The sequence below is a fragment of the Momordica charantia genome (assembly GCF_013281855.1).
Source record: "Momordica charantia cultivar OHB3-1 chromosome 5 unlocalized genomic scaffold, Mcharantia_2.0 BLBB01000005.1, whole genome shotgun sequence".
NCBI classification, from domain to species: Eukaryota; Viridiplantae; Streptophyta; class Magnoliopsida; order Cucurbitales; family Cucurbitaceae; genus Momordica; species Momordica charantia.
In genome coordinates, this window is record NW_028275163.1 from 5,224,587 (window position 1) to 5,329,199 (window position 104,613).

The 104,613-nt window shown below is 32.6% G+C and overlaps 12 protein-coding genes, 1 long non-coding RNA gene, 3 other non-coding genes and 1 pseudogene across 22 annotated transcripts in view; 12 read left to right on the forward strand and 5 right to left on the reverse strand.

Moving 5' to 3' along the window:
- The first annotated feature begins 1,666 nt into the window (after nt 1–1,666).
- Nucleotides 1,667–3,161, forward strand: LOC111009312 (putative N-acetyltransferase HLS1-like). The gene has a single exon (XM_022282362.2). It carries the CDS (start codon nt 2,268–2,270, stop codon nt 3,159–3,161), a length of 894 nt encoding a protein of 297 aa, XP_022138054.2. The 5' UTR covers nt 1,667–2,267.
- HCF107 (high chlorophyll fluorescent 107) lies at nt 2,406–9,433 on the reverse strand. Of its 4 annotated transcripts, XR_002601209.2 has the most exons (10): nt 8,812–9,430; nt 8,071–8,214; nt 6,286–6,591; nt 6,145–6,204; nt 5,136–5,381; nt 4,903–5,013; nt 4,419–4,595; nt 3,593–4,149; nt 3,101–3,214; nt 2,406–3,018 (listed from the first exon to the last, which is right to left on the reverse strand). XR_002601209.2 is itself a non-coding variant. In XM_022282318.2 (8 exons), the coding sequence occupies exons 1-8, from the start codon at nt 9,337–9,339 to the stop codon at nt 3,766–3,768; spliced, it is 1,956 nt and encodes a 651-aa protein (XP_022138010.1). In that variant the 5' UTR covers nt 9,340–9,430; the 3' UTR covers nt 3,333–3,765. The 4 variants fall into 4 exon arrangements, 2 of the variants coding, with proteins under 2 accessions (XP_022138010.1, XP_022138012.1); XR_002601210.2 differs by lacking the exon at nt 3,101–3,214 and having other exon boundaries at nt 2,406–3,059; XM_022282318.2 differs by lacking the exons at nt 2,406–3,018; nt 3,101–3,214 and having other exon boundaries at nt 3,333–4,149.
- Nucleotides 9,434–10,682: 1,249 nt separating this feature from the next.
- Nucleotides 10,683–11,609, forward strand: LOC111009279 (dirigent protein 1). The gene has a single exon (XM_022282321.2). The coding sequence runs from the start codon at nt 10,867–10,869 to the stop codon at nt 11,413–11,415; it is 549 nt and encodes a 182-aa protein (XP_022138013.1). The 5' UTR covers nt 10,683–10,866; the 3' UTR covers nt 11,416–11,609.
- A 4,573-nt stretch (nt 11,610–16,182) lies between these two features.
- On the forward strand, nt 16,183–21,856 carry LOC111009311 (phytochrome B-like). The gene is made up of 4 exons (XM_088124066.1): nt 16,183–18,743; nt 19,241–20,048; nt 20,540–20,833; nt 21,071–21,856. The coding sequence occupies exons 1-4, from the start codon at nt 16,670–16,672 to the stop codon at nt 21,288–21,290; spliced, it is 3,396 nt and encodes a 1,131-aa protein (XP_087980192.1). The 5' UTR covers nt 16,183–16,669; the 3' UTR covers nt 21,291–21,856.
- A 2,296-nt stretch (nt 21,857–24,152) lies between these two features.
- On the forward strand, nt 24,153–25,229 carry LOC148211186 (uncharacterized). Its single transcript, XM_088124511.1, has one exon. The coding sequence runs from the start codon at nt 24,271–24,273 to the stop codon at nt 25,033–25,035; it is 765 nt and encodes a 254-aa protein (XP_087980637.1). The 5' UTR covers nt 24,153–24,270; the 3' UTR covers nt 25,036–25,229.
- Nucleotides 25,230–25,500: 271 nt separating this feature from the next.
- On the reverse strand, nt 25,501–28,492 carry LOC111009129 (Pectin lyase-like superfamily protein). The gene is made up of 5 exons (XM_022282073.2): nt 28,034–28,492; nt 27,794–27,956; nt 27,476–27,682; nt 26,435–26,682; nt 25,501–25,654 (listed from the first exon to the last, which is right to left on the reverse strand). Exons 1-5 carry the CDS (start codon nt 28,309–28,311, stop codon nt 25,501–25,503), a joined length of 1,050 nt encoding a protein of 349 aa, XP_022137765.1. The 5' UTR covers nt 28,312–28,492.
- Nucleotides 28,493–31,326: 2,834 nt separating this feature from the next.
- LOC148211187 (uncharacterized) lies at nt 31,327–35,907 on the reverse strand. 2 transcript variants are annotated; one of them, XR_015790681.1, is made up of 5 exons: nt 35,770–35,907; nt 35,474–35,584; nt 35,153–35,373; nt 34,829–34,937; nt 31,327–31,704 (listed from the first exon to the last, which is right to left on the reverse strand). It is a non-coding gene; the product is annotated as an uncharacterized LOC148211187 (long non-coding RNA). The 2 variants fall into 2 exon arrangements; XR_015790680.1 differs by lacking the exon at nt 31,327–31,704 and having other exon boundaries at nt 34,738–34,937.
- Nucleotides 34,497–36,171, forward strand: LOC111009310 (GDSL esterase/lipase At4g16230). The gene is made up of 5 exons (XM_022282360.2): nt 34,497–34,743; nt 34,832–34,962; nt 35,106–35,351; nt 35,465–35,720; nt 35,827–36,171. Exons 1-5 carry the CDS (start codon nt 34,497–34,499, stop codon nt 36,057–36,059), a joined length of 1,113 nt encoding a protein of 370 aa, XP_022138052.1. The 3' UTR covers nt 36,060–36,171.
- A 1,794-nt stretch (nt 36,172–37,965) lies between these two features.
- On the forward strand, nt 37,966–45,882 carry LOC111009230 (uncharacterized). Of its 2 annotated transcripts, XM_022282245.2 has the most exons (16): nt 37,966–38,425; nt 38,658–38,852; nt 39,084–39,158; nt 39,284–39,451; nt 39,774–39,937; nt 40,480–40,698; nt 40,880–41,006; nt 41,197–41,385; nt 41,579–41,665; nt 41,761–41,915; nt 42,457–42,576; nt 44,436–44,661; nt 44,919–44,978; nt 45,049–45,222; nt 45,306–45,415; nt 45,525–45,882. In XM_022282245.2, exons 1-16 carry the CDS (start codon nt 38,228–38,230, stop codon nt 45,688–45,690), a joined length of 2,433 nt encoding a protein of 810 aa, XP_022137937.1. In that variant the 5' UTR covers nt 37,966–38,227; the 3' UTR covers nt 45,691–45,882. The 2 variants fall into 2 exon arrangements, with proteins under 2 accessions (XP_022137937.1, XP_087980625.1); XM_088124499.1 differs by lacking the exon at nt 39,284–39,451.
- Nucleotides 45,883–49,942: 4,060 nt separating this feature from the next.
- LOC148211188 (small nucleolar RNA snoR118) lies at nt 49,943–50,032 on the reverse strand. Its single transcript, XR_015791135.1, has one exon. It is a non-coding gene; the product is annotated as a small nucleolar RNA snoR118 (small nucleolar RNA).
- A 99-nt stretch (nt 50,033–50,131) lies between these two features.
- LOC148211189 (small nucleolar RNA R66) lies at nt 50,132–50,207 on the reverse strand. Its single transcript, XR_015791129.1, has one exon. It is a non-coding gene; the product is annotated as a small nucleolar RNA R66 (small nucleolar RNA).
- A 733-nt stretch (nt 50,208–50,940) lies between these two features.
- On the forward strand, nt 50,941–51,013 carry TRNAR-UCU (transfer RNA arginine (anticodon UCU)). The gene has a single exon. It is a non-coding gene; the product is annotated as a tRNA-Arg (tRNA).
- Nucleotides 51,014–54,129: 3,116 nt separating this feature from the next.
- On the forward strand, nt 54,130–55,067 carry LOC111009342 (Ca2+-binding protein 1). Its single transcript, XM_022282393.2, has one exon. The coding sequence runs from the start codon at nt 54,226–54,228 to the stop codon at nt 54,679–54,681; it is 456 nt and encodes a 151-aa protein (XP_022138085.1). The 5' UTR covers nt 54,130–54,225; the 3' UTR covers nt 54,682–55,067.
- Nucleotides 55,068–72,535: 17,468 nt separating this feature from the next.
- On the forward strand, nt 72,536–74,008 carry LOC111009359 (transcription factor bHLH147 pseudogene; annotated as a pseudogene). The gene is made up of 2 exons (XR_002601220.2): nt 72,536–72,726; nt 73,022–74,008. The product of XR_002601220.2 is annotated as a transcription factor bHLH147 pseudogene (transcript).
- An 8,727-nt stretch (nt 74,009–82,735) lies between these two features.
- Nucleotides 82,736–87,272, forward strand: PFD3 (prefoldin 3). The gene is made up of 6 exons (XM_022282608.2): nt 82,736–82,974; nt 83,651–83,708; nt 84,301–84,378; nt 85,646–85,765; nt 85,871–85,972; nt 86,702–87,272. The coding sequence occupies exons 1-6, from the start codon at nt 82,820–82,822 to the stop codon at nt 86,780–86,782; spliced, it is 594 nt and encodes a 197-aa protein (XP_022138300.1). The 5' UTR covers nt 82,736–82,819; the 3' UTR covers nt 86,783–87,272.
- Nucleotides 87,273–99,316: 12,044 nt separating this feature from the next.
- WRKY48 (WRKY DNA-binding protein 48) lies at nt 99,317–101,119 on the forward strand. Its single transcript, XM_022282136.2, has 3 exons — nt 99,317–99,864; nt 100,233–100,376; nt 100,456–101,119. The coding sequence occupies exons 1-3, from the start codon at nt 99,470–99,472 to the stop codon at nt 100,838–100,840; spliced, it is 924 nt and encodes a 307-aa protein (XP_022137828.1). The 5' UTR covers nt 99,317–99,469; the 3' UTR covers nt 100,841–101,119.
- A 3,064-nt stretch (nt 101,120–104,183) lies between these two features.
- GALK (Mevalonate/galactokinase family protein) overlaps nt 104,184–104,613 on the forward strand; it is a 6,634-nt gene continuing 6,204 nt past the window's right edge. Inside the window, exons 1-2 of the mRNA XM_022282247.2 lie at nt 104,184–104,342; nt 104,443–104,613. The exon at nt 104,443–104,613 is cut by the window's right edge and continues 50 nt beyond it. Of these exons, the coding sequence (XP_022137939.1) occupies nt 104,501–104,613 (113 nt within the window). The 5' untranslated portion in view covers nt 104,184–104,342; nt 104,443–104,500. The remainder of the gene's footprint in view (nt 104,343–104,442) is intronic.

Consider the following 104,613-nt stretch of genomic DNA (forward strand, 5'->3'; position numbering starts at 1 on the left):
TATTAATTAAACTTTTCTCACGGAAACAAATACAATACCTATTATTTAAAGAGGAATCCTTCAAGTCTCGGTCATTTGTCCCACTTCCTTCCACACATATCATATAGTGGTCGTGCTAGCAACATAAACAATCATAGATAATTAGAAGATGATATATACTACTAGACGGGATAAGATATCTCATAATCCAAAATAATCCAAAAACTATTTTAAAAAATAAACTCACCGACCGGAACTCTCTCCTTTCCATATACTAAATCTGATGATATCTATATTTTTCATTGAATCCATTGTTTCCATATTTTTTTCTTTCATATCAACAACTAAAACCATCTTAAAATTTTCTCTCCTCAAAATTTCAATGGGATGTTGACACATGATATTACTTCTTTTGTAAAAATAGAAAAAAGAGAAGAAAGAAAAGCCCATCTTATAATTGGTCAAATTTGTCTTAAACTTGCATGGAAAAAATCTTATCAAATTAGAAGCAAAAACAAACTGTCTGAAAAAAGAGAGAAAATGCCATGAACAGTGGATTGGAATTTCTTTTTTTTTTTCTTTTTTTTTCTCTTTCCCTTTTCTTCTCTCCTTTTCAAGTGGGAAGTCCTATAAGAAGGCAATGAACACGAGGTACGTGGGAGTGTGGAAGCTAGCCCATTCGAGAAAGATTCAAAATTCAGTGTCTTTTTCAAACCCCATAAAGAGAAAAACAAAAAAACTTCACCATTTTTCCTCTTTCTTTCATACCCATTTGAGATCTTGAGAAAAAAAACAGACCCAATTCCAATTTGATCTCATTTTCAAGAACAATGGGAGAGAAGATTGAGAAGAAGGTTGTGATAAGAGAATTCAATGAAGAGAGAGACATAGAAGTGGTGGGCAAACTTGAGAGAAGCTGTGAAATAGGCTCCAAAAGAGGAGTCTCCATTTTCACCAACATGATGGGTGACCCTCTTTGTAGGATTAGATTCTACCCACTTCATATTATGTTGGTGGGTTCAACAACAACAATAAATTTACATTGAAATTGAAAAAAGACCCCTTTTTTTTAATTCCATTTTCATAAAGGGAAAAAAAAGCACACAAAAATTCATTGTCATTCTATATAAAGGTGGAGGCATTGTGTTGATTTCTCAGGTGGCTGAGCTGCCGGAAAATGGAGAGGTCGTGGGGGTGGTTCGAGGCTGCGTCAAGTCTGTGGGGACAGCCGGCGCCGGCGCCGGTTCCGGCGAGGCTCATGCGACGAAGATTGGTTGCATATTGGGCCTTCGTGTTTCGCCTGCACACAGGTAATACAACAAAGTCTCTCTCGATATGAATGCTTCTTGTCTCCATCTAATTACTTTCCATGCACAATGGGGGATTATGTGGCTATTTTTCGTTACTTTCTTATTATTTAAAAAAAATATAATTGTATTTGGTAACTATTTATTGTTTTTTACCGGTCAAAAATGATAAAATAGTTATTTTATTTATGTTTTTGAAAAAAAGATAGAAATGAGAATAAAAAACAAGAAACTTGATTTTGTTGTTTTTAAAATTTCTATTTAATTTTGAAGCGTTTATAAAAAATAGAACATGAAACATAAATAGTTGCTAAATGCTTAGGTTTTTCAATAAAATTGAAAACAATAAATAAAAAATGAGAATGTTACAGGCTGACGATGTTTAGAAGAAGATTATAATATTTTAACGAGTGAACTATAGTACCATGGTTGACAATATTGTAGATGTTTAATTAAGTTGATACATTGTGGGTCTGGGTTCGAATTAAAAAAGTATAACACGTGAACTATTAATATAAAATAGTTTGAATCTGCATTTGTCATGTTTCGAAGGCGGGTTTAGAATCTTTTTGTTTCGACACTACAGAAAAATATCACTGAATTCTAAAGTTCAAGTTTATAGAATACGACAATAAGTCTTGCTTTTGGCTTTCAAGTACATTTTAAATTATGGCATGGTTTTCTTAGTATATCACCTTAAATTCAAACCGTCATACCCTGACCAATCACAAGAGAGCAGCCAACGTAAGCTTAGTTTAACAGTTAAAACGTCTTGCACTTTTCTTAAAGTTCGGAGGTTCAATCTCTCATTCCCACATTTGTTGTACTAAAAAAATCACAAATCTCTCATTCCCACATTTGTTGTACTAAAAAAATCACAAGAGAGCGTCGAGAACATATCAAATGATTGCGGAATCTTTATGTGTGGAGCTATTTTTTTAATCTTTGTTTCCCCTACAAAGTTTAATTGCTAACTAAGACATGTCTTTTGTTTGGTATAATAGGAGGTTGGGAATTGGACTAAAGCTTGTGCACTCGGTAGAAGAATGGGTAATAAGAAATGGAGCTCGTTATGCCTTCCTAGCAATAGAGAAGAAGAACATAGCCTCCACAAACCTCTTCACTCGCAAATGCAACTATGTAAAATTCAGCTCATTGGTCATATTCAGACAGCCAATTGTGTTCCCAACAAAAGACATGTCTGGTGGGGAAATAAAGATAGAGAAACTGAACATAGAGCAAGCCATTTCATTCTACAGAAACAGCCTCACAGCTAAAGGAGTATATCCAATGGATTTTGATGTGATCTTGAAGGAAAAACTGAGTCTTGGCACATGGGTTTCATACTTCAATCAAGAAGATTGGACCCATTTGATCTGTTCAGAAAAAGATGCAGAGATCTACCAGAGAATGCCAAGTTCTTGGGTGGTGTTTAGCATATGGAACACCTGCAAGGCATACAAGTTTCAGATAAGGGAGTCAAATAATCCTCTCAGATTCTTAAGAAATGCAAGAAAAAAGTTCATTTCCTGCTTCAAAATGCCAGTCTCTGTGTCTTTTGGGAAGTCATTTGGGTTTTTCTTCCTGTATGGGATATTTGGGGAGGGTGAGAGAGTGGGGGAACTCGTGGAGTCGCTGTGGCTTTTCGCCTCGAGATTGGCTGAAGACGAGAAGGATTGCAAGGCCATTGTCACCGAGTTATCGGTTTCTGATCCAATCATAAACCACGTCCCTAAAAAGCCAACCATGTCTCAAATCAATGATAACTGGTACCTGAAAAGGTTGAGTACACAGAGTGATGATAAGGAGGAAACCTTGTCGTCAATGGATGTGGAAGCAGCTGGGAATGTGATTGTGGACCCCAGAGACTTCTAGATTCGATAAATTCATACCCCTTTTGCATCTTTTTCCAAATGAAATTCAAACTTCTGCAAAAAGATGGTAAAAAAATGTCCCTTTTTCTTCCAAACCGTTAAGAATATGTATAAAAATGTCTCTATCTTCTTCTGTTAGGAATAGGTATAAAAGAATAAATACACCCAATACTTAAAATTTTGAATCTAAGAGCTGACTAAACAGTAAACACAAATACTTGGTTTCAATCTCCATCAATAGAAAGAGAGATCAGAGACTCAGAGAAAATCAAGGATAATAAACTTACAAAGCTATTTACATTATGGCTTCTTTCAGACATGTGGACCTTAAGGCACAATGACAATCAAAGAAGTGTTTTCTTCCATGATCCTTGTAGCCATTTATATAACAACTTTCTGAATAACCCTATGATGAGGGAAGCATAGACTTACAAAATGTTCGTTCCATTCAGAAGCTTTATCTCTGGAATGAATTATAGGATCTCAAGTGAGTAGATTTGGTTCACTGGCACAAACTGGTTTGAACTTCCCCTGATTGTCTTTTTTGAAGAAGTCCTTAATAGATAGATGCTAAAACTGGCTTTTATTGCTTCAAAATCTGGCAATTAACCCGGCAGTGATGCTGTTCTTTGGTGCAGTGAAACAGCCATGTCTCGTCTGTTATCTGGTCTCAATTGTCTTCTTTGATACTTAAATCTTTTGGGTTGAGTTGTTTCGAGCTGAATTTCGAGTTTTGATGTGTCTATAGACAACTTTTTCATAAGAAAGGCATCCAAATCAAACCCAGTTTCACTTTCAACTACATTATTACCAGAAGAGGAGGCCGCTGAGTCCTCTGAAGAGGTGCTTCTAGTGCCTCCTTCTGCTGCTCTGGGCATGGTGAAGGGATCTTCCTCCAGCTTCAACAGTCTCTTTATGCTGTCCAGTGCTGGATCAATAACGTCTAGAAATCCCATAACCCACGAAGCATCATCCACAACTTCAGTTCGCTGTTCCACACAAAACTTCACTTTCTTACTAACACTTCAGAGAAAAAGAGCTCAAATATCAAAAGCTTAAAAAAAGCTTTGGTTTTTATTATAATTTTATCGAGCAGAGCACCACCTTGTTTAAAAACTTCAAAAACCAGTAGCCAATTTAAAATTGAAGGGATGTGATAGTTTTTGAAAAAGTTATTTTAACCGGTTAGAAGTATCCTTCAAATTGGTGTTAGTTGTTACTATAACTGAAGATTGGATTTGTAACTGCGGTTACTGACCTGTTGGAAATAGAGATTTCGAATTTCCTCGGCTCGGATTGCGTTCCCTTGATCCTCTTCCAGTTCTGCCCATGTCATCCATGTTACATAACTCTGAGAGTTTATGTTTAAAGAGGATCTATATAATCTTCTTGCTGCTGATAGATTTCCAACTCTCTGTTCTAGAACACCCCAAGCCTGAAATAAAGCAATCCAAGTAAGCAATATTTCAATCCCAAGTTATCGTAAGAAATACAGTTTGTTAGATTACAAATTTAGTTCCAATCTTTAAAAAGTTTGAATTATGTTACTGAACTTTGAATTGTCATTTTACATTAGTCTCTGATGTTAACACTATTAACTAAATGATGATATGACATGCTTCTTATAAATATTACTTGATTTAGCATGATGTGACAGTCAAATAACAGAAGAAAGTGAATAACTAGAGACAAAACAGAAGGGCTGAATTTAAGACATTGCTAGCATTTCTATTAAGTATTACCTGAAGACATCGAGCTGCACTCTCACTAGCTGAGTCAATTAACAATGCTCTTTGATATAGCTCCCTTGCTTTCCCCATATTTCCTTCCTTCCATTCCATCCATCCCCATGCCTGCATAAGCCAAAGTTTCAGTTTTGTCAAAGAAAAACGGAACCACAACGGAAAATAAATCTGAATTTGAATGAAAAATCTTTCAACCACAGGAGGGTCATTAATATATAGAGTATACATACAATCCAGACAGGTTGGTGCTTTGGATCCAGTTCAGATGCTCTCCTAAACAAAACTCGAGCAGGGCTTGCAGAGGAGTTCTTATACTCCAACAAACCAAGAGACTGAAGAAGAACAGGGTCTCTTGGATTGAGGACATGGCCTATCTTTAGAAGTTTCCTTCCCTTCTCGATATTTCCCATATTTGCTTCAAAGAGTCCCCATATATGCCATGCAAACCTGTTCTTGGGGCTGGCTTGGATGGCTTTCTAGATTACAGATAAATAAACTTGTTAACCTACTGCTAAACCAAAAGGTTAAGTTTATAAGTTAGGTATATTTAGTCTTTTATACATATCCTTACAGTTTAAGTCCTATTTTAGTCCCTACACTTTTCTGCTTATTCTATTTTGATCCTCAAACTTATAAACATTCTGTTTAAGTTCCTAGACTTGAATAAAAAATTAATTTGATCCTTGCCATTAATTTTTTTTAAATAAATTGTTTAATAGAAATCTGACATAGATACATCTTTATTTTTTCACCAAATCAGTTGACGTCTACCTTGACAAAAGGCCACATATGATGGGTAAGATGTTGGGGTTCCAAATATATTTAGGTTCTTGATAACTGATCAATAAAAAATAACAGTACGCACTTAGCTTAAAGTTCATGGTCTAGAATAGAACATTATACTGTTCTAAAGTTAAGAGATAAAAAGAAAATTTAAAGACCAAAATTAAGTTGAAAGTTTAAGGACAAAAATAAGATTTACATCTGTTCTCAATACTCCAACTCACAAACAATTAATATCACAAAACTTCTTCTTCTAATACTATCTTAAACTTTCATTAAACCCAAAAACTTAAGCTAATAGATATATTTCATCATTACCACGTGAATCACAAAGGGCATAAAAGAGCGCAATCGGAGCATCAACAAACGGGACCAGAATCTCTCTCTACCAATAACTCATGACAATTTCGAAAACTCATTAACACGTTAAAAAGAAGAAGAAGAAAAACCAATCACCTCAAACAGTTCCCTAGCAAGAAGGTTATTCTCCTGTTGCATCTCCAACTGCGCCCATGCCTGCACATACGATTGATGGTAAGTAACAATCAAATTCAGAACAGATTACGCTTATGGAATGGGGGATCTTAAGGAACTCACAAGCCAACTAGCACAGCTCTTGGGGTTGCACTTGGTAGCCTGCTTAAACAGATAACGAGCATGCTCATACCGATTTGATTTGGCCTCTAGACGTGCAAGTGTCTGGTAAATATACTCATTTCCACCACAGTTTTTGAGGCCTTTGGCGAGTAGATTCCTGGCCTTTTTGATGTTCCCCTGCTTTAGCTCTAGCACAGCCCAGCCGTGCCATGCGGCGATGTGTTTCTTGTTGGCTACTGTGGCTGCATCGAAGAGCTCTCTTGCCTTCCTGATGTTCCCCATCCTGCTCTCCAGAACAGCCCAGCACTATATCAAGTGTACCATTAGTGGCTAAAATTAGACAAAATGAAACTCAGTTGCAGGTCATTGCATGAACCTACTCCCACATATCTTCTTTTGGTTAAAACCGACTGATTTAAGAAAAATAGAAAATCAACACTAAAATTGTTTTAAAGAACCAAACGGACCAACAAGGATATATTGGTTTAAGAAAAATAGAAAACCAAAACCGAAATGGATTGTTTTCTAATTCTGTGAACATTCGGCCAGCTTACACATACCTTAACTAGTTTCAGGAAACAATCATAGAACTCTATCACATAAGATAGAAATCTTAGATAGGTAAAATGCAGATATTGATTATTTGAAATTTGGGTTTTAACTTTTAACCAACAGAACTCGCTCAATTCGGTCGATTTCAACAGTTTCAGCATTTATTCCATTTCAACTAGGGCCTCTAACTACGGCGCTGGTAGAAATATGCTCATGGCAGTAATAGCGAGTTGAAAGAGGAATTCGAAAGGTAAGCTGTACAAAGCATCAGCCTTTTCTCAAGAAGCTGCTAGCAGCAGCTAGAAACAACTTTGGAAAGCCAGGAGAAAAAGGGAAGCAATATAGGTATGTTTACTTTAAATTATATATTTTTTTCAATCAGAAATATGGATGTGGTTGTATTGAAATTTTTACTTTAAATTATAGAAAAAGCTACACAAAGGAAAAATCAAGTTTGGGCTTTTGAACTAAAGCCTTGACAGAAAAGATCCTAGAAACTGGACTAAAGCCACCCCTTGTTTTGGTCCGCCCCATCTTTCTGGGGTCTCTCTCTTTGTATTTTGTTCTTTCATTATCTTAATGGAAGTTGGTTTTCTGTTAAAAAGTGCAAATAGAGAAGACAATCAAGGGGATACCTGATATGTACACAATCAGAAGGATATATGTCTATATGTAGTAAAGGAAAGAGAAATCTTAGACCATTTTAATTTTGTTTTGGTTTCACGTATTTAAAATGTAAGCTTATAGAATAGTATTTACCGTGTACATTTTTCTTTCTTTATTTTAATAATTGGAGACTGGTCCTTGGATTCCATTCGTAGTCCATCCTTAGTGATTTTCTAAAATGTTTCCTAAAAGACAGGTATTTTAACTATTTTGATTTTTTTACCTTCAACTTCGATTCATTTTAGAATTTTCAAAACGTCTATTTTGATCCTTATATATTTAAAAAATGACCAATTTGATCATTTATTTGCAAACTTTTAACACAAAATTTTATATGCAATGGAAAATCTTTAAAATTTATAGCTACATTTCAAAAAAAAAAATTAGTGATTGATTACCAGGCTAAAATTTTGAGCAAAGGATAAAAATAAAAATGAAAGGACTAAAATGGTTAATTTCAAGAACTTTTAAACATTAGTAAATAAACCTAATCTGTAGAAACAGAAAATTAAAAACAAAAATGGGTCATAAAATGTAGTTGGGGCAGAATCCATGGTTGAAACTGACCTGCCAAATGTAGGAGTTTTCTCCCTGCGTGGCTTGGCAGCCTCTCTCGTAAACAGCTCTTGCTTCAGCTGCTTTCATTTGCTTGCTCAACATCTTCCCCAACGCTACGTATGGCCGCCCATCTTCTGGCCATTTATATATACACTACGCAACCCAAATCACACACAGAATTCAGCCCCCAATTTTCATTTCAAGTCAACCTCTACATTTAAATTTAAATAAGTACTGAAATTTATTCTATACCCTATTCATCAAAGGAAGAACCGAAGAAGTAGATTTTTTTACTGCTAGTGCTAGACATGTTCATGTTGGCTTTTGAAGGTATTGGTTCTTCCAATTACGTTGAATACTTTTAATTAGTTTGACTTGACATTTTATCATTAAGTTTTGAGTACTGTATCTCTTGATTTTGTGGCTATATTAAGCATTTATGTGACATGAGTCTTAATTGTTTTATTATTTGAATTTTACATAATTTATTAATTAGTTATATAGAAAAATGACAATTTCTAATTAAACATTGAGGTGGTTGTTTTTTTGTTTAGTTTTAACGTCCCCGTCAGACCACGAGGTCATGAATCCTTATGGTACAGGTACTGAAGAAACATTAAAATTACCTAAGCAGTTTTATAATTTAATTTTGAAGAAGTATTAATTTGGTAGTTTATTAAAGTCGGTTTAGTGGGATGAAATTGATAATTTCATAATTTAAAAAAATTCACAAAATTTAAAAAAAAATACCTTCTGAAGGACTTGCTGTGCTTCTTCATACTGGAAGTTCCTCGCCAACATCTTCGCTCTGTACAATGCCAAATCCAAATTGATAATCAGCGGCCTCTCTAGGGCACTCGAATCCACCCGATTCTCCGGTTCAAATATCGGCATCTTCTTCGCAATTTCCGTAAGTCCTGCATCTATGATCGAAGATCTCAACTCAACTTCCGCCTCCTCATCCTCCTGGTCGCCGGAATCTTCGCCGGGAAACTCCATAACCGGCCGCCGAACCTTAAGAACCTCTTCCGACGCCTCTCTGTTCGAGCCGGAACTTCCATTACTCTCCCTCCCGCCATCCGATGATCGTTCAGCGACGCTAGGGTGCTGCTCCACCAAGATCGCCGTCGAGGAGGAATCCATCGAAGAACAACACGGCCGGACAGAGAGGGTTATGGTCGGGATTTTGCATCTGTATTTCGAGAGACTGCTCGGATTTTTAGATGAAGATAAGAGATTGAAGCTTGTGGTAGAAGGAGAAGACGAGAAGACTTGCATTTTTCTTTTTCTGGTTCTGTTCTAACGGTTGCTTCCGAGGAGCTGTGGAAGACGAAGAACAGACTTGAAATTACGATTATGACCTTGAAGCCGTACGCCTCTACAGTTTTATAACGCGAAAGAAGTGAGGGTATTTTCGGGATGCTGGAGCTAAAATGTCACTGGTACAAGTTTTCCCACGTGGCAGTACTGGAGTGGCTCTACACTTTAATCCTCGTGGTAGATTTTTGTGCCACGTGGATGGATTTTGTTGGTCGCCTTTGTGGATTTTCTGATACTCTGCTGATAAATATCCGATACAGAGTTTGTGAACGAGTTACCGAGTCATTTAACCACGGGTCAATGAGATTTTTTTGCAATTATTTTTTTAAATGAAAATTAATTAAATAAAATATAGATATTATATTTATATATCATTACCTTCATTCTCTTTCATTATGATTAATAAATAAACATCCGCTAAAAATTTTAAAGTTGCGTTGTTTTACCAACTTGAAAAAGACGATATTCAGGAAAAAAAAAGTTTCAAATAAAAATATAAACTGGAACGAATAATTCTACTTATTTCACTTTTGATCTTGAAATAATTTAATTTGTGCAAATGATAAAATAACGAGTTCCTCCAATATGAAAGCGCTCCAATTTTTTAAACTAATAAATCATATTTACAATATTTGTGAAAGTACGAGCTTAATTATATTTATTTTTGTAGAAACTAGTGAAATAAAAAGGAAGACTATGCTTAAAAAATTGGGGTGAGAGATTGTAGCGAGAAGAAAAAGTAAAGAATATACCGAGAAAAAAAAATGGGAGGTGAGAGATTTTAGAGAGAGAAAAAATAGTGGAGTAACGTCAAATGAATTTTGAAAGAAAATAAAAGATATATTGAAGAGATATCGAGGTTATACGTGAATTAAAATAAAATAATTAAAAAAATCTCAAAAGCAGACTAGGACAATTTACTAAAAGTTATGTCATAATTATTGGTCCTAAATCGTCAAGAGTCAAGTTTTTACCTTCAAATATTCATACAATTGTAAAGATAATTAATGTGTTTACTAATTGAGTTAGGAAAAAGTTACTCTTGGAGAGACATCTCCACCAAATATCAATCATACATGGTAGATTGTGAGACCACACGCTCTATCTTAAAAAATAAATAAATAAAAAATACTACAATACCCAGTAATATTCTAAAAAAAATGCCCTAGTGCTAAACACCTCACATTTTGTCCATTCTTTGAAAAGAAATGTTTCAAAAAAAGAATCAATGATTAAACAAAAGGAATGTACACCAAAATAATTATAATAACCAAATGGAGTACTAAAAAAATAATAAATAATAACGATGATGATAATAATAAGCAAATGGAATAAACAACAAACCAGAAGAAGCTCGGCATTAGCGACGGCGATCGCAAACTCGAACATCTCGCGCACAAAATATACGGCATCTCTTAACCTAATCCATCTCCAAAAAACGCACTATTAAATCAGTCAAATTTCTCATCTCCATCGCCGGAATCAATGGCGATCTCCAGCCTCCTCACTCTCCCCAACGTCCTCCTCCTCTCCGTCCTCGCTCTCTACGCCTCCAATGGCTTCCCCAGCCTCTTCCATCCCCAATCAAAGCACACAAACATCGTGTTCTACGTCCACGACTACTTCACCGGGGAAGACGCCTCCGCAATCGCAGTCGCCGGCACAAAAGGACCGAAATCGACGATTCTGGAGTTCGGAACCCTAGTCGTCGTCGACGACCCGGTGACGGAGGGGCCGGAGATCGGGTCGCCGGAGATCGGCAGGGCTCAAGGTATGTACGTGAACTCTAAACTGGACGGGAAAGGGCTGTATATGGTGTTCTCGGTGGTGTTCACCGGCGGCGAGTTCAGAGGGAGTAGTTTGGAGATTCAGGGCTCCGATTTGTTCACGATGAAGGAGAGGGAATTTGGGGTCGTTTCGGGAACCGGTTTTTTCCGGTTCGTTAAGGGGTTCGGGATTATGGAGACCCAAACCATGGATTTGGCTAATTTGAGAGCTGTCATTAAACTTAATGTTACTGTAAAACACTACTAATTTAGTTACCAATACCATAGGTTAAACAAATTTGCAAAAATCACCCACTAAACTTTGTTGTTGTACTGTATTAAGTTATAAAAAGTTTGGAATCCAAATAATCGAGTTGGATCCGAAAATGTCTTTTGTACTGTATTAAATTATACAAAGTTTGGAATCCAAATAATCGAGTTGGATCCGAAAATGTCTTCTAACCTAGTCCAACCTGATCTAACACCCCTGGTACTTAACTACGCGATTTTGGGTGCTAGAATGTATAATTCATTACAATATTATTTACTTTTATCTTTTCAAACTAAATCTAAATCTGTTCCAATCAATATAAGTGTAGCTAAACGGTAAATGACGGCATATATATTTCCTTGTCAATGTTGGATGGTTCAAATTCTCATATCTCTATATCTTGTACTAAAAAAAAAGTTCTAAAACTGTCCAGACTACATTTAAACTATTAAAATTCCATCTCATTTTATAAATTGGTCACTCGAGATGCAAAAAGTTTCCATTTTTAAATTATAATGTGACTTATTGATGATGTTGAAACGCACGCTTTGAGATCAGTGCAAATTTATCCTCCACAAAACTATCGACTTTATTTTCAAGATTCGCTTTCGGGTCGATCTACATCTCTATGGCAAAGAGGACATGTAAGGCAATAAAGAAACTCTATGAATCAAGTAACTTGGGAGAATGTCTCTATCAAATTCCAAGCCTTCTCTTGGATTGCTTGTTGAAGCAAAAAAGAAGTTGAAGATATGGTTGAGAGATTATTGGATATTTGAATGTGATGCTTGTGCCAGAATTGCCCATCGAATTTGATTGGGTGGGTTGGATAACATTCCAAATCTTCTTATCCTATATTGTACCATGTATCTGTCAATTTCTAGGCTTTGATTCTTCATCTCCCCACCTTTTTTATCTCAAAAGGGTCAAACTCAACATGGTCCATATCAACAAACACAATTCATTTGGCCACGAACTAACACCATAAATTTTAATTCACAAGTCCTCTCCATGCTTTGTACTTGGTTATTAATTCGCGGTGCTTGATTTACAAGCGTGCACGAAGACATCAATCATATTTAATAAAGGTATGATTATTTTGCTAAACAAATTCGATCGGCCATGATCCATAGTGTTCATATAAGTCATTCTACACCATCTCTTTATTGCATAGAACAAGATTTATTTTTCAAGCCTCGGTGTTGGCGACCTTATGGAATATTTGATACTTTTTCTTAGAAGGGTCATATATGAATCTACCTTGCTTTCCTGTTAATATTCATTTGTTTTTATTTTTTTTTGTATTCTCGCCCTTCTTGTGATTTTTTAGAGGTCGATTCAGGTGCGGGACAAGAGTACAATAGCTTTCTCATATAAAAAAAAAGAAGTCATAGTCTCATTCCGCGTTCTATATATTGAATGAGATCAATAGTCCAATAACTTAGCATATAAGCCAGTCCCGATTTGGTGTTTGTCGAAAGTCCACATGCCATCCGATGGTGTGGTAACTAGTGGGTTTAGTACGCGGCCCATTTCAGAGACAAATTTGAGTGATTTGACAAAACACTACTCCAAGGTTTATAGTCCACAAGTATCCTAGTAAGATTCTGGTTGGGGCATTGGCTCACAAGCAACTTGGAGTGGTTGGTGATTGGTTCCTAAAGAAAGGCAACTTTTCAATCCATTGATGAATCTCATCTCATCTTGGTTTCTTACTTTAAGATTTCAAGAGGGAGAGAGAGATTTTGAAGTTAAAGCTTATAATATTCCTATCAACCTCTCAAGTCTACTTCAACTTAATGCTATTAGAGATAAGAAGGATATATGTACTATGATATTCTCTTCTAAAAATAGTAACTCAAGACCACTCATTTTTGACATCCCACGTGTTTTTGTACTAAAAAAGCTTACTTGATTTTGAGTATCTTTTTTGATTTTTTATGAGTTCAACAAATGGTGGAGATTTGAACTTTCGACCCTAAGAAAATGGGTATATGACTTGTCTGTTGAACTATGTTGATGTCGACTCTTATTTTGAAGGTTGAAAATATAGAGAAATTATTTTTTAAAAATAAATATAGAGGATGTGCAAGTGGGGAGGTGGACAAGGATGGACAACAAGGAGTCGAGAGCGGGTAAGAGAGAGAGAAATTTATAGTCTTACTGTAGTATGGAAATTTCCAATACTACCTCCATTTAAAGTGTGTAGTTTTATTATTATATAAATACATAAAATATTTTTCTATAGGGAGCCTATATATTTGAAAACTTGTATACTACTTATTTGTTAAACATAAATATTTTTTAAAAAGCCACGTTATTTTTCTGTTAAAGAAACTAATGGAAAATTATCTCAACATGATAAAAAATACAAGATTTTGAAACAACCAAATTCAAAATGAGACTAAAGATATTCATATCTATATATTTATTTTTTCTGAAGAAAACTAGACTTCTTAAAGAGGCCTTGGCCTAATACACCTTTAAAAGGAATTTTAAAATTTTAAAATGCTTTTCGGAAAAAAAAAACACTTTATTGGCGTTTTTTTAATATTAGTTTATTTATCTTTACTTTCAAAATTATCACAAATTCACTATATAAACAATTTGTGGTAGTTTGATAATCTTCGTTTTCTATCTTTTTCTAATTTTTTGAAAATATTATTATTTGGTAATTCATTTGATCAATTTTCAGTTTTAAAATTTGAAAATGTATTTATAATTGTAAGTAAAATGTAAAAACTAAAAAGAACTCCTTTTTTAAAAATAGATTTTTGTTTTTTTTAAATTTTCATTTCATTTCTTTTCTTTACATTTACCTTCTCTCTGTAACATATTCTCTCTCCATTTTACATTTTCTTTTTCTAACATTAATTTCTCTCGCAGTAAAATTTTTCTTTGACATATTTTTTAAACTCTTTTTTTTCTCTCTCACATATCTCTCTAAAATTTTATCTTTCTTCTCCCTAAATTTTATTTTCTTTAAATTTCTTTTGATAGCTCATATTTCTTTTTCTAACCATTTCTTTATTTTTCCAGCTTTTCTATCGCTAGCATGTATCTTTTCCTCTCTAAAAAATTGTCTCTATCTTATAAATTTTCTCTCTTTAATTTTTTAAAAAGATATAAAACAAAAAGAAAAAAATTATATGTATTTTATAAAAGGTCAATACTTTTAGGTTTTTTTTTTTAATGTCACAAACTTGACTTTTTTTTTCACTATATAGTTTTTCTTTAATTCACAATTTGTTTTATTTGTATGAAATTTTAAACTTGTTTGTTGTATTTGAAATACACATTCTTATTCTGTCATTTGAAAAAAAATATATATTGGATGAAAAAAATATTATAGGTATTTTATAAAATGTTTGTACTGGTCATTTTTTAAAAACATGTCACACACTTGACTTTTTTTATTTTCGCTAGATAGTTTTTTTTTAATTCAAAACAAATTATGTTATTTGTGTATTAGAAATACATATTTTTATTTAATCATTTATGTAATTGCCTAAATAAAAAATTGTTATAAAAAATATATTTGATATCTTTTTAAATGAAGAACAAGAAAAAGAAAAAAGCAGTTGTCTTGCTAACTTTTTTTTTATTTGTTTTATGTTTTTAAAAATTGAGCTTGTAAATACGATTTTCTTATTTGACACCTATTTTTAAAATTTGACTAAGATTTTAAAATTGCTTTTAAGAAATGTGACAACTTACTAAAAAAAATGACGAGCAAACCAATATAATTTTCAAATACTAAAAACGAAACAATTGTCAAACTGCCTTAATTAGCTAAGGTTGAATTTCAAAACTTAAATAAGTAATTCTAATAATTATTCTTAAAACAAAAAATAAAATCCTATAAATATGAAATATTTTGTGGAAATAAATAGAAGTAATGGTGGTGCGGCCACGAAGCTTCCGCTGCTTCGGTTCGAAGACAAATCCACACCCCCAAAAAGATTCTGCTTTGTTACTTTATTATTTTTTATTTTTAACTAATAAAATATTATTAACATTCTCACTATTCTTATTTTAATCTTTTTTTTTTCAAACAATCTGGATTTGGATAAGAAACTGCCACGTTGGCACACTCGTAATCTTTTGTAACAGACCTTTATTAAACGTTATATATATATATATATATATTTCATTCAAAACTTTATATTAATTTAAGTTCTAAATCTTATTTCGTTTATATCATTTTAGTTTTATAAACTTCCAAACATTTTTATTTTATGTTTTTAAATTTCATATAAATATTATTTTTAATTTCTATTGTTAATTTGTTGTTAAAATATAATTTTTAGTCCTTAAATATTTTTTTGAAAGAAATTTTAGTCCTTCAAATTTATTGGACGAGTTCAAGTAACCCACAAAATCATCTTTAAACTAGCATGCCAAAGATATATTCTCTATTAAAAAATTCAAATTTCTATATAAAAAGAAAAAAAAGAAAAAACTTTGTGAGGAAATAAAAAAACTTATTTAAAATATAAAGGCCGGATAAATAAATACAAATCCAATTCTATGTACACTAAATAAATCTAATTTAGCACTAAATGATAATGAGCAGCCATCTCTAATTACAAGATCGTGAATTCGAATTCTTTTACATTTACGTTTTTTTTCTGTTAGACAACAGAGGTAGGAAAATACTTAAAATCGGACCCATCTTTATCCTAATTATAGGTTATGAAATAATAATAATAAAATAAATAAATAAAAATAAAAAGCTACCAATCAATCAAATGTTTTTTCTTTTTTTCCTCCTTTGGTATTTCCATTTTCCGTCGACTTCGCAAACACAGAGCTCAGTTGATGAACAGGGAAAAGCCCAAGAAGCCGCAGAGAAAATTGCGAGAAAAAAAGGGAGACAACGAAGAACAAATCAGGAAATTTGTTTGCTAACTTTTTTTTTCCTCTCTTTTTCGAATAATTTTTTTTCTAATACAGAAACAACAGACTCAGGTTTTCAGCATAACTGCAAACTGGGTTTGTTTCTTCCTACTGAAATCTCTCAATTCAGCAAGCTTTTTTTTTTCTGCTCATGGTGATGAGATTTCACCTCTCTCTTTTCTTTTGATTTTGATTTCAATTTTGATGTCTTCTTCCTCGTCGGAGAATCGTCCTTCCTCAGCTCCGGCGCCGCCGGGTACTGAATTGAGAATCGCTGTGTGGGATTTGAGGGTTTTGTGAAAGGGGAAGAATAAGGGAGTTTACTTAGTGGAGAAACGCATCGTTCGGAAAAATGGTTTCTAGTAATCGAGCGACGCATGCTCATCAGCAACAAGCACAGTCCTCGAACATTAATACGAGCAATTTGCGATCTCATCGTACAGAATCCATCAGCAAAGCCATAGCACAGTACACCGCCGATGCTCGCCTTCACGCAGTCTTCGAACAGTCAGGTGAGTCCGGTAAATCTTTTGACTACTCACAGTCTTTAAGAACTTCTACGCAATCTGTACCCGAGCAGCAAATTACTGCTTACTTATCGAAGATTCAAAGGGGCGGCCATATCCAGCCCTTTGGCTGTATGATAGCTATCGATGAGGCCACTTTTCGGGTTATTGCATACAGCGAGAACGCTCGCGAATTGCTTGGTCTTACGCCTCAATCAGTGCCGAGCCTTGAAAAACCTGAGATCCTCACAATTGGGACTGATGTACGGAACTTGTTCGCTTCCTCCAGCGCAATTCTGCTCGAGAAGGCATTTGGGGCTCGAGAAATTACTTTGTTGAATCCGGTTTGGATTCATTCCAAGAATTCTGGGAAGCCCTTTTATGCTATTTTGCATAGGATTGATGTGGGAATCGTGATTGATTTGGAGCCTGCAAGAACGGAGGATCCTGCCCTTTCTATTGCTGGGGCAGTCCAATCGCAGAAGCTAGCAGTACGTGCAATTTCTCAGTTACAATCACTCCCTGGTGGAGATATTAAACTGTTGTGTGATACTGTGGTTGAGAGTGTGAGGGAGCTTACTGCATATGATAGAGTTATGGTGTATAAATTCCATGAGGATGAGCACGGTGAGGTTGTGGCTGAAAGCAAGAGGCCTGACTTAGAACCATACATTGGATTGCATTATCCCTCCACTGATATTCCTCAGGCATCAAGGTTTTTGTTTAAGCAGAACCGAGTTCGGATGATTGTTGACTGCCATGCATCTCCAGTTCTTGTGATTCAGGATGCAGGGCTTATGCAACCTCTATGCTTAGTGGGGTCAACTCTTCGTGCCCCCCATGGCTGTCATGCCCAGTATATGGCCAATATGGGCTCCATCGCTTCGTTAGCAATGGCAGTTGTTATCAATGGTAATGATGATGAAGCTATGGGTGTGAGAAACTCAACGAGGCTTTGGGGTTTGGTTGTCTGTCATCATACTTCTGCTCGGTGTATTCCATTCCCACTTCGGTATGCCTGTGAATTTCTAATGCAAGCCTTTGGACTTCAACTTAATATGGAATTGCAGTTGGCTTCACAGATGTCTGAGAAACATGTTTTAAGGACCCAAACTCTCTTGTGTGACATGCTTCTTCGTGATTCTCCTACTGGCATTATTACGCAAAGTCCGAGCATCATGGACCTCGTAAAATGTGATGGGGCAGCTCTTTACTATCAAGGGAAATATTACCCACTGGGTGTGACACCGACTGAAGCCCAAATAAAGGATATTGTGGAATGGTTGTTGGCTTTCCATGGAGATTCGACTGGTTTAAGTACGGATAGCTTGGCTGATGCTGGATATCCTGGGGCAGCCTTGCTTGGTGATGCAGTTTGTGGAATGGCTGTTGCTTATATCACAAAAAGGGACTTTTTGTTTTGGTTCCGATCCCACACAGCCAAAGAGGTCAAGTGGGGTGGTGCAAAGCATCACCCAGAGGATAAGGATGATGGCCAAAGAATGCATCCACGTTCTTCATTCAAGGCATTCCTGGAAGTGGTAAAATCCCGTAGTTTACCATGGGAGAATGCGGAAATGGATGCAATTCACTCATTGCAGCTTATTCTGCGAGATTCATTTAAGGATGATGTTGCACTCAATTCTAAGGCAGTTGTGCATCCTCAATTGGGTGATCTTGACTTGCAAGGGATCGATGAGCTCAGCTCAGTTGCAAGAGAAATGGTCAGGTTGATTGAGACTGCGACTGCTCCTATCTTTGCTGTAGATGCTGATGGTCGTATCAATGGATGGAATGCTAAGATTGCTGAGTTGACTGGGATTGCCGTTGAGGAAGCTATGGGGAAATCCCTGGCTCGTGATCTCGTGTATAAAGAATCTGAAGAAACAGTTGACAAACTTGTTTCCCGGGCTTTAAAAGGTAGTTGGTAGTTCAGTTACTTATGGAGCTTTTTTGGTATATGCCAATTCAAGTAGTTCCAACAACATAACAGTTGAAGCATTTAAAAACAGAATATGGATTCTATATATATGTTATAATAGTCAAATTGATGCATAAATCTACAATAGATTCAAATTTAGTTTCCTTCAACTATCCCTGTCCCTTCCATCTGAAAAAAATGGTATCACTTGACGTTCCTATGTAAGTGAAAGAAGGAACTCAACTACTTTTTCCTCTCAAAACTGAAAAATGTGCTCTGTTTCCTAGAACTATTATGTGAGCATCGTAATGTTTCTGGCAATCTAACTAGACATTGATTGGGTCAACCAATATGCTAATGAACTTGACATGCCTAGAGGTCAACTTGTGTGGACTACTAATGCATACTCATGTAAAAGTGATGTGTGTATGTGTGGGTATGTTTATGTTTCTTGACAAAGTGGATGTGGAAAATCACACTTGTTGACAAAATGCAGGTGAAGAAGATAAAAATCTAGAGATAAAATTGAGGACATTTGGACCAGAGGATCAAAAGACGCCCGTTTTTGTGGTTGTCAATGCTTGCTCTAGCAGGGACTACACTGATAATATAATAGGCGTCTGTTTTGTTGGTCAAGATGTTACCTGCCAAAAAGTGTTCATGGACAAGTTTATTAGCATACAAGGTGATTACAAGGCTATTATTCATAGTCCCAGTCCTCTTATTCCTCCAATATTTGCTTCAGACGACAATACATGTTGCTCAGAATGGAATACTGCCATGGAAAAGCTCACTGGATGGTCCAGAGAGGATATAATTGGAAAAATGCTAGTAGGAGAAGTTTTTGGAAGTTGTTGTCGACTTAAGGGTCCAGATGCATTGACAAAATTTATGATTGTTTTGCACAGTGCAATTGGAGGGCAGGACAATGAAAAATTCCCCTTTTCTTTTTATGACAAAAAGGGGAAATATGTGCAAGCTCTCTTGACAGCAAATAAGAGGATGAATATGGATGATCAGATTGTTGGAGCTTTCTGCTTCTTACATATAGCTAGTCCTGAATTGCAGCAAACTCTTAGAATGCAGAGGCAACAGGAGAAGAACCGTTTTGCCAGGATGAAAGAGCTGACTTACATTTGCCAGGAAGTGAAGAGTCCTTTGAGTGGTATACGCTTTACTAACTCACTTTTGGAGGCTACAGATTTAAGCGATGATCAAAAGCAGTTTCTCGAGACCAGTGTTGCTTGTGAAAAGCAGATGTTAAAGATTATAGAAGATATGGATTTGGAAAGTATTGATGATGGGTGAGTTGTCCTTTAACAGTTTATCAGTATATTATAGGAAAGATATGTGATGTATGAATCCCTACATTTTTTTGGTAATTGCATCTTTGATTGCATTTAATTAAATCTTTATTCTCAATGAAGGGAAAATCTATCTTAATTCATCTCTGGGATGGTTTTATCAGAGTTTTCCTTATTGGTCTATCTGTTTATACGAGTAATGTATACCTAATACTATACCTAATACTGAAGAGGGAACAGACCAGTCCATTTGTTTAGTTTATAATTTTGGAATTTTCTTTTAGTCTTCTGTTATCAATGATGTCTAATCCAGACCAAAAAAGATGACAATCTTGAAACAATTGCTAGTAATTTCTATCCTAAAATTTATCTCTTCTGCATGCTCTTGCTACACTTTCGTCCTCGACTTTAAGGATTCATGCAAGTCGTTGTCCTTATTAATAATATGTCTGGAGAAGCATAGCTAACTTTCCGATTGCTTTTGGCATCAGTACAATGGAGCTTGAGAAGACAGAGTTCTTATTGGGAAGTGTTATTAATGCTGTTGTTAGCCAAGCAATGATATTACTCAGAGAAAGAAACTTACAACTGATTCGTGACATACCAGAAGAAGTAAAGACTATGGCCGTTATTGGCGATCAAGTGAGGATTCAACAAGTTTTGGCTGATTACTTGTTGAATATGGTGCGATACGCACCAGCTCCCGAGGGCTGGGTAGAAATACGCGTCTGTCCAATCCTAAAGCAAAACTCAGAGGGAATAACTCTCGCACGCACTGAATTCAGGTATTCTTTTAAGTTTTAACCTTCAATCCTTTTTTTTTTTTTTTTTTTTTTTTAAGATACGTTCAAGCTGAAGATTCTGAAAAGTGAACAAAATAACATGATGTGTAAATACATAATTGTTCTGTTCTCTTGACCTCTCATTGTTCATATAAGCATAACATCATACAAAGTTTTCCTTGTTCCAACAAAATAATTAGTTCCATAAGCAAATGGCCAACATATTTTGTTCTGATGAAGGATTGTATGCCCTGGGGAAGGCCTACCTCCTGAGTTGGTTCAGGACATGTTTCATAGTGGCAGATGGGTGACTCAAGAAGGATTGGGCTTGAGCATGTGCAGGAAGATTCTGAAGCTCATGAATGGTGAAGTCCAATACATCAGAGAGTCTGAAAGATGTTATTTCTTGATCACACTCGAACTCCCCTTGACGGAGAGAAGCTTAAGCGATGTCGGTTAGTTTCTTTGACAACTTACAGACTTTTCCCCATTAACATAAGATAATTGTGTAATTTTCCTGCCATTGTTTATAAGCTAAGCTCTGAGCTTTCATGTCGGTCGAAGCCGTGTGATATAATTAGTAGGTGAATAAGACACTGTTTTGTGTACATCATCACTTCACTGATCTACTTATTATTAGCAGCTAGCGCTATAGAATTGTCTTTCTTTTCGAGATAGGGGGGGGGGGGGGGGGGGGAATAACAATGTTGGTATTAGAGATTCCTCTATTTGAGGAATGGGAGGTTCTGTTGTGGTTAAGTTTGAGTTGCATCTTCATTCTACTGTATGTACTTAGAGTTGTATACTATTCTTACCATTTCTTCTTCATTTCTGATGTAATGTTACATATTATCGAGCTGCTAGCTTAGACGAAAGGGAAGCGAAAATTTTTCGTGGCATGAATGATTAGAGATTTAGAGTTATGTTCTGAACAACTGTTAGTTTTCTAGTATGACTGTCATTTTTTGATGGTCTTTGGTAAAATGCAACCACGAAATGGAGTACTTTATTTGTGATTCTTTTCAATTTCTATTGCTTTGATGGTGACTTATCTCTTGATAAATATTATGAACCAGGGGATTGTTTGAGATTGTTAATTTGAAAATAGTTGTTAAAAACTAGGTTAAATATATAATGGTCTAAGTCTCGTTATTATTTCTAAACTTTTGAAAAATAATTATTTTCATCCTTACCTTTATTTTTCAAGGATCTATATTAACTCATTAATGTTAGTATGTATTCAAACCAAATAGGTTGAAAGCCACTATTGAGTAAGTGAATATTAGGCCGTAAAACAATAAATCAAGGATTACAATGGTTATTTTTCTAAGTCTAGGGACTCAAATAGACATTTCAAAAGTTCGGAGATAAAAAAAATGGTCGTTTTTTATAATTTTAGTTACTAAAATAAACATTTTGAAAGTTTATGGATTAAAGTGGAACAAACTTGAAAGTTTAGGTATTGAGTTGAGATTATAATTTTTTTTATATTTTTTATTTTGCCCACTAATCTTTCAAATTTTCAAATTTGATCTTTTATTTATTTATTTTTCATCTTTTTCTCTTTCAATAATAAAATAAAGTGGGTTTAAATGAGCTGGTGGCCACTTCTATAAAATACAAAAACTTTGGCTATTTTTTGAAAAGATTGTAAAAAATAAAACAAAGTGGGTATATACATGTTAATAACCCCGTAAAAAATACGTCAGTCGTTTAGTTTCAACAGTGACGATAAAACAATATTGTTGCTAAAATTTATCGCTGAAGTCAATGATGATTTGTGCTTACATCGTTTTGTTAGAACGTTTCAAACAAACGACCAACAGACGACCAAAAAAAAATCTGAATTCAAATATACGACGTTTTGATCGTTAATCTATGCATCCTTAACCAAGGAATCTCAAGTCTACATTATTAGTAGTTATTTATTTATTTTTTGGTATAACAATTTAGAGATATGAGAGATCGAATCTTCAACTTAAAAAAAAAGTACATGCTAATTATCGACTATGTTTATGTTGGCTAAATTATTTAAATTTATCCATGGAGGATGTAGCTACAAAGCTTCAATTAAAATTTGGCTAAATTATTAGTATTTATTAATTTTGCCGCGTAGAAGTTATTTCATGGACTTAATTATTTAAAGCCAAATAGAGAACAAAAGGATAACTATTATTTTGCGCACGTCACTATTGAATCATTTATTAGACCTTGAAAGAGGAATATGATGAGTCAAGTCTCAAGTTGGGATAGCCGACCACCAATTATATTTTTCTTTTAATAATTTATCAAATGTTAAATCTTATTGGTTATTAAAAGATTAGGGTACTCCATAGTCCATAGCAAAATGAAAAGTAATAAATTTTTAGGTAGTTGTTTTTCTATGGAAAAATTAAATACATGTGATAAAATAGATATGCAAAATGAATAAATATATTTTCACACATTATTAATTGAAATGAAGAACTCTCTTAAAGTCAATACAATTTATTGAGACAAATTGCAAATTAGACAGTAAGTAGGATATAGATATTATTGCTATCCACTGCTAAACTTTTTATAGGTATATATGTATTTTTGAAGGAAAAAATCACTGTCTTTTTCACTTTTTGTATTCTCCTCTTCCATTTGTGGAAAATTTTGTAGTGGATAACAATCAACAATGAAATATTGTCCATTTAATAAATTCTTTTATCTTCTTCCGTGTCATAAGACAAAAAAAAGTAATGTAATCTAATCTAATTAAGCATTTATTTGAAATGATACACCAAACAATAATAAACATAGATATATAATATTATCTAATAACAAATCTAATCTAACTATTTTAAGAAGCAAATTCTTCATCAAGTAACTTATCATAAAAAAATAAAAAAAAAAGTAGTAATTGCTAAAAGCAATATAAACTATTCATAGAAAAAAACTTTGCATCGAAAGGTAGAGTCTCAATGCCCTTAAAAACAACCATCCCATCCCAAAAAATACAACGTTTTACTGAAAATAGAGATGGTCTGGACAAGTGATCTATTTCCACACAAGTCAAATTCGTACATAAATAAATAAATAATTCCAATACAATTGCGAGTACACACAGTGGGCTAAATATCCTCAGACCGAAGTGGGTCACCACAGGAAGACTTTTGGGAAGTGGATCTGAGGATATGAGTGGATGTGTGCTGTAAAATCTGTTAGCAGTTGAGAGGTGGGGACAAGAAAATTAATTATGGTAATGACTGGCCACTAATTTGAATTTTTAGGCATATCTCAAGGGAAGGGTGTTCCAAGCAAACAGTCAAAAAGGAGAGGCTTCAACTGCATGCATTAATGGTGTCCCCAGCAGTTGCACTATAAATACCTACAATATCTCTACGTGAATTTATGCACTCGAAAGTGAGTTCTTCATCTTTCTTATTTGATCGTCTGTGAAGAAAAGAAAAAAGATGGGGAAGCTTGGAAACAGATCAGTTGGAGCGTTTGCTCTTATTCTTGCATTGTTGGTTGTGGGATTGGCGGAAAGCAGGAAACTAGAGAAGGAAACGCTTGGTGGCGGCGGCGGTGCCGGTGGTGGGTTTGGTGGAGGTGCTGGTGGTGGTTTTGGAGGTGGAAAAGGTGGTGGGATAGGAGGTGGAGTCGGCGGCGGAGGTGGCGCCGGAGGTGGATTTGGAGGCGGCCATGGTGGCGGAGCCGGAGGTGGATTTGGAGGTGGTAAAGGAGGAGGTTTCGGTGGTGGTTCAGGAGGTGGAGCCGGCGGTGGTTTTGGTGGTGGTGCAGGAGGTGGAGCTGGTGGTGGATTTGGAGGAGGCCATGGTGGAGGTGCCGGAGGTGGATTTGGAGGTGGTAAAGGAGGTGGTTTTGGCGGTGGTTCAGGAGGTGGAGCCGGTGGTGGATTCGGAGGAGGCCACGGCGGAGGTGCCGGAGGTGGATTTGGAGGTGGAAAGGGAGGTGGTTTTGGCGGTGGTTCAGGAGGTGGAGCCGGTGGTGGATTCGGTGGAGGCCACGGCGGAGGTGCCGGAGGTGGATTTGGAGGTGGGAAGGGAGGTGGTTTTGGCGGTGGTTCAGGAGGTGGAGCCGGTGGTGGTTTTGGCGGTGGTGCAGGAGGTGGAGCTGGTGGTGGATTTGGAGGTGGCCATGGGGGTGGTGCCGGAGGTGGATTCGGCGGTGGAGCAGGAGGAGGCTTTGGTGGAGGAATTGGCGGCAGAGTCTAAAATCACAGTACAATAGTACATTTTATAATGCTCGAACTAGAACTAAATGCATGCTGAAGTCACAGCACAAATGCTCATGCAAAAGACCTTTATATTATGAGTTATGAGTCCTATGATTAGTATTTGTACTTCGATTCTACATAATAAGAGAGAGAAAAGAAAAAACTAGAAGAAGAAAAGAAACTTAATTAGTATTTCGTCTCATTGAAACATATTTTCAAGATTCTTACACAGCAGGTCACACACCCAATAACTGTCTCAGACTATAATGCTCAAGCATTATAAAGGAATTAAAAAGAAGCATCTGAATACTCATAATCCAGAAGCATCATTCACATTTTCCAGCGCATCTTTACAAAATAGTTCGCTTGAACAATGTTGTCACAAACAAACACAAAAATTATAAACCAAAAGCATCATGAAGTAAATTAAAAAGTGTGCAGCAGGAATATTAGCTTAGCTTTTTTATAGCCACGCAGGAAGCCATTCGGAGCCATCAATAAAAGAGACGTCAAGGAACGGGGCCACTTCATCTTTGGTCAGCTGTTTGGCCCATGGTGCTCGGTGGCCCGATGCTGCCCCTGGTCCGTGGCAATCGTATTCTGCATGGAACAAATTCCTGTAAAAGTAAAAAGTTTACGTTTAGTTTAGGCCATTGTGAATTGAGAATGGTTTTTCCAAACCGATACCTTCTCACCATCATTAAATATTTAGTCAAATCGGTACTTTCTCACCATTATTAAATATTTGAGAACTAAATGAGAGCAGAAAAAGCAAAGACTTTTCTTGAAAAATATTTGGGTCCTTAACAGTAAGTAAATGTCTTGTACTCGTCATTATTAAATGTATGACAAAGAGAAATGCAAAAACAAACGTTTTTTTTAGAATTTGTTGTCAATTTTTTAATAATGGTGAAGACAAGATTTGATATTCACCATTAAAGAGTCAAGTATTATCCACTCCTCTTAAATAATGAATCGTCAATTTTTCAATAGTAGCGAATACAAGATTTAGTCATTGCCACTACGGAGCCAAGTATTTATCGTCTCTTACTAATTTGGCAGAATGATACAAAATAGAAAAACTAAAAAAAAAAAGCTATAGTTTGACTAAATATCATAATATTTGGGGCATATGCAGAGCATCTTAAAACTGACTTAAGCTATAGTTTGACTAAATATCATAATATTTGGGGCATATGCAGAGCATCTTAAAACTGACTTTAGTAAGTTTGAATTTTTAAGTATAGAGTTTATAACATTGAGATACACGTATGGAAAGCTTAAATTTATAGATTATGTTCGGAATCTTGAACAATGGACTAATATTCAGGTCGTTAATTAGTACTCCTATTAAATTTAGATATTTGAATAATTTTTTAAGTTAGGGAGGTTCTTACTCTGTGCTGCCATGATAGCTCCAATTGGTCCAGCCTGCGGGAACAACGGTCATGGAGAGGTAAGTGTTAGCAAAAATGACTCTGGAATAAGCACCTTTGGCTCTACCCAGATAGATACCGCCAATTCCGTAAACCTTTCCTTTGATAAAAACAAACCCACTGTTCTCGTTTGCACTCTCTCTGTTTTGAGCTGTGATTGAACCGTGGATCTTCATTCTCTTGTCATCAATCACAAACATCTCACAACTCTGTATCCACAGCAACAACAGAGCTGTTAGTGCTTGTCTTTCATGGAAAATTATCAGATCCCCAAGAATAAGGAAAGATTAGAGAAAAAGTAATGCTAATCTTTTAAAAAAATTTCGCAATTAACTCTTTTTAATTCTATATGCAATGAAAGTTTTGTTAGAAGTCATCTAGTCTATGTACTTGACAAAAGTTTTGTTAATAAGTTTCAAAGCTTTCAATTCTATATCTTATGGGTCATTTTCGTTCCTTCGGGTTAATTTAATACTTATACCACCAAATGTCTAAACCCATCTAAAATCAACTTCCATGATTCTTAATTAATACAATTAGTATACTACGTAGGAATATACTAGACACAGTTGAAATTTCAAAAATCTATTATAAACCTTTTAACAGAGAGAAGATATATAGATACAACATTTAAAAGTTTATACACTTAATTTGGAAGTTTATGAAATATAAGTGCTTGTTAAACATAACCCTCAGAATTCAAAGCCCAAACTTGTAGACAACATATGACCCCAAGTAATCTTTTAACTCTGTTCCAAATGCCTTTCTTCTTTTAAGTCCCATAATAATATTTAATTTCTCATCTTTTAACAAAAGAAAGTTTATAATATAACCTACTAGCTTTGGATAAGAAATTAAAACAAACAAACAAAAAAAGGTTCAATTGATAAGATAAGAAATCATCAATGGAAAATATCATGAATCATGTAAAAATTATATGCATAAACATAGTATTATAATTTATTTCTGTGAGAGCAGCAATAGGGAAGGGAAAAGAGTTACGCGGAAGGTGGATTGGCCGCGGCCAAAGATGAAGTCAATTGAGCCTTGAATGTAGCAACTGTCATAATAATGTCTGCCTTTATAATCGAACAGAGTATTGTGAGTGCTGTAGAATCCGCAGTGGTAAAACGCAACTAAATCTGCGGCAACGAATGCTGCTACCGACTGGTTCTGCGATGTGTAAGCCACACCAGTGGGAGCCTCATTCTGCAATTGGTAGAATTTTCCAAAAGAAAAAACAAAAATCAATGGAATAAACAAACACATTATTGAATGAAGGCAAAAATCATTGAATAAAGCGATAAATGTATCGAGAACCTTGAAGCTGATTCCAAAAGCAATGAAATGCTTAGCTTCGACTTTAAAAACAGCAGATTCCACATTATCAACAGAGCTCTGTGACCAAACAATCGACGTCCTTCCTTTCCCGTTCCCTCTCAGAAAGATGTACGGCTTACTCGACGGTACATGAACCTTCTCCCTGCAGCCAAAACCCTGTCTCTTTTAAATCACTGCGAATTAACCTAAAAAATTGCAAGAGAAAGGGCCAGAAATCACCTGTAAATTCCTTTCCTGACATGGACGATCACCCACTGCGAATTCCCCTCCGGAACAGAGTCAATTGCAGCTTGAATTGACGTGAATTCGCCGTCGCCATTGATGTCGACCTTGATGGTGCGATTGGTGCCGATCTTCTGCGTCAACAGCGGGGAATCGATCACATTTTTGGCTGTGAAACCATAGGAACCGATCGGAAAAGAGATCAGGAGAGCAAAAGCGATCGCGGATGCGATGTGGATGGATTTGAAGAGGGAATTGGAGGATGGAGGAGGCATGATTTTGGAGATTGATTATTGGGGAGTGATCCGATCAGAGAGACGAAATGAAATGGATCGAGAGGAGAGGAGGAAGGGATGATATTTAAGCGAAGAGAATTCGGTTGAAATGAGATTTGGGAAACGAAGTTTGTTTTGGGAAATGGAAGGTTACAGAAATGGAGCGGGAAATTGTTGGCTGGAAACAAACATCCATCGCTATTTTATTTTATTTTTGGAGGGCTTTTTTAACGGTTAATTTTTGTGGTTCAAATCCAGCTTTTATGTTTTTTTTTCCCTTTTTTTTTCTTTTTTGGAGTCGATTAGTTTTTAACTAACAAATAGAGAGAGAGAAAAAAACTTTCCAAAAATAATTATTTGTAATTTACTCTCGTGATTGTTACTTAATTAATATATATATATATATATATATATATATATATATATATATATATATATTTTTAAGATACAATATTACAACGTTAGAAGAGAATCCGAGAATTTAATCCTCCGATCTTACCAACTTGTGTAGCTGTAATTGACACTTATCTTCAACCTAGAGATCATTAGTTCGAATCCATAAAAATTTTCAAATGTTGTATTTTGTTTAATAAGGGAAATTATTTTGGTATATACTTCAAAATGTTGATTTTGGTAACTAAATTTTTTATTTTGGCTTATTTTTGTCTTTGTATTTTCAAAATATTCCTTGTGGTTTTGTATTTCTAAAACGTAACCACTTGTCCTTTGACTTTATTTATAATCTCATTTTTTCTATCACATTTCAACACCCACTTACACTCAATATATTTCTTAAAAAATGTTTGAAATGTAATTGTAGTAGAAACTGCTTATCGTGAGTGTAGTGTGTCAAGTTTTAATAAAAGTGGCAAGTCAATACCGATATCGTTCTTTAGATTAAGTTTCTAGCTCACTTAAGTATCACGAATACTATTGCTCAATTTTATTTATAGAATCTAATATGAACGAGAGAGTAGAACAAACAAAATAAATGTACAATAATAAAAAGAAAATAACTAGGAAGAAAGATCGTAGGGAATTGATTTCATTTATTCAATCTATGAACCAATTACTTAATTACTCAAAATTGAATGAACTATTAATTCTATATGTCAAGAATTCTAAAGTCTCTGCCTCTCTCGAATGCAAGCCAATTCTTCTTACTAATTAGGAAATCAATATCTCTATTTATTTTTCATAATAAGTAAGAGTTTTAATGAATAAGTCTTCTACTCATTTGAGCAACTACCTTTAAAACTTTCAGTCTAGGATGATCGGGGAGAACTATTGTAATTTATATCAAAGTTATCAAGATAGTGCACTAGATCCTCTGATATCATGTTTTTGGTATTAATTAAGTTACGTATTCTACTTCATGTTTCACCACTATTTGTATATAATAATATTTTATTTTTAAAAAATTCTAAGATTATTTCAATGTTTATATATGTCAATATTTCACACATATTGTAAGTAAGGACTAGATTGCATTATAAATTATCAATAAAGCAAATTCCAAATCTTATTAGTTATACTTTATACAGTATTAAAATTCGAATGTTTAATTGAATAGACTAAGATTACAATCATTGAGGTTGTGAGAAATTATAGACTGTAGTAGCATAGTAAGAAGAGGATGAAAATAAAATAACCTTAAAAGAAGAAAGAGGAAAAAAAAAGACATGGCGATGACATGGGGGGGAAAATCGACTTTCCCCCCTATGTCGATGTTGATATACTCGAATGTCGACATGTCGAGCGACATGTTGACATATCTCTCGACATTTTGAACCTTGGAGAGCAAATTGAAAGCTACTACGAAGGCTACAAACTTAGAAATGGAGAGCAAATTGAAGAAATGACCATTTATCGGTCGACCTCCTCGAAAGACGAGTCGATCTTGTAGAGCACCTACAAGTGCAAAGCACTAGACACGATCTTTGACAAGGCGCCACGATTCTTGAGCGGTCGAAGAGCCATTAGACTGTTGTCAGAAGCCTTGTCAGGAGCTCACTAAGTACGCACAAAACTATATTTTCTCTCGAGTATAGATCGATAAGTACTAACTAGAGCGTCAGAATGCTAACTCCGTTTTGCAAGTCTCTCGTTCATGAGTATCCAAAGTCTGAGCTTCGCTAAAAGACTTAATCATTTTCTACATCAAACAAAAGGAATTCTAAAATATCTCGATTTTAAACTCATTTAGTCATGCATCCCATATCTAATGGTAGACTAAACGTAGCCAATAAACTTCTAGATGAACTAGTATAAATCTGTTGTGTCGTTTCTCTGTATTTTGTGATTGACTTAAATAATCGGATAGAAGTTTGAAAGGGAAAATTAATAATTTCCCAACTGTCCTCAACAATAAGGAAATGTTAGGACAAAAAATACAGTGCTACAGTACTATCTCTCGTACGATCTCTTCTCGGGCAATCTCTTTGTGATTTTTTTTGTTGTAGGCACCCGACGTTCTCTCGGGTATTTGAACTCGATTGCATGTTGTGTACTATTCCTTACGTGCTTAGCCAATCATAGTTCATTCCATTTATGTCCTATTACCTACCAAATATTCATTCTTATAAATTATGTCCTAGGTGTGTAAATGTATCACATATAATACAAAAAATAACAAACAATCTAAGTATAACCCTCGTAAATTTAGCTTACATGGTGTGCTATCAATAATAATGACTTTATATTAAAGAGTTTCTGTTATGTGTATAATTTGTGTTAAAGTTTTGCAAATATAGATCAAAATAGTCACTTTTTAAAAATATAGGAACCAAGATAATTATTTTGAAAATAGAGGGACTAAAATAAAATAAAAATTGAAATTACATATAACCATAAGAGGAAACTTTATCTATCAAGGTATTAGCAATCTCTCTCTCCACCTATTTTTTTCAGTTGTAACACGTAAACTATTTTTTGTTGTTAATTTTTCATAAATCAATTCTCCACAAAAGATAAGAAAAGAAAAAAAAAAAAAAAAAAAAAAAAAAGTGTAACTTCATATGTTTATCAAGCTCCTCAGACGGCATAGCCGGCTGCGCCAAATTCTTGAACTTCTTAATGATATATTTAATCTCTCAACTTTAAAGAGAATTCAATTATGTGAATGAGGTTCTCATCCTTTAGAGACTACAAATGTAATAGGAACATCCGTCGACAAAAGGATCCTTATTGACCTTACTTCCACTACCCGACCGTCAAGCATGGAACCCTAGTGATCCGCCATACAAGCTGGATAGCGTCAGTGACTGAATCACCAAACTTTCAACTATAATTCTATATAGTCAATGTCATCAACAATATTAACGGCACCCTCGGGTGTTGGCACAGTGGCAAGAGGTTTGGTGTCAACACCCAAATATCCAAGTTCGAGCCCTCCTGTGTCCAGAAGTAAAAAATATATATATATATATCAACAATATTAACTAAATAATGAACTTATGGAGTAAGATCCAAAACATATTCATATTTTAAATATTTAATTTGTATTATATTAATAAATTAGATTTAAATAGTTGAATTTAATTATGATTTAATATTTCGCGATCAAGTCGAAGATATTGAAAAAAAAAAAACAAAATTTTAAAGCACAATTTTAAAAGAAAATTCAAACTCCGCTAAGGGAGCTCAACATAATTATGCCAAGACACTCTAGAGTGATGAGAATTAGATTTTTAGACTATTTTAAAAAAGATATAATCCCGAGAAATATGTCACAAAATTTAAGATAACTCTTGTTCTTTCTCTAGGAATTTCACTTGATTTTTTTTCTTTTATTGATAACGATTCCTAAATGCATTTTAAATGTTATTTTCTTTCTATTTTCATATTTTATATGATTAACCAAGACTCTTGATTATCAAATTAAGGAAGTATGAGTTGTAAGAGCTTCTCAACAACCATAACCAATTTAGAAAGAATAAAGAACACCTCCCGTGGAGTTACAAGGAGAAGAAGGAAGAGATCAGAGAAAAAAAAAACTATTGCAAGTCGGGTCTGGTTTGACCCAAAAATTTTCAGGTCAGTTCGGTTTTGACTCGAATAGATTTTGTTTGGGTTGATTTTACCCACTCCTAATATTTTTGGGTGGGCTTTTAAAAGTTCTCTCTTTTTTCTTTATCTACTCCTGCAATCACTTTTCAAAACCTCCATATTTTCTATTTTGATAACTAAATCGACAATTGAACTGCATAAGTTCGACCCTACTTGCTACTACAACAATGTAAAATCTTTTTTAAGTATGAACGCTACATATCGTTGGCTATCCATAGTCTCTTCCAATGGTGTGGCAATTAAATTGACAATGAGTGCTTGCAAAAATCAGATTTATTTATATATGACCTTTAGGAAAGAAATCGCATTGCAACTGCAAGTATTGAACTAAATGGTCTAATATAATATTCCAATATATATATTTGGACTTCTTGATTCATGGCAAAGAAAGCCTTTAAATTGCTTCGATATTATTGTACTAAACCTACAAGGATGGGAGGACTGAATTTAGAACTTTATAGCCCAAACTTTATTATTTAAAGGTTAAAATATAGCTTCATAGCTCAAACTTATTTATCAAATACAACTTTATAGCTCAAACTTTATTTATTGATTAAATTATAGCACTCTAAAGTTTGAAAAGTTAGGGTGCGTTTGGTTGTTAATCAGAAAACATAAATTTGAAAACAACAGATTTAATGAAAACCAGAGTTGTATTATTTGTTTTTAATATTTTCATATATGTGTTTGGTAGCAGATTTGGTAATTGAATCTCAATTTAAAAAATTTTCGAAGTAGTTACCAACTAAATTTTAATTTAATCTAAACTTATATTAATTAATTTATTAACATTTTTTATGAATTTTGTATAATTATTATTTTACAAGGTTATATAATTTAGATTACATTATATTTTACATTTTTTAATTTTAATAAACATAAAATGAGTTTAAAATATGAGGTAATATATTTATCAAAGTTTTTATCATTTTTAATGTAATTCAGCATCTTAAAATTTTCAAATTCTGAATCTGAAAATACTTAAAAGCATAAAAAAGTCGTTTTTAGATTTTCTACTGTTTGGATAATCCGAAAACATAATCCGAAAACAGTTTTAAAAAACAAATCTCCAAAATCTTGCCAAACACGTTGGATTCAGTGAATATGAAAACAAAAAAACATAATTCAGACCAACATTAACACTACTAATTAATTAAGATATTTTACTCTTTTCCTTGAGATGGGGAGTTCGAATTCCAATCCGAACTAAAAGAAGTCATGATATGGAATTGATAGTATAAAAACATGATACACGATTAACTGATATTGAAAAAATATAATGTTATAGCATGTTCAACTGTCAAGAGAAGAAGGAAAGAACAAAGAAGTTAGAAGATTAAAGAAAATCTTGACCATTTAAAATCGTAGATATCAAACAATAAGAATAAAATTTGTCATTCTTCTAACAAATTTTAAAGCCAACTAAAACTAAATCTTATCTAGTTCACAGTAAAAAGTAATCTAGTCAATATATTCCTTACCTTATTAAACATAAAGTGAAATGACAATAATTTAAATCAAATTTTTTAAAGTTCAATTAAAATAGATATGGCAAACATAAACCTAACTCAACTATCAAAACATTAACTTCTTCCTTCCAGGTCGGAGATTCAAACTCCAATTTTTTGTACTAAAAGATTGAAATATATATTTTAAAAGCAAAGCCAAAATATAGATTAATCTTGAAATTCAAGGACTAACATAACCAAAAATTCACTTCTCTGCCCTGAGTATGTATTTGACATGCATTTCGTAAGTGCTTTTTTTTTCAAAAGGCACCCCAGACTCACCCTAAGTAGAAGCTCCTAGGCAGTTTATTTTCAGTAAAAGTATAGATAGGTAGGATTCCCTAGTCTGTTAACCATTTAGGAACTCCTACAGGCTAGTTTTAAAGAATTATTATACAGAGGGAATTCATCCCCAATGTCCTTGAAAGTTGAAACCAATGGGTTTTATCCTTAGCAAAAGTTGTGTCTATAAAAGAGAATAAACTTTTCTTCCTGATCCTAAGCTCTCTTCTGTTTGATCTTCTAAATTTGAACCATTATAGACCCAAAGAAAGTTAGAAGAAGAGTCAAGAAACTGTTTGGTTTCTCCTCTTTCAAGACTGTTTCTAAATGGATATGGTTTTTGTAAACAAGAACATTGTTTTTGGTATTCCATTTTTTATACTATTTGCCTTGTTTGGGACTTGCTTCTCCAAAGCTTTTACAGGTTTTTTTGTGTTTGGGGATTCATTGGTCGAGGTTGGAAACAACAATTACATTCCAACACTCTCCCGAGCGAATTATGTGCCCAATGGCATCGATTTCGGAAGGCCAACTGGTCGATTCACCAATGGGCGAACCATTCTTGACATTATAGGCAAGTTATGAACTTCATTGCAATACCAAAACCAGCAAAAAAACAGTAAAAAGAAGTTCAATGTCTGTTCTGTTTCCCATCTTACCAGGACAGGAGCTTGGCTTCAAGATGTTCACTCCCCCGTACTTGGCCCCTTCCACGACGGGACAGGTGATTCTCCAAGGCGTCAACTATGCTTCTGGTGCAGCTGGAATCTTCAACAAAACAGGAAAAATGTTTGTAAGTTTCTGCTGCAATCCATGGAGTGTGTTTTTTCTATGGAAAATGATGGATGGAATGCACATTTTTATGCTTTGTTTTTGTATATGTATTGTTCTGGTTATGTTTTGTAATGACATTGTGTTGAATGTGAGTTGAAAAAGGGCGGTCGAATCAACATGGATGCACAAATTGATAAGTTTGCAAATACCAGACAAGATATCATTGCCATGATTGGCCTTCCTGCAGCTCTAGATTGGCTAAGAACTTCCATCTTCACGATAGCCATTGGCTCGAACGATTTCATAAACAACTACTTCACACCAGTCCTCTCAGATTCTAGCCACCGGTTAATTCCTCGAGAGTTGTTTGTCGATTCCATGATTTCGAGATTCAGACTCCAGCTCACTGTAATAACACTCTTCCTTGTTGCTTCACAAACATCAAAGATCAAAGTAGATTATTCCTGTCAATTGCTTCATTCGAAAACGGTTCTGAAAAAAATTATCTAAATCTCTTGCAGAGACTTTACCATCTAGGAGCGAGAATGATCCTAGTCGCAAACGTCGGACCAATTGGATGCATTCCAAATCAGAGAGATGCGAATCCTTCATCAGGAAACAGCTGTGCAAATTCCCCTAACCTAGTGGCTCAGTCATTCAACACCAAATTGAGAGGTCTAATCACAGAGCTCAGAACACAATTTGAGGATTCAAATTTCCTTTACGCAGATACATTTCGCATCGTTCAAGATATAACTCAGAATAACGCATCATACGGTGAGAATATTGCGTTAAATTTTTTTCATTGAGGAAATTAGTCGAATACCTGCGATTGTGCTTCACAATTGACAGCTTCGCTCAATCGCTCGCTGTGTTTGCATAGGATTTGAGAACGCCGACTCGGCGTGCTGCCACATTGCCGGCCGCCACGGCGGTCTTTTTCCCTGTGGACCGCCGTCGAAAGTGTGCGGAGACAGATCGAAGTACGTGTTTTGGGATCCATATCATCCTTCTGAAGCTGCAAATTCCATAATCGCGCGGAGGCTCTTGGAAGGCGACGCCATTGATATTTGGCCGATCAATATTCGAGAACTTGAACGTCTTATTAATTCGTAGTTCTTTTCTTTTCTTCGTATTTTATTTTCTTTTGAATAAATGTTAATTAGTAATTAATCTGAAACTAGACGCATGGTTTTTGTCCGTTTGTTGAACATTTTATCTTGGTTAGATCTACCCGTTTATATTTAAATTTAATTTTCATTTTTAAATTTTTAATTTACTTTTGATCATTTCGTCACATCTCAAAGTTATATAGTGAATCTAAATCATTTGAATTTGCAACCCAAAAAAAAAAGTTATTTAATGTATCATTTAGATCTCCTCAATTTTATTTTCAATCTTCTTTTTACTTTTTAGCATTCATTTTTCAATCTAGATTTCATTTTGGTCTAAAGTTAATTTAATTTCTGGAGGTATTATTTACTTCATTCGAATTACAATCATTGACTTGATATTAAATTTAATAAATAAAAATAAATGTTAGACAGCTTTCCTTCTCGTATAGATGTTGGTCGTCCTGACTTTGATTGTTAAGGTCAACATCATATTTGTAAAATAAATTATTGTTGATGATTCAGAGTCGTTTGGTAAGTTAAATATCTATCGACATGTCGACATTTCCAACCATTTATAAATAAGAAAATATTTATTTGTTAATTTAAATACTTTTTACGATTTTTTTAATTTATCTAATTTCTACAGAAATATCGATCGACATCGACATTTTATCGATATTTCCATGAAATTGATACATCGATATTTTTATCGACATCGACATTTAAAACTTGGTAACATTTTTTTTTTTTTACATTTCTCATTTATAGTTTTTAGTAACTAAGCTTTTAGTAATTATTTATGTTTATAGTATTCTTTTCATTTTTATAAAAACATTTCCAATTATGTTTAAAACAACATCTTTTTCTTCTCTCTCTCTCTCTTTTTTTAAGTTTTTCTAAAACATACATACCAGTATTACTTTTATTGTAACTACATGGTAAATATTGATAAGTATAATATAAATGTTTGAATATCATTTAAAATTTTAAAAATTTCACATAAAAAACTTACTTTTGTGATTTCAAGTTTCAGAGTAAAAAAATAAATAAAGAATTATCAAATATGTTTTTGTTTTTTAGTACAACATGTGGGAGTGAGAGATCGAACTCACAACCTTGTGGGGAGATATATATCAATTACCAAATATGTTTACGTTGAAAACAACAAATAACAAATAGTTATCAACAACAGTAAACCATCACTATTGAGAGTTTGTTTCGAACTTACCAAAAGTATACGAAAAAAAAAAAATATATATATATATATATATATATATATAGCATTCAGTGATTACAAAAAAAAGAAAAAAAAAATATATATATAATAAATAAAATTATGGTTAGTGGGGCATAACTTTTTAGGGTAAAAAAACACATCTAATCAATGATTTAACTCATAAATTTTAATTTGTAATGATTAAATTTTTATACGACTACATTGATAAAATTTTAGGTATAATTTAGTCTCTATAGTATAAAATTGGTAACAATTTAAAAATCTTATTAAAATTCAGGGTCAAATCATTTTTTATATAACAATCTAGTTTTTTTATTTGTAATTTATAAATATTTGATTGGTCGAAATCTATAAAATTTAAATAAATTTTTAATAATAAATAGTAAATCAGAACTTAATTACTCCATGTTAAAGTTTGGAGACTAAATTGTTACAAATTTGAGAGCGTAGACACAAAATTATAATTATTACGAGTGGAGAGTTTAGAGACAAAATTATTAAAAAATGTACGAAATTGTTATTTCAATGAAATAACAGGCAAGTAATCAATTTGGTCCAGTATTCGGATCGACTTGGGTCTATTCGGTTCATAAACGGTCGGTTTAAACCGCGATTATGTTTGGAAGGTAAGAAAACCAAAAAGAAAAAGGTAGGAAAATATCGAGGAATTTTCTCATTTCATGTATTCGCAATTTCACCTTTCGGTCAGTTCAGTTCGCAGGACGAAATTCCTGGCGACTTGAGCAGCAGTGGACTTCCAATTCTTCATTGTCTCTGCTGCTGTTGGATTTTCGTTCCTCCAATTGCGATTCTTGATCGCCAATTTCTAGATTTTCTTTCTCGCATATGTGGAAGACCTCCCATTCTCAATCGGAAACCGAGCAGATAACGAAGAAGAAAGGCTAAAGGAATTGAAGCCGGTTCACAGTTCCATGGCAGCTAAATTGAACTCTAGTTTACTATTATACTGTTATGTTTTGGTTTTCGCTTTGGTCATAGTTTCGTTGGAATCAGCACCTCAAGCTTTCCGGAGAGATCCGGGACACCCACAGTGGCATCACGGAGCGTTCCACACCGTCAGAGATAGCGTGCGAAACGATGTTCGTCGCATGCTGCATTCTCGAGCTGAGGTACTTCTTGTGCTGTAATGATTTTCCAATCCTTGATTTTGTTATCGTTTACTCGAATGAATATACAGTGGCTCCAATTTGTTTATCTCGCTCGTCAAACTTCTTATTTGGCATTCAAACGATTAGAATAATTAGGAAGAATAGAGAGGTTTAGGTTTGCGGTGTTGATGGATGTGATAGGGATTTTCTTGAAACGGATGCAAATGCAGAAACTAATAAAAGAATTTCTCAGGTTCCATTTCAGGTTCCACTTGAAGTGAACATCGTCCTTATTGGTTTCAATAACGATGGAGGCTACCGGTACACAGTAGATTCACACAAGCTAGAAGAGTTTCTGAGAGCCAGCTTTCCTTCTCACAGGCCATCCTGCCTTGAGACGGGCGATCTCATTGACATAGAGCACCATATTGTATACAACGTATTTTCTGTAAGTTCCATTTTTATTTTTGTTGAGTAACTCTCCTCTTTAAAAGATTTTGATTTATAAGTATAATTTATTTCCTCTTTTTGAGACTGCATATCAAAGTTTTTGACTCCCTTTGCACTTGACTTCATGTTTTGAACTGAATGCCCATTGACATAGAGCATCATATTGTATACAATCTGTAGTTTTCTACAAAAGCTATTTAGTCCAGCTACTATATTTGTACCACTACAGGCAGGTCAGGCCGAATTGATAGCTCTCGAGAGGGCACTGAAGGAGGCCATGGTTCCTGCTGGAACTGCAAGAGAGGTGGATCTTAAGCTTTTTTCTACTATTCACTTTTGTTTTCTTTTTCTTTTCCATAATTTTTTGGGTAGTTTGTGAACTTTTTTTTAAAACATTTATTTAATTATAGAAGTTCTATGCCTCTCCAGACTGATTTTGGAAGGGAGGTACCTTTGTTTGAGGTGGAAGCAACAGCAGTGGAACCAGTGTTTCAGAATTTATATTCCTATATATTTGACACGGATAATCATGGATACTCTGCTACTGAGATGGATAGACTTATGCCAATTTCCATATTTATTGTCAACTTTGATAAGGTGTGGTGACTTTTTCTGAATCCATACTTCGAATGAAAAGTTTAGGTGCTTCCTTTTAGGATGACTGGTGCATTTTTTATCACTTGTTCTTGAGAAGAAGGTTATTTTTCTTTAAAGATCACATTTAATGTTCTGTACTTTGTCAAATGAAGCACTCTTTTCTTTCTTTTTTTCCCTGTTACTTTTATGGAACATTCTTTTGATTTGTTTGTGATGGTCTACCATCCTTCTTAAAGTTTTTCTTACTACTATCATCCTCTGTTGCTTTAGTTTTATTTTCTGTTCTACCATCTCTTACTTTTTCTCTCTACATTTTTAACAGGTCAGAATGGACCCTAGAAATAAGGAAGCTGACTTTGATAGTTTAATGTACGGGAAACTTGCCGAGCTAAATGATGAAGATATGAAAAAACAAGAAGGAGATTACATTTATCGTTATCGATATGATGGAGGAGGAGCAACTCAAGTTTGGTTGGGCTCTGGCAGGTATTGTTTCGAAAGTGACCTGATTTGATGAACTTTGGCTTGTTTTATAAACATTTGGGGAGCCTTGCTATCCTCTGTTTGGTATCATTACAAGTTGTAATAATTTTATGGTCCAATATGTTCTTATTTATGTTGTTTGAGAGCTTAAGAATTAACGTTCAACATAGGATAGAAGCTTTGTGAAGGTTTGTAAGTCGTGGTTGCCCTTTTTTCTGCTTTCTCTCATTGTATGTGGTTGTTTATGTTATCCACATGATTTCAGTAACTTAGGTAATTGTAGTGCTAAATGGGGTGGTTGAATGTTTATCAATTGACCCTACTCTGTTCTCTGCCATTGGTATCATAATGAATGGTTAACAAATGTGGTGGTAGATCCAGCTTATCTTTAAGCCTGATTGGTGTAATTGTTTGTTTGTTTCCATGGTGGAAGGTGTGTGTGTTATTATTATTATTATTATTTTTTTTTGATGTCCAACATTGTAACTAGAGCTCTGTTATGTGAGCCTGTTCTTTTCTGGGGTCTAACTTTCTGCATTATTCAGATTTGCGGTGATTGACCTCTCAGCGGGCCCATGCACATATGGAAAAATTGAAACTGAAGAGGGAAGCGTCAGTTCTAGAACTCTACCACGATTGAGGAATGTGCTATTTCCAAGAGGATTTGGTGCAGCCAGTGATCATTCGACCCATGATAATTTTTTGGGGGAACTTGCTGCCTTAGTATCAACCACCATCGAACATGTCATAGCGCCGGATGTCAGGTTTTTTTCATTTCATTTAAGTTTATGTTACCTATTCTATATTAGTTCTGTTGGCTACATAATGCAGAATAGACCCTAGAAAACAACGAGCTCATGGAATAGGAGATATGTGTGCAACTTGACAAATAATGTATTAACATTTTTTTTTTTTCTATTAACATGTTTTTTTCCGTGTGTTTAGGTTTGAAACTGTTGATATGACAACAAGATTGCTTATACCCATAATCGTCTTGCAAAATCATAATCGATACAATATTATGGAGAAAGGCTATAATTACAGCATAGATGTTGATGCAATTGAAGCAGAGGTAAGACCTTTTCATTTAATATGATGTTAAGTTCCATGAATGATGAATGCCAAAAATTTTATATCTCTAAGATAATAGCTACGAAATTATTCATTAAAATCCCGTGAAATGTGAGCATCCTCTACATTTTGGTTTATGCTTTGCTATAGAACACAAACCTCTTCATGTAAGTGTTCTGCATTATTTTCAGGTAAAAAAGATGATTCATGTTGGGCAAGAAGTAGTAATTATTGGTGGCGCACATTTATTACATCGCCATGAAAAGCTGGCCATAGCTGTTTCAAAAGCAATGCGAAGCCATTCCCTACAGGAAACAAAGAATGATGGTCGCTTTCATGTTCATACAAAGGCATATCTGGATGGCGCTATCCTCAGAGAAGTAATTTCTGTCTTCCCTCAAAACAAAACTTGTCTATTTTGTTTATCTGGTATTTATATTGGTCAGGGAATTCAGGCTGGCTATGTGGTTTTCATGGACTAGTTAAATGCCTTCCATGTAACAGCATGACTATTGGACATTTATAGCAACCTAAGGGATGCAACTCAGTGAATAATTGTTCAATTTATTTCAGGAAATGGAAAGGTCCGCTGATGTGCTTGCTGCAGGTTTGCTTGAGGTGGCTGACCCTTCTTTATCGGATAAATTTTTCCTTCGTCAGGTTAGCATAAAGGTTTTCAATTCAGCATATTGTGTGGTTGGAATATTTTGCTGGTGAACTTAAGTTTTAATGATCTATATTTTGGTGCCTATCAGAATTGGATGGATGAACCTGATGTTTCAAATGATTCTGTGCTGAAACATAAACCTCTTTGGGCTACATATCAATCAAAAATTAGCAAGAAGGTGAAGAAAATTGAAAAGAAGCAGGGGGATTTGCACCGAACCTATGGGACTAGGGTACTTCCAGTGTAAGCACTCAAACTCAGCTTGTAAGAGAGCGTTAGAGAGGGAGAGGGGGAGAAGGGTAAGATATAGAATCGGCTTTTAAGGGAGCAGCATGATGTTTGATATTTTCTTACAAAATGATATAATTATTTTTAGAAGTCAAGATAGAGTAGTACAACCTAGAACAGATCCTAGAATAGATCCTGTTCAAGTAAGGTCATCAAAATTACCTATTGTAAATCCTTTTTATGTTTGAAGTTTTTATTACCCTAAGCACAATTCCTTTTCTTATTTCCAATTTGTTGGTGTTTCCTCTGGGGTTTAAAATTTATCCTAATGTGTCAGTTTTCATGCCTAAAAAAGAAATAATGAGAAACAAAAAAGGGAAGAAAAAAAATAACATCTGGTTTCTCTGGTTCTAAATTAGTGTTAGACTTGAAACATCAGATTGAATGGTGCAACTTTCTAATGTTTAGCCTTGATGAAATGAATATCTATAATCGTTATTTATACTTATAATAGTCATCAAGAACCAAGCTCATGTCATCGTCTCCTTTTCTGCAGTTTTATCCTATCATTGGCTGACGTTGATTCAAAACTCATGATGGAGGATGAAAGCCTGGTTTATGCAAGTAAAGATGTCGTTATCGTACTCGAGCATCAAAATGAGAAGATACCTCTGAGGTGAGTGGAAACTTACATCACTTGCCTTCCTATGTTTGCGTTGGGTGTTAATTGATGAATGCAATATGATCACTTCGCTACATTAGTTTACAGAATGTATCGTCCAAACCTTTCTGTAGATTTTCTTGTGAATTCCTGTTTGAACTGCTGGTAAATTAAAATGCAATGATTGATATCTCTCACCTTGAAGGGTATGATTAGCAATAGATTAAGGGCATTACAACTTCTTTCTCTTGCTAGTGTATACATTAAAAAATTACCTTAAGATGCATAAGGGAGTATTTTTTTTCCTCCCTCAGAAATGACTGGGTTAGACTGTCCCAATCTTTGTAGCAGTGGGCTCGTTGAAGTCCTTGTGTATTTGCCATTCATTGGGATGTTTTAGGAGATTTTGGTACGTTAACAATTCTTTGGTCCAAACTTGCTCATTTCTACATTGTTTACTTCCGACGTTTCTAGTGAAGAGTGGACTCTGTTCATTTTCCATCGTTTATACCCATTTTCTGAAGGTTCCGGCCCCATGTTTTGGTTATGCCCATTTGGTAATGTCTAATGTGCCTATTTATTCTTTCTTTCTTTTCTCATTTCCTATTTCCTGTTTTGTTGTTTCCTTTTTTTTTTGTTAGAAAGAATCCTTTTTTAGAAAGAAAAACTTGATAATTATTTATTGTACTTTCATTTTTGTCGAAAAAAGAAATATAAATATGTTTGATAACCATTTATTGATTCTTGTTCCCTGAAGTTCAAATTAAAAACAAATGTTTTACATGAAAATAAATCTTTTAAATAAAATAATCTTTGTTAAAAGGAATATAAAATGTTCAAAGATACAAACTCCAAAGGAGTGAAAGAGACAAAAAGATAAAACAGTAGAGGAAAATACAACCATAAGCAATATAAAAACCAATGAAAATTACAAAGGAGCAATAAAAGCCTTCCAATTATAATAGATCATACTAGGAGAGTAATTCGCAAAGATATTGGAAAGAGCATACCATTGAGACTTAGGAATGAAGCATTCTTGGCCAAATGGTTGTGGCGGTTATTTTAGGAGCCTAGTGCACTGTGGAAAGGATTACTGTGTACAAGTATGAGTCTCACCCTTTTGATTGGGTCTCTGTTAGGCCCCCAATTATAAAGACTTACCATAGAAAGGGCAAAGGGGTAATTGTGAGGGGAGAGGGCCCTAACGGCCAAGAGAGAGAAGTGGGGACCAGTGGGGACATGAACATGTAAGGGAAAGGGCCGCCACCTATAAGGCCAGGGGAATGTTGGGATGAGGGGATCATTCTAGACTTTTGTGCTCTTGCAGCTTTTGTTGGTAGGGAGAGATTACCCACCCTCTCGGATTGGTGGGTCCGTTTTGTGCCTGCGGGCTTGTTGTTCTTGCTTTGTATTGCCTACGGGCTTAATCGGAAGGAGTAAAAGCTATTGTGGGGGGACTGTTTCCTCACAGTCTCAGGTGGTTCACTTAAGGTTAGTGCTACTAATCTCTGAAAGGCTATATCTTCTGTCTTTCATTTTTTCTCCCCGTTCTTGAACTGTATTGTTGAGGATGGGATTGAAACCTACTTCTAGGAGGACCTGGATGGGTGATAAACCCCTTTGTTCTTTATTACCCCGCTTGTATCACCTTTCTAATATGAGGTAGCATTCTGTGGCCTTTGTGCTGGAGTCAAGTGGGGCGAGTCTGATATTTCTTTGGGTCTTTTTGTCGTCCCTTGTCGGTCCTGAACTGACTTCTCTAGTTGCGTAGTTTTAGCATGCCTTTTGTGAAGTGGGGAATTTGATGACCTCTCTTTCCTTTGTTATGGCTGTTGACACATTACCATAATAGCTCAGTTTGTTGTTTTGTGCAGTTATGTTTCCGAAACGCACAGAAGATATGCCGATCCATCACGGGCACAACGCCATATACTAGCGGGGCTTGCTTCAGCTGTTGGTGGTTTGACTGCACCTTATGAGAGGGCTTCTCACGTTCATGAGAGGCCAGTTGTAAATTGGCTCTGGGCAGCTGGTTGTCATCCATTTGGCCCATTCTCGAACACATCTCGAGTCAGTAAAATGCTTCAAGATGTTGCATTGGTAAGAATATGTTTGCTCGGATTTTCGTAAAACTGATTTTTTCCCCTTGACAACTGGGATACTAACAACCACACTCGTTTTATACTCATGACCCATCTCCCTATTTACTTGAGAGTTTGAACTTACGTACTCCAAAATCCCAAACCCTCGTGACCATGGAACCAACCATTTGTATGAGAGTGTAGATTGGTGTTCGAAAGTTCATTTCTTGGTTTAAATTGCAAAAACATATTTTCACTTTTATCTTTTTTCGGCAGAGGAACATAATATACGCACGCGTAGATTCAGCTCTTCACCGAATCCGAGATACATCAGAGGTAATTTTATTTTCGTCTGACCTTCTAGTATTGGCTTAGTGTGGTTTGATAATCGTTATTTCGATGTCAGACTATCCAAGCCTTTGCAGCAGAACATCTGAAAACTCCACTTGGTGAACCAGTGAAAGGCAAGAAGAACAAGACAACTACCGAGCTCTGGTTGGAGAAGTTCTATAAAAAAACCACCAACTTACCCGAACCGTTCCCCCACGAATTGGTCGAGCGGCTAGAGAAATATTTGGATGTAAGTCATTCAAACACATCAAAACAACTTCCATCATTCAAATGTCTTCAAACTATGACTGATTCTTTACATTCAAAAAACAGGGCCTTGAGGAACAGCTCGTGGATCTCTCGTCGCTATTATACGACCATCATCTACAAGATGCTCATTTGAACAGTTCAGAAATTTTCCAGAGCTCCATTTTTACCCAGCAGTAAGTTATTTAGATCATTTACCATAGTTGAATGGTGTTGATATAAATAAATCTGTGTGGCATTGAAGCTATAAGCCTTTGAAACGTATCTGTCGATTGTCGATCGTAGGTATGTCGATTACGTACTGAACGAAGAGAGGGAGAAGATGAGATGCTGCAGCATTGAGTACAAATATCCAGTGCAGTCTTCGCAAACTTACATCTATGGAGGAATTCTTCTAGCTGGGTTTGTAGTTTACTTTCTCGTCATCTTCTTTTCATCACCAGTGCGCTAACACTAAGGATAATATAGAGTAAAAATATTTTATATTTTAACACAAAATGTTCTTTTCTCAAGCCAATAGGATTCTAGAAAATTTTGACCATATTGGCAGATAATGTGGTGTGCTTTTTTACTTCATAGAATCGAAAAGCTTTTTTCCCCTTTTTCTTTTTAATAAATATATTAGTAAGTCATTGCCCGTTTATTAACGTTTCATGTTTTTTCGTTTTTCGTTTCTTATTTTCTAACTTTTGTTTATGATTTTCTCAAATAGAACTATATTTAGTGCCGTTCTTGTTTCTCGTGTCCATTTTTTTAATTTTTTTTTAGAAACAAACATGTTTGGTAAACCATCCTATTTCTCGTTTCTTAGAATAAGTGAAATTTTCAGAAACTACAAATTCGGCCACAATTGTTTCTCATCCCCGCGTATGCAGTTATATTTGATGACAATCTCCTATCAACCGTCTCTCTCTCTCTCTCTCTCTCACCTAACATTTGCTTTTCATTTTTTTTATTTTATTGATAATTTCTTTATTTCTCATTAAATTTTATTAAATTTGTTAACTTGTCATTCTTCTGTTTTTCTCTTCAGTTTTTTAATATTTTTGAAATATTAACCAAATTAAAGAAAAAACAACAAATATATTCATGTTTTTTAAAACAAGACTAAAATTCTAGTTTAATTATTTTAATTGTACTAGACTTTATAAACTCTTGATAAATATTTCTTAATTATTTTAATGCATATTATATACTTTGTGTCTACTAAATTTTATTTCAACTATATGAAAAAATAGACAGAGAATAGTTACGGAACACTTTTTTCTCTTTGTTTTTTTCCAAGAAAAAATAAACAAAATAAGTACCAAACATATTTAGTTCTATAAAAACTAGAAACGGCCGAGTGAGCCTTAAGTATTTTGTTTATTGTTCTTTTTTTTATTGAAAAAAAAACGTGTTTGTTAACAAGTTTTTATTTTTTTCCTCTAAAATTTTTGATTACAAAATAAATATATATATATATATATATATAATTTCAAATTTCAAATTTCAAATTTCAAATTATATATTCAATTTTTTACGTTATATTTAATTTTTGATATCTATGCCTTTTTAAAATAACAATAAAAAATATTACTTTTATCAATGTTTTTGGAGAAAAAAAAAAGAGAGAAGTAGGAACAATGGAACAATAAACATTAAACTGGATTTTTTTACTTTTTTTTTGGTTTTATAAATTTCTACACATTATTGAAACCTTTCTTAAAAAACTAAGACGAAAAATATAATAGTTATGAAGTACTTGTGCAGATTTGAAAATGAGAAACATAATTTTAACTTTTCCAATTCATCAATTAACTTGGCAATGCCTATTGTCGGATATATTATTTTGTTTTGATCAATTACTTAGGTCTGTCCAAGACTAAATTAATAATTTAAACTATAGTTAATTAACCCGATCTCTTAAAATCAAGGGCTTTACATTTCTTTTCTTTTCTTATTTTTTTTCTTTAATAAATCACTAAAATCTTTCAACCGTTAAAAGATCACAAATATTGATTTTCAAACATCCAAATTCTAGTTTTTAAATTTTGGAATTAAAAACTAAGAAAAACAAATTATTAAAAATAGATTTTTTCCCCTCAAAATTTCACCCTTTTTTTTCTAGACACTATCTCACTCGTTTCAACAAATTCTTGTAACTTACATGTCTTATGCATTTTTTTTCCTCCCCAACTTTGCTCACTCTTATCCTAATCTTTTTCCAAACATATTGTTCTCTTTAATTTCAAAGCTGAAATTAAAAGGTTTACCATGAACATTTTTTTATATTAAATTCAATCCCTTATCTCGACACAAACATATCATTCCTAACCATAATAGGAATAAAACATCTAAATCAAAATAATATCTAAAATTAAATGTAATTGCAAACCACATACTCGCTTTTCGAGCACGAGAGATCACGAACTTGATTTTCTGATACGAGAGATCACGAACTAAATATTCTGTTTTCGTTTGTAATGATGGAACCAACTCAACGGCGACTTAGAATCAAAATCTCATGATGTTATCCCATGCTATATAAAGAGCATAGGTTTAAGGACATGAGCACATCCCGGCAGAGAGGAAGAGCCGGTCGGTGCGCACCATAGGTGGACCGACCGACCCAACCCAAGGTCCAACTACGAGCTTTTTAACTGCACATCCCGACTGGCACCAATCCAATTGATCCTCGTCAAGGGATTTAGATTGTAGTCATTCCAATTACCAAACTCGAAGAGCCCGATATTGTTATTTATTGTCACTCCCTCTCCATGTTAGGATTGGTAGCCGTTTCTCATGCTCCCTCTCCGAAATCAAACCCTAATTATCCGTCACTCATCACCACCATAGTAGGCCACTCTATCCTACCATCAAAAGTTGATAGGGCATAAATTTGAATGATGTGTAGCGTCTTCCAAGCATACAGCAAAGTAAAAAAGAAAAAAGAAATCCATATTGGCGTCTTTCCAAGGAATAAGCACCAATCAAGAAAAATCCAAAGCAATTTGAAAATTCAAGGGATACAAGCAATTCAAAATTCTGATAAAAAAAAATACAGCTAGACAATTACAAAATAAGATTTCATTGAATTCAATACAAACATATCATCTTATTCATAATAAGATAATTCCAATTTGTAATAAGAAACCAAAATCATATCACCCCGTATATGTAACATGACAATGTGAAACTTCATTTTTTTGAGCTGTAATTATGATGTAAAAGACGGCTCTCCAAGCTTTGTTTGAACATATTAAAATTATGTATGATATCTCTTGTACTTGTCAAATTACAGGCTCCTCCCCATAACCCATTTCTCACCACAATGAAGTACTCCTTGGTCACTCTCGGGCATCCTCAGTGGTCTCGACAACTCATTTAAGTAAAAAGTGTGATGCTCATGTTGGTATCTCTATCTCAAGTATAAATCGGGTAGTATCATAGTACTAACTTTGTTTTGTCTGTTCTTCATGATACAAGTCCAAGCTTCACGACAGAACTTGATCAAACTGTCTTGGAATTTTTTCTAAACAATCTATAACAACAGTCATTTAGCTTTTTTTCCTTCCTGTTTTTGTTATTCTTCATAAATTGCAATGGTCAATTGCGAAATAATGAGGGTAACCAGATGAAAGCGGCCATTGTGTTGGGATATACATTTTCTATTAAGATTCAAATCTCATTATAATGTTACGATTTATTTTTCAAAATTAAATATTTAATTTATAAATATATTACTAAACAACATTTTAAATAGAGATTCAATTTTTAAATCCACTGCCAAACACACTTTTTAAAATTTTCACTGTTATAATAACTAATCTTTTCATTTATGGATATGCTTTTGGTGAAAAATAAGTCAATAGTCGATGTCATGCCTCGGCTCCGACGCTCGGCGACACTTGCATTCCAAAGGTTTGATATTTTTTTTATTTATTTTTAGTTTTAAATGATAATAAATTAATATTGTCCATTTATTTCTAAATTTTTAAAATCCACATTACTTTTAAGAACATTTATTAAAAATTAAAAAGTGACTTGTCTTCACAAAATATTTTTGCCTCTTATTGGTTAATGTTACTACAAAATTATTAACACTTTTATATTATTGAACACAAAAATTCAAGAACTTACTACTAAATCTTCAAGAAAAAAGTTTTTTCCTTTTATGATCTCATATTTCTCGGCATTTTCATGCTTATTTCGTAATTTCATATCAATTTCTAAGTGCATTAATTGAATCAAATTTAATTTAAACAATCTTATTCATAAACTTAAAAAATAATTCTGCCATTTTTTTCTACCACATTAAACAAAATCTAAAACGTAATTCGTTAAATAAAACAAACTTGAAGTAACATAATAGAACTTGCACCCGAAAAACAATCCAAGGAATTCAGAATTTTAATTTTAACAAATTCTAAATGGTCTAACATCACTAGTCCTACATAATGATATATTGATAATCAATTCTTTCCCTAGTCAAATATCAATACAGGTACGAAATGTTCGAGATCATATGATCCTTGTAACAATTAACAGGTTTGAAAAATCTACATGCCATGTGTATTAGTTACGAATACACATTAGAAAGTTAAAAATGTTCCACAACAATATTTAAAAACACTCAGCAACATGAAATACTTGATACTTTTCTCAAATGAGTATTGAAAAACTACTTCAAAGCGAGGTGTAAAGATCGAATAGAAAAACAGAGATCAGACATAGCTTTCTAGGCAGCAATTGTGCATCAAATTAAGCAGAAATTGTATCCGCTCAGAGCCCAGTGCATGTTCATCATTTCAAATTAACAATGGAAAAAATAAAATGAGAAGGAAAAGGAAAAGGACCGTAAAGAAAAATGGAAACAAAAAATAGGAATATAAAATGTGAATTCAAAAGGACTCCTCAGATAATATGCTTGTAATTTGTCATCAAAATTAGACTATCAGGTCTCAAAGATTTCATGCCATCACAGGAGCCGCAGAGCGAAAAATCAATCCAAATAAAATGCAAGAGAGATTCGCGATGAAAATCAAAATACTGAATCGAAGAGCAATTAGTAGGAAAAAGAGCCTGTAAAAAATGGAAACGAAAAACAAATCAACGCGAACGATGTGGAAGATCTAAAGAATAAGCCAATCCTCAAGGATTCTGTGCCATCACAGGAGTCACAGAGCGAAAACAGATTCAAAAACAAAACACGAGCGACACGAGAAGTAAACAAAAACATTAGAAATCAGTGCAATAGGTAGGAGGAAATGATTGTAGAAGTGGAAGAGGAAAACGCAACAAAAACAAGATATAATGGAGAAGTCGAGAAATTATCATATAGCATACGGATTTAGCAGGCTTTAATTCGCTGCGCCTGGCAAGTAGATCGAAGGCGAAGCAACTCAACATTCCTGCAACAAATCTTTGCCTCTCAATCAATAAGATGCGAATCGCCGATAATCCATGAAGGAATTAATGGCAAAATCGCTGGAGGCATTACAATGGAACATTTGCAAAACAAATCGGTGGAAAAAGAAATTGAGAAAGATGAGGAAGATGAGTACACTTCGCGCTTCTGTGAGAAAAATCGAGAGATATGAGACCGATGGGAACGGCCAGCGCTATTGTTATTTATAGGTGCGTGGGTAAGAATTAGGGTTTCATTTTTTAGACAAATAAATAAAATATATAATTGTTAATTCGATTTGTTCAACAAGCAGCGCCCATGGCCTAATGGATAAGGCGTCTGACTTCTAATCAGGCGATTGTGGGTTCGAGTCCCACTGGGCGTGTTCTTTTTTTCTTTCCATCAATTTAAATTTTTAGGCTTTTTCTTAGTTTTTAGTTTTAAATTAGTTGATTTACACAATATATGTACAACTTTCCATGTTATTAAATTGTTGTTCCATTAAGGAAATTTGAAATACTGTGTTCTTTTTTCTCAATCGATTTAGATTTTAAATTTGTAGACTTTTTTTTTTAGTTTTTAAATTAGTTTATTTTACATGATATATTTACAACTTTGTGTTATTAAATTGTTGTTCAGTTAAGAAAATTTGAAATTTGAAATATTATTCCCTACATAGCATGATTGATATGAGTGGTAGATTACTGACGAGGAATATCTAGGACAATGATAAGAAGATTGTATGTCACATTCAAGAACACAAGAACACAAGGCATCGCTCAAAGTAGATCTTAAATTAGTGTTTCTCTTTTTCATCAATTATTTCTCAATCATTAGTTCGTGGGTCACATTCTAAGGTTAACGAGATAGTAACCTATTACCAAATGTAGAGTGTGAATAAATAATGTAGAAAGTTAATGTCGGTTGTTAGGTTTTGTCGGGGAGTGGAAAGGGGAGATTGGGGGGTCTTGGATAGGAAATGAGTAACATGTCCACGCGTTTAAATAGACATCATAATAACATATTTATGTGTCTAAATTTCTTAATAATAACATAATTTAATTACACCTCAATTTTCTATTAAAATGAGTTGCAAATACTTAATACATTAGAGACAAAATTTATAGTTTTGAAACATCAAGGGTAAGCCTGTAGTTCTTGCATTCTTTGCTCCATAAATGTAACCATTATTTTATCTTCCCATCTCTTCAGTTTGAGTACTCACTGTCCATATTTGATATTTAGTATAGTCTTATAGAGAATATTCATTTTTCTACTAGTTTTTTTTTATTAACGGGATATTAATTAATAAACTAATTAAAATATATTTTTTTGTATAAAAAAACAATTTTAAAGAGTCAATATCGATATAGTTAATAAGACATCTTTACTAATTTTAAGAAGTTGTGTGTTATAATCTCGTCCTATTATATCAAATTTTGAAAAAACAATTTTAAAGATACAATACACATGTAATATAATTTACTAAACTCCAATCATTCATTATATTTTAATAGTTAAAATTATCATTATCGATAATATGTATGTGATTTATATCTAATATACTATTGATATGAGTGTTCGATATACTAATAATATAAGTGAAAATTTCTACTTTTTTTATTTAGGCAAAGTATAAAAATAAAAATAAAAAACATAATAGTGGTTCATTATTAAAAAATTTTAGGACCTAAGGGGGCATTTTTTAGGTTTGAAATAATATTAACAATAATATAGTTTTTAAAAGAATTAAAATTAAAAATTTAATTTTGTTACCGTTTTTAAGGGATTTAGAGTTAGATTTCAATTTGGTAGGTGGAATCTTTAGAAAATAGTTTTAAAAAACTCTCGAGGTAAAATTCCGTTAAAATCACTGTGCGAATACTGACGGTGATAAAATTATAATTTTAATAATATAATCTATTTTTTTTCGTTTTTCTTCCTCTCACTCTCTTCCTTCCTCATTTCCCAAATACTCCGTTCTTCAAATAACAACAAAAAGGAACAAAATTTCCCACCTTTCTCCATTTTTTAGCCTAAAAAATCTACCCCACCTATTCTCCATCACATATCAACTTCATTGCGCTCTGGCTTTTTCGCTCTGGTCCTCGGAAAGAGTTGATTTTGATCCTTTACTTTTAAAATATTCATTTTGATTTTTATAATTTTTAACTTTGATTCATTTTAATAATTGTATTTTTAAAATATTTGTTTTAGTCTATATACTTTTAAAAAGTGATCATCTTAGTTCTTATCTATAAATTCTTAACACAAATTTTATACCTAACGAAAACCCTTTAATATAAAATAATGGCTACTATATTGAATGTAGTCTCGTGTTGAAATTGTGAGAGAAAAACTGAAATTAGAAATAAAATTAAGGGATCAAAATGGTAACTCTTTAGACGACAGGGGTTGAAAATACAATGATTAAAATGAAACAAAAATCAAATTATAATGACAAAAATTAACATTTTGAAAACATGGAAACCCAAATAAATCAAAGCTAAAAGTATAATGATAAAAATTAAGAAGAACTAAATTTCCTAATTTAAAAATATTATAAATTTTCAAAAAGTACATAAACATAAAACATACATTAAAAACGAAAATATAATCTAACAACTCATTTATGAAAATAAATTCCAAACAAACTCTGTTTTTTAGTACAATGTGTGGGTACAAGGATTTGAATTCATGATATTTTGGTCATAAATAGGTGTCTAAACTAGTTGATCAATGCTAGGTTGGCTTCAAACAAACTCTATTAATGATCGAAATTTAGAACGAATATGAGAGATTGAAACGAGATGAAAGAATATCGATACTCCACATCTAGGTGAACAACTTCTACTAAACAACATACCTACACTAACTTTGTACCTCATAGACAAATACAACACGAGTAAGGTGTGGAGAGCTAGGAAAGATCGAAAAGGAAGGTCTTCAAACCTTGACCACCCCGACAGACCAACTTCAATAACAAACTTTTCAACAAGCATAACCGACGATACTGTCAGATTTCGACTTTATAATTAGATGGTATGCTGTATACAATCTAAACTCGACTTTAGACTTTAGGTCGAACCATCACTAACTTGAGCATCGAGATTTGATCAAAATATACCATAAACATTACTAAACATAAACTCGAATGAGAGATGGTCCCGAGTGTTTGGGAGAATTGCATAGAGCCACAACCCCAAGGATTGTTCCAAGTTCCATTCCACACCATGAATTTGTCCGCCTCCAATTATCGTCACCACACACGTCATCAAAAATTCTCCTCACATTCCTTTAATTTAAATAAAAACAAAATTAATAATAATAATAATAATAATAAAAAAGACCAAAGTCCCCTTGCAAAGAAAAGTCTACAAATCCCATTTCCCATTGCACCGTGCTTCCCAAGCCAAGCCTTTTCAATTCCAAAAAACGTGGGCCCCACAAGACTTGGAAGCCCAATTTCCTCCCCCTCCCTTCCTATTTAAGCCTTCGCGCTCTCTTCCTCCTCAGGTTTCTTCGATCCGCCATTGGTTTCTCGCCTCTGCTTTTTCTCCCCTTTCAAATCACAGAGAGAGAAGAGAGAGAGAGACGATGTGTCCCTCCGGTACAGCCGCCACCACCGCCACCTCCCCCGCCGATTTTCGCCAGGCATTCGAGGTGCTCGACGCCGACCGCGACGGAAAGATCAGCCGCGACGATCTTCGAAATTTCTACAGCGCCGACGCCGACGAAGATGCGATTGGCTCCATGATTTTGGTCGCCGATTTGAATCGGAACGGTTTTGTTGAGTACGACGAGTTTGAACGCGTATTGTCCGGTGGACGGAGGAGATCGGCGGGTATAATGGAGGAGGTGTTCAAGGCGATGGACAAGGACGGAGACGGACGGTTGAGCCACGCTGACCTGAAGAGTTACATGCATTTGGCCGGATTTTCAATCACCGATGAGGAGGTTGCGGCGATGATCAGATTTGGCGGTGCGGATGAAGCGGAGGGCGTTAGTTATGATGGATTGCTGAAGATCTTGGCCGTTGATAATATATTCTAGAACTCTTTCATCTCGCTGTTGTCTCTACAGGTCTACAGTTTTCAGGAAAGCATTTACGGAAAAAGCTCTTCCAAAAGCGCTTTCTCCGAGAGAAAAACGTGTAAAACGTTGTCGTAATTCTTGGAATCCGCTTCTTGTGATTTGCTCCTTCGTATGTTTCTTCTAGAGGTATTCAAATTTTATTTAATAATTTGTAATGTTTGAGTGAATCAAATGCGAAAAAAATTGGTTGAATTTTTTTCCCGCTTCGTTGTGAATGTGATTCGAAATGGAAGGGAAATCTAATTTTGTAAACTTGTTGTTGGAAAGCTTCTACTGTGTGATGGACACTAAATGGCCTTGTTTATGTAATTAATTATTCAAATAAGAAATTGTTTTTTTTTTTCTATTATCGTTTTTGTACACGAGTTTTTTTTCTTTAATCGAGAAATCCAACCGAATGCCTTCATAGGACAGCAAGGCTTCCTTAAGAGTATAATTTATTTATTAGGACAATTTATTTGTTGAAATTAAAACTCAATTAATTAATCATATTTATTCGGTGTTTAGAGTAGAGAGTTTCTTCTTATTTATATGTCAAATTCAGAGAGATTTGCGAGACCATGGATTTTTACATTTTTTCCTATTTTTCCTATTAATAACAAGATTAATCAATGCTTTTATTTTATTTTTTTATTTTTTTGAGTACATCAATAGTGTAATTATTATACCATAAATATATGGACAAAATACTAATAATGAAGATATGCTAAGTATGGATTAAATACTTCTACGATGTTATTTATTTTTTTTGAACGTCTAGTTATCTATCAAAATTTTCTTCAAATTTGGACCTCAATATTACATATTAAAGATGAAGAAGAAAAATCAATTTAAAAGATGTCTAGGGAAAGTTAAAATGACAGCTATTAGAAGAATTTAAAAAAAAAAAAAAAAATTCTCCACTAAGGACTGTCACCGTCTTGGTCGGCCAAGAAGTTTGGATTTATGTGTTATTTTAAGTTTGAAAAACAAAATTGTGAACTTTGGCTGATTCTGTTTATAAGTATTTCCAGAAATTGTGGAACAATACGAGCATAAATCTAATGTCAGTGAAATTTTCATCCACATGTTATAAACTTTTAAAATTTGGAACTGTAAACACCCCATTTAATCTGGTTCATTTTTATATCATTAATAAATATTTAAAAATAGAAATAATAAAAAATTAACTAAAAAAGATAAAATATGATTACTCAGGAAAAGTTTCAAGATGTACCATTTTTGGTAACTTTTGAGTTTTGCAAAAATGTTGTTATTTCAAGTTTACCCTTTTATTTATATTCATGTATTTTATCACTGATATATTTCATCTATCATTGAGACAAAAATTTTGAAATTTAATTTTCGAATTTTTTGTTATTTCAAGTTTACCTTTTTATTTATATCATATATTTTATCACTGATAAGTTATAACTAATATACTCCGTATGTGAAGTATATAAATCATTATATAAGTACCATCAAATTAGTAATTTTACCATAATTTTAAAGTTTTTGAAACCAATGCTGAAAACTGTTATGATATCTCTTCTATCAATTGTTTAACGATACTTTGAAACATGTGTTCTTAATGTGAGAAATAATTTATTTCCTGATAAATTCATCAAATTTAAGGTATTCATCACAATTTAGATTATTATCAAACACAATCATTTTAGGCCAAACCTTACTATATCTCCTCTAATGTTAAAATGTCTTTTTATAGATAACCTTCTAAATTAAATGTACCCAAGATTGTGAATGATATCTCTTAATTCTTTTAACAAAAAAGTGTCCAAAGAGCAAGGTTCAAAATGTTGAGAGACATGTCGACGTGTCTAGCATGTTGACATCGACATAGGGGGTAAAAGTCGATTTTCCCCCCATGTCGTGGACATGTTGAAATGTCGACATGTCGACATGTTTTTTTTTTCTTCATCTTCCTTAAGGTTATTTTATTTTCATCATCTTCTTACTATGCCACTATAGTCTATAATTTCTCACAACCTCGATGATTGTAATCTTAATCTATTCAATGAAACATTCGAATTTTAATACTGTATAACTAATAAGATTTGATATTTACTTTATTGATAATTTATAATCCAATCTAGTCATTACTTACACAATTGAACAATATATGTGAAATATTGATATATATATAAAGATTGAAATAATCTTAAAATTTTTTAAAAATAAATTATTATTATACACAAATAGTGGTGAAACATGAAGTAGAATATGTAACTTAATTAATATAAAAAAGATACGATCTCAGAGGATCTAGTGCACTATCTTGATAACTTTGATATAAATTATAATAGTTCTCTCCGGTCATCCTAGACTGAAAGTTTTGAACGTAGTTGCTCAAATAAGTAGAATATGAAGCACATATGAATCATATTGGTAGATAATTTGGATGAATGACACAATCACGAGGTTGAGGTGTTTGAAAATTGTGTAATTTTGATTGGAAAGTTGGATTGATGATTGATTTGAAAATGTGTAAATTCAAATTTGAAAAGAGAAGTAGGTAAAAAGTAAACAGGTACGAGTTAATTAGAATTTAGAAATGTGTTTGGAAATGAAGTCGGTAATTATCTCATTTTCAAATGAATCCTATTATGAAAAACACTAAAGTAGTCAAAAGTTTACAATTAAAGTTTACTTTACATATTCAAATAATTTCCATCTTAAATGAAAAAAAACTTTTTTCGATATTTCCATCGACATCAACATTTTCATAAGTAAAATAGTCATATTTTTACATTTAATGGTTAAAGGTGATCAAATATAGGCTAATTAAGCTACAATTCAAGTTTTATTTGCTAATTCAAAAAATTTCCATCAATTTCTACGATTTCCATTATTTTTTACGAAATATCCATCGATATCGATATTTTGAACACTGCTAAAGAGACATTCTTTAAACAATTCCATTTGGGTTAGGAAAAAGTTTATATGATGTTATTTTTAATTTAGAGTAAAACTGAACTTTCAACCCATAATTCCAAATGAATTTTTTGAAATAAAACATAACATATCAACATTTAAGTATATCATTGGTATATCGACATTCATATTAAGTATATTGACATTCAGATCAAGTATATCAATGGTATATAAAATCATGTCTATTAATGGTACATAAAATTAAGTTTATAAATAATATATTTATTGACTTTTTAGCTTTTAATTTCAAATTAATTAATTAATTAATAATGGTAATAAATTATTTTAAAGTATAAAGTCCATGCCACGATTTCAACCACTTTTAAATTATTTAAATCGGAACTTAAATGTAAAAGTTATATTCGAAACAAATTAAAAATAAAAATACACGTGACGATGGTAATGTGGCGGTTGAATCCTTCGTTGACCATTGAAAAATGGACGTGTGGGAAATGTGTCATTGAAGATGTAAAGAAATAAAAATAAAATAAAGATAAAAATAAGAGAAGTGAAAATAAAATAAAAAGAGGAATTAAGTTGCCGTTGGGTTAAAAAGAAAAAGAAAACTCAAACATGGGCTGGTAGGTTTGGATTAAAAGAAAAAAATAATAATAATAACCGTTGGAGTTTAATTTTAATATATATATATATATATTTTTCGATTCCACCTTAGCCCAATGTCCCAATTTAATATCTTTCCAACTTAATTCCCTCCTATTTAAATATTTTTCATCTTCTAAAATTATAGAACAAAATTTTGAGACTTTTTCTCTAGAAATCTTCATATTTCTTCTCTCCAGATTCCAATATTGATTTAAATTGCTCGGGAGAGATTAGCGCTTTTATTTTATAAGAATTTTTCTTACAAATTTATGAGTCTGTATATCAACTATTTTAAGAGAATTTGAGAGATTGTTTTTTAAATTCATATTCATTTGTAAGAGTTGATCTCGAGTCTGAAAAAGAATATTCCAACTGTTTGATTATGAACCATGAAAATGTTCGGATTTATTCTTCCTTTCGGAAAAAGAAAACGTCATACCAATTTGAATCACTATAAATTATTGATGTCGCGTTTTTTAGTCGAACATCCAAGAGAAGCTTGGTTGAGTAAAATACCCAAGAAGAGTTTCGAAGAGTAAAATATCCAAGTGGAGCTTGTCAAACCACTATAAATTCATGATGTCAATCTTTCTAACCCCTCTAAAATTAATTTTTATTATCATAGATTGCATGAAAAAATTACTATAATTTGTTATTCATGTTTATGGTCAATCTTTACATTAAAATTAATTATAAGACTTGAAATGTATTTCTAATTTATTGATTAATTTGTGATAAAATATTTTATTTGTAAAAAATCCACTTATTTGTTTAAATTGAGTCCACCTATTAAAAAGTATAAAATTTTTATTAAATCCTATTCACTCATCCATGGTTGCCAGTACCGGTCCAACAATATTAAATATGTATATCATAGATATATCAACACACACATATACCAGTAATTAAATAAGTTATATCAACAATAAGAGGTTCAATAATATATTGATGGTATATCGAGATACATATATATTGATAATTAAATAAAAACTATGAATTCAAGGTATATCATATATTAAATGATATGATTTGAACTATATCAATAATATATTAGATATTAAATGACATGACCAGGAGGTATATCAATAATATACATGCCCCTTCAAATTTTGCTATTTTTATAAAATTGAGATTTGTTTTTTAACGTTGTAAATAAATAAATAAATATATATATATTATTTTTTTTTGCTAATACTTGCAAGTGCCCCCAAATAAAGTTTAGAAAGTCAAAGTTTTTAAAAATTTTAGAAAAATAATATTATTTAAACTTAAAACCAAATCAAACTTAAAACTAAATCGGGCATTTATTTCGGTTAAGGCCGTATCAATATTATACGAAAAATTGAGGATTTGAAGGTCATATCTAAATTTGAATAAAAAAATCATAAAATCAAAATTTAATTTAATATACTTTTAAATTACTAAATTCAAATTAAATAAAATCTGCCAAATCCCTAGTTCTCTTTAGTCAGGGGTTCGGCCTTAGGAGATAGGAAGAAAACTCGGGGGGAAAAAAAAACTTCCACGTTGGAATACACTTTTTCTCTTGTCAAACTTTTTGACCCACGTTTTTCTATTTCCTCTACCCACTACGAGTGCATATGATTAAATATTAGTTTAATTTCAATCTAGTATTTATATATTTTTTTAAAAACGTAGCGATTTGATTTCTTTATAATAATTAATAAACATTACAAATATGAGGTATAGAGTGGAGTATTCAGTTTCTTTAGTGAGTTGATTCTTATTTTAGTAAACGTTGACAGTTTTTTTAGATGACATTTTTTAGGAATTAAACTAACATAAGTTTAATATATGTATTTTTTAAAATGAGAGAATAATTTTTTTTTTCCACAAACAGCATAAATTTGAATTTTCTAAATGTGTTTAATATTACATTTTCAGTTAGAGTTTGATTTTAACTATACTATTTTTGTAACATTTAAAATTTTATACTATATTTGAAAGTACACATTGATTTTGTGTTATTCATGTGAGTACCTCCATTTTCTTTGTCTCTCTATCATGTCAACGTCCCAAAAAATACCATGTAAAACTATGAAAATTTAATAATGCCAATAAGGGTGTAATTGGGTTTGGTCGTTTTTTTAATATATAAAATATATTAATAGTCCAGGGTTTCTATTCCATTTAAATCCAAAATACAAGATTCAAGGTACTGGTGTGGGTTTTATTTTTCGGGACATTCTATCTTCCGCCACTTTTAGCCGAGCTTCTCGCGATTCTAGAAGGATTGGAACAAGCTCAAACTCTTAACTGCAGGAAAATTGTGGTGGAATCGGATTTCCTTCAAGCAATTTCTCTTCTTCAACAAAAGTCGAAATCTTTGGCAGCCTCAAGCGTCTGGGTCCACGACATCTTGCAACGAGCTGGTCTTTTTGATTCTTGCTCCTTCAATTATGTCCCTCGTGCTTCAAACCGCCCAGCATATTCTTTGGCTAAATGTGGGTTTCAATCGGGTTTTTCCAATATCTGCCCATCTTCTTTTCCCCTGTGACTTTGTGGCCTTGCTGAGGAGGATCTATTATCTTCTATTACCCCGTGGCTTCTTCTTAATACATAAGCATTATCATTTCAGAGAAAAAAAAAAATCCAAAATACAAATATGCAAAACGTCACAATACAAGACGCTCTTGTTATGGTTAGATCATCAAGATAGCTTGTCCCACGTGTACCTATACTTGAGAGTAGGTTTAAGTCTTGTTTGTCATTCCTCGTTAATTACTTTAAGTAAAGTATAGTCCTTCATTATTTTCTGCAGTCGGCCAAGTTATGTGGAATCTCTTTAAGATCTTTATTAAAGAGATGAATCTTCCTCGAGAAGAATTACACAAGTATCCTCCAAACTAAAATCGGAATACTTGCCACATCTTGAAAAATTCTACCATGCAGATTAAATTAAAAATTTTAAAATTGTAGAAATTTTAAAATTAGAAAGACCAACTTAGTAACATGCGCAGTAAAATAACAAAAAACGGGAAAAATGAAAAAAAAAAAATAAAAAAGAAGAAAAAAGAAACGGGTATCATTCGGGCTCCCGCCAAAGGGTAGATTGGAGGAAAGGAAGAAAAAATTGTATCGAACTTCAGGGAAAGATCGCGCACGACCTTCAAAGCTTTTCGCCAGTAATCGCAATCGGAATCGCAACGGTATCTTTCTTCTGCTATCGGTTCCATTCCGATTTCGCACTCGAATCTGATCTCTCGTTAAGTGCCGTTCATCTTCAATTCGAGAAACTACTGCATTTTCTTCAGTTTCTGATGACAAGATGGTTGATCTTTAACAAGAATCCAGGGTTTTCCAGTCATTTTCGGAGGTTTGATGTCAATGAAGCTGAAGAAAGTGGACGAATATTTCGAATGGAAGCTGAATGAATCGGTATGTTCTCGGCCATCGTGCTTGATTGTTCTTGGAGACTCTATCTGCTGCGTGAGTAAATATTTGTAATTAGTTATTTGTATTAAGCAGCTGTGAATGATTATTGGACAGGAGTAATATAATTTCTCTTATTCATCTGAGTAACCATCACTTCCACTGCACGAGTAAATGGATCCTTCAGTTTCATGAATTTATTTCATAGCCAGATGATTCAGCGTGAAATTTATATAAGCTATGGAAGTGTCCTGTTTGATTGGATAGATATTCGAATTACGTAGTGACGTCAATAGTTATTCCATTGCAGGGATTCATACTTTGAAATTACGATTTCCAGTTTTCCTCTCATTTTGTTTTGTTTCTGTTTCTGGTGATTGTCCACTTACACGGAGGAGCTACTCGCATTTCAATGAATTGTCGTTCTCTTAGTCATGAATCCGGTTGATGTAGATTCTCAGTCTAAGAAGCTTCCGGATGCGTTGATTCTTGATAGAGATCGTCTCAAATGAATTCTTCGTCTGAAGAGAGATTCAGGTTAGTCGTACATTCATCGGAAAAGTCATCTAGCGTTTATTGGATGTGGATCTTTGCTCTGTTCGATAATTTTCCATCTAAAATTGGGGTTTTGAAGATCTAGTGTTGAATCCGCTTCCAATTTGTCATTGTTGTGCAAAAATGTGCCTGTTATTCTCTAAAGTCCAAACCAAATCAGCTTAAATTGTCGGTTCCTTTCATGTTTGCCTTTACGTATATCTACGTTCATGCTTCCACAAGTTGCAGAATTGTTGTGCTGATCTGAATCGTTTCATACAAGAATGATACAGAACTGGTGATTGTGGATTATACACTGCGAATTGATGGATATAAAACCTGTGAATTAGTCGAGTACAAGTTTGATTACCCAGAGATGTCCCTAGTAACTTGTATGCTTGCATTCACTTACTAACTTCTAAGTTCTAAGTTTATTACTTATGTCGGTTCAAATTTACATAAACTTAGATGGTAACACATGTCCTGGTGGTTGCTTATAGTTATAGATTGTGGCTTAATGCTGTCTTAACTGAATAAAACAAGGCAGGAAGAGGCGTAGCATTTGCAAGTTAGAATGCTAGCTACACGTACGGTTTCCAATACATAGCTCTATAATGGACATGTCTAGGCACCATATATTGAGATTTGGTATATGGAATGGAACTCTTCTTTTACGATGAAACATGTTTTAGAGCACTTTTCTCCTGCCAGCTGAAGTTCCTTGGTTAAATAATGATACTCCATCATTTGTTTTCCTCCATTATCCGTATCACTGATGCACCATGAAAACTTTTAATCACGTACCTCTGAACTTATCTCCACTTCTGTCATTTAAATATTGCATTCCTATCTATATATAACCTGGAATTCTTGTACTTCTTATGCACAAAATTGCATGGTCAACTCATTAGTTTATGAAATTGATCTCTGTAGATGAAATTTACTGATCTATTCTTGATGAATATCTTCTTAAGAACTTTGTGTCCGATGACTATCCTCTGAATTTCTTAATTCTAAATGTTGTAGCATCAAGTAATAGATTTATTGAGTCGGTCAAAGTGTGTATCAACTGGTTAAAAAAATTAATTGAACTGCTCAATATCTTATTTCTTAATTTTAGAGATGGTTATATTTTTCAGGAAGTTTGGAGTAAATGGAAGAAAAAGTCGATTTGATTTTTGAACTGTTTAATATTAAGGATGAATTTGTCTCAAAGTTCTTTGATTGAATTTCCTTACTAGCTGTTGGTCATTTCTAGTTCCAGTGATATTACGTCCATTAGTTTTCAAGGATTTTATTTTCGGGTAACCATCATGGTATGGTTTAGTGCTCAATAAGGATCCATGTAAATAGCAAAGGGCTTTTGCAAAGGGTTCAGAGGGAATGAGTTTGTCAACCAAATATAGTAGGATCAGACGGTTGGCCCGTGATTAGTCGAGGTGTTCGCAAACTGGTCCGGACGTATGAATAAAAAAAAAGAAAAAATTTATGGTTGGAGTTTGAGTGGAAAATTGGGTTTTTTGTTTGGTGACACAGCCAAAAGTGAAGATGCTCAATAGTTCTCCCGTTGAAGGGAAGACAACGAACACTTTATGATGGAAAATGTCGTGGGTGTCACTGAGACGACTTTGAATTTCTGCACATTCTTATAACAGAATCAAGAATCTTTGGTTTGGTTTTACCCATCGAGATGGATTTGTAGCGTATGCTGTAGCACTTATCCGGATCTAAACATCGGAAGTTCGAATTCTCACTCCAACCTATTGAATTCGGAAGGAAGAAGAAGAAAAACCAAATGTTAGCAGATGAGACCTTATGTGGATTTCATTTTTCTTTCTTTCGTTCCTTTTTTTTTTATTTTAAATTTTCATTTTGTCAAACAGATGTTATCTATCAAATGAATTGATAGCGTGGCAGAAGGAGTCAACCCTCTCATTTTTTGAGAGGGTGAATTTGAATAACTGTAAAGTAGAACCACTGAAAACGATGTCTTCTGGCACTGAAAAGGAAAGTAGAAAATGGAAACCTTTACAGGCCAGAATCAGACTGCAGTGCACTGGCGGGGTTCCTTTGTTTTTTTTCCCTCTCTGGGGAGGATTTGAACATGTGAGTGATTGGTTTTTCAGTTTTATTGGTCTAGACATCATTACACTTAGTCTCTAATTTTGTTAAAGAAAAATATTTAGTTGGTTACCAATCATCCATATTTTGCTAACCACTGTTAAATATTCTATAGGTAGGATTTTTTCTGTTTTTCATAAAATAAAAACCTATCAAATTTTTATTGGTGATCAGTCTAAAATTGGGAACTGATCGGTGAGTACTTAAGTATTGTTATTTTTTCAATAGGCACTACGATAATTATAGGGTATTTCAAGGTTAGGTTAGGCCGAGAAACTTTTTGGGTCCAACCTAATTGTCTAGGTTTCAAATTTGTCTAATTCAAATGGTCTTAGTTTAGATGCAGAGCCCACTCAATCTAAACCTGAAATGTCTGGGTTGAGTCCATCTGTTCAAATTATTTATGAAAAATATGTTAAAAGAATAGTGAAAGGCCAAGTATCTTAGAGAATCGGCAGATTTATGTGAAATTTTATTTCATGACGATATACTCCATGAATTCAAAGAGTAGTTTAAAAAATTGTTGAAGAATGAAAAATCTGATAGGAATTATTAGATGAAATGAAGTTAAGATAGATGCATTTGTATGTAATTTTATAATAAACAAGACTTGGTTCATAAATGAACTCAACTCATACAAATTAGGTGGTTGTGGATGGACTTTTCTAACCCTTGGTTGCTTTAAGTTGGTTGTTGAATAATTATAAGATTCAACAACTACATTACTTGGGTTTAGTTGCCTAAATTCGACAGTTCAATCGCACAGTGGTGAATTAGTTGAGGTAAAGCAAGTTGGTTGGCTATATGATTATGATATTAATGTTTAATTGGGAAAGGTTGGGATGTGGTTCACTTTATCATTTTAAAGGGATGATTTGGTGTAATCCACCAAAGTTGCTAATGGAAAAGTGAACACCTTGAAAGAAAGCTGGATCTCTCTACTGTACTTTGCACAAATGAATCGATCAAAGAAATCCACCGACTTTTTTTTTCTTTTTTTTTAGTACAACATGTTGGAGAGGAGGATTCGAATTCACAACCTCTTGGTTGGATATATATGTCAATTACCGCTGAGCTATGCTCGCTTTGACAGAAATCCACCGACTTGGCAATACTGAAATGCGTGCAAAAGAGGGAGACTTTGAAAACTAGGGCATGAAATAAGTGGGTTCAAAATATGCAATGGTTTTCGACGAATGAAGAAAACGTGGGTTCAAAATATCATAAGAAAATTTAGGTCATTTATGAAGTCCGAAGTGAAGCAAATGAAGAAAGGGAGCAAAGGAGCGGTATAGCACATGATCTAGCTAATAATATGAGACAATAGTGCATAGGCGCTATACTTGGGTGCATAGGCACAACTGCAGCATCGTGGCGTTACTATTTGAAGCGTTTTTTGATTTTGGAGCGCCATGACACTAGTTTATGTAGCTATCAAAGTTCTATGTGTTTCTTATTTAAGCAAGGAATTTCTGTTTCGTTAGATGTGAGCCACTGTGAATTACCAGCAACTGTCGAGGAGAAGTGAGAGTAAAGAATGCAACATATAGTTCTTCTTTGAGGCGTAAGTGAGATCTTCTTTGAGGCGTAAGAGAGATATATGATTGTGGTGGTTCCTAAGAGAATTAGGTAATCATTATTGTGGTATCTTGGGAAAGCTTTGTAGAGCATTGAAAGGCGTATTGTAATCTTCACATTATAATAGAACTTGCAATTACAGAAAATTGGACATAGTCTCGAACTCGAGACAAACCAATATAAATTTTGGTGTTAGTTTTTCCAACTGATCTAGACCGTTTTTAATGAACTAGCATATCTTTTGGGTTAGAATTATAAATATTAGTTTAATATATATTTCATTTATGAAAATAAGAACATTGAACAATACTACTCAAAAAGGTTGGGACAAACTAGTTATTAGCAATTATTGAAGGAAAAAAACATCTAAAAGAGTTGGTTGAATGAGATGATATATATTATTTAATTAGTAAAGTCTTATTAGGTCTCTTCTACTCTAACAAGTTTTATAAGAATTCAAACGAATTTAACCCAACTCAATTGAAACGGTTTGGATTGAGTTGATAAAATTTTTTTGATTCTTTGATTGAAAAGTTTTCTCAATTGAAGGTTTTTTTTTTTTTTGGAAGTTTCTTCTTTGTGCATGAGTTTGATAGATAGATATTATTTTGTTCCAATTCATCATTCCAACATCTCTTTTTAAGTTTTTAGAATGGGATGAATTTTTTTTAACCTATCTTTAATGACCGCAGGAGTTTTCAACCCAATGTCATTTGTTGGGGAGATGGTAAGTGTTGAATGAATTAGCACAGTTCTGATACTATTTGTGGAATAAATTAGCTTAAAAAGAAATAGACAATCACTTGAAGAAATAAATTTTTATTGGAAAAATATAAATATTGACACTCTTTGATAGAAGACTCTCTAACACTCTCTCACTTTCCTTACTTTATTCACTAGCTACTATTGATTCATTCTTTTTATTTTATTGACTCGCCAATGGGACATCTCTCCTATTTACAGGAGATGAATCTTTGGAACCCAAACAAAAAGATCTTTCTAACCTCCTTTTAAACTTTACATATTATAGATACTTCTTTATTTATGTTTATCCAAAAGATTTCTCTAGAATTCTTTGGAACTAAGGGAAAAGCTTAAGATATTTGTAGAACATCTTTTTATATATATATTTACAATCTTCAAGAATAATTTAGAAAGACTAATATTATCTGAGAGAGATTTGTGAAGATTTCAAGAAACTTCTAGATAGTTAGTGTTGTACTTTAACACTCCCCATCAACACGAACTATTCTAGCTCTTTTGATCATTCTGAGTTGTTGTCAAAACTCTGCATGCTTGGATGTTGTTTAGTAAATATGTCTACAATTTGATCTCCTGTCTTTATTGGCTTCATATCAAATTCTTCTTGAAGTATCTTCTCTATGATGAAGTGATAATATACCTCCACATGCTTGGTTCTTGCATGGAATACTGGATTCTTGGTTAAGCGAAGTGCAGACTGGTTGTCACAATATAATGTCAGATTAACTTATTGGTATAAATCCTTCATTAGTTGTTTTATCCACATATTCTCCTGTGTGGCTATGGCTGCGCTTCGATATTCTGCTTTTGTGGTAGACAATGAAACTGTTGGTGGTCTCTTGCTGCAGCATAAATTTGTCGGATTATTGACATTTGATTATATTACTCTTAAAAGAAAATTGGCCCCCAACTGTGACTGATTAATGAATTTCATTTTGCCTTGCCTTTCAGCTGCCTGTTGTCTATTTTATTGTGTTTCATCCGAGGGAGGCAGTCTCTCTGGCGCATCATAATGCCTCTTCATCTTTTTAGGTAATTTAATTTAATCTTCTTATCACCTTTATTTCTTAAGGTTTCTCATTTGGGTATCCTTAAAAAAAGTGTGTTGATTACACATGGCAAAAATGATTCTTTTTTTGGAGACTAGGTATTGAGAATTGGCCCAAAAACACAATGATTTCGACGCATATACTTTTTAAACCCTCCAACTTCTTATTGGTTTAAATATCCGTTGATTTCTCTTCTTTCGACTTTGATTTATTTTAGTTATTTTACTTTCAAAACGTCCATTTTTCCATTTTGATTTAAGTTATTTACCAAACACAAACACTACATTTGAAACTCATTTCTTTACCCACCCACTAGACGTAGGGCAATCCCATCACCAACCATATTATTATTCTCAAGCTTCCCATTTATAAGTTGCTCGATCCCAGCATTAACCAATATAGGACACACAATGATCCAAATTATTATTATTATTATTTTGAAATGATGATGGATGGGATAGCATTATCTCAACCAAATGAGTTGACCAGAATACAAGGCAAACATGAGGCCAGGCCAAGCTGTGTTGTATGTATTTACAACACTGGCAAACAAAGCAAAAGGCAAATGTTTTGATATATTTTTTCTTCTTTCTATCTTTATTTATATATATATATATATATATATATATATGGTAAGAGGAAGAGGACAGACGTGGCAGTGGCAGGAAATGTGGAGCATACCTGTCTGTATCTCTTTAAAGTAGGAAAACTCCAAAACACCACCAAATACGAGACCAAGGCTGCCTGAGGAGAGCCCTAAGAAAATAATAATAATAATAAAAATAAAATTTGGTTAAATATTATTTTAATCTATCCACTTTTTGTATTGGTCTATACCCTTCTAAAATATTTATTCTAGTTGATGTACTTTTGTTCATTTTATCTCGTGCACTTCTAAAATGTTCATTTTGATTCTTATATATTCGACTTTGATTCATTTTGTCTATATACCTTCAAAACGTTCATTTTCTTTTTGATATCTGTCTGTTCAGGTCAATTTACGCGTACATCGACTAATCATGAGATAACTGTCCGATTCTATTATATTAAGCTCGGGTAGGTGGTCACCATGGTTTGAATCTATTCCCTTTTTAAGTTCCTTACTATTTACATCGGTTCTTATTGATCACTAGACAAACTTATGATGGTTTTAAAATGTATACTTTCGAGTTTTGTTCATTTTAGTCCATGTACTTTTAAAACGCCTATTTTTCGTCGTTGTACTTTCGAATTTGATTTATTTTGGTCAAGGTAATTTCAAAACACCTATTTTTAGTCCATGTATTTTCAACTCTAGTTAATTTTAGTCTATGTACTCTCAAACGTTTTTTTTTTGTCCATCCATTTTTGAAAAGTGATTATTTTGGTTCATTTATTTTCATTGTTGTATAATTTTTTTCGATCACAATTTTTAAATAACAGTTCACTCATTGAATTAATTACAAGATTTCAAATGTATATAAAATATCTGTATTTAAATTTTACGAATATGAATTGAATGAGTCATTTTTAAAAAATATAAGATATTTTAAATATTTTAAAAGTACAACAAATAAAAAACCAGTAAAGAAATCAAAATAAACTCTGTAAAACTACCACGTTGAAAATAAACAAAAGTCAAAAGTGTACGAAACAAAATAAAATAATCTTTAAAAGAAAAGAAAAAAGAAAGAAAGAAAGAAAGAAACGACCCACATTGCACATGCACCACCCTTTTGCTTTATTGTTTGTTGTTATTATTTTATATTAGATCACCACCTCCACTACCAATAATCATTGCACGGAATTATAATATTTTTAAAGCAAAACATAATGCAATAGCAATAGCAATAGCAATAGCCAATAGCACTTTTTATTATTTATTATTTATTGTTTTGGTTGCTCAATTAGTGGTACCCAAATTCCCCCATTGGTGATTCCATCCTCCTACCTCTTGCCGGTACGCCCACTCCCTACTTTATATACCTCTCTCGTAGCCCTCTTTTTAGGGGTTTCAATTTTAGCACAATTTAGGTTTCAAGGTAATTCAATCTTTAATATGAAATTTGGGTAAATTATGGCCCCTACCGTTATTTTTTATTTTCTCACTTTTAATAAATTCAAAAAAGACATGTTTTGAATTTTGATAACTATTATTTAACGTTTTCTAAAATTTTAATCAAATATTTATCTTTTATGTTACATTTATTATGCATGTTATGATTAAATAATTTTATTTATTTTATTTATGTTAGAACGAAACATAAACCAGAATCCAGAAACAAGGTCGTCACTATATGGGTCTTTATGTTTTATTAACTTATCAATTTAGATTATGAATCTTGAAGATTGTGTTTATTTTACTTCTTCAAATGGTAAAATAAAGTGGAAGAAGTTGATCCTTGGATAGAATAAAGTGGCATAGTTTAAATGATTTGGCATGATATACCATTTATTTTGTTTGAGTGTCTATCATTTTATTTCCATTTGTTATGATGTCATTCCAAGTCAATCATTATTTGTTCGATATGAGAGCTACATAAAATCACAATTTAAAATTCAAGGATGTGATTGAAACTTTCTAAAATTTAGAGGATTTAAGACTACATTTTACTCGTTTAAACTGTGTTTAAAACATGTTCAACATTAAATTGTCAAGAGTGGGCTCATCAACAATATTTTTGTCAATATTGTTGAAAAGTATATTAATTAATATTTATTTTTTTATTTAAAAAATAAAAAGAAAAGATATATTGATATATGTGGGTGAAATTTTATGATAAAAATACAATTTTTTGTATGAGTGATACATCAACCAACCTTGCCTTTTAATTTAGTTATCTATCTAACATTCCATAAAAGATATGTCATTGGGTATGGAATACTCACTTTCTTTTCTTCATATTCTCATTCTTTTGGGCCTCTTTTGTTTTAAGAGTAGGCATTAATTTTTTGTTTTCTATTGTATTTTCTAATTTTAAATGTTGTATACAAGTTTGTATTAGGTATGTTAATTTGGCAAAAAAATTATACGAGAAGGAAGAATGTCCTACCTAAGTTTTGAAAAGAATAATAAGCTTAATCTGGACATTTGATAGTCATGTTTTTTTAAAATATCATATATTTTTAGGAATAAGAATTTAGTTTTTAATAGTTGGGTGAGCTCGATATTTTACGTGTTAATGTTTTGTGTAATGTCAAGTTGACTTATTTGTTGGTATTTTTTTACGTCTTTTTGGTAGGCATTTTTATTCTATTTGTGCCTTGATTTGAGACGGTGAGATCCATTTTTCTCTTACCATATATTTTAACATTTGAAAAAAAATGTCAAAGTTGATTCCTTTTTAAGTCACATGCATCAAATTTAGTATTTAATTATGTAAAAAAATGGCGCACAATGTAAAAATAGGTATAATTTAAAAGTTTAATTATAAAACTAAATAAATTTTTGTAAACGAATATAAAAGTGAAGTATAAATGTGGAATTCTAAAAAAGAAAAATATATTTAGAATGATTTTATTTTGGTTGAATTACAAATTTTCTTTCATTGAGTGACTGTGATTTAGGTTCCATTTTTCAGGTAGTTTTAAAAATATTTCAGTTTGATTATTATAATTTTAAAAATTTTAATTTGATATCTATAATTTACCTTTTATCCATTTGAAAAGTTATCTATTTTTTTTTCTTTTTACTCCGTCTTAAATTTTAATACAGTCGGCTAACAAAATTAAGAACATACAGTCGGCTAACAAAATTAAGAACACGGAAGATTAGAAACTATATACTAAAATAATTTTTATTAAAGTTTTCAAAAACTATAAAGATTAAATTAAAATTATGCCCAAATTATTGGGGGCTAAAATGGTAATTTAACGGAGATTAAGTGGAAGTTTGATGGGGGATCTGGCAGCAGTGGGGCATGGGGCCACGTGCAGCGCGGCGTAGTGGCTAAAAAGGTTTGTCACCGAAGGCATACTTAAGGCAGAAGCAGAACGAAGTGGCCGGGCAGCTCGGGCAGCGCGGGCACCCACAATGGGCCAAACCGCTAAAAGTCAAGTCAAAGGTGTGTGGGATGGGCCGGATGGGAGCTGAAATGAAAGAGGGAAAATTTAAACAATATAAATAAAATTAGAACCAGTGAAATAAAATTAAAAGGTTAAAAATTACAAGAATAACTTTAAATTTTCCACGTTATTTTAAAAATTAAAAATATTTCTATCTTTCCCAAGTCTGTCAATATTACTTTTAACCTTTTATAAACCTTTCAAAAGTATCGTTTAGTAAATATCAGTTAATATTTTGAATCAAAAGTTGGTGCGATAGAATTTGAAACTGCATGAAAAATTAAGGTGTAGTTTACCTAGATTGAGTAAATTGAGAGATTTGGACAAAATTAAGTATAATTTGATTTTGTTCTCCCTCTTTTCAAACTTAATCCAAACAAAAACTTCTATATTGATTTTTACGTCGTTTTAAATTCTGTCACATCAAGTTTTCATTCAAAGTATTAGTTGAGATGTTTGATCAAGATGTACTTTTAAAAAGTTTATGAAATGTGAAAGGTAGTATTGACGGGTATTTTTGGAACGGTAAAGTTTTTTTTTATTATTATTAGTTTTCTAATACAACAAGTGAGGGTGGAGGATTTGAACTCATAATTTTTTTCGTTAAAGACATATGTGCAAATTAGTTCTGAACTAAACTCATGTCGGCGAAATGACAGATTAAGAGATCATATATATATTTGAAATTTAGCCCAAATTTAGCACACATAAAATAATAATAATAATAATAATAATAATAATAATAATAAAAGAAATGTGGTTTTAATGAGAATCATAACTCTGCTCTTATCTTTTTAATCCCCTTTATAACCCCTCTCTCCACCGTTCCCGCTTTCTCTCCCCACTTCACAGTCGGCTTTCCTCAACAAACTCCGTTCCGTTTCTCCTAATTCCTCTCTCTTCGCCACCGTTCTCCTCTGAATTATGTCATCGTCGTTGCTCGATCGCTTCGAATTTGGATTCGTTTCTCTCTGAATCGCCGTGAAAGGTATCGATCTTATAGGATTTTCTCCGTTGTTCCTGTACTTCTTATTGTAATTCGTGCGTCATTGATTGTTCTTTGTTCATCTACTGCTTTTACTCCCTTGGATTTCATCTATTGATGTTGATTCACTTGATTGTTCGACCTTCTTTGGATTTGCTCTGGTTGTTTGATCTTATTTTTGTTGATTGTGTGGTTGCGTGTTTGATTGGTTTCTGTTTTAAATGAACCGTAACGGAATTGCGTGTGTTTTTTTGTGGACGAACCGATCGATTTACGTTTCTGTTGGTTTGTTTTTAAGGAGGATTTGATCTGTTCTAGCTTCGGAGGAATCTGTGAGGTGAGGAAGAGTAGTGCGTGCGGCATTCGGAGAGGGAATTTCGTTCCGGAATCTTTTTGAAAAAAGATTTGGTAGTTACGGCAGTGAGAATAATATCTTGAATTCGGATCGGTGTATTGTGGTTATTAATGATGGCGTCGTCTCTGATTCTGAATCCTGCGGCGAGTTCTGAGCGATCGCGTGATTCGTCCAGAAAGAAAAAGAAAAAGAAATCGGGTAGAGAAGAAGATCGACAAGATCAGGATCGTCACATCAAGTGGAAATCACAAGCGCAGCATCAAGTTTACTCATCGAAGCTGTTGCGCGCCTTGAGTCAAGTCAGGATCAGTCCAGCTCCTTCCGCATCGGCTCCGAACGAGACGCCGCGGCGGGGCCGAGAGGTCCGGGAGGCGGCCGATACGGTTCTGGCGATGACAGCGAAAGGGAGAAGTAGGTGGAGCAGAGCAATCTTGAGGAACCGTCTGAAGCTGAAGTTCAGAAAGCAGAATCGGCAGAAGCCGCGTGGGACCGGAAACAGCCGAACGAATAAGAAGCCGAGAGTGAGCGTTTTGCGGTTGAGAGGGAAGGGACTACCGACCGTACAGAGAAAAGTCCGTCTTCTCGGCCGTCTGGTTCCCGGCTGCCGGAAGCAACCGCTGCCGGTGATTCTGGATGAAGCAACCGATTACATAGCGGCACTGGAGATGCAGATCCGAGTTATGAACGCCATAGCCAATTTGGTTTCCGGTTCTTCTTCTGGTACCGATTCTTCTATCTCGCCATCACCTACCTCCTCATAAAACCACTCTTTGGCACACACCATCATGCCTCGTCCACTTTTCTCTCTCAGTTTTCTCTTCCCAGAAAAAAAAAAGAGAAGAAAATCCATTTTCTCTCATATTCTATTCTCTCTTCTGCAAGTAATTTCCTGTCAAATATATATATATATATATATATCGATTTCTTGTATTTGCTGCATGCGATTCTTACTATATTTTTACAATTTCAGTATGGAAAATCTGGATATATGAAAATTGAATTCAGAAAATGTTCTATCGATCAAATATCATGGAGTTCATTCGAATTTTTATTTTGCGCGTGAATACTGAATTTGGGCTCTGTTATTTTGATTCCTTACTCATGAAGATCGAACTTCTATCGATCAAATCATGGGGTTCATCCCACAAAAGTTAGTCCTTTCCCCTTTCCCCCAGCTTTCCAGTATCTGTCCAAAGCGCAATATCATTTTTTTTTAAAAATCTAAAATGTAGAGTTGCTGTAGTTTTTTTTTAGTTCAATAATTTAATTATGACTGTGGGATCAAAACATGGTTTGTTTTCTTTCTTCTTTCTTTCTTTTTTTTTTTTTCTTTTTGTTTTGAAAATCAAAGTAACTTCAGAAAAACTAAACAGAAACAACTACACCCGTAAGCCACGAAGGAAAATCGGAGAAACCCAAACGCCAGTTCCTATGTTCTTCTCCTCACATAAAGTGCTTAGCCACCAATGGACTAACAAATTTGCCTCCCGTCGTATAGATCGAACAGAGATCGCCTGATGGACGATTTGGTTTCGTGATAGTAATAAGCATCTTATCTAATCTATGTTTGGTTGGCATAATTTTTATATATATAGTTTTAACCCAATTTTTAGCTTTGACTTTCTATATTAAATTGGCGGTATGGAAGTTTTGAAAGACGGGAGACCAGGATTAATCGTGTTTTGGAGTTCATTCGATAATTTTGCCCCTTATTTTGGAGTTGAATCACTTAAATCACTTGGCCAAATGGTAGCTAGATTTCTATCATTCTTCACTAATGGTAAATATATTGAAACCACTGTAAAAAGTATAATGGTCAAATCGTAGCTAAGGTTAAAATATGAAGATAAACCTAGTAATTTAAGAAACCAGGATTTAGATATTTTGCCTTGTTTTTTTCTTCACAAGCAAAATTTGGCTCCAAGTCCATTTTCTTTGTCGTTGTGTTTTGTTTTTGTTTTTTGTACATGATGTTAAATCTATATGATTGTGGTTCTTTCAAATTGGGAGCACATGGATAAAGAAAAATAAAGTGACGTGGATTGTATTCTTTTCCAAATTGCGAGCACATGGATAAAGAAAACTAAAGGTGATAGGATTTAGAAATATTGAGCGTTTTACATGTAAAACAAATAATTAAAGGTTGATTATATTACTACTTTTCTTTATCGACTTGTCATAATTAAATATATTAATTTAAAGGCCACGATCAAAAAGAGCTATGGGTACGGTGGATTTATTTCTATAATGAGTCATGTTTAGTTCGAGAGATTTAAGAGCTTAAATGATGGCCGTATCAATATTCATGAGTTCCATCTCAAAACCAATTGACAATGAAAGAAGTAGTCCTTATCTATTATAAACATATATAAAGTCCATTCTTTTATTAACGTGAGATCCTTAATAGATCAAGATATGCATATTAAATTATGTGGAATCCGTCTTTACTCAAAATATTTAGATTTGAAACTTCATTCTCGAACAAACACGTCGTAGGTTTGTCAAGGGCTTTCAATAGTTCACCGACTCATTACCAAACACCATAGACTTTATGAAGTCACGCTTTACAAGGACATCAAATCACGATAGTAGAATCGATATATACAAATGATATATATACTCTTTATTTATCAGTTTTAGAGAGTGAAAAGTAAATATAAGAGGATAAACTTGTAAGTAAACTTGAGTGACACATACCGACCCACATGATATCTCTCTCCAAAAGAGTTGACTCGACAAGTACAATGAATGGTCGTGACCGTCGAGTACCGATAAAAATATAATTTTTTTTTTTGATAAAAAAAAAATTAAATGCTCTTAAATTAGACAGCCATGTGGATGTGGGATAATGAAAAGTAGTAGTCGAGGGTCTCGCACTCGCCATCGGAAGGGTGAAAGCACACGGGCGCTTTCCTTAGGTGGTCGCCATCAGTTTGTTTGGGAATTATGGAAGCTTTGTAATTTATATAAATACCCATAAAATTGTGCCCTTTTGTATATTTATACTTCTTTTGGACTGTTTTGCAACGTGTGAGCGATGTTGACAATGGCCATTTTTGTAAATTTTAGTATTCTATATTTTTACATGATACTATATCACAAATACAAGGCGGGATTCATGTCGGTAAGGTGAACACGGTAGTTTTAGAAGTTTGGCTAATCGTGTCGAGAAATTGAATAGGATTGTAATTGTGATGACTAACAAATGATGTGTTTGAAGAAATAATTTCATATTTTGATTTAATCACGGAGTTTAAAGTAAAGATTATAGATTCGAATTCTGAATTATATATTAGAGATATTTTGATATTAGGAAAAATCATTACATCCTTCTAAACCGACCGTAAAATATAGACAAATTTGACCCTAACTTTTGAAATATTTTCAAATTTATTATATAAGCAACTCCACCATTTCCACGCAATACTCGGTCATCCATTCAAATAATTTTTAATAAAATAAGAAAAAATTGGGAAGTGTCAACTGTCAACATCTTGATCTAGCATACCACGCGATACCAAGTTGCCTAAATTTAAATATTTTTAATATCTTTTATTATTATTTTGTTTAGAGAATGTTGACTTGTTACTTGTTAGTTTTGCTTAAACAAATGAGATTGAGGTTTATTAGGTAATTATCTATTTGGTTGGATTCAAAATAACGTAGTTCTTATTTCTCTGTTTGTTATTTATTTAATAAGAAAGATAGAATCAGGTAACTGATTTTTGTTTCTTGTTTTTTCCATTATTGAAAAAGAAGCATAAATATTTTGGGCAAATTTTTCTATCGTTCTCTAAAATTTTAAATTGAAAAAAAGTAAACATTTTATTTAAAAGTTAAATATCCAAAATTTTATTTTATATTTATTTTTTAATACTTTTTATGCATCTTATAAGTAAAAAAATGATAAAATAATATTTTTATTTATCTTTTAGAAATAAAACCAGAAACAAACATGCTCTTTTTTTTAGCACAACATGTGGGGGTGGGGATTTGGAGCCGTGATCTTTTAGTCGTACCTTAATCAGTTGAGCTATACTAAAGTTGACATATGATTTTTTGATTTTTGCTTACGTCGAAATACCTCATGTAATAAATATGTATTGTCCTAACTTATATACGATTGAAAATTATGAATAAAGTTATTTTAAAAATAAAAAATAAAGAACACAAATGTTGAATGCTTATATAGTAGTGTTTAGTTTGTACGATTTCTCAGTACGGAACAAAATTGTCTTAAGAAAATAATACTTTTTTATTGGATACATGTTAATCGATTATTCATTATTATCCTTTTTCTACAAACCTATACTATGGTTTTCCCAATATCTAGACCCATGAACAAATCATATATAAAATAAATTGGGTTTCAATGTTATTTTTTTCTCTACTTTTCGCTTTGATTTATTTTATATTTTCCTTTTGTTAATTTTGTCACTATATTTTGAATATTCATTTTGGTTGTTCTACTTTTAAAACGTGACCAATTCAATCCATCCTTACAAAATTCTAACACAAATTTTATATACAATTAAAATTCTTGTATACAAATTTATGCCTACATTTCAAAAAATTTCATGAGAGAAGCTTCGCACTAAAATTATGATCAAAATAAATGATATGAAAATGAAAACGAAGAGGTTAAAATGGTCACTTTTTAAAAGTAAAAAATTTAAAACAGACGTTTTAAAAGTACAAAAATTAAATATACATAGACCAAATAGATATTTTGAAATTATCTAGACCAAAATGAACTAGAGTATAAAGTACGTATTTAATTTAAAATCGATAAAATAAAAAAGTACTCATTATCATCATTAAAGCATGATTAATAAATCTTAAATAGATGCTAATTTTACCATTACTTACTTTTTTAATACTAATTTGGGAAAATGATGAAGGTGCATGTGACATGTCATGCCCGAGGCCAACACGTGGGACCCTTTCTCTCTCCTGCTCATGCCACGTAAGCAAAACCATCCCACTAATTTCCATTTCTAACCCTTTTGTCTTTTTATGCGTTTTCTTTTCTCCATTTGAGCTGCCACCATGTGAGGTGAGGCCACCAATAAAGCCAAAACCTCAAGAAAACGACATCTTAATTTCTTTTATTTTTTATTTTTCTTTATCTTTATGAAAAAAAAAGTAGAGAGAGAAAAAGAAAGAAGAGAGAGAATTTGAAAGGGTCATAAAGGCCACGTGGAGGGGTCAAATGGTTTTCCCGTTAAAATCGATATTTTTATTATACTAAATGTTAAAAGATATTGAAAAATATTTGAGAAAAATGTCTAATTTTAGACTTTTGCGATTTTTTAAGAAATATATTTATTGGGATAAATATTTATGGATTATTCTCCACTAAAATTAGGATCTCGATATTTTCTGTTAAAATTGATATATTAACCTAATTCCAACCCCAATTTTCAAGCTCTATATTTGAAACCTTGATTAAATATATAATTTAGTCTTTGATATTTAAGTTTCTTTGAATTTTTTTTTTTTTTTTTTGGAAATTTCGATTTCATTTCTTAAAATTTTACCAAAATTTTCTAGGGTGCTTTCATATGTTCATAATGTGTATTCAAGATCATAATCATTTAATTTCGACTTGATGCTTTCATATATTCATAATGTGTGTTCAAGATCATAATCCTTTAATTTCGACTCTCGAAGTTATGACACAATAATGTAAACGTGACTAAAGAATTAGAAGTGTCATTTTCATAAAAATTAGTTAACACAGTGTCGTTATATAAGTACAAGTTTAAAGATAACACCTCTCATTTTATCCCAAAATTAGTTAACCCAAAGTTGAGGAAAATTTAGAGGTTCATAAGATCAATTATAGTAATTTAGTTACATTAATTATGAATCGACTCAAAGTAAATTGATCATATAGACAAGAGAACTTGTTGTAACATGGACCAAGATTCTACCTCAAGGAAAAGAATCACATCACTAGAGTTAATGTCACAATGGCTAGGATTTTTAATTCCTAATTAGAAGCTAATTCTAGTTAAAGTAGCCTAGCTCGGAAGGTCGATCGAGTTTATACAGTTATTTAGAGATGAAATTGTAGACACAACCAAACAATCATGACCCGTACCTATATTAGTCCTTCACTATCCTACTTTTACTTTATTTAACTTGGGTTGAGTAATGTGTTCATCTTTTAACATGCTTAGATGCTAAGTTAGGTTAGAGCTAGATTCCCTCGGTTTTTGATTACCTTTATACTGTTAGGAGTAATATTGCTTTTTAATCATATAATGAAGTCCTATACGATAGTAGTAAAAAAATTAATCAGGCATATTCTATTCTCGTCGAGATGTTCAACTTTATGTGATTTTTTTCGTTTTTATACGAATTAGTTGGTCACCAATCATTTCTGAATCACGTGCAAGGCAAAGCTTCAAATTCAGCGGAATCAGGGTTAAGTAAATAGTTACCGTATCATAGAGTTTGGACTTACCTAGAGCGAGTATCATTCACACTATATATATATATATATTAGCCCTAATTGAGCTCAAAGAACTTGCGGGATTTCCTTCAAAAATTGATTTGTTTGATCCACTTTTTCAAGCAGCCAATGTATTATCTAAATTATTTGATGATAACTTAGTCAAAAAAGTCATCTTCCTCAATCATGACAATATTTGAACCGAGTCATAAAATCAATTAGATGAAAATTAATTTCCAAACTCAACTAAATATTCGAATTCAATTAAGTCAATAAAATCAGAACTCAGAAAAATAGTCTATTTCAGCTAAAAAACACCCACGACTAGCCATAAATCTTGAAAGAAAACGAAAAAAAAATTATGAGGACGAATTGCAGTACTAAATAATGTGATAATATTAAAATTTTAAAATAATTCAACACCAATGATATATTGGAAAAAATATATCATTTTTCTCTAAATACCCATGATTCCATCAATCGATCATCCAAATAAGTAAATACAAAGAGAGATATTATTGAATAATATTTAGTGATGAAGCCTAAAAGCAACCTACTTACATAGCCTAGCTATCATTAATACATAGATCTAGATGGTGATTAGGTTAATTTTCTTTTTCTTATTTTAATAAATGATCCATTTTAAAATATTTGGTTGAAATACTATTTTGATCTCCAAAATTTCATTTTTTTAAATTTATTTTAGTTATTATGCTTTCGAAATGTTTGTTTATGTGTACTTTTAATTTTTGTTTATTTTAATTCCTATGTTTTTAAATAGAGATGTTCACGGGTTGGGTCGGGTCGGATTAGAGATGTTTTTATTTGGTCCAACCCGAACTTTCAAGTTGATTGGTTCATATACGTGATAGAATCGAAGTTGATTTGTAACCCAATCCTTATATTCTTGGATTGATTGGGTTGGGTCGCTGGGTTGAGAGGGAGGGGAAGGGAGACGAGGGCATACAAGAAAATCTGGGAGAATTAGCAATCGACAGAGAAAATCTGGGAGAGAACTTTGTCTGAGTTTTAAATCAAATTGAAGCCCAATAAATAAAGAGCGACGACAATGAAGGGGTCATTGAAGATGGCGAAGTAGTTGAACTCCTCTTCTTGAACTTTGGCTGCAACGATATGGTGGGGGTGGATCTCTCGGAGGAAGAACATGACGAAGAGGCAGATGACGAAGGGGATGAAAGTGAGCATGAAAAGGAAGGAGGAGGGGTTGTCGGAGAAGAGGGCAATGCAGAGATCCGAAAAGGTGGCGGTGGCGGTGTTGAGGAAGACGAAACAGAGGTGGAGGGCAAATAGGAAGGGGGATGCGACAAACCCTAGAAATATATATATATAAAAAGTTCTAATATAGAGTTCGGTTAGGGTTGAACTGACCAAAAATTCCCCAAATCAAAAACTGAACCAATATTTCATCTTTAGAAAAAAACCAACCCAACCCAAACAAAAAAAATTTGTAACCCAACCCAACCCAATTGTCTGGATTGTTAGGGATACTCCATTTTTTGAACACTCCTACCTTTAAAATGTCTATTTTGATTTGTAAGTTATTATTTTAGTCTTTGTTGCACAATTTTAATACAAATTCTACACAACATAACTTTTAATATAAAATTATGAACACATTTTAGAAAATTTATTGAGTGTAATGTCATGTTAAAAACTGTGATCGAAAAAATGAGAGAAAAATAAAACGAATGCACCATAAGGATCACTTTTTAAAAGTATAAAGATCAAAACAAACGTTTAGAAAGTGTATGGTCAAAAGAGACACAAATTAAAAGTATAAGAACCAAAAATAGATATTTTGAAAGTAGAAGAAAAAATAATAATAATAATAATATTTATTATTATTATTATTATTGAAAACTAAGTAATGTTAAATCAAAAGACATATCTCCCTCCCACCTAAAGTAGTTTAGAATGGGATTTGGTTGAGGTGTCCTCAAATTTGTTGTTGGGGAAAAAGTAATTATGTGGTCATTTAATTTTCTTTTTCCATATTATCTTAACCAAAAAAAAAAATTGAATGGTTGTATGCCATTGTCAAAGGATCTTGCCATTTTTTTGATTTTTTTTTTCTGAAAAATTTTTGTTGGATGGTTTTGCATCAAATCTCTCAATACTTTTGGAATTGACCCAAAAACTAATCACCAAAAAGGAAACAATAATAATAAATGAAAACCTTTGTTAAATTGTGGTTGTTTATTTCTTATCTTCTTCCCCATTTGTTGTTAGACTATAGAGATTATGACTCTCCAACTTCCAAACTTCATTAAATACAATGAATCTTGGTTTCTCTTTCCCCATCTTTCTAGAATCTAAGTGGATTGTGAAAATGACCTTTTTTAAATATGTAATATTAGTGGCATTTTGGTCATTTCTAATTACTTTAATCTTTTTATAAAAATATTACATTTTAAATAAGGGAGATAGTGATACCCGACTATTTGAACCATGGTAGTTTATTATAGGTGAAATACAAATTCATTCTCATATTTTTCATATTAAAAAAATAATGCGGAAGTCTACATAGGGTGAGACCTCCTTAGAAATTTGGAAAAAGTAATGTGAATGTAATTAGGGATGCAAGTTGGTTTGATTAGTTAGAAATTGATGAATGTGATTTGATATGATTTTAAATTTGAGAATGCTATGATTTAATTTAGTGTCGGTCTAAGTTTTCAATCACCGTTAGTTAGTCAATTTCTCAATTTTTTTGAGATACAATTTTTCAATCTTTATTAACTAGCTATGTCGACTCACCTAAACTTTAATTAAATTGACCCACTTTTCCCTACGTCATTATATTTCACTTAGCTTTTAAAATTTATTTAACAAATCAAACATATTTCTTCCAATTGCCTCCAACTTATAGAAAGATGAAAACATGATTTTTTATTTTTTTTTTAAAAGAAAAGGACCTGTGATGGTAGAATTCGAACAAATTTTGAAATTATTTTTTATCTTTTTTGAGAAATATATTGAAACTTATGTTAGATATGGAACTATCCAAGCCCAAAACCTGATCCATTGGGTCCTCAGCCCAAAACTAAAATCTTTCTTGTAGTGGCAGCCCAAGCCCAAATAGTTTCGGCCCATTTAGAAATTGGGCCCGACATTTGAACTTGCAGACATATCTCCACGACGTCGTTTTGTATCATCATATTTCGTCGATGTTGGAGCGTTGAATCTCATTTTGCAGAAAACAGAAAAGAAAATTCAAAGATCGGTTTGATTTGCGGGGGTTTTGGGTTTTTCCAATCGGAATGGATTCTGCATCGTCGTCTTCTTCTTCTTCTTCCGGCGCGGTCGTGACTGACAGAAGAGGAATTCCGGCGGCTCAGTTCGTGGAGGATGTTCGTACCTATCTCTCTCAGTTAGGCCTCGATGTTAACTCCGCCCTTGCTTTTCTCCAAGAGCGGTACTCTCTCTTTCTCTTTTGACTTGATTCGAATCTGGAAATGACGATGTAGTTCCCGTCTACTTGATGCTTTTAAAATGTGTACCGCTCTCTGTTACATGTAGTGATCTGTTAGACTGTTTTGATGTGTTCTTCATCATCGTGTTCTGGCACTTAGAAGTCTTGTTAGCGCGTAAATTATAAGTTGTAGGATGCAATCAAGATATTGAGGAGTTGGTATATGTATTAGCGAACTCGAATTTTTTGTTTATCTATACTAGTCGTGGTATAGCAACTTCAATTTTCTGGAACTTTACGAGTTTCTAGTGGCTGGGAGTGTATTGGAGTCTTGGACTTTCTAGAATCTCTTTAGCTGTAGTTTTTTTGGAATTGCATTATTATTGAAGCCTACTGGATTAGAGCCCTCATTTTTAGCTTCTCGACACTTTAAGTCTATTAATCCCTAGAGCTATACATGCATAAGTTTAGATGTCTTAGATCGTTGTTGTTGGGCACTTGATGCGAATATTGGAGCTACCTCTGCGTTTAAAGTGGGATTTAATCTTAAACGCGTGGAAAATGAAAATTATTAGCAGATTGTTTAGCAAATAAATCTCCAATTGTTCAATTGGAAGATATTCGTATATGTCTATTAACCCCGTTTTTTTTTTTAATTTTATGCAATTTTCTCATGCAGACTTCAGCAATACAAGTTAGTTGAGATGAAACTTCTTGCTCAACAAAGGGAACTTCAGGTCTTTTCCTTTCTATTTTTAATCGTGGTTTTCTGTTTTTCCAAATATTTGTTGTGTATGTTCATTTTTTCACGCTGAATGAAATATTACATGTTTTTGTTCATCACATTATTAAATATAATCAGGGTTTAAGTTAAACAATTGATGACACTAGGCATCAGGATATTCTGAACAATGAATGATTAGATTAAGAAAAATGGAATTTGAGTTCTCTAGTGTTTATTGACGGATAACATGAATTACTTTTATGAGCCCATAAATTAGATTACTAATATTCAATAATACAAAGGCTAAAAAGCATGCTCATGGCTAATCTAAGGTACATGGCATGTGTATAACCCATACATGTTGAATTAATGAATATGTTATGTGTCTCATTGTTATGCAGACTCCTTATAACGTATGAGATTCTACAATCTTAGAAAAAGTATAGCTTGTATTTGATTATGAAGTCAAGGGAACATTTAATTTTTTCTCATTGTTGAATGGCCTATATGGTAATGAAACTTGCAGTTGCAGCTACTTGAGTTTTATATTACCATAAATATTGCTTGTGGTACTATCACCCACTATCTGTTTTTTCCTTTTCCAGGCAAAGATCCCAGACATACGAAAGTGTTTGGATATAGTTGCTATGTTACAGGCTAAAAAGGACTCGGCCACTGGTGAGGTTCGTCTTCCTGGCTTCTATGGTGGTGATTATTCGTACCAACTTAGAGATGTTGGTTTCAAATCGAGTAAATGAATTGCATTTATAGTATTATTTCATATTGAAATTTAGTCTTAAGCATCGTTTTGAAAGGCTTGCCCAGGGGCGCTTGCTCTCCTGAAGCAAGGTGCATGCCTCAAATATATATATATATATATATATATATATATATATATATATATATATATATTCTTAATATTTATTTTCTAATCTTTTTTCTTTAAAAAAAAGAAATAGGAAGATAAGTTGCCTAAAGCCTGTATCTTTAAACAATCTCTTAATGAGGCCTTATAATTTTCATAATACTATGTTTTTATGTCTCCCTCCCTAACTTTTCTCTCTTAAATTTTTGTCCTTTCCTCTCTCTAAAAAATAATACTATGTTTTTATATGTTACAAAGTTTTTATTTTTATTTTTCTAGTGTGCAACTCGTTTTTTTTTCTTTTTTCTTTTTACCTTTTGCCATCATACTTTAAGCCCCATAGAGTTATTGAACTTCAGTATACCTCGGGCTATAAGTACATTATTTTTAAGACTCATATCATAGATTGTATTCATGTCACTACATTGCTGACGTAAATTAATAAGTTTACTTGAGAAATGTTCATGTTCTCCTGGTGTTGATTGAGTTGTTTTACCATTTGGTATCCAACTTCTAATCTTACACCATACGGTTTGGTGATACGTTGTTGGACTCATAAATGGATGCCCATTTCCTGCCTCCATTTGCTGTGCTATTCCGGTATTCCCATATGATTTCCTGCAGAAAAGAAAAGAGGGAAAAAAATCAGTTGCTCAAATTACATCCATCTGTTAACCTGGATAACCTTTAATTTGGGGAACTTTCTGAATTTTATCAATTTCATATGCGCATCCTACTCCCTTCCAATGAGACTGAACACTCAGGTTTTAACATTATTTTTAAAAGTTTAAATTCACAGGTTGGAAACATAAGAATCTACTTGGGCTACTGGAAAATTATTAATTTCTGAATTCATAGTGTTGGACTATAATTTAGATATAGATTCGGTGGTCCCATCGTTGCCATTGTCAAATAACCTCAACTAAGCAGATAGTTTATGGATTTTTTCTTGGAGTATAAATTTCTCCTTTTAAAGATTCATTATTTTCAAGAGCTTTATTAAGTTACGGGATTTCCTCTCTTCTTTATCAGCTTAAACTTTAGTTTTCTTAAGCAATCTGTTTATCTTTAGCTATCATGCACAGCCACTTGTAGCAGATTTTGAGATCTCTGAAGGCATATTTTCCCGGGCTCGCATTGAGGAAACTGACTCAGTTTGTCTATGGCTTGGTGCAAATGTCATGCTGGATTATTCACGTGAAGAGGTTTTAGATACTTCTAAGAAAATTCCCTTTAATTTTTCTCCATTTCTTATTCAATTTTGGAATAAAGGACACTAGTTATGGCTGTTTTCACGTTTGTTGGTGCAGGCCACAGCCCTCCTAAAGAAGAATCTGGATAATGCTAAAGAAAGCTTGGGAGTTCTTGTCGCTGATCTACAGTTTTTGAGGGACCAGGTGACGATAACCCAGGTAAGGACCCCTATAAATTTCAACCAGTCAGTGAGCGTCTTTTCACAGTCAAATATATTTCTTTATTCTCATTCAAAAGTCATATGATCTTAAGTAAATAATTTTTGGGTCATCATTCAATGTTGTCTCACATCTTATCATTTCGTTGTTGGTAGTCGATATCAATATTATAAAAAACTAAGGTCAAATTATCAGTTCAGTCTTTGAACTTTTGAGATCTGTGTCAAGTCTCTCTGAACTTTAAAATGTGTCTATTAAATTCCCATACTTTCTATGTTTTGTCTAACAGGTCCTTGAACTTTGAAGAGTGACTAACAAAATTCTTGAACTTTGAATTTTGTATCTAATAGGTGTTAAAACTTTCAATTTTTTATCTAATAGAACTTTATTATAAGATTTTTTAATTCTCCGGAACCTACTGAATATGAATTTGAAAGTTGAAAGACTTGTTAGACACTTTAAAATTTAGGGATCTATTAGACACATCATGATATTTGAGAGGACTATTAGATATTTTTTCAAGTTCAAAAACTTATTAGTCGCAACTTTCAAAGTGAAAGGACCAAACTTGTAACTTAACCATAATTTGAAATGAATTTTTCTCTTTAATTAACATGATTTTGTTACATCGAGTGCATTGCATAATATACATAGGTGATAATTGTTTTATGATAAAAAAGAAGACTGTGCATGGTTAATGACCAGTTTGTTACATTTCGACTGTTGCAGGTGACTATAGCCCGTGTTTACAATTGGGATGTTCATCAGCGCAGAATTCAGCTTGCTGCCACCTCAGTAGAAGACTCGTAAGTGTTTTCACGACCCTCGAATTTCATCATTGGCAGAGAATCCATATTCCTGATTGGCAGTACCGTCCTGATCCATACCCTTTTGAATTTAGGCCATTCAAAATTTTCCTTTGTTGTCATTGTCAAAAAATGAACCTTTTTATTTGTGGGTTCTGTTCTCTTCTCCCCTGTTCGCACCTACACTTTCAGATATACTCCCCCATATGCATAACAACCATTGTAGAATTTATGCCTATATCTAGGATGAGGTTTGATGATGTAGTAGGAAGTTTTGTGTGCCTGTTTTTGTTACGTTTCTTAGATTCTACTGCTTTAATCTTTTCGGGTCGATCGACTCGGTTGAGGTTGAGGTCGAGGTCGATGATGTGTTTCTGTTTCTGTTTTCAATATTGATTTTTCAGAACAGTGTTTGTGTAGCGTTTGTAAAGGACGATTGTTCTGGATTGATTAAAATTTTATTCTAAAATGGTGGAAAGAATTATTTTGGTAAATTTACAATTTACTCGGCACAATATGATAGTTGTCCGTTTGTTTTCCAAATTTTATAATGTTTTTATTGTCTTTTTAACTTTTAATTGTGATTTAATGTAGTTCTAAAATGATGATATGACAATGTAAAAGGAAGTGGTATGTGCAATATAATCTCGTTTAAATCTATTTTATGGATTGTGGAAATTTTATTTGCTTTCTTTTACTATTTGTTTCTCATCTTGTCAAATCAAAAAACGTTTATCGAACATGTTATCCCATCACTTTGTAAATGGTAAGAACCGTGTAAGATCACAATTTAATATTTAGAAGCGTAATTGAATCCTTTCAAAATTTAGGGATTGAAACATACATTACCATTAAAAAATAAAAATAAAACTCCTAAATGGAATCAGTCCATTGGTTTTCTTTGGCTGGTCATTAGAATTTTCTATTGCATTAAGATTTAATGAAGCGGCCAAAAGACCAAAATTTTTAGTTTGAGACTGAACTATTATTATTATTATTTTAAATCGTGTTGGGGAAACAATGGGTAAAAAGCAGAAGACATGGGGGCGTGGATTGGGTGTTGCATGATGTCAGCCACGAACGTATACATATATATATATATATATTATTTATTTTTTTTGGATCATTCAGAGAGTTTAATTTTCATTGATGGTTAAACGGTTCGATATTTGAAATGAACGGGCATTTTTATAGTATTGCAAAAAAAATTGACAAAATATAAAAAGTATTGCTAAAATATCATTAATGATAAACATAATATTAATATTAACCATTTTAAAAGATTGAAATATTTATTTGTTATGATTTTTTAAATATTTACCGATAATTCTATAGACATTTTCATAATAGATCTGGGACCTTATGTTACGTTATGGATCGGTATGAAAACTACACCACTTTTTGACAGCTTAGAATCAGAATGATTCCACATTTGAAATTAAAAAAAAATTTATTTTTTATTATTGAAATTATGGTTTTGGTTATTTTGATGATTTTTGTAATAATGGATATCGCGTTGGAACAGTGATTATTGAAGGTGGAAATCGGTGGAAGTTTTGTTTAGTTTTCACACTGAGGAACTGGAAACTTTTTAAGGCTGCTCCCATCTCAATAAAACATTAATTTAAAATTAAAAAAAAAACCAAAAAAGGGATTTTTGGAAATGGAATCATTGGAAGCTTTGAGTTGTGTGCATTTTTTGTCTGCAAAAAGTTGAAAAGAGGTAACAACTAACAACTTGCCTTTTTTTGGATTTTCTTTTCTTTTCTTTTTTATTAGTTTTGTACTTGGTTTGAGAAACCCTTTTGGGGCATTTTATATATATATATATATATATTTTTTTTTTTATTATTATTATTTGAAGCAAATGTATTTATCTTTCTTAAGCCATAGAAATTTGTGTGTTTGTGTTTTAAGGGAATGGAAATGACCTTGAGGACAAAAACTCGAGGTTCGTGGATTCCCATGTTAAAGAATGGCTTTTTTCCTTTTTCTTTTTGTTATTATTCAGAGAGAAAGATAGGAGAGGAGAGATTTTACTTAGATTTTTTTTCAGTAGTTAGTATCGAAATAATTGATTCGGATGAAAATGTAGAGTTTTTTTTTTTTTTTTTTTTCTCTCTCTCTCTGAGAAGTAAAAATGTATGGCTTTTAATTTTATAGAAATATTGATGTACATGAATATTTTTAGATAAATTATATAGTGTTATAATTTGATATTTAACTTACAAGAGTTGATATTAATTAAATGAAGTTTTTATTCCGGTGAGTCAACGATTTTGACTTAAACTTTCGATTTGATTAAATATTATTCACTAATTTCAATTAAATAGGTGACATAAAATTCTTTTGAAATGATCAATTTCAATGGAATCGAACATTAAATAGAGAAAATCAAGTCTTGAGATGCCAAAATAAGTATAGTTGAACGATAATTGATATATATTTCTAACTAAGAGATTGTGAGTTCGATATTAACCCCGCATGTTGTACTTAAAAAAAGAAAAAATAAATCAAGTCATAAGATAAAAATTGCAGTAGAAATTTTAGGGTAAAAATTGACTTGCATGGTTAAGTTTAGGGTAAATTTTGAAATTTTCTCTAAATTTTGTTATTGATTAATTAATATATGTTTTAGTAGAAGAAAGGTATGGTGAGGGATTGAGCCTCCAATTTGTAGAAAAATAACAAAATGCCTTAACCACCCCACTAAGTTCATGCTCGCTGTGAATTTTGATTAACTAATTGTTTAATGGAAAATTACCTTTCGTGTTGTCGTTTTTTTTTTTTGAGTTATGTTGTCATTCTTTTTTTTTTTTTTACATTTATGTTGTCATTCTAAAGCAAAGAATTAATTGATATCATTTATTGTTGTTTTTATTTTTATTTTTGTTAGTAATTCCTTTTTGTGGATTGGTTACTTATTTTTTTTGAGAAAAGTGGATTGGTTACTTAAATGATTATAATGTTTATTCAAAAACTTAATGAAGCAAAATCACAATCTCTTATTTTTCTTTTCAATAATCATAAAGATAAAAACTTAACAATCAACAGGAAGATAATTTAAGGAAGATAATTCAATTCGTATTGTATTCACCGAGTAAGAATGTTATTCATATATATATATATATATATATATATATTTCTCAAGTATACTTGGGTAGTTTTTTAGAGGCGTTATTAGCCAAAAAAAAAACAAAGAAACAAAAGAAAAAAATGTTGTCACACTTCTTTGTTGTTTGATTTTATACTCTTAAAGGTACCTTAGAAGTATTTTTCAATCCAAATATTTATACAATAAATGTAATCTACAAATACTTTCTCCTCGAAGAACTTTAGGTACTTTTAGTTTTAACTTCTTAAAATGGTACAATGTTACTTCAAACGTGATGATCGTGTAAGAAAGTTTTTTTTAGACCAAATGCAACTTCAAACACATCTCTTAGCTTTTCCTTTAATATTTTGAATTAACTCTAGTTTTTTCGCAAAAAAGAGAGAATTTTTAGATTATTATGAGGGGGAAAAGGTAAGCTTTTGAATTTAATTTTATTTATTGAAAAGAAAAGTAAAAAGTAAAAAGCAAAAGAAGATCAAAGAAATTGTATAAAGTTGTTTATGGGATATTCCTAATAGTGGTTGATTCTTATGCATTGTTTACCATTTTCACATCTTACTTTATATATATGAAAACTTTTGAAAAGTAAAAAGAACTTTTTTTCTTTACGATTGTGATGAAAATCCAACATTAAATTTACCCTCCAAGATTTTTAATATAGTCCAAAAAATAAGTTGAGTTAAATGAGAGGGCTTTTTTTGTTTTTTTTTCTAATTTTTAATTGTCCTCATCATTTAACTAAAAATGACAAAAAAAAATATTTGAGTAACAAAAACTTGGGGAAGTTATTCGTGAATATTTCATATGAGTTTAAAATGCGACATTTTATTTAAAAGAAAATTTTAGATCGGGTTTTTATATATTATTTCAAATTTTAAAAGAAAAACTATTTTTTGGAAAGCAATGTATATTTTAGCATCTATAATATATATATATATATATATATATATTTCAATTTCATCTTTAATGTCTATAAATAGTTTCAATTTCATCCTTTAGAAGTTACTGTCCATGAAGTCATAAATTAAAATACATTTGTGTGGCTTACGTCGATGAATCTCTATAATTGAGACTCGTTGTTTGGGCTGAGACAACCACTGTGATCAACTATAGAGCTCAAACACAATACCATTTGTGATACACCATGAAACTTCACCTCCTTGGCACTATACTATCTTAGGGACAAGTCTCTTCATTTTCATTTTTATTTCATTTATTATGATGAAAATTTTAGCATAACACTCCACCTCATTAAATAATTTCTTAAAATGCAGTCATAAATTTTATTCAAGGTTTTCTATTGGGTATAAAAATTGTGTTAAAACTTTGTAAATAAAGATTAAAATTGTCTCACATTTAAAGGTACAAAAATTGAATCAAAGTAGACGAAAATGAACCAAAATTGAAAAAAAAAATAAAAATAATAATTCAAACTTAAATATTTTGCTGTCCTAATAAATTGGAATTTTGTTTTTTTCTTTATCATTTGTGCCCCCACAAAAAAGGATAATAAAGTGGCGGCGACCAAAAAAAAAAAAAAAATAGGAACCGACCTCATTGACAATGCCAAGAAGATGATATATTTGAATTTAATGGCATTTGCATTTTCTTTTTTCTCTGTCACATGCCTTTGACACCCTTAAATACAGTTCCCCTTCCCTTTCAAACCCTAATAAAGTCAATGGGCTTTTTGGGGAAAAAAATAATATAAATCTTCTTTTTCCAAAAATATAACGAAAATCGAACCGACACGTGGCATGCTTCTATTAGTTTCTAGCATAGAAGGTTTTCTTCTTGCTTCACTCTTTAGAAAGTCTATTTTAATTAGTGAAATATGCTCTCAAAATATAATTATGATTTTAGTTGTTAATGTTATATTCAACTCAATTGTGTTCACAAATTTAATATGAATATAGCAAATGCATAAATACCTTCAAGTTTATATAGATACGAGTTGGAGAATTATAATAGATATTTCAAAAGTTCAAATATAAAAGAATAGAATAAATATAAAAGTTCCAAAATCAAATTAATCTCGATAATCGAGACAACTATGTGGATTTTTTCTTTATTCAAAGTTATAGATCTAAGTACAGTTCAGTCCATGATACAACTCTTACTTTTCTTAAGTTAAAAGCTTGATCAATATTAATATTAGATAAATTATCATTGATATGTTGAAATTTCCATCAATATTTCTATGTGTCCATAGATCAACATTGACATGAAGGGTAAATATCGTTAATAAAATTAATAAAATATCATTAATATTGACATAATATTAATATTAATTATTTTTAATTCATTTAGCAATGGTGAAATTGTTAATTTAAATATTTCTTATGTTTTTTTTAACCTTTTCAGATGTATTTATTGACGATATTTTATCAATATTAATGTTTAAAACATTGATTAAAACATTTAACGTTATTTATGAGAATAAGTTGCTTGAGTTACCTGCTCCACGTTGGCACTTTACGGTCTCACTGAAGAGGATGTATTTTATATTATTATTATTATATATATAAAGTTTTTTAAATAATTGACTTAGGTTGAATGGTTGGAATCCACCTTAAGTTATAAGGTCACGGGTTATTGTATTTTTCTATGCCGTAATAATAAAATATTTCCTTTGCAAATAAATAATAATAAAAATAAAATAAAATATTCCTTTGCAAAATAATAATAATAATAATAAAATATTGGACTGCATGTCTTCAAATGTTTTAATTAATCCAAAATTTTCAAATCTCGTAGCTTAGTTTTGACTCATTCTTCCCCTTAAATTATGAATATCAAATATTATTTAAAGTATGATATTTTTATTGAAATTAATTTTAAATTCAAAATTGACCAAGTCTTCCCCAAATTTTTAATAGGACCTTATTATTTTTTATTCATTTAAATTTATGGGTCAAATTTGACCCTATCATATATCTTAATCGCAAACAACAAAATTAAATATTGAAGCCAATCTTAACCTTTAATATCATATTCAATCCAATGGACTACACGGTGGGTACACCTTAATGGGAGCGGATAATTGATAAGTCGTGTCAATTTCATGTAGGACAATGGTAATTAATGTCTACTTGATCGTTCTAGTTTAACATAGACAAATTAGACATAGTCAAGAATAAGACTTTCGTAAAGGGTGATTATTTATGTCAAAGATGATCCCATAGGTTCTGTGCATTATAGAGCAAGTTGTTGGCATCCAACACTCACATCTATAAAATCCTATCACGTGGTAAGTAATTGATGTCCCGATCTTGGTTAACCACGTATTCAACCCTATGAATACATATCCATTCCCAGGTTTAGATAGTACATTCATGCACTCTCGACTCTTGAGTATCCACAACCTCTAAGAATGTACTTGCAACCCGGCCTATTTTTCTTTCATTTGCTAACTCTAATTCAAATGTGTCGAAACTTCCGACAAACGTCACACTAGATAATGAGAAGAAATAACGAAAATGTAAAAAAGAAAAAAGTCGTACCACAAATTTAATCTATAAATTATAATTGTGTCTCTATTTAATCTTTAAACTTATTCTTTTTAATAATATCCCTAAAATTTCAATTTTGATAATAATATTTCTCTATAATTAACACTATTATCTAAATGTTACAGTGATATGTTGATTGAACCAACGGATACTATATTAACTCAAGATAACACAAGAGATACGGCTAATTATATAAAATAAGAGCATACAAGTCAAATAATTCAGTGGAGCAGATAAAAAAACATTTTCAATCGTTTTTTTCTTACTCGAGGACTATATTTTTACACTAGAAAAGATAATTTAAAAAGAAAATGAAATAACGTACACTTTCCGCTCACACAAATCATTAATGAGAAGAAGGGAAAATATTTGAGTGATGTCGGAAGGACGACCAAAGGGAAAACGACGTGTCGTCTTCACGGCCTCCGATCTCCTAGTTGTATTCATATTGTTATTATTAAACGGTGTCGTTTTTCTTGTCTGAGGCCATACGCGGTTTTGTTTTAGACAACCCATAATTATTTTAAAGTTAATTTAATTTCAAAGCTCGAATTCCAACGAAGCAATGAAAAAATATATATATCATAAAGAATTTTGTTGACTTTGACTCTCTCTCTCTGTGTTCAAATAAAAAGAATTTTGTGTTGAAATGAATTTTAAAAGTTGGGTCTTGAAATTAATTAAATAAATTATTTAGACTTTTAATATGAAATAAAATTGGTGGAAATTATTATTATTAGTAGGGTAGCTTCCAAATGCCGCAATTATCGCTGCTTTTTTTTGTTTTGTTTAAAAATTGAACATCCTTCTGAAAACATATTAGAGTCAACGGGTTAGGTTCAACTCCAAATCCCTATAGTTAAAATCTCTCTCTGAGAAAAAAAAAAAAACGCCTCTCACTCTCACAAAAACTTTAAATAAGACAATGAACTAATTACCCAACTAACCCATAATATAGAGTTGCAAAATTTATTTTCGTCTTAAAATGATATCAATTTAATAATGAATGTAAAGATGATAGGGTGTAGTTAGGATCGTGCCAACTAGAATATAGTCCAACAGTGATTAAAATATATATTCATGATTAGAAAGTCAAAATTTCAAATCCTCATTCTAGTATTATTGTCGAACTCTAAAATATATATATAACATTAAGGTCATGATCTTTTCTTTTCTTTTTTTTTTCTTTTTTTAAAAAATACGTTTGAGAGCACTTCTTTGGTAAAAAATACATGATGAGAGATTTTTTTCAGGATATTCAGATGATTGAAATATATTATATTCTTAATTCATTGTTAAGAGTATGGACGTACGATAATTTCTACTTTGAGAAGATTATTGAAGATTATATTTTGCTTAAGAAGAAAAGAAAAAAGAAACCACCAAATCGAGAAGTGATTGGTAAAGGGAGAAGGGGGAGTGAAACAAAACACGTCAACAAAATTAAACAAATTATGTGAATAAAGTGAAAGAAGTTGGTTGTTTTGGAGAATCTTTGTTTTCTTTAAGAACAAAAAATAGAGAGAGGTTAAGGTTGGACAAAGAAGGGTTTGATAGTATTTGACCTCCATATGAAGTTATTTGACAAGGGATGATGTGAAGTTTTTCGTTGGAAAAATAGTAGGGGCTCGTTTTCTAACATTTTCGTTTCTTATTTCTGTTACTAGTTTTTGTTTATGTTCCTTATGTTTTTGTTTGCTCTTTTTTATAATAAAAATAAAACATGTTTATTAACAATTTCTGGTCGTTTCTCATTCTTTAAACGAAGAAAATTAGATTTTTATATAAAAATTACTTTTTAAAATCAAATATTCAAAATTTTATGGTATATTATTTTATTTTATTACTTACTACGCATTTTGTAAGTACAAAATGATAAAATAATGCTTTTATTTATGTTTAGGAAAAACTGGAAACAAGAAACAAGAAGATTGATTTTGTTGTTTCTAAAATTTCTATACAATTTTGTAAACGTTTCTTAAAATTGAAAAATGAGAAACATAAATAAACAAAAAACGATAACGTCACCAAACGAGTGGTAGATTTCTCCGGCCTATCCATCTATCTATCACAAAAATCTTGCATTTGACTCCAATTCCTTTTTCAAAATCTAATTTTGTTTATTGCAATTATTAAAATAATGAATAAATTAGCTTTGAGAAATGGTTCCCAAGATTTTGTTTTTTGCTTTTTTTTTGTTTGTTTTCTTTCGTGGGTCAGGTTAAGCAAAAGTTTGGAGGATTCTCTCCCATGGCATGTGCTAGAAATTGCTACCATAACTACACTACAATTATTCCTCCCTTTTTATTTATATATTCCTTAGGGTTTTCTTTTCTTTAGGTTTCTTCAAATAAACTCAAAATAACAGCTTGCTGTTAAACTTTCATACTTAACTAAACCTTAAGCTTAATTAACTTCACGTCAAAGCGATCATAGTTCAGCAGTAATTGACATATATCTTCAACCATGAGGTTGTGAGTTCGAGTCCCCTCCCCAACATGTTGTACTAAAAAAAAATTAACTTTATTGAAATTAATACCTATCAATTAGTTGAATTTCCATTTCCTTGAAGATTTGTGTATTTAATTAGCTATTAACGATAATTGTAACTAAATGAGACTTCTTTAATTTTTGTACATAGGTATTGGTTTTATGATAGTTGTTTGTTAGATGTGTTTTTAGTTAGGTTTATGCATTCTATTAATGTGAGTTTAGACCATTTTTTTAATTTAGTTTTGAGAAGATATTAATTTCTATCACTAAATTAAGATTTTTTGTAAGTACACAAATGGCGATGAGGAATTGAACTTTCGAATTTTATAAATGAATAAAATGTTTTAATAGGTGAGCTATGTCTTAGATTACATTAAATTATCAAATCTAATTAAAACGATCACGTTCCAAAAAATAAAAATAATTAAGGGATTAAAATGAACGTTTATTTGTATTATTTTTCGATATTGCTTGTAATATATTCATGTAATTTATTAAAAAATAAAAAACACAGTCTCTTTTTGTTCTTAGAAATTTCAAATATTTTCTATATAACAAGAGACAATTTTAGAATTATATTCTCTATATTTAAAATTCTAAAAGCATTTCTGAATGGAACCAGTAATTGGAAAACAAAAGAAAAAAGGATAAATACAATTATTTTTTGGTAAATAAATAAGAATCTAGTAATAAAAAAAATTAAAGTTAATGTAATTATTTTATATTAATAATTGTGAATTTTTTGTTTAAACAAAACAAAATAAAACTGTCCTCCATTGTTTATATAGGTGTCAATGGTACTGTCCTTTGCACAAAAATCTTGTCAAGAAAAAGGTAGTCATCTGAATTGAATTATCCATTTTCTTAGTCTAGATTATTAAAATAACAAATAATTGATTAGATGGGGGTATAAATGTAATTTTGTAGCACCAAAAAACCTAATGCCAATTTGTGGGCCATGGATTTGTAGGTAAAAGCCCACTTCTTTAAAACTGGACCATTTCAATTTAATACTTCTTTATTAATTAGTTGCCAAATATCTTTTTTCAAGTGGCACTAAAAGAAACACCTCCCCTGAATCGCACGTGCCAAACTCCCTTGCTTTCCTAGGGATTAGGATTAGGGTTTCTTTTTCCCTCATGTTAATCTAATTACCAATTTCTACACTTTTTTTTCTACAGTTTTTCTTATTTTATTTTATTTTACTTTACAACATTAGGATTCAAAATTCAAACTTTTTATATATCATTATAGTTGAGCTATAGTTAGAATGGGCTATATGAATTTTTTCAAATAAATTTTTTCTTTTAAATTAGAAAAAAAATAATATTAGCAAATAATAGATAGAAAAGTATTTATTAGCATTAAAATGTACTTATTATTTAAGATTCGCTCACAAAAGTTATGAATGTAGATATATAATTGGATTTTTTAATTAATTATAAAAATCTAGATTTAGATATTATTTTAGTCTCTATACTTTCAAATATTTATTTTTTTATCCATGTAGTTTAATTTAGTGGATTTGTTTATTTTGTAATCTCTATACATTCAAAGCTTATGTTTTGTTTCCTATTTACAAAATGTTAATAAAATTTTAAACATGATGAGAACCCTTTAATATAAATTTATTGCTGCATTTCAAAAAATTTCATGAGAGAAAAGTGTTATGATAAAAATTTGATCTAAATAAAAATGAGACAAAAAAAAAAGGAATGACCCAAAAATGGTTGTTTTTTGAAAGTACGGAGATTACAAAACGAATGTTTCGAAAGTATAGAAACTAAAACAAACAAAAAGTTAAAAGTAAATAGATCAAAACTGACCATTTTAACCATAGGAATCGAAATGAATCATAATCGAAAGTAAATGAAAATGTTATTTAAGCCAAAAATCTAAGATAACTTTTTTCTCAAATGAATATGTTACGTACGGTTCATGGAAGTTGGAAGAGGAATCAAGATTTTTGATTCGGTTGTTCCATTTGTTTATTTATGTTGGAATGCTTATTCCAGTTATTTTGAAAGAAATAAATATTCCATTGAAACGATATTATTTCCAAACATTTTTTAGGTTGAGTAAAGAATAAAAATGATTAAAATAGATTAGGTAGAATCTACCTGACAATTCAAGAAAAAAAAAATTAAATCACTCTATTTTTAGATTCTTGCAATTATTTCAGACTAATAGAAAGAATTATTATACATTATTAATTATGCTATTTTCTCCATTATTGGTTCATTAATTAATTAAGTTTCTTTTTTCTTAATTCATCAATGGAATGACGATTCGAATTATCTAATTTGGAAGATAGATTTGTAATACCTCGATGAGTTAGAGCTATGTTTAGATCGATCTAATATACCAAGATTTCAGAATATATATATAATGAGAAGTGATTTGGTTCCAATCTATTGACAAACAATAAAACTCAAAAGAATTCATACGTTTCTCGACTATTTTGATGGATATATCATATTGAAAAAAAATCCAAATTATTGGCGAGTTTGATGTTGATATGTAAATTAAGTTTTAATGATTTATATGTACTATAAATTTCTCATTATTACATCGTATTGATAAAAGGTCGAAATCCAATATGTCACACATTTGTTCATTTTTTTTCTCTAAACTTTTAAAATCATGGCGAACTTCTATTTTTTCTTTTTTTTTTAGATCTCTACAAACCAAAATAGATAAATAAACAAAAGTTAAATACAGAAACGTATGTGTTAAAAGATTTTAACATTTAAATAGATGGTTAACTTTAAAAACTTATTAGTATCAATTTAATAGATCCCGAAAATTTTAAGATGGTTTCAACCTAGCTAGCTAGTTTCCTATAATTTAAAAAGTTCCTAATAAGTTAGTACTACTAATTTAATTAGTCTAATACATTTTTTATATTGCTAAATTTCAAATTTACTCAAAATTACCTTCCATGTAATATTAAAATAATATAAAAACATGACACACAAGTATTAAGGGGATAAAATTATTAACGAGAATAAACCAAATATAGATACAGAGCCTGAAATATTCAAAAACCTAGTGAAACCTCTAAAATCATAGAGACATAATATAGCACAAATTGTAATTAAAATTTAATTATTTTAAAAACATTGATTAAACTATACAAATAATTTGAATTAATTGGAGCAGAAATCTATTTTTATATAGAAAACAAATCCAGAGTCTTTTTGCCTACGTGTACACGGCCATTAAGAATCTCGTTTACACTGGAACCGGTTCCCGGTCAAAACTCCGCGTTTCAGAAGTCCCCGTTTCTGCCAGTCCTCTGTCATTTATTGCGAACACCGATCCAGTCGCTACTTGTTCCCACGCCCATTTTCCACCGGCACCTGCCGGTCACCATCCTAGGTGGGAAAACTTACACCCCAAGCTGTTCTCCAAAATCCCAAAAATCTCTATTTCCCATTCGCACCTCCAAAAAAACAACTCTCTCTCTCCCCTCTCTCCCCTCTCTCTCTCTCTCTCTATACTTGGAGAAGACGCAAAAAAAAAAAAGGAAAAAAGAATATGTGGTAATTAATTGAACTTTCCGATCGGTATGGAGAAGAAGAAATTTGAAGAGTTCGTGGGGTCGGAGAATTGCGCCGTAAGTGATTCTCCGATGGTGTTTTCCGACGAGTTTCCGGGCGGCGGCGGCATCTTCGACATGTCATGTGAGAGTAGTGATAAAGGTTGTTCCTTTGACTTGTTATTTGGAATCCATGACTATTACAACCCCTCTTTGTTCGATTTGATGTCCTCCGTGCCGCCGCTGCTGCAGCAGTCGCCGCCGCTCTCCTCGCCGGCATCCACCGTGCCGGAGTCGTCGGAGGTGCTCAACGCCCCGCCCACGCCTAATTCTTCCTCCGTCTCTTCCTCCTCCGGCGAAGAACTTGCCAAAGCAAGTGAAGAGGCTGTTGAGAAGAATAATAGTGAAAAAGCTTCTAAATTATTGTAAGCTAATTCTTCCCTTTGAATTTAGTGTTTATTTTCTCTTTTTTCCGCTTTAAATATAATATGTTGTTTTTTAAGACTGAGCTAGTTCAGTGAAGAAATGGATTAATTGAATTTTGATTCAACAACTGTGTAAGAGATCGAATCTTCTATTTTAAAAATTTTAATTAACAGCGGCTTTATTCATTGAACTTTAAGTTTTGATTTGATTTAAGGTTGTAATTTGAAGCTTGTTTATTCTTTTTTTTTCCCTTTTTTTTCGTTCTCTTTTTGGAAAAAAAGAAATGGAAAAAACTGGTTTTTTTTTTGTTTTTTTTATTTATGGGGTGTGGTTCTTTTGTTTTTATTTTTTTGGTTGTGGTTTTTAGGTTGAAGGCAAAAAAGAAGAACCAGAAGAGGCAAAGAGAACCCAGATTTGCTTTCATGACTAAGAGTGATATCGATCATCTAGACGACGGCTACCGCTGGCGGAAGTACGGCCAAAAAGCCGTTAAAAATAGCCCCTATCCCAGGTCTTTTTCTTCACTACGAGTTTTTTATTTGAAGTAAAAGTTCTATATACCAATGAAGATGTTTTTCTTGTTAAAGCAGAAGCTATTATCGTTGCACCACGGCGGGGTGCGGTGTGAAGAAGAGAGTGGAGCGGTCCTCCGGCGACCACTCCATCGTTGTGACAACGTACGAAGGCCAACACACCCACCAAAGTCCGGTAATGCCGCGGCGAGTCATGTCGGAATCCAACAGTTGCCTCGTCGCCGATCACAACCCCACCGCCACCACCGCCACGGGGCATTTGTTCCACCAGCCCTTCATGTACAACCCGACGCCATTTGTAACGGTGAACTCATCATCGGTGAGTCCGCATCCTCCTCCTCCCCTTCCGTCCCCGTCGTCGCTGCTCCGGGACGACGGGCTTCTGCAGGACGTGGTGCCATTGCAAATGAGGAAGGAGCCAAAAGATGAGCAAAATGGGTGAATTCTATTCAGAGAGATTTTATTCTCTCCCCATTGGTCTCTTTTCGGTACGTTCAGAATTCAGATCAGCCATGCATTTTTCATCGTTTTCTGAGGAGATTCTGATCTCATGATTATAAAAACGCTTTCTTCTTAAGCGTTTTTCAGAGGGATTATATTAGCTGTGCTTTTTGTTAATGAGTTATTATTCTTTGTAACTATCTCTTAGCAAAAACAAATTAAGTTGTTTATTATATATTATGGGATATCATATAATTCAGTTGCCTTCGTATTATTCATCTCTTACAACTAGGGTTAGGGTTTTTCTTTCTGGTTAATTGGAAAAATAGACTATTATATATGAAGTGGGGAGGAAATGACGACCCAACGAGTGGAACTATTATATGAAAATGTAGAGTTAAATTAATGTCAATACCGAATTTTGGAACTTAGGTCGACCTTCAAATTTGATACCCATTATTAAATCATCACTAGATATTTAAGTATTTTAAAATTTAGTTCTTATTATTTGTCAAAGTGCACATAGCTCAGTGGTAATTGACATATGTTTCCAAGCAAGAGTTCGTGAGTTTATCCTCACCTCACATATTGTACACAAAAAAAAGTTCTTATTGTTTAAAAAGTTTAAATATAATCTTTTCCATTTTAACATTAACATAAGTTTAGAAAATGAATTAGACTTACTGAATTTCTTAGAAATTTGAAGAAGCTAAGTAGAAAATTTTCTTTCTTAAATGGCCTACTTTGTAATCTAGAATTCAGTCCTCCTACTTCATAAGTATCCTATACAATAATGTGAATTTATCAACCATTAAAGATATAATTAAAAAAAAACTTAAAGATTAAATTGAAACCTTTTAAATGGAGAGATTAAATTAAATTAACCCTGAAACATATATTTACCTTTTAATCTTTTATGCATATTTAGTAATGAGATCAACCTATGAAGAGAGGAGAGAGTTTGGGGAGGAATATTTTGCAGCATGTTGCATGCAGCGCAGCAGCCTTGTTCCCCATTTCAAGAAATCTTGAAAGTTTTATAAATATATATTATTTATTTATTTAATTGACTCTTGCTTCTAGTTTGAGCCATTTCAGATCACTTTTTTCCTAAAAGAAAATTAAAAGGGCAAGAATTTTATCACGATAATAGATGCCAACTTCATCATAGCTAATCTCCACTGATGGGGACTTTTTGGGAACTTGACTTGAAAAATCAAAGAGACAAGAAAGATTTTACACCAAAAGGTTTCAGACTTCCATGAAATTCCAAATTTTGTTTAATTAATTAATTAATTATCTATGGCTTGGTATGGTGACTCTAAATTTCAAGGCCATCACATAAATATGTGTTGTACTTTTAGATGTATAGAAGGTTTATGATTTGATCATTTGCATCTTCTGAGCATCTAAGTTTGGTACAAAAATTATGGATAAACAAAATCAAGTAAGGGGTATTTGTGAGAATGTACTCTATGATTAAGTTTGACATGGTTGATATGGGAGTGTGAAAAGTTGACCATTAAAGACGTTTTCATGGACAAAATGGTAATAACGTTTGATGTACTTGGTAGAACGTCCATGGAAGAATTTTAAACTTTTGACTATGTTTAGAGCACTAAGGATACGTTGTCACACGCGAGAGAGCACAAGTATATCTTTAATGGCAAAAGAAGTAGCAACGACGTAGATATGAAATCGATAAAAAAAAAAACAAAGAAAGAGAGAGAGAGCTTGTATATCTCATAGGAGAGCTTCATGATAAGAAAAGTAATGCAGATGTTAAAGATCTTTTAAGAGCTAAATTGAGAGCTGAGATTATTTTTTGCATGTAATAAGATCTTTAAGACCTAGCCCAGCACACTTCTATGATCTAGATTTGTGTTATATTGAATTTTTGAAATCTCACGAACTTCAATTGGAGGGCTTCCGCTTGATAGAAGCGAATTAGTCCATAGGGCTTGCTATTGGGCCCAAGGAGTGCTCGACTATGGGCTCCTTGGGCTCATGGGGAGCTTGGACCCCTGACTCAAATACTTCTAGCAGAAAATGCTTACCGCAAGTGTACGACTCAGAGTTTTAATAAAAATGATAAGTAATTATCGATATCGTCTACTGGATTGGATTTCTAGTCACTCAAGATATTATTGTCCAATTTTATCTATAGAAACAACAAGGGATCTCTTTTGAAACACAGAAATCAAATAACAAAGCAAATAAAAGACTCTAAGGAAAATTTTTATGGACAACGGGTCCTAGGGGAGTGATTTCATAACCTAAACCTACGAGCAGACAAATTAAACATGTCAAGATTGAATATGCAATTAATCTATAAGTTAAGAAATCATGAATCATAACTGTCTCGATTGATTTGAATTTGTGCATTTATTTGCTTAATGCTTTTAATCTCTGGTTCACAGATTAATTTATACTAAATTTGAATCTTGCTCTTAGAAGAGGTGATTTAAGTTGGAATTTGAATGCATGACTGGAGCTTAGCTCACAAATTGATTCCTATTTAGATTCATGCTCAAGGGATCGGCATTTTTTCCCTTATCATTTCTAAGCGCAAGAGTATTTGGATAATCTAAGCCAACTTATCGAACTTTTTCATAGAGTGTATTCGTAGATTATGATTTTATCTCACCCATAACTATATGAATGATACATTAATTTATTTTTTCCTTCAAAATAAAAATAAAAGATGAAGAAAGTCGATTAAATAAAATATTTACCGAAGAAAAATGAAGACAAATATATCATAAGAAGACTTTTTTAACTTTTAAACAGAGAATCTAAAACAAAATAGATTGGGCATCTTGAGATACCTACCTATATTTTATTTCTATAAAATAAACGCAATAATTTGGATATTCATCACATGAGAGTTATTAAGAGTAAAATAATATTTTTACCCCAGGGTGACATCAGCACAATCACACTTTTCAATTTTCTCAAAAAAGATTGGATCGATACAAAGGCCCACAAAAATTGGGCCTTTTGTCAAAAGCCCAATTTATTTATAGACATTTTTGAAAAGTTTGGGATTTAAAAAAAAAAAAGCGTTAAAATTAAAACGTGAAAAGGAAAAAGAAAAAGAAAAAGAAAAAGTGGATTCGTTTTCCAAATTGCCCTCCTGAGCTTTCTCCGAAGCGGGCATTTTTGGACCTAATCGTACAGACTTTTTATATAAATAAAAATTCGATTCCCTATTACACAAAAATATCAAAACCCACTTTTTTTAATATAAGCTGACGTGGCATTTTTGGCCGCACATGCACGTGCCCCTCCCGTGCGTCGTCACAATCAAATAAATAAAATTTTAATATAAGAGAGATGTAATAAATAACTAATTATCTTAACATTCGAAACCAAACAAAAATCATACTGAGGCTTCTTCTGAGCTTTTGCTCTGAATCTTTATAGAATATTTCGTTTTCACCTCAATTCTCAGTCTCGCCTTCGCTCTGTTTATACGATAATTTAGCCGGGATTCGAGATCGGTAACGCTGCTGCACGAGTTTCTTTGAATCTTTGTTTGTTTTTGAATTTGGATTTTGCAGATCTTTCTTGATCTTTTTGTTTTTTGGATTGAATTTACAGTGGTGTTTGAGGGGGAATTTGTGTGAATTTCTACACGTAAAGAGGAAGAAGAGGAGAAATGGCGAAGCACGAGGATCTTCCGATTCCTGTTTTCTCTTCTCTTAATCCGGTTTATGGCGATGGATCTCAGCTTGAGGAAGCTCAGCTTCGGTTTGATCATCTCAAGGCTAA

Coding starts and splice junctions, on each gene's coding strand:
- LOC111009312 (XM_022282362.2), top strand. CDS start 2,268: ATGTCTTTTGTTTGGTATAATAGGAGGTTGGGAATTGGACTAAAGCTT.
- HCF107 (XM_022282318.2), bottom strand. CDS start 9,339: ATGCAAGTCTTCTCGTCTTCTCCTTCTACCACAAGCTTCAATCTCTTA. Junction 6,205..6,285: donor AGAGCTGTGCTAGTTGGCTT/GTGAGTTCCTTA, acceptor TCGTATGTGCAG/GCATGGGCGCAGTTGGAGAT. Junction 4,150..4,418: donor GAAATCTCTATTTCCAACAG/GTCAGTAACCGC, acceptor TGTGTGGAACAG/CGAACTGAAGTTGTGGATGA.
- LOC111009279 (XM_022282321.2), top strand. CDS start 10,867: ATGGCGATCTCCAGCCTCCTCACTCTCCCCAACGTCCTCCTCCTCTCC.
- LOC111009311 (XM_088124066.1), top strand. CDS start 16,670: ATGGTTTCTAGTAATCGAGCGACGCATGCTCATCAGCAACAAGCACAG. Junction 20,049..20,539: donor TTGGAAAGTATTGATGATGG/GTGAGTTGTCCT, acceptor TTTTGGCATCAG/TACAATGGAGCTTGAGAAGA. Junction 20,834..21,070: donor CTCGCACGCACTGAATTCAG/GTATTCTTTTAA, acceptor GTTCTGATGAAG/GATTGTATGCCCTGGGGAAG.
- LOC148211186 (XM_088124511.1), top strand. CDS start 24,271: ATGGGGAAGCTTGGAAACAGATCAGTTGGAGCGTTTGCTCTTATTCTT.
- LOC111009129 (XM_022282073.2), bottom strand. CDS start 28,311: ATGCCTCCTCCATCCTCCAATTCCCTCTTCAAATCCATCCACATCGCA. Junction 27,683..27,793: donor CTTTTGGAATCAGCTTCAAG/GTTCTCGATACA, acceptor TACCAATTGCAG/AATGAGGCTCCCACTGGTGT. Junction 25,655..26,434: donor AGCTATCATGGCAGCACAGA/GTAAGAACCTCC, acceptor TTACTTTTACAG/GAATTTGTTCCATGCAGAAT.
- LOC111009310 (XM_022282360.2), top strand. CDS start 34,497: ATGGATATGGTTTTTGTAAACAAGAACATTGTTTTTGGTATTCCATTT. Junction 34,744..34,831: donor AACCATTCTTGACATTATAG/GCAAGTTATGAA, acceptor CCATCTTACCAG/GACAGGAGCTTGGCTTCAAG. Junction 35,352..35,464: donor GATTCAGACTCCAGCTCACT/GTAATAACACTC, acceptor AATCTCTTGCAG/AGACTTTACCATCTAGGAGC.
- LOC111009230 (XM_022282245.2), top strand. CDS start 38,228: ATGGCAGCTAAATTGAACTCTAGTTTACTATTATACTGTTATGTTTTG. Junction 39,452..39,773: donor TTATTGTCAACTTTGATAAG/GTGTGGTGACTT, acceptor CATTTTTAACAG/GTCAGAATGGACCCTAGAAA. Junction 40,699..40,879: donor GTCATAGCGCCGGATGTCAG/GTTTTTTTCATT, acceptor CCGTGTGTTTAG/GTTTGAAACTGTTGATATGA.
- LOC111009342 (XM_022282393.2), top strand. CDS start 54,226: ATGTGTCCCTCCGGTACAGCCGCCACCACCGCCACCTCCCCCGCCGAT.
- PFD3 (XM_022282608.2), top strand. CDS start 82,820: ATGGATTCTGCATCGTCGTCTTCTTCTTCTTCTTCCGGCGCGGTCGTG. Junction 82,975..83,650: donor CTTGCTTTTCTCCAAGAGCG/GTACTCTCTCTT, acceptor TTTCTCATGCAG/ACTTCAGCAATACAAGTTAG. Junction 84,379..85,645: donor AGGACTCGGCCACTGGTGAG/GTTCGTCTTCCT, acceptor TATCATGCACAG/CCACTTGTAGCAGATTTTGA.
- WRKY48 (XM_022282136.2), top strand. CDS start 99,470: ATGGAGAAGAAGAAATTTGAAGAGTTCGTGGGGTCGGAGAATTGCGCC. Junction 99,865..100,232: donor GAAAAAGCTTCTAAATTATT/GTAAGCTAATTC, acceptor TGTGGTTTTTAG/GTTGAAGGCAAAAAAGAAGA. Junction 100,377..100,455: donor AAAAATAGCCCCTATCCCAG/GTCTTTTTCTTC, acceptor TTGTTAAAGCAG/AAGCTATTATCGTTGCACCA.